The sequence below is a fragment of the Mustelus asterias genome, unplaced genomic scaffold (assembly GCF_964213995.1).
Source record: "Mustelus asterias unplaced genomic scaffold, sMusAst1.hap1.1 HAP1_SCAFFOLD_560, whole genome shotgun sequence".
Lineage (NCBI taxonomy): Eukaryota > Metazoa > Chordata > Chondrichthyes > Carcharhiniformes > Triakidae > Mustelus > Mustelus asterias.
The window spans coordinates 64,921-184,219 of record NW_027590510.1 but is presented as its reverse complement, the minus strand read 5'-3'; the positions used below and the strand labels follow the sequence as shown (position 1 = coordinate 184,219).

General features: G+C 46.4%; 5 protein-coding genes and 2 pseudogenes across 5 annotated transcripts; 3 read left to right on the top strand and 4 right to left on the bottom strand.

Moving 5' to 3' along the window:
- Positions 1 to 10,130: 10,130 nt before the first annotated feature.
- LOC144487048 (uncharacterized) lies at positions 10,131 to 12,449 on the bottom strand. The gene is made up of 2 exons (XM_078205096.1): positions 12,312 to 12,449; positions 10,131 to 10,776 (listed from the first exon to the last, which is right to left on the bottom strand). The coding sequence occupies exons 1-2, from the start codon at positions 12,447 to 12,449 to the stop codon at positions 10,165 to 10,167; spliced, it is 750 nt and encodes a 249-aa protein (XP_078061222.1). The 3' UTR covers positions 10,131 to 10,164.
- A 10,163-nt stretch (positions 12,450 to 22,612) lies between these two features.
- Positions 22,613 to 29,381, top strand: LOC144487040 (uncharacterized). The gene is made up of 2 exons (XM_078205086.1): positions 22,613 to 22,712; positions 28,401 to 29,381. Exon 2 carries the CDS (start codon positions 28,750 to 28,752, stop codon positions 29,254 to 29,256), a length of 507 nt encoding a protein of 168 aa, XP_078061212.1. The 5' UTR covers positions 22,613 to 22,712; positions 28,401 to 28,749; the 3' UTR covers positions 29,257 to 29,381.
- Positions 29,382 to 37,892: 8,511 nt separating this feature from the next.
- On the bottom strand, positions 37,893 to 38,878 carry LOC144487045 (uncharacterized). Its single transcript, XM_078205094.1, has one exon. The coding sequence runs from the start codon at positions 38,863 to 38,865 to the stop codon at positions 38,008 to 38,010; it is 858 nt and encodes a 285-aa protein (XP_078061220.1). The 5' UTR covers positions 38,866 to 38,878; the 3' UTR covers positions 37,893 to 38,007.
- Positions 38,879 to 39,915: 1,037 nt separating this feature from the next.
- Positions 39,916 to 91,729, bottom strand: LOC144487046 (uncharacterized). Its single transcript, XM_078205095.1, has 4 exons — positions 91,404 to 91,729; positions 79,420 to 80,198; positions 47,178 to 48,144; positions 39,916 to 40,419 (listed from the first exon to the last, which is right to left on the bottom strand). The coding sequence occupies exons 1-4, from the start codon at positions 91,680 to 91,682 to the stop codon at positions 39,937 to 39,939; spliced, it is 2,508 nt and encodes an 835-aa protein (XP_078061221.1). The 5' UTR covers positions 91,683 to 91,729; the 3' UTR covers positions 39,916 to 39,936.
- Positions 59,027 to 59,783, top strand: LOC144487047 (uncharacterized; annotated as a pseudogene).
- On the top strand, positions 70,744 to 71,974 carry LOC144487041 (uncharacterized; annotated as a pseudogene).
- Positions 91,730 to 100,258: 8,529 nt separating the features above from the next.
- LOC144487044 (uncharacterized) lies at positions 100,259 to 103,222 on the bottom strand. Its single transcript, XM_078205093.1, has 3 exons — positions 103,131 to 103,222; positions 102,315 to 102,412; positions 100,259 to 101,393 (listed from the first exon to the last, which is right to left on the bottom strand). Exon 3 carries the CDS (start codon positions 101,284 to 101,286, stop codon positions 100,417 to 100,419), a length of 870 nt encoding a protein of 289 aa, XP_078061219.1. The 5' UTR covers positions 101,287 to 101,393; positions 102,315 to 102,412; positions 103,131 to 103,222; the 3' UTR covers positions 100,259 to 100,416.
- Positions 103,223 to 119,299: the final 16,077 nt, after the last annotated feature.

Here is a 119,299-nt window from a genome sequence, read left to right as displayed (position 1 = left end):
TGAAGTTTGAGTCTGTGGTGAAGTTTGAGTCTGTGGTGAAGCTACAAACAGAAGCTGTTCTGTTTCAAATCAAACTGCGGGACTTGGAAGAAAATGATGGGAAGAGATTTTGCAAAGTCCCCTCCCCCACTCCCTCAGCTGGCAGCCCAGCACGCAGGCGCAGAGAGCGCTGCTGAGCCGAGCTGTCCGGAGCAGGCGCAGAGAGCGCTGCTGAGCTGAGCTGTCCGGAGCAGGCGCAGAGAGTGCTGCTGAGCCGAGCTGTCCGGAGCAGGCGCAGTGCGGCTGCCGCCAGCGGTCGCTCTCGATCTCTTTTTGGAGCAGCAGCCGCTGGAGAGAGAGGGGGGAGGGGGAGATCACCGAGCGGCTTCTCGCTCTGGCCGGAGCCGCCAGCCGGTTGTCTGGAAACCTTGGCTCGATGTGGTGCAGGGGGAGGGGAACAATGGGTGGGGGCGGGGCTCCCGGGTTTCCGCGCCCGGGCCTGCGCACTGGAACCCAGAGACGTCACCGCGGAGCAGACTGATTCCTATTGGCTGATTCAGGCAGGGCTCCATTGTGATGTCACAATGCGGAAGTTGGCCAATGAGCTTCAGAGTGAAACCTCCTCCTCTGTGTTCCCCTTTCCATTTCTTTTCTCATTCTGGGGGAAATTGCTGACTTGCAGCAACTGAAGGGTAAGGAAGTGAATCCAGTCTGTATATTCTATACATTTTTAGTTCAGTCGTTTCGACATATATCTGTCTGGCAGCCTGCATGGAGATTTTCAGCTCTCTGTGTCCAGGACAGGAAGCAGTGAGCATGGATCTGTCAATCAGCCTCAATCAGCACCTTCAGGAGAATTGGGAGGGTGAATATTAGATACAGCAGAGTGAGAATGGAGGGAGAGTGTGTGGGATGGAGATTTACAGCTTTTGGGGAATAAGCGAGGAAAGAATGCGTTATAGAAACTAAAATGATGTGTTCTGAATTTCTATCTTATACTAACTGTGATGTCTGTTGTAAATTTATATTACAGGCTATCAAGAGGTGAGGATTTACAGTCAAAAATCTCAAGCCAAACGTCATGTCAAGAACTGACAAAGTCACTCAATTTGATAGAACCTGAATATCATCTACCTTTGAATCTCTGTTCTGTCATCTTCAAAAGATTTTAAGCATGAGTGAGAGTGGAAAAGCACTGAAACATGCCCACACCCAAGTGAGCGCATTCCAGTGTAATGACTGTGGAAAGAGCTTTAACCAGTTACACAGCCTGAAAATACATTGCAGCATTCACAGCGGGGAGAGACTGAACATGTGTTCTGTGTGAGATTCAACTGATTGTTGAACCTGGAGAGTTACAAGGACATCAGCACCATGGAGAAACCGTGGAAATGTGGAGACTGTGGGAAGGGATTCATATCCCCATCTCAGCTGGAAATTCATCAACGCAGTCACACTGGGGAGAGGCCATTCACCTGCTTTGTGTGTGGGAAGCGATTCACTCACTTACCTAATCTGCAGAGACACCAACGAGTTCACACAGGGGAGAGGCCATTCAGGTGCTCTGACTGTGGGAAGGGATTCGCTCATTTATCCAGCCTATGTGCACACAAAGTCACTCACACCCAGGAGAGACCCTTTAAATGCTCTGACTGTGGGAGCAGATTCAAAAGCTCTGGTGAACTGGTATCCCACCAGCGCATTCACACTGAGGAGAGACCGTTCAGCTGCTCTCACTGCACAAAGAGGTTTAAAATATCATCCAAACTGCGGATACACCAACGAATTCACACTGGGGAGAGACCATTTACCTGCTCTGTGTGTGAGAAGGAATTCACTCATTTATCCAGTCTGCGCGCACACAAAGTCACTCACAGCAATGAGAGACCCTTTAAATGCTCCAACTGTGGGAACAGCTTCAAACTCGCTGGAGATCTGAAGTCCCACCAGCGCAGTCACACTGAGGAGAGACCGTTCAGCTGCTCTCACTGCACAAAGAGGTTTAGAAATTCATCCGACCTGCTAACGCACCAGCGAGTTCACACCGGGGAGAAACCGTTCACCTGCTCTGTGTGTGGGAAGGGATTCATTCATTCATCCCACCTGCTGAGACACAAGTTCACTCACACCAATGTGAGACCCTTTAAATGTTCTGACTGTGGGAGTGGCTTCAAAAGCTCTCGGGAACTGATAATCCACCAGCGCATTCACACTGAGGAGAGACCGTTCAGCTGCTCTGTCTGCACAAAGAGATTTAGAATGTCATACAACCTGCGGAAACACCAGGCAGTTCACACCGGGGAGAGGCCATTCACCTGCTCCGGGTGTGGGAAGGGATACATTCAGTTATCCAGCCTGCTGAGACACAATGTCACTCACACGCAGGATAGATCCTTTAAATGTTCTGACTGTGGAAGTGGCTTCGAAAGCTCTGGAGAACTGGTGTCCCACCAGCGCATTCACACTGAGGAGAGACCGTTCAGCTGCTCTCACTGCTCAAAGAGATTTAAAACATCGTTCACACTGCGGGTACACCAGCGAGTTCACACAGGGGAGAGGCCATTCACCTGCTGTGTGTGTGGGAATGCATTCACTCAGTTATCCCACCTACAGAGACACCAGCGAGTTCACAAGTGATGACAGGGGTTGGATTCTGCTGTTATTGCTGCTGTTAGTCACATCCAGGACTGAACCATGTTCATTCGGACAGTTGGTGAAGTGGGAGGGTTGGAGGGTTTCTTTCTGCTGGACTGGCCAGTCTCACAACTTTGCCTCCAGTGGGCTGATGCTCTTTGAACCTGGGAGAGCACATTTCCACTGAAATGATCCACAAAACTAATGAAGGACATTTATTTTATCCTTGATCATAAATAGTGTTTTTTCCTACGACTACTGGTCGATCTAAAATAAATACAGAAAAAACTAGAAAATCACAGCCAGTCTGGTAGCATCTCTGGAGAGAGAAACAGAGATAACCTTTTATGTCCAATGTAACTCTACTTGAGAACGAAAGCGAGGGAGAAATGTGATGGGTTTGATGCTGGTGAGAAAGAGGGGAGGGGCAGGTAGAACAAAAGGGAAAGTCAGGGATTGGTTAGAGGGTGGGTGAGATTAAATGACAAAAATATGCTGGAACAAAAGGCAAAGGGAGAGGTAATGGTTGTGGTAAAGAAACAAATCATTGGTCCAGAGTAAGTGTTAATGGCAGAATAAATGACAGCTCTGTCTGGAAGCAAAAAAACATGAAAACAAGATACAGACTGGCACTCAGCAAAAAAACCCATCAAAATGGAGGAGAGAGTTCAGGGTGTGAAGTTGTTGAATTCGATGTTGAGTCCAGAAGGCTGTAAAGTGCCTCATCGGAAGATGAGGGGCTGTTCGTCCAGCTTGTGTTGGGCTTCTCCGGAACATTGCAGCAGGCCGAGGACAGAAATGTGAGCGTGAGAGCAAGGTGGTGAATTCTAATGGCAAGCAAGCGGAAGGTCAGGGTCATGCTTGTGGACTGAGCGGAGGTGTTCCACAAAGAGGGCAGGGAACAGGCTACAGATGAATTAAAGAGAAACCATTTGTGTCCAGAACATTGTGAACATCCTTTTACTCTGGTTGTCTTTGATCCTCAAGTCATTTTCTGTTTGTTTTAACCATGTTCTGTTTCATTAATAAACTTTTATCAGTAAAAATATTTGATTTTTCTGGATTTTTTTCTGATTATATTGATGCACTTTAGGGAAAGTGGGTGAGAGGGGTTGGCAGGCTCTTTAACAGAAAGTGATCCCTCTAAGGTAATTGGCAAAGGAGCCAGAGGGGGAGATGAGATTATATTTTATATTTTTGACACAGCGAGGTGTTCTGATCTGCCTGAAAGCAGATTCAATAGAATCTTTCCAAACGTTAAAGACTTGAAAGGGAAGAATTTGCAGGCTGTGGGGAAAGAACAGAGCAGTTGGATGAATCAGAGTCCTTTCAAAGAGATAGCAGAGGCACAATGGGCTGAATGGACTCCTCCTGCAGCCTGTCAATCTCAGCCTCCTGCTTCTGTGCAGGTTAGAAGGGCAGATTTCATTGCAGCCTCTTCCCTGTTTATGTATTTAAAGAGACGGGTTTCTCTTTAGCTCTGAGTGACCGATATAACAATTGGTTGGAGGCCCATTTCCCACTCAGTCCTCCAGCACCTTCCTGTCTCTCTATTAGTGCGACACCCATGGCAGTTTCCCAACTGGGGCGTAGGCCCCATTATTCTCAGCTAAATTCAGCCCTCAGCTCCGTCGCCTGGCTGTCATTAACACGAGCAATAGAGAGACAGGAAGGTACCCCAGGCTCAAATGGGAATCGAAACTTGTGGCTTTAAATGAACTGTTAGAATTTCTGTGACATTCAATAATTTAAAAAGTGAATTTAAACCCAGTGAATAAATTAAAGAATCACATGACAAAACTTCAAGTTTTTTGACATTTATTCCAACAAACTGGAAGCAACAATGACTAAATACTGTTCTTTGTAGGGAACATTGCCCTTAAACTGTAAAATTGAACTTTGCCCTTTTACTCTTAACACAATCAAATATCCCACTCAACAATTATATTTTACTCTGTCTCCAAAATTTTCCAAAAACCAGTCCAAAGCGATTCTTCACTCCCCGAGTGTTTATTTCCTTTTCCAGTCTGGCAACCTTTAATCCCAGAACTGTCCTTCACAGTGATGGTTCTCCTGGACATTTTCCCACTAACACAAGCAAGGCGAATCTTCCAGCCTTGTTACACAATCCTCAGGAATTTGTGACCAACATTCAACATCAGAGCAGAAGTAGCCATTTGGCCCTTTGAGTCTGCTCCACCATTTATTTAGATCATGGCTGATCTTTTTGTGTTGAGTTCCACATTCTCGTTCTACACCCAATACTTTTGATGTCCTTATCCAAAAGAATTGGTATGAAGGCAAAATTCTGCTGTTGCTGGAATCTGAAACAGACACAGGAAATGCTGGACAATCTCAGCAAGTCTGACAGCATCTGTAAAGAGAGAATGGAGGCAACATTTGGAGTCAGGATGACCCTTTATCAGAGCTGAAAACAAAGAAAATCAGACAAAATTCATCCCGTGAGGGTCAAGAATTGGGAAGCAATCTATTAAACCTCCTCTGAACCACTTTCAATGCATTTGTATCATTTCTTAAATAGGAGACAAAGCTACACCCAGTGTTCAAGATGCAGTCTCAGCAATGCCCTGTATAACTGAAGCAGAACATCTTTACTTCTATGTTCAATTTCTTTCGTAATAAAGGATAACATTCCATTTGTAAGAACTTTGATTTATGTGAATGAAGATTTATGAGGGTTCTCTTGTTTACAATAACCTCCCCAATCGTAAATCACACCAGGTTCCAGTGACTTAACCATGTGGCAAGAAAGAAAGCAAGCTTTAAATGGTGAAATCAGAAAGTTTGTTAACCATTAAAAATGTAACAAGTCAGAAAGATAAAAAGCAAAGTGTCGATTAACAGCTAATAGAGAAAGTTTAACTTTAACAATTGAACAGACTTCTCTCCATCCCTCAGACCAGGACATGACGTGACGGCTCCGAAAACGTGGATAACTTGTAAAACCAACAGCTCTCCACACCTCTCTGTAAACATATCTCCCTCCACCTCTCTCTACCAAGTTGGCTTCTCAAGACCACTTTTTTATACTTTAAAAATGCTGAAAGCCCATCTTAGCCAATTCCCATAAATCTTCAATTATGAACTAAAATAGACACGAGTTTTCGGGTGATTTAAAAACAAATGAACTGTCTGCTGAAAGGGTTAACTTTTCTACAGAACCTAAAGGGGTGGAGAGTGAGCAGCAAAAACTTGGCACACAATTACATCACTTTACACAACCATAGAACCATAGAAAATTACAGCTCAGAAACAGGCCTTTTGGCCCTTCTTGTCTGTGCCGAACCATTTTTTGCCTAGTCCCACTGACCTGCACTTGGACCATATCCCTCCACACCCCTCTCATCCATGAGCCCGTCCAAGTTTTTCTTGAATGTTAAAAGTTAAATGTTAAATTTACCACTTTATCCGGCAGCTCATTCCACACTGCCACCACTCTCTGCGGGAAGAAGCCCCCCCCTAATATTCCCTTTAAACTTTTCTTTCACCCTTAACCCATGCCCTCTGGTTTTTTTCTCCCCGAGCCTCAGCGGAAAAAGCCTGCTTGCATTCACTCTATCTATACCCGTCAAAATCTTATACACCTCTATCAAATCTCCCCTCAATCTTCTACGCTCCAGGGAATAAAGTCCCAACCCATTCAATCTCTTTCTGTAACTCAGCTTCTCAAGTCCCGGCAACATCCTTGTGAACCTTCTCTGCACTCTTTCAACCTTATTTACATCCTTCCTGTAACTAGGTGACCAAAACTGTACACAATACTTCAAATTCGGCCACACCAATGCCTTGTATAACCTTACCATAACACTCCAACTTTTATACTCGATACTCCGATTTATAAAGGCCAATGTACCAAAGGCACTCTTTACGACCCTATCCACCCTTGACGTCACTTTTAGGGAATTCTGTACCTGTATTCCCAGATCCCTCTGTTCAACTGCACTCTTCAGAGTCCTACCACTTACCCTGTACGTTCTACTTTGGTTTGTCCTTCCAATGTGCAATATCTCACACTTGTCTGCGTTAAATTCCATTTGCCATTTTTCAGCCCATTTTTCTAGTTGGTCCAAATCCCTCTGCAAGCTTTGAAAACCTTCCTCACTGTCCACTACACCTCCAATCTTTGTATCATCAGCAAACTTGCTGATCCAATTTACCACATTATCATCCAGATCATTGATATAGATGACAAACAACAATGGACCCAACACCGATCCCTGCGGCACACCACTAGTCACAGGCCTCCACTCAGAGAAGCAATTCTCCACAACCACTCTCTGGCTTCTTCCATTGAGCCGGCATCTCCACATCACGTTCTTCCATTGAGCCAGTGTCTAATCCAATTTACTACCTCCCCATGTATACCACGCGACTGAACCTTCCTAACTAACCTCCCATGAGGGACCTTGTCAAAGGCCTTGCTGAAATCCAGGTCGACAACATCCACCGCCTTCCCTTCATCCACTTTCCTGGTAACCTCCTCGAAAAACTCTAATAGATTGGTCAAACATGACCTTCCACGCACAAAGCCATGTTGACTCTCCCTAATAAGTCCCTGTCTATCCAAATATTTGTAGATCCTATCCCTTATCACACCTTTCAATAATTTGCCCACCGACATCAAACTTACTGGCCTATAATTTCCCGGATTTCTTTTGGAACCTTTTTTAAACAACGGAACAACATGAGCCACCCTCCAATCATCCGGCACCTCCCCCGTGAATACTGACATTTTAAATATGTCAGCCAGGGCCCCTGCAAGTTCAACACTAGCTTCCCTCAAGGTCCGTGGGAATACCCTGACCGGTCCTGGGGATTTATCCACTCTGATTTGCCTCAAGACAGCAAGCACTTCCTCCCCTTTAATCTGTAAAGGTTCCATGACCTCCCTACCAGTTTGCCCTATTTCCGTAGACTCCATGTCCGTTTCCTCAGTAAATACGGATGCAAAAAAACCATTTAGTATCTCCCCCATCTCTTTTGGTTCCATACACAGTCTACCACTCTGGTCTTCAAGAGGACCAATTTTATCCCTATCCTTTTGCTCCTAACATACCTATAGAAGCTCTTTGGATTTCCTTCACTCTGTCTGCCAAAGCAACCTCATGTCTTCTTTTAGCCCTCCTGATTTCCCTCTTAAGTAGCTTCTTGCACTTTTTATACTCCTCGAGCATCTGATGTGTTCCTTGCTGCCTGTACATTTCATACAACTCTCTCTTCCTCTTAATCAGTGTTACAATCTCCCTCGAGAACCAAGGTTCCTTATTCCTATTTACTTTGCCTTTAATCCTGACAGGAACATACAAACTCTGCACTCTCAAAATTTCTCCTTTGAAGGCCTCCCACTTTCCATTTACATCCTTACCAGAGAACAGCCTGTGCCAATCCACACTTCCCAGATCCCTTCTCATTTATCAAATTTGGCCTTTTTCCAGTTCAGAGCTTCAACCCGAGGACCAGATCTATCCTTATCCACGATCAGGTTGAAACTAATGGCATTATGATCACTGGATCCAAAGTGTTCCCTCACACTCACATCCATCACCTGCCCTAACTCATTTCCCAATAGGAGATCCAATATCGCATCCTCTCTAGTTGGCACCTCTATATACTGATGCAGAAAATTCTCCTGAACACATTTTACAAACTCTACCCCGTCTAAACCTTTAACAGTATGCGAGTCCCTTCTTACAAGTTTAAAAAACTTCCCTAAGAACAAAACAAACTTGATGTTAAACTGCATCCATTAATTTTTTTGTTCTATTCATCAACCTAATTATTTTAATTTGATCAGTTATTGTGAGGGATGATTAACTTCTGTTCTTTATAAACTGGTTCACTCATTTTGTTAATTCTACATGGGCTCGAGAATCAGAACCCAGACTTTATCATCCTTATTTTTTCTCCCTTTGCCACCACTCCCTCTGTTTTGCGGGAGGGTCGTGGGGATTCCAATCAGAACTAATCAAATTATCATAAAAGTAAAATACTGCGGATGCTGGAATCTGAAACGAAAACAGAAAATGCTGGAAGATCTCAGCAGGTCTGACAGCATCTTTGGAGGGAGAATAGAGCCAATGTTTTGAGTCTGGATGAGCTTCTTACAAAGTGTCATCCAGAATCGAAACGTTGTTTCTATTCTCTAATCATTTTATCGATAAGCTTCTTGTTCTTAGTTTCCAAATGGCAGGTAAGAGACCTGTCCGGTCCCCACTCGAGCTCTGGTTTTTCACTGGCCATGCGTGGATAGGATTATAACTGTTAGAATCTACTCTCAGAGATCTGCTTTTCAGACCAGTGCTATTTGGAGAATACCATCACTTCACCAAATATCGGGTCACAAGTCCCTCACAGTTCTTATCACAAATTGACGATAGGTTAAGCAATGCCTCAGAACGCTTTTTAACTTCTTAACCAACTACCTACCACTGTTTGTTGATTGGTCGGACCCCTTTTTTACAGATTCAGGTCTCTCAGCCGCTGAACACCAGCCGGTCCTGGAATAAGTTTAATTTGAACTCATTCTGAGTCAATATTCTCACCAGGTCCTCTGTTGGGACCCTGCTAAGCAGCTTTAATGGTCCATGATTGCAGAAACTGAGAAGTTACAGGAATGTGGTCAAGATAGTCCAGTCCCATTATGCCTCACATTCAATCTGCTGTCCTTCAATTATAACAGAATATGTGGCTGTATGTAGCTGCCTCGGCCACGATCAACCCCAACACTGCCTTCCTGAACTGCTTCAATGCCTGAGGTGTAAGTACACCCACAGTGCTGTTAGAGAGGGAGAATGTAGATGGATACCAGATTGATATATTCCATTCAACCACACCCAAGATGAGTTATTCCAATTTCTTTATTGTCCAGGACAATATATTCACAATATCTTTAAAACAGAAATTAAACATTCCCATTTGATTTCAGGTAGTAACATATTCTGTTAGTTTGTTCTTTATTGTCAATGTCAGGCTGGGGTTGTTCCCCTTGGAGCAAAGGAGGTTGAGGGGAGATTTGATAGAGGTGACAAGATTCTGACAGGTTTAGATAAGGTGGACAAAGAAAAGCTGTTCCCATTAGCTGATGGGACAAGGATGAGGGGGAGACAGATTTAAGGTTTTGGATCAGAGATGCAGTTGAGGGGGGGGGGTGATGTGAGGAAGAATATTTTGATGCAGCGAATGGTAATGACCTGGAACTCGCTGCCTACGAGGGTGGAGGAAGTGGAGACAATAAACAATTACAAAGGAAATTGGATGGGCGTTTGGGGGGTTTCAAACAGAAATGCTGCCTAAATATCTCTGAACTTCCTCACACCCTGTCACTCTGTGATCTGTGTGAAATTTGAAACCAGGTATTCGCAACAAGACTCAAGGAGCATCAGCCCACTGGAGGCAAAGTTGTGAGACCGACCAGTCCAACAGAAAGAAACCCTCCGACCCTCCCCATTGACCAACTGTGAGAATGAACAAAATGCAGTCCTGGGTGTAATTGAGAGCAGAAACAGTAACAGCAGAATCCAACCTCTGGAATCACTCGTGAACTTGTTGGTGTCTCAGCAGGTGGGATGAAACTCTGAATCTCTTCCCACACACAGAGCAGGTGAATGGCCTCTCCCCAGTGTGAACTCGCTGGTGTGTGCAGAGGTTTGAGAGGTCAGTGAATCCCTTCCCACACTGAGAGCACATAAATGGTTTCTCCCCAGTGTGAACTCGCTCGTGTGTCCGCAGACTGGATAACTGAGTGAATCCATTCCCACACTGAGAGCAGGTAAATGGTCTCTCCCCAGTGTGAACTCGCTGGTGTCTTCGCAGGCCTGATGAATTACTGAATCCCTTCCCACACTGAGAACAAGTGAATGGTCTGTCCCCAGTGTGAACTCGCTGGTGAGTCCGCAGGTTGGATGACTGAGTGAATCCCTGCCCACACTGAGAGCAGGTGAACGGTCTCTCCCCAGTGTGAACTCGCTGGTGTCTTTGCTGGCCGGATGAATCACTGAATCCCTCCCCACACTGAGAGCAGGTGAACGGCCTCTCCCCCGTATGGCTGCGCCAATGCGCTTCGAGCTCAGATGGGTATCCGTATCTTTTCCCACAGTCCGCACACTTCCATGGTTTCTCTATGGTGCAGGTGTCCTTGCCGCTCTCTTGGGTGGACAATTAGTTGAAACTTTGTCCACACACAGAACACGAGTACAGTCTCTCCCCGCTGTGAATGTTGTGATGTTTATTCAGACTGTGTAACTGGTTAAAGCTCTTTAGTCAGTGCACTGGAACACTCTCACTCGAGTGTGGCAGTGTGTTGCTGCTTTTCCAGTCACACTGATGTTTGAAATCTTTTCAAATCAACAGACCGGACAATCATTTCTCCTTCTAGATTCAAAGTCCGATGATATTCAGCTCCCAAGGAATATGACTGTCAGATCTAGACGTGACGTTTGAGATTTCAGCCTGTGATTCCTCTTTCAATATCCTGTAAAATGAGTTTACAAAAGTCATCAGTGTCAGTACAGGATAGAAATTCAGAACAGACAATTTCTATGGAACATTCTTTCCTCTCTCATTCCCCAAAAGCTGTCAATCTCCATCCCACACACTCTCTCCCCATTCTCAGCAGGTCTGGCAGCATCTGTATGGAGAGAAAAGAACTGATGTTTCAGAGCTTTGACAAAGGGTCATCGAGACAAGAAACATCAGCTCTTTTCTCTCCTTACAGATGCTGCCAGACCTGCTGAGATTTTCCAGCATTTTCTCTCTTGGTTTCAGATTCCAGCATCCGCAGTAATTTGCTTTTATAAGGCTGCAGATACCTCCTCCCAAGTAACATGCGTGTGCCCAAGACATCACCACTTGTTTCCCTTATTTCTTTCGCACCCATGGTGCTCTCCGCAGTAAACACAGAGGAGAAGTATTCATTAAAAATCTCACCCATCTCCTGTGTCTCCACACACAGATGGCCATACTGATTTTTAAGGGGATCTATTCTCTCTCTAGCCACCCTTTTACTCTTAATATAGCTATAGAACCTCTTGGAATTTTCTTTAATCTTTAAACCCAATGTATGCTTCCTTCTTTTACCTGACCAGAGCCTCAATGTCCCTTGTCTGCCAGAGATCCCTAAATTTACCATTCTTTCCCTGCATCTTAACAGGAATATACTGCCCTGGATTCTTGATATCACACTTTTAAAACCTTCCATTTGCCAGTCATTCCTTTCCCTTCAAACAAACTCACCTAATCAACATCTGCTCGATCCTGCCTAATGCCCACAAAAGTGGCCCTGCTCATCCATCCTCTGGATTACCTCTTCGGAAAACAATAAAAGATTTGTCAGACATGACTTCCCGTGCACAAAGCGGTGCTGACTATCCCTAATCACACCGTCAGAATCCAAATGTTGGTAGATTCTGTCCTTCACAATCCCCTCCAGTAACTTACCCACCACTGATGTCAGACTACCGGCCTATAATCCTCAGGCTTCTCTTTGCTACGCTTCTTAAACAACAGAACAACATTAACATGTTCTATTCTTCCAGAACTTCACCAGGAGAAAGAGATGAAACAAATATCTCTGCAAGGGGCTCTGTAATTCCTTCCTGAGCCTCCCACAAGATCTGAAGATATAATTGATCAGACCCAGGGGATTTATCCACCTTAATGCACTTTAAGGCTGCAGATACCTCCTCCCGAGTAATATGCATGTGGTCCAAGACATCACAGCTTCTTTCTCTTATTTCTTCAGCATCCATCATGTTCTCCTCAGGAAACACCAAGGAGAAATATTCATTAAAAATCGCACCCATCTCCTGTGACTCCATCCTCAGATAGCCATGCTGATTTTTAAGGGGACCTATTCTCTCTCTCTCTAGCCACCCTTTTACTCTTAATATCGCGATAGAACCTCTTGGGATTTTCATAGAATCCAGACAGTGCAGAAAGAGGCCATTTGGCCCATCGAATCTGCACCGACCACAATCCCACCCAGGCCCTACCCCCATATCCCGACATATTTACCCGCTAATTCCTCTAACCTACGCATCTCAGGACACTAAGGGGCAATTTTAGCATGGCCAATCAACCTAACCCACACATCTTTGGACTGTGTTAAAGTTAAATTTTCTTTAACTTTACCTGCCAGATCCATATCATACCCTCTTAAGTGTTCTCTTACACTTTTAAGAGACATCGAGTGATTCACTTGTCCCCGATTGTCTAAACCCAATGTCTGCTTCCTTCTTTTACCTGACCAGAGCCTCAATGTCCCTTGTCAGCCAGGGATCCCTAAATTTACCATTCTTTCCCTTCATCCTGACAGGAATATACTGCCCCTGGACTCTTTATCACACTTTTAAAACCTCCCATTTGCCAGTCATTCCTTTCCCTTCAAACAAACTCACCTAATCGACATCTGCTAGATCCTGCCTAATGCCCACAAAAGTGGCCCTGCTCCATAAACTGGGCCTTGATCTGTGGACCTGTCTTATCTTTTTCCAGAACTATTTTGAAACTATTGGTGCTCCCAATAGTGCTCCCTGACTGACACTTCAGTCACTTGCTCTACCTCATTTCTTAACTGTTTAATAGAAAGTGAGTCCAGGAATTGATAATGAAAAATAAGGAGCTGGGAGATGAATTGAACAAGTATTTTGCCTCGGTGTTCACAATAGAGGATACAGTTAAAACTCAGAAACAACTGGAAATCAGAAAACAGAAGTGTGGGATGAACTCTGAAAAAGCACAATTCCCAGGGAAGTGGTCCTCAGCAAACTGTTGGAGCTGTGGGCTGATGAGTCCTCGGGTCCTGCTGGGCTTCATTCTCGGGTCTTAACAGAGTGAGATAGTTGATGTGTCGGTCAATTTTCTAAAATTCCCCATCGGGAATTGGATAAAGGGAAACCAGTGGATGCGCTGTACTTAGATTTCCAGAAGACATTTGATGAGGTGCCACATCAAAGGTTATTGCAGCAAATAAAAATTCATGCTGCGGGGATGACATATTGGCGTGGATAGAAGATTGGCAAACAGCAAACAGTGGGCAGAAATGGATCATTTTCTGGTTTAAGAGAGAGAGAGAGAGACCTGGGCCAACCTTTCCAGAGTCTGCACCCTCCCTGGATTCACTTCCTTTCCCTTCAGATGCTGCAAGTCCCCAATTTCCCCCAGAATGAGAAAAGAAATGGAAAGGGGGAGAAAAGAAAGTGTTTTATTCACAGATATTAGCGACAGGAGGAAGTTTCAGTCAGTCTGAAGATCAATCTTCATTCACACAAAGCCTGCGCTCAGATTGGCCGGAAGACCAGAATCCTTCCGGTCCTCCAACTCTTCCCATTGGTCAACACCTCAGCATGACGATCAGAGGGTGGGTTCTCCCCCGCACATGCGCAGCTTTCCCTCTCCCCCGCACATGCGCAGTCCCGGGCCTGGGGGAGGGGGAGATCACCGAGCAGCTTCTCGTTCTGGCCGGAGCCATCAGCCGGTTGCCTGGAAACCTTGACTCAAGGAGGTGTAAGGGGAGGGGGAACAATGGGTGGGGGCGGGGCTCCCGGGTCCGCGCGCCCGGGCCTGCGCACTGGAACCCGGAGACATCACCGCGGAGCAGAGTGACTCCTATTGGCTGATTCAGGCAGGGCTCTATTGTGACGTCACAATGTGGATGTGGTCCAATGAGCTTCAGAGTGAAACTTCCTCCTCTGGACAACATCTGGGAGGAAATCAATGTTTCCCCCTTTCCATTTCTTTTCTCATTCTGGGGGAAATTGGGGACTTGCAGCAACTGAAGGGAATGAAGTGAATTCGGTCTGTATATTCCACACATTTTTACTCCAGTAATGTAGACATTTATCTGTCTGGCCGCCTGCATGGAAAGTTTCAGCACTCTGCGTCCAGGGCAGGAAGCAGTGAGCATGGATCTGTCAATCACACATGAGGACGGCCTCAACTGGGATCTTGGGTTCATGTCACACGATCTGTAACCCCCACGACTTGCCTGGGCTTGCAAAATCTCACTAACTGTCCAGGCTGGAGACAATACACATCTATTTAACCTGTGCTTCACCCTCTCTCCACTCACATTGTCTGTACCTTTAAGATTTGATTTCCTGTAAAGACTCGCATTCCAACCATTATCTTGTAAATTGAGTTTGTGTCTTTGTGCCCTGTTTGTGAACAGAACTCCCACTCACCTGATGAAGGAGCAGCGCTCCGAAAGGCTTGTGCTACCAAATAAACCTGTTGGACTTTAACCTGGTGTTGTGAGACTTCTTTCTGTGCTTACCCCAGTTCAACGCCGGCATCTCCACACTCTGAGTGGAAACAGAGGGAAGTAGGAGGCCGGAAGTGAGGAGAGAGATTTTATACATCTACAACTCAACAGGAACTTTGACAGAATTTCCAAACCCTGTGAACAGCATCAGCTCCAAGTTCCTCTCCAACCCACACACCATCCGGACTTGTCTGACATCCAGTACTGAAAGAACAGAAATTTATTTAATATAAATACTGGGAAGACTGAACCCATTGTGTTCAGTCCCCACTACAAACTCCACTCCCTCGCCAACAACTTTATCTCTCCTCCTGGCAACTGTCTGAGGCTGAACCAGGCTGTTCACAACCAGGGTGAAATAGTTCATCCCAAGATGAGCTTCCAGCCACGTCCACATCATCATCAAGACCACCTTCATTCAAAGAAGTAATTAATTTATAAGAATGAATAATAAAATACAGTGTAGAAGGAGGCCATTCAGCCCATCGAGCCTGCACCGACAACAATCCCATCCAGGCCTTATCCACATATTTACCTGTTAATCCCCCTGATACCAAGTGGCAATTTATGATGGCCAATCCGTCTAACCAGCACATCTTTGGACTGTGGAAGGAAACCGGAACACCCGGAGGAAACCCACACAGACACGGGGAGAATGTAGAAACTCTGCACAGACAGCGACCCGAGGCTGGAATTGAACCCGGGTCCCTGGTGCTGTTAAGCAGCTGCACTAACCACTGTGCCACCGGGCCACATGTCAGTGCCATCGCCCGACTCCAGCCCAGTCTCAGCTCATCTGGAACCCTCACCCATTCCATTCTGACGTCACACCCACACCCATTCCATTGTGACGTCACACCCTCACCCATTCCATTGTGACGTCACACCCTCACCCATTCCATTGTGACATCACACCCTCACCCATTCCATTGTGACGTCACACCCTCACCCATTCCATTGTGACGTCACACCCTCACCCATTCCATGATAATTGTGGGGTGATTCATTTTGGTAGGACTAATTTAAATGTGGATTACAGGGTCAAAGGTAGGGTTCTGAAGACTGTGGAGGAACAGAGAGATCTTGGGGTCCATATCCACAGATCTCTAAAGGTTGCCACTCAAGTGGATAGAGCTGTGAAGAAGGCCGATAGTGTGTTAGCTTTTATTAACAGGGGGTTGGAGTTTAAGAGCCGTAGGGTTATGCTGCAACTGTACAGAACCTTGGTGAGACCACATTTGGAATATTGTGTGCAGTTCTGGTCAGCTCACTATAAGAAGGATGTGGAAGCGCTGGAAAGAGTGCAGAGGAGATTTACCAGGATGCTGCCTGGTTTGGAGGGTAGGTCTTATGAGGAAAGGTTGAGGGAGGTGGGGCTGTTCTCTCTGGAGCGGAGGAGGCTGAGGGGGGACTTAATAGAGGTTTATAAAATGATGAAGGGGATAGATAGAGTGAACGTTCAAAGACTATTTCCTCGGGTGGATGGAGCTATTACAAGGGGGCATAACTATAGGGTTCGTGGTGGGAGATATAGGAAGGATATCAGAGGTAGGTTCTTTACGCAGAGAGTGGTTGTGGTGTGGAATGGACTGCCTGCAGTGATAGTGGAGTCAGACACTTTAGGAACATTTAAGCGGTTATTGGATAGGAACATGGAGCACACCAGGATGATAGGGAGTGGGATAGCTTGATCTTGGTTTCAGATAAAGCTCGGCACAACATCGTGGGCCGAAGGGCCTGTTCTGTGCTGTACTGTTCTATGTCTATGTATTCCATTGTTTTTCTATGTTCTCTATGTTCTAAAATCAAGTTACAGAATACAATCCTGCTGATGCCAAGGGTTAATTTAATTTATCATGGCCAATCCGTCTAACCTGCAGATCTTTGGACTGTGGGAGGAAACCGGAGCACCTGGAGAAAACCCACACAGACACAGGGAGAATGTGCAAATTCCTCACAGCGACCCGAGGCTGGAATTGAACCCGGGTCCCTGGCGCTGTTAGGCAGCTGCACTAACCACTGTGCCACCGGGCCACATGTCAGTGCCATCGCCCGACTCCAGCCCTGTCTCAGCTCATCTGGAACCCTCACCCATTCCATTGTGACGTCACACCCTCACCCATTGAGATGGGTTTGGATTTCAGCCCAGGGAGGAGGGAGAGTGTGTGGGACAGGGATTTACAGATTTTGGGGAACAAGAGAGGAAAAAATGTCCCAGAGAAACTAGAATTGTCTGTTCAGAATTTCTATCCCGGACTGACGCTGATGACTTTTCCAAATTTTTTTTACAGGATATTGGAAGTGGAGGATTGGCAGACAGAAAACTCAAACCGAACATCATGACTCGCAAAGTCATTTTGTTCATTCGGAGCTGAATATCATTGGTCTTTGAATATGGGAGGAGAAATGTTTGACTCTTCTGTCTGTTTAAAGATTTTAAACATCAGTGTGACCGGAAAAGCAGTGAAACAAACACACACCCGATTGAGAGTGTTCCAGTGAACTGACTGAGGAAAGATCTTTAACAGTCTGAAAGAACATCACACAATTCACAGCAGGGTGAAACTACGTGTATGTTGTGTGTGTGGACGAGGTTTCAACTGATCATCCAACCTGGAGAAACACAAGGGCACCAGCACCATGGAGAAACCGTGGAAATGTGTGGAGTGCGGGAAAGGATTCGGTTTCCCATCACAACTGGAAGTTCATCGGCGCAGTCACACTGGGGAGAGACCGTTCACCTCCTCCGTTTGTGGGAAGGGATTCACCCATTCATACAACCTTCTGACTCACCAACGGGTTCACACTGGGGAGAGGCTGTTCACCTGCCCTGTGTGTGGGAAGGGATTCACTCGCTCATCCCACATTGTGACACACCAACTTGTTCACACTGATGAGAGACTGTTTCCATGTTCTGACTGAGAAGAGTTTTAAATGCAAAAAAGATCTGCTGACACACCAATGCATTCACACTGGGGAGAGACCGTTCACCTGCTCTGTGTGTGGGAAATGATTCATTCAGTCATCCCACCTGCAGACACATCAACTTGTTCACTCTGATAACAAACTTTTTAATTGTTCTGACTGTGAGAAGGGCTTTAAAAACAAAAAGGATCTGTTAATGCACCAATATACTCACACTGGGGAGAGGCCATTCACCTGCTGTGTGTGGGGGAAGGGATTCAGCCGCCCATCTGCCCAACTGAACCACCAGAGAATTCACACTGGGGAGAGGCACTTCACCTGCTCAGAATCCCTGGGAAGGGATTCATTAATTCATCCAACCTTCTGATACACCAGCAGCTCCATACAGGGGATCGACCGTTCACCTGCTCTGAATGTGGGAAGGGATTCACCCGTTCATACAACCTTCTGACACACCAGCAGGTTCACAGTGAGGAAGGGCCATTCACTTGCTCCGTATGTGGGAAGGGATTCACTCTTTCACCCAACCTATTGAACCACCAGTGAGTTCACACTGGGGAGAGGCCGTTCACATGTAACGTCTGTGGAAAGGGATTTATTCAGTCATCTAACGGTAGCACGGTAGCACAGTGGTTAGCACTGCTGCTTCACAGCTCCAGGGTCCCGGGTTCGATTCCCGGCTTGGGTCACTGTCTGTGTGGAGTTTGCACGTTCTCCCTGTGTCTGCGTGGGTTTCCTCCGGGTGCTCCGATTTCCTCTCACAGTCCAAAGATGTGCGGGTTAGGTTGATTGGCCAGGTTAAAAAAATTGCCCCTGAGATGCGTAGGTTAGTGGGATTAGCGGGTAAATATGTGGGGGTAGGGCCTGGTTGGGATTGTGGTCGGTGCAGACTCGATGGGCTGAATGGCCTCCTTCTGCACTGTAGGGTTTCTATGATTTCTATGATTTCTAACCTGCTAACACACCAGCAAGTTCACAAACGACTGCAAGGTTTGGATTCTACACTTATCGATGCTGTTAATCATATCCAGGTCTGAATCATGTTCTCTCTGACTTTTTTCCTCTGTTGAGGTTTGATATTCTGAATAAATGTGAAATAGACATTTGATTGAATCATTGTTGTAGATTTTTGTCTTTTCCATTTGAGTGTTTAACGTCACGAGGCTGGAGCTCAGAAAGGGCAATCTGAGGGAGGATCATACAGTAGGAACAGAACTTCATTCTTGACCCAGTCCTTCAGGGGCTCACTGAGAGGGACAAACAGCACTTTGGTCTTTTTCGTCACTTTTCACTGACAGCAAAGTCCCCGTGTGGGTGAATCCTGAGGTGTGTAAGAAATGTGTCCCAGTCGTTCTTTTCCATGGTTCAGAGCTCCTAGACCCGGAACAGAAGCTCCTTTACAACTGTGTTTAGAGTCAGGAAGAACAACGGTGAATGCTGGAAACGTGCTGTCAAAGATTGGTGTAAAACTGGGATCTATTCCTGACTGAGAGTGAAACGGCAGGTTTAGGTTTCCAGACTAAAAATGAAAAAAAGTGTAAAACATTTTAATGTGTGTGTGTCAGTCCTGGTTTATTGAACAGAAACTGGCTTCAAATAAATTGGTTGAAGTCTGCATTAAAGGAGGAGCTGGAGACGTTCAAAGGAGCCTGTTAACTGCTGGGACAATGAGACAACAATTTGATTCCCAGATAGAGAAGGAGCTGCAGTGTGTGTCCAAGAATTCTCAGTTTTGTTGATGTGTGCTTCCCATACACTATCCTTTTAAATAAACCTCACTCCTATCAGCCTTTAACCATTATAAACAGAACAGAGAGAAGCTGAGCAGCATCAGAGCCCTGACTGATCATTTAAGAATGAGTGATGTGTTCAGCTGAAGTTTCCTGTTGGTAGTTTTCTGGGTGATCTCCTTATTTTGATCATTCTCAGTGACCCCTGGGTGTGAACCTCCTCTCCTCTCTTTTAGACAATCATTCACTTAACATCTCCTCTCTCTCAGAAACTCAATCGCTCAACATCTCTCTCACACTCACTGAACGTCTCTCTCTCTCTCTCTCTCTCTCCAGGCATTCACTCACACCTCACCTTCCATCTCTCTTACATTCTAACCTCGTTCCTCTCTCACATTTACTTAACCTCTCTCCTCTCAGATACTGTGTTCATCACTTAATGTCTCTCTATCTTTCTTTCAAACACTCACTCATTTAACCTTCCTATTTCAGATCTGCTCAAACTTATTCATTCTTTTCTCTCTCTCATTACCTCTCTCTGAAAAAGCACAAACAAACTTCATCTCTCTTCGCTGTCTGAGAAAACATTTAATTGATGGAGATTCAATCCTCTCTGTTTCTCTCTCCCACTTCCTCTGACAGGCCCTGACTCACTTTAAATCTCCTCTTTTCTAATAACCCTCTTTGGGAAAACTCATTTGTTCTCCAATTCCTCCTCACTTCTCCCAGTGATGACCCTCAGTCCATCTCCCAATTCAGTGAATGTGTTAAAAGTCCAAATAATCTCCTTTCTTTATTGTTTAAAATGGGAATGGAGGTGAATGTAATGCTGAGACTGGCAGCAATCTGTGTGGTTGTTCTTGATGCTGTCAGAGTGAGTTCAGCCTCACAGGAAGGAAGACTGTTCACGGTGATAACATCAAACTGACGCCGGCTGTTTCATTCTCAGGTAACACAACTTCCTGTTTCTCTGCTGCCGGCTCCAAACCTCACATCTCACTTTTGAGCAGAAAATAAATCCAGGGACCACAATCTGGTGAGAACATCTGTCAATGCGACCTATATCTGTCCACAGAGTCAGGGCAGAGTCACACAGATCACATTGTGGTGACATTTACAAATGAGCCTGTTATTTCTGTTCAGAGTTTCCATTCGCAGATAAAACCAGCTGTGTCTGTGGATCAGTTACTGAGTTCCCTCTGTTCCCTGTAGCTGGGAACTGATAGCCTGCTCCCTTATATTTTATATCATTCTCTCTGTATTGCTTGTTTCCTCTATTTCTCAGCTTTTATCTTTGACTTTCCTCATCTTTCTGCTTTCTAAAATCTTCCTCAATTTTTCTCTCAGTCTTTCCGTCTCTCTCTTCCTCTGTAACTTTCTCAGGCTCTGTGTGTTCCTATTTAATCGACATGTTCAAAATCATGAAGAGTTTCTGATTGATTATAGAAGGAAAAACAGGGAGAGAAGCAGAAAAACCCAGCAGATCCGGCGGCATCTGTTCAGAGAGAAACAGTTAACATTTTGAGTCCATATAATTCTTCAGGGCAGGAAAAACATGGGTTATCCATCTTAGATTAGGGAATGTGATGGGACGATTTAATAGAGATGTTTCAAATGACAAATGATTTATGATAGTTTCTCTCCATTGACACTATTTCCCAGGAGCAGGAAGTCTGTTGATGGAGAGAATCTATTTCCCAGGTGCAGGAGGGTCTGTAAGCAGAGGATACAGAGATTTAATATAATTGACAACAGAACTGGAGGGGGTGATAAGGAGAATTTTTAACACAATAACTGGATATGATCTGGAATGCACAAACTGACAGGTGCTCGAAGCAGGTTTAATAGTAACTTTCAAAGGGAATTGGATAAATACTTGCAGAAGGTAAATTGGCAGAGTTATGGTCAATAGGATTAATTGGACAGTTCACTCATCTTTGTGACATTCTGAATGTTTCTCTCCTGAGGTTTTAATATTTGATCTTTTCAGTCACAATGTGTCTCAAACAGAAGATTAAACCATTGGGTTTGATGAGCTGTCAGATCTGTTTCCTGTGTGTAACTTGAGAATTGCAGATAACCATGAGAAGGAACTGATTATTTTCAGTTCCTCGAACAGATACACCTCAGATATCAGAAATCCCTGGAGTTCCCCATGTCCTCATTATTCTCCCCTTGAGTATAACAGCTCTCAGTCAGGCCGAGTCAGTCGCATGTGTCTCTGTCATGATGTTTCCACTTGTATTTTATCACTCACCTCCCAGTGACACTCACCATAACACAGACACCTTAAAATATCATTGTTCCCTTACACTTTGTCCTCCTATTATAATCAAATGTTTGTTGGGCCTCTTGTCTCCCTTAATGTCAGATTATCTGCAGTTAAAATGACCTCAGAGACACTGAAACCGACCTCAGTGATTATTATACCAGACTCCAATCAGCCCCAGGAGCTGCAGTTGTAGAATACAGCAGAATTGGAATAACAGACAGGTTATAGTCTGATACTGACAGTGGCAGAGTAACACACACCGGAATCTAAATACATTATATCAATGGACCATGACTCACTCACACTATCAAATGAAACCTAAACTTTGGTTATGGTGCACTAGATACTGACTGTATTACCATTACATTGGATCCAATGCTGTGTTCACTAACATACTGCAACGTGACGCTTATTATTTGAACAAACATTGTATTTGTTACACTCAGAGTAAGTCAGTGCTTTGCTGTGTTGTCTCTGTGCTCCATCCCCACTCTGATTGTATTGGAGCCTGTATGTGTCATTGTTACACTCAGAGTAAGTCAGTGCTTTGCTGTGTTGTCTCTGTGCTCCATCCCCACTCTGATTGTATTGGAGTCTGTGTGTGTCATTGTGACACTGAGACTCTGTCACTGTGATTATTGGACAAACAGCAAGTTACCGTCACAATGCCCGGCTGATTGACGGCAGCGCGGACCAATGGGAAGAGGGGGCAGTGCTGGCAGACCGATCTGGTGTGGTCGGTCCTCTAACCAATAGAAACGAACATGGGGCGGAGCCAGCTTTGACTTGAGCATGCGCAGTGTGAGTAATGGCGATGGAGGCGGCTTTTGTTTTGGGCTCGGAAATCTGTTCGAGGTGATTGGCGGTACGGAGAGAGCAATGGATCGTCCAGGTGGGTGGAAACGCTGCGTAAGCATGTTGTGTAGGCCGCAAACCGCGGAACAGAACTTCCCAGACCCAGTTTGTACCGAGCAGGACTGCAGCTCCTCATGTTCGTCCGGGGTTAACGTTCGCCATCTTTATTGGGGGCAATATGCAGCAGTGCGCACGTGCGGCCGCCATGTTTGTAGAGGGCAATGTTGTCAATCAGTGGGAGGCGCTTGTTCCCCAGTGTTCAGAATGGGGACAACTTGTCCATCAAACTGCATCAACCCTCTGAGTCCCAATGTCTTATTGATGAGGCAGAGCGGTGACAGAGAAGGAAAAAGAAAGGGAAAGTAAAACAGAAAATGCTGGAAAATCTCAGCAGATTTGATAGCATAGAACATAGAAGCGCAGTACAGGCCCTTCAGCCCTCGATGTTGCACCGACCTGTGAAACCAATCTAAAGCCCCTCTAACCTACACTATTCCAATACCATCCATATGTTTATCCAATGACCATTTAAATGCCCTTAATGTTGACGAGTCCACTACTGCTGCAGGCAGGGAATTCCACACCCTTACTACTCTCTGAGTGAAGAATCTACCTCTGACATCTGTCCTATATCTATCACCCCTCAATTTAAAGCTATGTCCCCTCGTGCTAGCTATCACCATCCGAGGAAAAAGGCTCTCACTGTCCACCCTATCTAATCCTCTGATCATCTTGTACGCCTCTATTAAGTCACCTCTTAACCTTCTTCTCTCTAACGAAAAATTACACTGTAGATAAGTAAGCCCCACCAACTTTCCCAGAAGACTAAGGAAATTTGGCATGTCCGCTACGACTCTCACCAACCTTTACGGCTCCCGGGTCAAGGTCAGGGTCGGAGGATAAACATTCTCTCCACCCCCGCGCCCCCCCCTCCGCCCGTCCCCGCACGCCCCCAAAGATCTGCACTCACTGGGGAGTGAGAATAGAACCAACGTTTTGAGACTGGACGACCCATAGTCAGAGCTTGTACACGCGTAAACAGAGCATGTAAACTTCAACACCCTCCACGTACCCTTGTACACCTCTATCAATCTACTTTGCTCCAAGGAGAACAACCCCAAGTTATCCAGCCTAACATTGTAATATAATTCCTCATCCCTGGAACCATTTTGATAAATCTCCTCTGCACCCTGTCAAGGAGCCTCGCATCCTCCATAATGTGTGGTGATCACTGGTTTGCACAGACCCAGGTATTCTGTGTTCCTGTCTGTGATCTCATCACATACTTACAATTGCACAGTGACATCACCCCCGCTCCCCGGGGATTTCCTCAACTGGGAGATTTTTCTCTGATGCCAATGCTTCTGATATCTTTCCAGCTGCAGGCTCCAGCAGGAGATTTTAATATTAAAATCAGTGAAATACTTTCAGAGGTGAGTGTTTGTGACCATTCACGGGCGCGGGTTCTCGTCATAAACCAGCTGGTCGCCTCCATGCTGTGGTACCGGCTGGTCCCTTTGACCCCTCCCCCTGGCATTGTCGCCAATATCCAGAGAACCCTCGTGAGATTCTTCTGGGACAATCGACTGCACTGGGTCCCTGCTGCGGTTCTGCATCTCCCGCTTGAGGAGGGCGGACAAGGTCTGGTGTGCCTCCGCACTCAGATAGCGACCTTCCGCCTCCAGGCCCTGCCGAGGTACCTTTACGTTGAGCCCCCTCCACGATGGTGTGCAATGGCGACGTATTTCTTCCGCCAGTGGCACGGCCTCAATTATGACGTACAGCTCCTGCATATCAATCTGGGGCGCATTTCGACCTCCTTGCAGGAGCTCCCCGTCTTTTACAAGGACCTCCTCACTGTCTGGAACACGGTCGCCTCGCGACGCAGCTCTCCCCCGTCAGGAGTAGCGGCTCTCGTGCGAGAGCCGCTGCTTAGGAATCTGCTCCTCCAGCCATATGACTTCAGGTGGCTGGCGGAGAGGGGGGCTGTGGACGCCGGGGTGACCAGAATCGGGGACGTGCTCGATGGCGGAGGGGCGGGCTGGATGAGCCCCCACGTGCTGGCTGAGCGCGTGGGGACGACCGTCCGGCGCGCGGCCAAAGCCATCCTAGACCTTAGGACGGTCGTGCTCGGCCCCGAAAGTGCACGCAAACTGGAGACGGCGCAGGCGTGCGGTGGGATCCCGCCCGAGCGTTCCCCTGTTCGGACAGAATTCCACATTGGCCCAAAACTTCAACCCTCCTCCTCGGGTCAGGTGCCCCACAGCCTGAGCCGCCTCGTCGAAATGTCCTCCGTGCCTTTTTCTACCGCGCAGAGGCATTTCCTGTTGCGGGCTGCTGCTGCACACCTTCCACTACCGCCTCCTCGCCTGTCGCCCGGATACACCTTGGCGGGCCTTGTTTCCGTAGAGGTCCCTCTACGTTGGGATTGCCCCAATTACATCGGGGACCTGGGGTGAAGGGTGATGCATGCAGCAGTTCCGCACAACCGTAGGATTCACTGGTTCACGGGCTATGAAGCTTGCCCCTTCTGTGGCCTTGTGAAGTCCATGGACCATGTCTATGTTTTGTGTCTTAGGTTGCACTTTCTTTTTGTTGGGGTCGGGATGGCGACCTCCTCGTGAACCTGCTCCTGGGCCTGGCGAAACGCGCCATTTACCGGTCCAGGCTGCGGGCGATCGAGGGGGCCGTCCATCCTGACTGTCTTCCCCTCTACCGCGGCTACGTTCACGGCCGGGTGTCCCTGGAGAGGGAGCATGCGGTGTCCACGGGCGCGGTTGACGCCTTCCGCGCCCGCTGGGCACCGCAGGGGTTGGGGTGCGTTATTGACCCTAATAATCACATTTTAATTTGATGTTTTTAAGTTTCCTTTGTACTTTGATTTCTGTTCGGGCTGTTCTCCCTCCTTTTGGGGAGCTGCCCCTTTTACTTTGTCCTGACTTAATCTGAGTTTGTTTATTTGTTTTGACCTAAAAGAGGCCAACATCTGTGAGTAAAACACTTTCTTTTCTCCCCCTTTCCATTTCTTTTCTCATTTTGGGGGGAAATTGGGGACTTGCAGCAACTGAAGGGAAAGAAAGTGAATCCAGGGAGGCTGCAGACTCTGGAAAGGTTGGCCCAGGTCTCCCTCTCTCTCTCTCTTAAAGACATTGATATAGAAACAGAGATGATAGGAGCAGGAGGAGGCCATTTGGCCCTTCGAGCCTGCTCCGCCATTCATTGCTCCGGGCCCAGATGGGCTACATCCTAGAGTTCTAAAGGAGATAGCTGAAGAAATAGTGGAGGCGTTAGTTATGATCTTTCAAAAGTCACTGGAGTCAGGGAAAGTCCCAGAGGATTGGAAAATCGCTGTTGTAACCCCATTGTTCAAGAAGGGAACAAGAAAAAAGATGGAAAATTATAGGCCAATTAGCCTAACCTCAGTTGTTGGCAAAATTCTAGAATCCATCATTAAGGATGAGATTTCTAAATTCTTGGAAGTGCAGGGTCGGATTAGGACAAGTCAGCACGGATTTAGTAAGGGGAGGTCGTGCCTGACAAACCTGTTAGAGTTCTTTGAAGAGATAACAAATAGGTTAGACCAAGGAGAGCCAATGGATGTTATCTATCTTGACTTCCAAAAGGCCTTTGACAAGGTGCCTCACGGGAGACTGCTGAGTAAAATAAGGGCCCATGGTATTCGAGGCAAGGTACTAATATGGATTGATGATTGGCTGTCAGACAGAAGGCAGAGAGTTGGGATAAAAGGTTCTTTCTCAGAATGGCAACCGGTGACAAGTGGTGTCCCGCAGGGTTCAGTGTTGGGGCCACAGCTGTTCTCTTTATATATTAACGATCTAGATGATGGGACTGGGAGCATTCTGGCCAAGTTTGCCGATGATACAAAGATAGGTGGAGGGGCAGGTAGTATTGAGGAGGTGGGGAGGCTGCAGAAAGATTTAGACAGTTTAGGAGAGTGGTCCAAGAAGTGGCTGATGAAATTCAACGTGGGCAAGTGCGAGGTCGTACACTTTGGAAAAAAGAATAGAGGCATGGACTATTTTCTAAACGGTGACAAAATTCATAATGCTAAAGTGCAAAGGGACTTGGGAGTCCTAGTCCAGGATTCTCTAAAGGTAAACTTGCAGGTTGAGTCCGTAATTAAGAAAGCAAATGTAATGTTGTCATTTATCTCAAGAGGCTTGGAATACAAAAGCAGGGATGTACTTCTGAGGCTTTATAAAGCACTGGTTAGGCCCCATTTGGAGTACTGTGAGCAATTTTGGGCCCCACACCTCAGGAAGGACATACTGGCACTGGAGCGGGTCCAGCGGAGATTCACACGGATGATCCCAGGAATGGTAGGCCTGACATACGATGAACGTCTGAGGATCGTGGGATTATATTCATTGGAGTTTAGGAGGTTGAGGGGAGATCTGATAGAAACTTACAAGATAATGAACGGCTTAGATAGGATGGACGTAGGGAAGTTGTTTCCATTAACAGGGGAGACTAGGACGCGGGGGCACAGCCTTAGAATAAAAGGGAGTCACTTTAGAACAGAGATGAGGAGAAATTTCTTCAGCCAGAGAGTGGTGGGTCTGTGGAATTCATTGCCACAGAGGGCTGTGGAGGCCGAATCGTTGAGCGTCTTCAAGACAGAAATTGATAAATTCTTGATTTCTCGAGGAATTAAGGGCTATGGGGAGAGAGCGGGTAAATGGAGTTGAAATCAACCATGATTGAATGGTGGAGTGGACTCGATGGGCCGAATGGCCTTACTTCCGCTCCTATGTCTTATGGTCTTATTATGATCATGGCTGATCATCCAACTGAGTAGCCTAATCCTGCTTTTTCCCATAACCTGTGATCCCATTCACCCCAAGTGCTTTATCCAGCCGCCTCTTGAATACATTCAATGTTTTGTGCACCAACTACTTCCTGTGGTAATGAATTCCACAGGGTGACCTCTCTTTGGGTGAAGAAATGTCTCCTCACCTCCGTCCTAAATGGTCTGCCCTGAATCCTCAGACTGTGACCCCCGGTTCTGGACTCCATCGGGAACATCCTCCCTGCATCTATCCTGTCTCGACTTCTTAGAATTTTATAAGTCTCTTTGAGACTCCCCCCTCATTCATCTGAACTCCAACGAAAACAATCCTAACCTCGTCAGTCTCTCCTCCTACATCAGTCCCGCGATTCCCTGAATCAGCCTGGTGAACACCCTTTGCCCCCTCAGTTTGACACATTTATTTGTCTGTCTAAAAGGATGGTCTCTTTCCTAATGTTCACATTAAAGGGCAGCTTTCCCCAGGAGATGGCTGACATTTAAGCGGACAGTATGTTAATATAGGACAGAGATATGTCGAGTGTTATTATATGGTACCCAGATTAGATATATTATTTATGTTTCTGTAATAAAATACATTTATTATTTCTTGCATTGTAATATAAGATGTTATACATTTCCAATCATAAAGTCATTACAGCACAGAAGGAATCCATTTGGTCACTCTCTGTATAACATTCCAGTCCCATTCCCACTCTATATCCCCATTCTCCTGAAAGTTTATTTCCTTCAAGTGCCCATCCACTTTCATTTGTAAATAGAATCCATAGATATGGATGGAGATTTACAACATTTTGGGACTGAAATAGGAAAGAATGTTCCATAGAAACTAGAATTGTCTGCACTGAATTTCTATCCTATACTGACACTGATGACTTTTGTAAACTCATTTTCCAGGATATTGAAAGAGGAATCACAGGCCGAAATCTCAAATGTCACGTCTAGACGTGACAGAGTCATATTCCTTGGGACCTCAATATCATCGGACTTTGAATCCAGAAGGAGAAATGATTGTCCAGTCTGTTGATTTGAAAAGATTTGAAATGTCAGTGTGAGTTAAAAAGCATCGACACACTGCCACAATCGAGTGAGTGTGTTCCAATGCACTGACTAAAGAGCTTTAACCAGTTACACAATCTGAATAAATATCACACAATTCACAGCGGGGAGAGACTGTACCCGTGTTCTGTGTGTGGACGAAGTTTCAACTAATTGTCCACTCGAGAGTGGTAAGGACACCTGCACCATGGAGAAACCATGGAAATGTGCGGACTGTGGCAAGAGATACAGAGCCCCATCTCAGCTGGAAGCTCATCGGCGCAGCCACACTGGGCAGAGGCCGTTCATCTGCTCTCAGTGTGGGAAGGGATTCACTGAGTCATCCAGCCTGCAGAGACACCAGCAAGTTCACACTGGGGAGAGGCCATTCACGTGTTCTCAATGTGGGGAGGGATTCACTCGATCTTCCGACCTGCCGGTCCATGAGCGCGTTCACACTGGGGAGAGGCCGTTCACCTGCTCTCAGTGTGGGAAGAGATTCACTCAGTCTTCCAACCTGCGGAAACACCAACGAGTTCACACCGGGGAGAGACCGTTCACCTGCTCTCAGTGTGGGAAGGGATTCTGTGATTCATCCAACCTGCAGATACACCAGCGAGTTCACACTGGGGAGAGGCCGTTCACCTGCTCTCAGTGTGAGAAGAGATTCAGTCTTTCATCCCAGCTGCTGAGACACCAACAAGTTCATGAGTGATTCCAGTGGTTGGATTCTGCTGTTATTGTTTCTGCTCTCAATTACATCCAGGACTGCATTTTGTTCATTCTCACAGTTGGTCAATGGGGAGGGTCGGGGGGTTTCTTTCTGCTGGACTGACCGGTCTCATGACTTTGCCTCCAGTGGGCTGATGCTCTTTGAGTTTTGTTGCGAATACCTGGTTTCAAATTTCACACGGATCACAGAGTGACCGGGTGTGAGGAAGTTCAGAGATATTTAGTCAGCATTTCTGTTTGAAACCCCCCCAAACGCCCATCCAATTTCCTTTGTAATTGTTTATTGTCTCCACTTCCTCCACCCTCGTAGGCAGCGAGTTCCAGGTCATTACCATTCGCTGCATCAAAATATTCTTCCTCACATCACCCCCCCCCCCCGCATCCCTGACCCAAAACCATAAATCTGTGACCCCCTCATCCTTGTCCGATCAGCTAATGGGAACAGCTTTCCTTTGTCCACCTTTAGACCTTTCAGTTTCCCCAGAACCTTCTCCTTAGTGATGGCCACTGCAGTCACCTGTTCCCCCTGATTCTCCTGGAGCTCTGGCATCCCCCTGGTGTCTTCCACCGTGAGGACTGATGCAAAGTAACGATTCAGTTCATCTGCCATTTCTTTGTTTCCTATTGTTACTTCTCCCGCCTCATTTTATCGTGATCCAATGTCTATTCTTGCCTCTCTCTTATCTTTTATGGATTGAAAAAAAAACTCTTCCTATCTTATTTTATATTACTGGCTACCTTGCACTCTTATTTCATCTCCCCCACCACCCCCCCGCCCCCCCCCCCCCCCCCACACCCTCCACCCGCCCCGCCCTATTGCTTTCAGAGTTGTCCTCTGCTCGCATTTTTAAAAAATCCCAATCCTCCAGCTTCCCACTAATCCTCGCCACTTTATATTCTTTTTCTTTTGCTTTTATCTTGTCCTTGACTTCCCTCGTCAGCCGTGGATGCCTCGTCCTCCCCTTGGCATGTTTCCTCCTCCTTGGGATAGACTCGGTCGCGGGGACATTGAACAATGAAGGTCGGTGAATTGCCAAAGTGGGTTAGCGATCAACGCTGAAATTAAAATTACAATGAACATTTTGCTGTCTCTCTTTCTCTCTCTCCCTTTCTTTCTCTCCCACTCTCTCATTTACAGCATGAGATTAAGTCATAAGCGTCTAGGCGTTCGACGTTGACAGTGGAGAAATTGTCAGGAGGGAATGAATAAAGGAGAAGGAGATATGAGAGCCGAGAGGCAGCTTGAATGCTTGTTGGATGTGCTGGGAAGTATGTGCGCGATATGAGATGTGGGGAAGAGGTGAAGAGGTTCGCGCTCTCTTGTGGCCGTGGCTGACATGATTGTGCAAGTTGAAGATTTTAAAAGTGCAGTTTCTGCCGTGAGCAGCAGGGAGCAGTAAAAGTGAGGTGGATATTGAGGAGGAGAAGAATGGGGAGAGTGAGGAAAGTGGGGATTGCAGAATGGTGCGGGTGAACGTGCAGGGCAGGTGGAGAGTTGGTTGGTCAAAGGTGTGTGTCCATGTTTTGGTTTACTTGCGTAGATTGATGTGGTGATGGCATTGGATGTGAGAGTGAATGAAAGGGGCAGCAGAGGGAGTGAGTGTGGAGGCAGGCAGAGAGGCATCGGGTTTGTCTGCATTGAGGGGAACGGCAAAATATTTTGTTTGCTGCGATTGAAGGTGTGGAGAAAAGGAAGCGTTTCGCTGTATTGGTCAGGCGGCACTGCTGTATCTATTCACAGGTGCCATCCCACTACTGAAGAGCACAGGGGATTTGACCTGCTCCGTTTCCGACCGGGGCCGGTTCACCCCTCCTTAGCACACCTGGTGCTCCCGGAGTCCTCTCGGAACACCATGCGGATACTGACCTTAGTGCGGACACCCGATCGGCACAGAGAACAACAGCCCAGAACTCCCGACCTCAGGCAATCCAGCAGCCTCAGCCTCCCAGCAGCGGGATTACAGGTGCGCGCCACAACACCCGGCAAACGCAATCCTTGATTCAGCCGCCTTCAGTTCAAACAGCAGCAAGAGCTCGAATGCAGACATCACTGCAAATATAATCGGCTGCTTCACTGACTCAACTGACCATAATTTGAGGAAGCTTCAACTTTGTGTGCTCAAGTTAGTCTAATTGACACCTTAAAATTCATTTGTGCGAATTTTTGTTTGTATTCATGGAACCTGTGTGAATATGTTCACTCAGTCCAGTCCTCAGCCCAGGGATCAGTGCCGTTGAAAATAAGGAGCCGTTTTCTTTGTTGGAATGACACGCAGCAGCTCGGCTGTTTGCCCCTGAAATACACGCGTTTACTGCGCGCATCACAGCAGAGCGGAACAGAGACCTTTCCTTTTCCAGATCTCTGAATGTGACGCAGTGTTTTGCCAAGTGGAAGCTATGATACCAGAAGACCATGAGACATAGGAGCAGAATTTTGCCACTCGGCCCATCGAGTCTGCTCCGCCATTTAATCATGGCTGAAATTTTTCTCATCCTCATTCTCCTGCCTTTTCCCCAAACCCCTGATCCCCTCATTAATCAAGAACATATCTATCCCTGCCTTAATGACACTCAATGATCTGGCCTCCACACTTTCTGCGGCCCAGAGTTCCACAGATTCACCACACTCTGGCTGAAGAAATTCCTCCTCATATCTGTTTCAAATGATTGTCCCTTTAGCCTGAGGTTGTGCCCTCTGGTCCTAGTCTTTCCTACTAGTGGAAACATCAACGCTGCACTCAGCGCTGGAACACGTAAATAACAAGGACACCTCTGTCAGATTCCTATTTATTGACTACAGCTCAGCCTTCAACACCATTTTTCCCACGAAGTACATCCCCAAACTCCGTGGCCTGGGCCTCAGCACCTCGCTCTGTGTTTGGATCCTGCACTTCCTAACTCACAGACCATAATCTGTAAAGATAGGCAACAACACCTCCTCCACGATCATCCTCAACACCGGTGCCCCACAAGGCTGTGTTGTCAGCCCCTTACTATACTCCTTATGATACCTATGACTGTGTGGCCAAATTCCCCTCCAATTTGATTTTCAAGTTTGCTGACGACACCACTGTAGTGGGTTGGATCTCAAACAATGATGAGACAGAGGACAGGAATGAGATAGAGAAACTGGTGAAATGGTACGGCAACAATAATCTCTCCCTCCATGACAACAAAATGAAGGAGATTGTCATCGACTTCAGGAAGCGGAAAGGAGAACATGCCCCTGCCTACATCATGATGTGGAGATGCCGGCATTGGACTGGGGTGAACACAGTAAGAAGTCTCACAACACCAGGTTAAAGTCCAACAGGTTCAGTTGGTATTTGCTTATGGTATTTGCTACCAAATAAACCTGTTGGACTTTAAGTGTTGTGAGACTTCTTACTGCCTACATCAACAGGGATGAAATAGAAAAGGTCGTGAGCTTCAAGTTGTTAGGTGTCCAGATCACCAGCAACCTGTCCTGGTCCCCACATGCCGACACTATTGTTCAGAAAGTCCACCAATGCCTCTACTTTCTCAAAAGACTCAGGAAATTTGGAATGTCAGCTATGCCTCTCACCAGTTTTTACAGATGCACCATAGCAAGCATTCTTTCTGGTTGTATCACAGCTTGGTATGGCTTCTGCTCTGCCCAAGACCGCAAGAAACTACAATAAGTCGTGAATGTAGCCAAATCCATCACGCAAACCAGCCTCCCATCATTGACTCTGTCTGCACTTCCCACTGCCTCGGCAAAGCTGCCAGCATAATTAAGGACCCCATGCACCCCGGACATTCTCTCTTCCACCTTCTATCTTCAGGAAAAAGTGTAAAACGTCGAACGTCATGTACCAACCGACTCAAGAACAGCTTCTTCCCTGCTGCTGTCAGACTTTTGAATGGACTTACCTTGCATTAAGTTGAACTTTCTCTGCACCCGAGCTATGACTGTAACACTACATTCTGCATTCTCTTGTTTTCCTTCTCCATGAACGGTATGTTTTGTCTGTATCGCGCGCAAAAAACAATACTTTTCACTGTGCGTTAATAGATGTGAGAATAATCGATCAGATCAAATCAAAATCAAAACGTCCTCTTTACGTCCACTCTACCCAGGCCTCGCAGTATCCTGCAGGTTTCAACCTTTTCCTTCTAAACTCCAACGAGTACAGAGCCAGAGTCCTCAACCGTTCCTCATACGACAAGCCCTTCATTCTGGGGATCATTCCTGTGAACCTCATGTGGACCCTTTCCAAGGCCAGCACATCCTTCCTTAGATACGGGGCCCAAAACAGCTCACAATAGTCCAAATGGGGTTTAACCAGGGCCTTATTCAGCCTCGGAAATACATCCCTGCTATTGTATTCTAGCCCTCTCGACATGAATGCTAGCATTGCATTTGCCTTCCGAACTGCCGACTGAATCTGCATGTTAACCTTGAGAACAAGCACTCCCAAGCCCCTTTGCGTTTCTGATTTCCGAAGGATTTCCCCAGTTAGAAAATAGTCTGTGCCGCCATTTCTCCTTCCAAAGTGCATAACCTCACACTTTTCCACATTGTACTCCATCTGCCACTTCTTTGGTCACTCTCCTAACCAGTTCAGGTCCTTCTGCAGCCCCCTGCTTCCTCAATACTACCTGTCCCTCTACATATCTTTGTATCATCTGCAAACTTAGCAACAGTGCCTTCAGTTCCTTCTTCCAAAACATTAATGTATATTGTGAAAAGTTGCAGTCCCAGCACCGACCCCTGAAGCACACCGCTAGTCACAGGCTGCCATCCTGAAAAGGACCCCTTTATCCCCACACTCTGCCTACTGCCAATCAGCCAATCCTCTATCCATGCCAGGATCTTAAGCTTAGCACCATGTGCTCTTAACAGATTGAACAGTCTCCTATGCGACACATTGCCAAAGGCCTTCTTGGGATCAAAATAAATCACGTCCACTGGTTCTCCTTTATCTTACTTCCTTGTTATCTCCTCAAAGAATTGTAAGAGATTTGTCCGACATGACCACCCCTTGACCAAGCCATGCTGACTCAGTCCTATTTCATCATGCACTTCCAAGTATTCTGCAATCTCATCTTTCATAATTGACTCTATAATCTTGCCAATGACCGAAGTCAGGCCCACTGGCCTCTAATTTCACATTTCCTGCCGCCCTCCCTTCTTAAACAGCGGTGTTACATTAGCTACTTTCCAGTCCTCTGTCATTCCTGAAAGATCACTGCCAATGCCTCCACAATTTCCTCAGTTATCATTTTTAGAATCCTGGCGTGTAGTCCATCCAGTCCAGGTGATTTATCCACCTTTAGACCTTTCAGTTTCCCCAGAACCTTCTCCTTAGTGATGGCCACTGCAGTCACCTGTTCCCCTTGATTCTCCTGGAGCTCTGACATCCCCCTGGTGTCTTCCACCGTGAGGACTGATGCAAAGTTACGATTCTGTCCATCTGCCATTTCTTTGTTTCCTATTGTTACTTCTCCCGCCTCATTTTATCGTGATCCAATGTCTATTTTTGCCTCTCTCTTGTCTTTTATATATTGAAATAAACTTTTCCTATCTTCGTTTATATTAGTGGCTACATTGCAATCATATTTCATCTTTCCCTCCCTCATTGCTTTTATAGTTGTCCTCTGCTCGCATTTTAAAAAATCCCAATCCTCCAGCTTCCCACTAATCCTCGCCACTTTGTATTCTTAATCTTTTGCTTTTATCTTGTCCTTGACTTCCCTCGTCAGCCGTGGATGCCTCGTCCTCCCCTTGGCATGTTTCCTCCTCCTTCGGGTAGACTCGGTAGAGGGGACATTGAACAATGAAGGTCGGTGAATTGCCAAAGTGGGTTAGCGATCAACGCTGAAATTGAAATTACAATGAACATTTTGCTGTCTCTCTTTCTCTCTCCCTTTCTTTCTCTCCCACTCTCTCACTTACAGCATTAGATTAAGTCATAAGCGTCTAGGCTTTCGACGTTGACAGGGGAGAAATTGTCAGGAGGGAATGAATAAAGGGGAAGGAGATATGAGAGCCGAGAGGCAGCTTGAATGCTTGGTGGATGTGCTGGGAAGTGTGTGCGCGATATGAGATGTGAGGAAGGGGTGAAGAGGTTCGCGCTCTCTTGTGGCCGTGGCTGACATGATTGTGCAAGTTCAAGATTTTAGAAGTGCAGTTCCTGCCGTGAGCAGCAGGGAGCGGTAAATGTGAGGTGGATATTGAGGAGGCAAAGAATGGGCAGTGAGTGAGGAAAGTGGGAATTGCAGAATGGTACTTGTGAGCGTGCAGAGCTGGTGGAGAATTGGTTGGTCAAAAGTGTGTGTACATGTTTTGGTTTACTTGCGTAGGTTGATGTGGTGATAGCATTGGATGTGAGAGTGAATGAAAGGGGCAGCAGAGGGAGTGAGTGTGGAGGCAGGCAGAGAGGCATCGTGTTTGTCTGTATTGATGGAAACGGCAAAATACTTTGTTTGCTGCGATTGAAGGTGTGGAGAAAAGGATGCGTCTCGTTGTATTGGACAGGCTGTACTGCTGTTTCGATTCACAGGTGCGATCCCACTACTGAAGAGCACAGGGGATTTGACCTGCTCCGTTCCCGACCTGGGCCGGTTCACCCCTCCTTAGCACACCTGGTGCTTCCAGAGTCCTCTTGGAACACCATGCGGATACTGATCTTAGTGCGGACACCCGATCGGCACAGAGAACAACAGCCCAGAACTCCCGACCTCAAGCAATCCAGCAGCCTCAGCCTCCCAGCAGCGGGATTACTGGTGCGCGCCACAGCACCCGGCAAACACAATCCTTGATTCAGCCGCCTTCAGTTCAAACAGCAGCAAGAGCTCGAATGCAGACATCACTGCAAATATAATCGGCTGCTTCACTGACTCAACTGGTAATAATTTGAGGAAGCTTCAACTTTGAATGCTCAAGTTAGTCGAATTGACAACTTAAATTCATTTGTGCGAATGATTCTTTGTATCATGGAACCTGTGTGAATATGTTGACTCAGTCCAGTCCTCAGCCCAGGTATCAGTGCCGTTGAAAATAAGGAGCTGTTTTCTCTGTTGGAATGGCACGCAGCAGCTCGGCTGTCTGCCCCTGAAATACGCGCGTTTCCTGCACGCATCACAGTAGAGTGGAACAGAGACCTTTCCTTTTCCAGGTCTCTGAATGTGACAGTTTTTTGCCAAGTGGAAGCTATGATACCAGAAGACCATGAGACATAGAACATAGAAAAACTACAGCACAAAAATGCCCTTCGGCCCACAAGTTGCGCCGGTCATATCCCTACCTACCGAGGCCTATATATAGACTTACCTATAATCCTCAATCCTATTAACTCCCATGTACTCATCCAGAAGTCTCTTAAAAGACCCTATCGAGTTTGCCTCCACCACCACTGACGGCAGCTGATTCCACTCACCCACCACCCTCCGAGTGAAAAACTTACCCCTGACATTTCCTCTGAACCTCCTCCCCAGCACCTTCAACCTGTGTCCTCTCGTAGCAGCCATTTCAGCCCTGGGAAAAAGCCTCTGAGAATCCACCCGATCTATAGCTCTCAACATCTTCTACACCTCTATCAGGTCACCTCTCATCCTTCGTCTCTCCAAGGAGAAAAGACCGAGCTCCCTCAACCTATCCTCATAAGGCATGCCAACCAATCCAGGCAACATCCTTGTAAATCTTCTCTGCACTCTTTCAATAATTTCTACATCCTTCCTGTAATGAGGCGACCAGAACTGAGCATAGTACTCCAAGTGGGGTCTGACGAGGGTCTTATAAAGCTGCATCATTATCTCCCGACTCCTAAACTCAATCTCTCAGCTGATGAAGGCCAGAACACCATACGCCTTCTTAACCACCTCCTCTACTCGCGAGGCTGATTCAAGAGTCCTATGGACCCGGACCCCAAGGTCCTTCTGATCCTCTGCACTGCTAAGAGTCTTACCCTTGATATTATACAACTTCATCCCATTTGACCTGCCGAAATGTACCACTACACATTTATCCAGGTTCCAAAATGTACCACTACACATTTATCTGGGTTATCTGTGTTGTTTAAGTTTTTATGTAAACTTTTATCGTGCCTGTATAATATTTCACTCCTTTGTTTAGGTTCCTTCACAATTGAATTTCATAATGGACACATCACTGTGAAGAGGTCAGTCAGAATTATCAGCAAGGATTAATCAGCACTTTCTCATTGGAGATGTTAATCAGTGGAACCCCTCACACACAGATTTGCAGAAAAGATTAATTAATTTAGGACTGAAGTAAAGTTCGTAATTTTATTGTTAACTTTATGAACAGGTTCTTGTTGAGGATTCTTGAATTAAGGAGAAAGATCACAGAAGGTGCTTTTGAAAAGGAACATTGCAGCTCCGAAAATCAGTGACATCTCCAGAATATTAAACTCCAACCAGGGGTGGCACGGTGGTACAGTGGTTAGCACTGCTGCCTCACAGCACCAGCGACCCAGGTTCGATTCCCGGCTTGGGTCATTGTGTGGAGTTTGCATGTTCTCCCCGTGCTTTGTGGATTTCCTCCAGGTGCTCCTGTTTTCTCCCACAGTCTGAAAGATGTGCTGGTTAGGTGCACTGACCCGAACAGGCACCGGAGTTTGGTGATTAGGGGCATTTCTCAGTAACTTCATTGCAGTGTTAATCTAAGCCTTACTTGTGACTAATAATTTTTTTTTAAAGTTGTAGGGATGTTAACATCAGCAGAAACAAACCAGATATTGTCAGACTATCAATCCAGGCTGTGATTAAAAGCAGAATCCAATCCGTGCAGTCTATTATGAATTTGCTGGTGTCTCAGCAGGCTGGAGGACCTTGTGAATGCCTTTCCACACAAGGAGCAGGTGAAAGGCCTCTCCCCAGAGTGAGTGCGTTGGTGAGTCAGAAGGTTGGATGACTGCTTGAAACTCTTTCCACAGGTACTGCAGCTGAATGGATTCTCCTGAGTGTGAGTGCGGTGGTGGGACTGGAGGGTGAATAACCGAGCGAATCCCTTCCCACACACCGAACAGGTGAATGGTCTCTCCCCGGTGTGAAGTCGCTGGTGTCTCACCAGATCGAATGACTGGGAGAATTTATTCCCACACATGGAGCAGGTGAATGGTCTCTCCCCGGTGTGAGTGCATTGGTGAGCAGTCAGGGTGGATGACTGCCCGAAACTCTTTCCACAGGAAGTGCAGCTGAACGGTTTCTCCTCGGTGTGAATTCGCTGATGTGTCCAAAGGCCGGATGACCGAGTGAATCTCTCACTGCACACGGAGCAGGTGAACGGCTTCTCCCCAGTGTGAATCCGCTGGTGTGTAGCGAGGCTGGATGTGCTGTTGAACCTCTTCCCACAGTGAGTGCAGCTGAAGGGCCTCTCCTCAGTGTGAATTCTCTGGTGTAACATCAGGTAGGTTGTCTTGGTAAATCCCTTCCCACACACAGAACAGACGAATGGCTTCTCCCCAGTGTGACTGCGTTGATGGATTTCCAGCCGGAAAGAAGACTTGAATCCCTTACCACAGTCCCCACATTTCCAAGGTTTCTCCATGGTCTGGGTCTCTTCCTGTCTCTCCAGCCTAGAGATCAGTTGAAGCCTCGTCCACATACAGAACACGTGTTTGCTCCCCACTGTGAATGGTGTGATGTTTTTTCAGGATGTGTAACTGGTTAAAGCTCTTTCCACAATCAGTTCACTGGAACACTCTCACTCGGGTGTGTGTGTGTGTCTCGGTGTTTCTCCAGTTGCACTGATGTTTAAGATCTTTTCCACAGATAAACATTTCTTCTTCCACATTGAAAGGTTGATGAATAGTTGAGTGACTCAAACCAAAATGTTTGTATTGAGTTTTGCATCTACAAATCTTTCCCTTGTAAGATCTGTAAAAAGAGTTTACAAAATTAATCACGGTCAGTCCAGGATAGAAATTCATATCAGACAATTCTAATTTCTCTAGAACATTCTTTCCTCTCTTGTTGCCCCAAATCTGTAAATCCCCATCTCACACACACTCCCTCCTCCCTGGGCCGAAATCCAAACCCATCTCACCATCTCCACCATTTCTGTCCTCCATTCCCTCCCTCCAGTCTGTCTGGCTTCAGTTCTCTTGCACCTCTGTGCAAAATCAAGAAGATTGTTTTCACCCCTGGTCACTGGGACCCTCAAGGCCCACCCACTCTCTGCTTCACTGATACTGTTGGCTGCAGAGACCAATCTGTGAGAGGCGTTTCTGCTTCAAGTGCCACATATGAAATGGTTCTCAGGTCTGGTTGTGGGTTGTTGTTTTCGGTGTTGGCTCTTTTTGCTGAGTCACTGGAATGATCATCCTCTATCCTGTGAATGTACCCAAGCTGGCAAAGTCACCTCCACTTGATGAGAACCCATATTCTTGGGAGACAATGAATAGTAGATTTTGCATCAAAGATCAATTTAGGATTGAAGTAAAAAGTGTTATTGCAACCAAATTTCTGTTGCGAGTTCTTGAATTCAGCTGAAAGATCACAGATGGTGCCTTTAAAAAGGGACACTGTAGCCTCAAAGGTCAGTGACATCTACAGAATATTAAACTTCAGCCAGTCATAGAGTTGTTAATATCAACAGAAACAAACTTAAAATTGTCCAACTATCAATCCCGGATGTAATGAACATTAGCAGAAACAGCAGAATCCAACCTCTCAGTCATATGTGGATTCGCTCGTGTGTCACTAGGCTGCAGGACCGAGTGAATCCCTTCCCACACACCGAGCAGGTGAATGGTCTCTCCCCAGTGTGAACTCGCTGGTGTACAAAGAGAGCAGATGAAGACCTGAAACTCTTCGCACAGTCAGAGCAGCTGAATGGCTTCTCCTCAGAGTGAATTCGCTGGTGTGTCACCAGGTTGGAGGACTTTGTGAATCCCTTCCCACACATGGAGCAGGTGAATGGCCTCTCCCCAGTGTGAACGCGATGATGTTGACTGAGGTCTGATGAAGACCTGAACCTTTTTCCACAGTGAGTGCAGCTGAACAGCCTCTCCTCAGTGTGAATGCGCTGGTGTAACATGAGGCCAGTTGGCTGAGAAAATCCCTTTCCACACACAGAACAGGTGAATGGCCGCTCCCCAGTGTGAGTGCGCCGGTGGTTGTCCAACAGGGATGGGTAATTGAATCCTTTCCCACAATCCTCACATTTCCACGGTTTCTCCAAGGCATCGGCCCCACTGTGACTGTGTCTATGGTATTCCAGCTGGGATCTATAACTGAATTCTTTCCCACAGTCCTCACAGTTCCATGGTGCCGGTGTCCTTGTGTCTCTCCAGGTTGAATGATTAGCTGAAGGCTCGTCCACACTGTGAATGGTGTGATGTTTTATCAGGCTGTGGAACTGGTTAAAGCTCTTTCTGCAATCAGTTCACTGGAACATTCTCACTCAGCTGTGCGTGTGTCTCTTGGTGCTTTTCCAGTAACACTGATGTTTAAAATATTTTCCCTCAGACAGAACAAACGAACAATTATCCTTTCAGCCTCAAAGGTGATGATATTCAGGTCATGATGAACCAACTGACTGTCAAACTTAAGTTTGGTTTGAGTTTCCCATCTGCAATCATCGTTTCTAAGATCCTGTAAAAAGAGTTTACAAAAGTCATCACCGTCAGTCCAGGATAGAAATTCTGAACAGACAATTCTAGTTTCTCTGGAACATTTTTTCCTCTCTTGTTCCCCCAAATCTGTAAATCCCCATCCCACACACTCTCCCTCCTCCTTGGGCTGAAATCCAAACCCATCTCCACCATTTCTTTCCTCCACCCTCAGTTTTCTCCCTCCCTCTCCTCTGCCTGTGTTCAGTTCTGATGTGGAGATGCCGGCGTTGGACTGGGGTGAACACTGCTCCTTCGTCAGACTCCATCTGACGAAGGAGCAGCGCTCTGAAAGCTTATGGCATTTGCTACCAAATAAACCTGTTGGTCTTTAACCTGGTGTTGAGACTTCTTATTGTGAACAGTTCTCCAGCTCCTGTCTGCAGACTGACAATAAAACCAATGGGTCTTATTGGGGGTGTTGGGGCCTCCAGCGGGTGTTTGTGAATCCTCCCCGCCCACATCACAATGCCCCGGGGTGATTGACAGCAGGTCCGGACCAATAGGAAGAGGCGGCGAGGCTGGAGGACCGAGCGGGAGCGGCTGGTCCTCCAACCAATCGGAGTGAATGAGGGGAGGAGCCTCGCTCGAGGCTTCCTCAGTGCGCATGCGTCGAGCCGGAGAGGCTCCCGATAAAGACGGCGGCGGGGATTCTGGGCCTGTTCCGGGGAAAAGCGGGAGCTGATTTCCCCGCTTCACAACCCGCACCCGAGCTTTGTATTCGGTGCTTGGGGCCGACACGGGGTGTTTATGAAGCCTCGAACCCACCCCCCGGCTCCATCCCCCCCCTCATTCCCCACCCGCCGGCTCCATCCCCCCCTCATTCCCCACCCGGCGGCTCCATCCCCCCCTCATTCCCCACCCGCCGGCTCCATCCCCCCCTCATTCCCCACCCGGCGGTGTCGGATCAGCTGAAAATTCCCACCGCCGCAATCCTGAGCTCCCAGCGGCACTGCGCATGCTCCACATCACAATGACCGGACAGTGATTGACAGCGGTTCCGGACCAAGGAAAAGGGGGCGGGGCTGGAGGACCGAGCGGGAGCGGCTGGTCCTCCAACCAGAGTAAATGAGGGGCGGGGCTGAGCTCTGTATCATTGTGAAAGCTGCTTTGTGTCAAACTCCAGGAGAAAACTGGACCTTTCTGTTTGTGGCTTCAAACAGATGGAGCCCTGTGGGTGCGGAGCAAACAGATGGAGCCCTGTGGGTGCGGAGCAAACAGATGGAGCCCTGTGGGTGCGGAGCAAACAGATGGAGCCCTGTGGGTGCGGAGCAAACAGATGGAGCCCTGTGGGTGCAGAGCAAACAGATGGAGCCCTGTGGGTGCAGAGCAAACACATCAACATTTATCACTGAGATAAAGACAGTAAATGTTGGAAAATCTCAGCAGGGCTGACAGCATCTGTGGAGAGAGAATAGAGTAAGAAATCTCACACCACCAGATTAAAGTCCAACAGGTTTATTTGGTAGCAAAAGCCACTAGCTTTCGGAGCGCTGCTCCTTCATCAGGTGACTATAAAGGAATATCAGTTAAATATCAGTGACTACAAAGGAACAACTTGGTGGGAAGTTAAAAAGCAGGACCCCGAGGGTAGTCATCTCAGGATTGCTACCTGTGCCACGTGCCAGTGAGGGTAAGAGTAGGATGCTCAGGCGGATGAACACGTGGCTGAGGAACTGGTGTAGGGGGCAGGGTTTCAGATTTCTAGATCATTGGAAACTCTTCTGGGGCAGGTGGGACCTGTACAAGAGAGATGGGTTACACCTGAACTACAAGGGGACCAATATACTTGCAGGAAGATTTGCTAGTGTTATTGGGAAGGGTTTAAACTAGATTTGCAGGGGGATGGGAACCAGAGTGCCAGAGCAGATAGTGGAGCGGGGGTGAAAATAAATGATGTTAATAGTTCATGCAAAATCACAAATAGAAGGACTGTGTGTGGAGTTGGAATGTTATGGTGAGGTTGTATAAGACATTGGTGAGGCCGAATTTAGAGTATTTTGTGCAGTTTTGGCCACCTAATTACAGGAGGGATATTAATAAGGTTGAAAGAGTGCAGAGAAGGTTTACAAGGATGTTGCCGGGACTTGAGAAGCTGAGTTACAGAGAAAGGTTAGGACTTTATTCCCTGGAGCGTAGAAGAATGAGGGGAGATTTGATAGAGGTGTATAAAATTATGATGGGTATAAATAGAATGAATGCAAGCAGGCTTTTTCCACTGAGGCTAGGGGAGAAAATAACTAGAGGACATGGGTTAAGGGTGAGGGGGGAAAAGTTTAAAGGGAATATTAGCGGGGGGCTTCTTCACACAGAGAGTGATGGGAGTTTGGAATGAGCTGCCAGATGAGGTGATGAATGCAGGCTCACTTTTAACATTTAAGAAAAACTTGGACAGGTACATGGATGAGAGGGGTGTGGAGGGATATGGTCCAGGTGCAGGTCAGTGGGACTAGACAGAAAAATGGCTCAGCACAGCCAAGAAGGGCCAAATGGCCTGTTTCTGTGCTGTAATGTCCTATGGTTCTGTGGTTCTAACTGATCTTAAAGCCAATCTTTTTCATTCTGTGGGGAGGGGGTGCGCTGAATCAGTTTTAATGGGGTTTTATATTTGTTTATACAATGTGGGCATTGCTGGCTCGACCAGCATCAATTGCCCAGCCCAAATTATTCTTGAGAAGGTGATTGGGGCTGCCTTCTTGAACTGCAGATTTGAAGTTACTGTCAGATCAGCCGTGATCTAATTAAATGGGTCAAGGGGCAGAATGATCTACTCTTCTCCTATATTTATAAGTTTGCCGCAGTCGAAGATGCTGTTACGAAGGGATTTCCAGGATTTTTGATCAGCAACAGTGAAAGGACAGCAACATGATTCCAAGTCAGGATTGTTTATGTCTTGGGTGCCATTGTTTTTCGGTAAAGGGTCTGTTCCTCTGCTGTACTGTTCTTCGTTCTTTGATAACGTCAGTTGTCCATGTTGCCAATTATCTGCTGCCCTTGTCTCTCGGTGGTAGAGTCTGTAGGATTGGAAGGTAAAGGTCGCAGTGTTGGAAGGTGCTGTTGAAAGTTAAATTATATTAATTTCTTCAGACTAAAAAGTGGAACTCAGGTGAAGATTTGGTGGGGAGATCTAGATCAGAGAGGCAGTATTTCAGAGTTTATCACTGTGATAGCAGCAATCCCATTGCTATCTGTTGGCAAGACTGATGGAAATATTTAAAATGGAGACCATTGGAGGATGAGGTACAATGGAATTTGTGAACTATCTGAGGATAATGGTGAGGGGAAAGGAAGGGATCAGGAAAGCAGCTGACACTTCATATTGTTCCAGGAGAAGTGGGGTCAGGTTGTGTAGATGTCAGGTTTTACGCAGCACACAGTCAGTCTGGATGGAAAATCTCTGAATCACTCAAATCACTCAGTTGGAAACTCAGAGACCTATCATTGCTCAGAGGAAGGCTGTGTTGCAACTGATGAGAAGCAGCTTCACTCAGATACCCACATCCTCATGCACAAAAACTAACACACGCAGCCATCCTCCCACCCACCCACCCACGTGATGTACCAACTGACTCAAGAGCAGCTTCTTCCCTGCTATCCGACTTTTGAATGGACCAACGTATATTAAATTGATCTTATTCTATACCCTCGCTATGACTGTAACACTATATTCTACACCCTCTTTTTTCCTTTCCCCCGATGTACTTTATGAATGTATGTCTTGTCTGTATAGCGCGCAAGAAACAATACCTTTCACTGTATCCCAATACATGTGATAATAGTAAATCAAATCAAATCAAAAACTCTCACATGAAACAGAGCCTGTCCCATTGGGTGGACAACACCAGCTAACATGACTAAAACTGAGGATAAAGTATTGGTGTCTGTAAGGGCTGAAACAATACCCTTATCTCTTGTTGATCTGTGGCACCAAGTTCAAGACTCCTTCATGAATCATTCTCTTGGCATCTAGCCTGTCAACCCCCCATGAGAATCTTATATGTTTCAGTACGTTCACTGCTCATTCTTCTAAACCTAATGATTAGAGGTGCAACCTTTCCCCAAAAGACAATGAGTTGGATTCTCCGGCCCCGCTCACCCCAAAACTGGAGAATCCTGCCCGAGGTCAATGGGCCTTTGTGGTCCCGCCCCCCCCGGCCCGCGACGATTCCTGTGGTGGGCGGGATGGGAGAATTCTCACCTACACCTTACAATCTTTCCTCAAAAGACAACACCTTCATCTGAGGAATGGACCTTCTCTGAACTCATTCCAATGAAAGCATGTCATTCCATCAGTAGGGAGACCAGAACCATACACAGTATTCCAGCTGCTCTCTCAGCAATGTCCTGTGTAGGTGCAGCAAGTTCCCTTTTTCAAACTCCACCCCCTTGCAGTAAAGTCCAACACTCCATTTGCCGCCTTCTTTACTTGCTGTACCTTCATCCTATTTTTTCACGATTCATGTACAAGGACTCCCAGATTCCTCTCTACGGCAGTATTCTTCAGTTTCTATATATTTAAACAATTTTTTGCTTCTCTATTCTTCCTGCCAAAGTGGAAAAGCTCCCACTTTCCCGCACTATACTCCATCTGCCATTTTTCTGTCCATTCAGGTAACTTATCTGTGTCCCTTACAGATTTTTTGTAATAACCTCACAGCTTGCTTTTCTACCTATCTTTGTATCATCAATTCTGGCTTCATCCAAGTCATTGATCAAGGTGGCTGTTTTTCTCTCTCTCAGTTGTGGGTGATATTTGTCCCTATTCTCCTGGAAACTGAATGAATCTTGTTCCAAACTGGGTTCAATATCAGACATTTCAGGGAGTCAGGAATCATTCGCCCCTGAACCTACACTGGTAAAACCCCAGGCAGTTCCTCAGTAAGGATTTTTCTGGTTCCTCACCATATATTAGTCAGGATACTGAAACCCAGCTTTTTTACAGTCCACTCCTAGAGGCCCCACTCCCTGAGCCTACAACATTCAGCAGTGTCAGTGCTGAAGTTTCACAGTGGGAGTGATTCCCAAAGTAACTGTCAATCAGATCACCATTGATGTCCAGGTTTGTGTATTTTTAGTTATCCTGATGTCTAACACACACACATCAATAAAACAGGGAATTCCTGCAAACAAACTGCAGCTTCTTCTCTATCTGGAAATCCAATGTTTTTTGAATAATTGTCCCAGCGGTTAACAGGCTCCTGTGAACTCATCCAACTCGTATTTTAATACTGACTTTAACAAATATATTTTAAATAGGTTTATTTTAAATGAGTTAAAACCAGCCTTAAAATGATAGATATAGTATAATAACCAAAGTACTTTTCAGACTGGAAACTTTAACCTGCTGTTTCACTTTGATTTAGGAGCAGATCCCAGTTTTACACCAATCTCTGATTCATGTATCCAGCATTCACCGTCATTCTAAAAACAGAAGTTGCTGCAAAATCTCAGTAAGTCTGACAGTATCTGTAAATGGTAGTCATGATGTGGAGATGCCGGCGTTGGACTGGGGTAAACACAGTAAGAAGTCTCACAACACCAGGTTAAAGTCCAACAGGTTTATTTGGTAGCAAATACCTTGGAGATACCACAGATACTTATCTGTTTCAGTATCCTGACTAATATATGGTGAGGAACCAGAAAAATCCTGACTGAGGAACTGTCTGGGGTTTTACCAGTGTAGGTTCAGGGGCGAATGATTCCTGACTCCCTGAAATGTCTGATATTGAACCCAGTTTGGAACAAGATTCATTCAGTTTCCAGGAGAATAGGGACAAATATCACCCACAACTGAGAGAGAGAAAAACAGCCACCTTGATCAATGACTTGGATGAAGCCAGAATTGATGATACAAAGATAGGTAGAAAAGCAATCTGTGTACCAAGTAACAAATACCACAAATACACGTATTTGCTACCAAATAAACCTGTTGGACTTTAACCTGGTGTTGTGAGACTTCTTACAGAATCTGTAAAGACAGGAACAGTTAATGTTTCCAGTTGAATGTGACTCTTCTTCAGTGTCAAAACATTAGCTCTGTTTCTCTCTCCAGAGATGCTGTCAGACCTGCTGAGTTTTTACAGCACTTCTTGTTTTTATTTACGAGTTCAGGACTCAGACAAGACAATCCACAATACAAATCTTACAACTGGGCCAGGGTTTATTAACATCAGCAGAAACAGACACCAATGAAAATGGTTGGGACCTCGATGAGATTAACAGCAAAATTCAGTCCTTGCAGTCACTCGTGAACATGATGATGTTTCAGCAGGTGAGGTGACTGAGTGAATCCCTTCCCACACACGGAGCAGGTGAATGGCCTGTCCCCAGTGTGAATTCGCTGGTGCTTTACCAGGTTGGATGATTGACTGAATCCCTTGCCACAATCAGAGCAAGTGAATGGCCTCTCCCCAGTGTGAACTCGCTGGTGCCTCCGCAGGCTGGATGAACAAGTGAATCCCTCTGCACACTGAGGGCAGCTGAATGGTCTCTCCCCAGTGTGAACTTGCTGGTGCCTCTGCAGGCTGGATGAACAAGTGAATCCCTCCCCACACTGAGGGCAGCTGAACGGCCTCTCCCCAGTGTGAACTCGCTGGTGTTTCTGCAGGTTGGATAACTGAGTGAATCCCTTCCCACACTGAGAGCAGCTGAATGGCCTCTCCCCAGTGTGAACTCGTTGGTGTGCCCGCAGGCTGGATGAACAAGTGAATCCCTTCCCACACTGAAAGCAGCTGAATGGTCTCTCCCCAGTGTGAACTCGCTGGTGTGTCCGCAGGCTGGATGACTGAGTGAATCCCTCCCCACACTGAGAACACGTAAATGGTCTCTCCCCCGTGTGAACTCGCTGGTGCCTCCGCAGGTGGGATGAACAAGTGAATCCCTTCCCACACTGAGGACAGCTGAATGGTCTCTCCCCAGTGTGAACTCGCTGGTGTGCCCGCAGGCTGGATGACTGAGTGAATCCCTCCCCACACTGAGAACACGTAAATGGTTTCTCCCCAGTGTGAACTCGCTGATGTTTCTGCAGGTGGGATGACTGAGTGAATCCCTCCCCACACTGAGAGCAGGTGAACGGTCTCTCCCCAGTGTGAATTCGGTGGTGTGTCCACAGGTCAGATGACCGAGTGAATCCCTTCCCACACTGAGAGCAGGTGAACGGCCTCTCCCCAGTGTGGCTGCGCCGATGAGCTTCCAGCAGAGATGGGGCTCTGTATCCCTTCCCACAGTCTGCACATTTCCATGGTTTCTCCATGGTGCAGGTGTCCTTGCCTCTGTCTTGGGTGGACAATCAGTTGAAGCCTCGTCCACACTCACAACACGAGTACAGTCTCTCCCTGCTGTGAATGGTGTGATATTTATTCAGGCTGTGTAACTGGTTTAGTCAGTGCACTGGAAGACTCTCACTCGAGTGTGGCAATGTGTTGGTGCTTTTCCAGTCACACTGATGTTTGAAACCTTTTCAAATCGACAGACCACACAACCATTTCCCCTTCTTGATTCAAAGTCCGATGATATTCAGCTCCCAAGGAATATGACTCTGTCAGATCTAGACGTGACGTTTGAGATTTCGGTCTGTGATTCCTCTTTCAATATCCTGTAAAACGAGTTTACAAAAGTCATCAGTGTCAGTACACGATAGAAATTCAGAACAGACAATTCTAGTTTCTATGGAACATTCTTTCCTATTTCAGTCCCAAAGAGCTGTAAATCTCCATCCCACACACTCTCCCTCCATTCTCACTCTGCTGTATCTAATATTCACCCTCCCAATTCTCCTGAAGGTACTGATTGAGGCTGATTGACAGATCCGTGCTCACTGCTTCCTGTCCTGGACACAGAGACCATAACAAATAGGAGCTGCAGTCGGCCATTTGGCCCATCGAGCCTTTTAAACTATTCAATGAGATAATTTGTTCATCTACCTCAGCATCATTCTCCCCACATTAAACCCATATCCCTTGATATCTTCAATATCTAGAAACCAATCAATATCTCTCTTGAAAATAGTTGATGACTGAGGCTTCACTGTCCTCAGGGGTTGAGAATTCCAAAGCTTTACCACATCCTTGAGTGAAGAAATCGCCCCACATATTACTTTTGCTCCATCTTCTTGTCTGTTCCCCATAACTCTTGACACCCTTGTCAGTCAAAGATCTGTCTAACTGGAATATATTCAATGACCCTCAGCCTCCACTGGTCCCTGTAGAAGAGAAATCCAAAAGACTAACAACCCTCTGAGGGAAGAGATGTCTGGAAATATATAACGTAGCTACAGTTCCATATTACAAGATATTCAGGTCCCAAGGAATATGACTCTGTCTAGACGTGGCGGTTGAGATTTTTGCCTGTGATTCCTCGTTCAAAATCCTGTGAAATGAGTTTGCAAAAGTCATCACAGTCAGTATAGGATAGAAATTCAGAGCAGACAATTCTAGTTTCTATGGAACATTCTTTCCTATTTCATTCCCAAGAAGTTGTAAATCTCCATCCATATCAATGGATTCTCACCTGGTGTTGTGAGATTACTTACTGTGCTTATCCCAGTTCAACGCCGGCATCCCCACACTCTGAGCGGAGACAGAGAGAAGTAGGAGAGGCCGGAGGTGAGGAGAGAGATTTTATACATCTACAACTCAACAGGAACTTTGACAGAATTTCCAAACCCTGTGAACACCATCAGCTCCAAGTTCCTCTCCAACTCACACACCATCCTGACTTGTCTGACATCCAGTACTGAAAGAACAGAAATTTATTTCATATAAATACTGGGAAGACTGAACCCATTGTGTTCAGTCCCCACTACAAACTCCACTCCCTCACCAACAACTTTATCTCTCCTCCTGGCAACTGTCTGAGGCTGAACCAGGCTGTTCACAACCAGGGTGAAATAGTTCATCCCAAGATGAGCTTCCAGCCACATGTCCACATCATCATCAAGACCACCTTCATTCATAGAAGCATTAATAGTAATTAATTAATAATAATGAATCAGAAAATAGTGTAGGAGGCCATTCAGCCCATCGAGCCTGCACCGGCAACAATCCCATCCAGGCCCTATCCACATATTTACCTGTTAATCCCCCTGATACCAAGTGGCAATTATCATGGCCAATCCGTCTAACTGGCACATCTCTCGACTGCGGAAGGAAACCGGAACACACGGAGGAAACCCACACAGACACGGGGAGAATGTAGAAACTCTGCACAGACAGTGACCCGAGGCTGGAATTGAACCCGGGTCCCTGGCGCTGTTAGGCAGCTGCACTAACCACTGTGCCACCGGGCCACATTTCAGTGCCATCGCCCGACTCCAGCCCAGTCTCAGCTCATCTGGAACCCTCACCCATTCCGTTGTGACGTCACACCCTCACCCATTCCATTGTGACGTCACACTCTCACCCATTCCATTGTGACGTCACACTCTCACCCATTCCATTGTGACGTCACACTCTCACCCATTCCATTGTGACGTCAGGGCTTCACTCTCCGATCACAATCCCTGCCGGCCTCCCACATGCAGCCTCAATGGCGGCAGTCAGCCCGGGTCTAACACTACAAGCTGCCGCTCCATTTGGTACAAAGGGGGGGACCGGGAAGTTCATTTCCGGGGATTGGGTTTGAACAACATGTTTAAGGAGCCTCTCCACCCACCCGGTGGATTCATCGCTCCCCGCGCACCGTCCTCTACCTGGTATTGATCTCGCTTCCGAGTTAAAACCGTCCGTCTGTCCGTCGCCATTACCCGCACTTCCCGCCCCTCATTCACTCCGATTGGTTGGAGGACCAGCCGCTCCTGCTCGGTCCTCCAGCCCCGCCCCCTCTTCCTATTGGTCCGGAGCTGCCGTCAATCAGCCCCCGGGCATTGTGATGTGGAGCATGCGCAGTCTCATTGCTGTCCTTGGCGCTTGTTTGTCCCGGAGAAGCGGAGTCAGCGTTAGGCGGTGGCTGGGAGGATTTGGAAACACTTTGTGGATCCGCAAACCCTTCAGAATCATTGTCAGCTCCCTGGTTTGCAGCTGCGGGGCTTCTCCCTCCCTCCCTCCCGGGAACAGGCCCAGGTGAACGGCCCCATCCTGGCTCAGCCACTGGAGGATGGTTCACATCAGAGGATGGGGGAGGGGGACAATAAATAAGAGGTTACACTTTGGCCTCAAATCAATGAGGACTCTGATCTCTGGGAAGGAAGGAAACCCTGGGAGGTGGGCGGGGAGGATTCACAAACACCCGCTGGAGGCCCCAACACCCCCAGTAAAAAGCTGCAGCTCCCGGGTTTGCAGCTTTTTCCCGGGAGGGAGTTGGGGAAGTTTTGTGGAGACCATTCCCGGCTGGTTCAGTTAGTGGTTCCTGGAGCTCAGAAACCCTGGGTTAGAATCCTGAGCCCCACACTGGGTGGTTGTTTTATTAAATACTTTTTATTTATTAATCATCTGTTGAAGAAAATATTAATTTGTTTTGAAAAATTATTTTATAGCATTTGTGAAAATACCCATTAAAATAGCAATTCTCCCAATGTATTTCATAGGATCCCTACAGGGCTGGAGGAGGTTAGTCGGACCATCGAGTCTGCACCGACAACAATCACACCTATGCTCTATTCCCACATATGTAACCTGCTAATCCCTCTCACCTACTCATCCCAGGACACTAAGGGGCAATTTAGTGTGGCCAATGCACCTAACTGGCATATCTTTGGACGATAGGAGGAAACTGGAGCATCTGGAGAAAACCCACACAGACATGGGGAGAATGGGCAGACTCCACACGGACAGTGACCCAAGTTGGGAATTGAACCCAGGTCCCTGGAGCTCTGAGGCACCAGTGCTAGCCACTGTGCCGCCTACATTGCTGATGAGAATTTTAATTTACTGACTTGGGAATTAATTCTCGGGAATAGTCATTCTGAAAATGACCATTAAAATGTGTTTTAATTTCCCCCATAATTGCAGATTTCAGTTTGCATTTCAAAATTCAATTGGGAATGTCTGAGAGCAAATGGTAAAATGAGGTTTGAGACCAGCTGCAATTATTTTCTGTGACTGATGATACCTTTGTGCCTGTGCAGGAGGTAATTCCCCTTGGTGCTGTGGCACAAATAAAATGGAGCCTTTCCCAGGAACCGGCCCATGTTAATGGTCACCGTGGTGTTCCATTGGTGAGCAGAGCACATGTGCCTATTGTGGTAACAATAGAGTCAGTGGGGCTGCACATCCCCTGACTTGGAAGGAAAATAATTGACTCCTTGATTGTACTCTCAATCTATACATGGTCTGGAGGACTGAATCCAGCTGGAGGGAGAGGGAGCTGGGCTCAGAGTGGAGATGGGGCAATGAGTTTGATTTCAGCTCAGGGACAAGAGAGAGTGTGTGGGATGGGGATTACAGCTCAAGATAAATGTGATAGAGAAATGTTTCGTGGAAACTGAAATTGTCAGTTCTGAAGCAGTTTTTTAAAACTCTTTTTGCAGGGAACTAGAAGAGGAGGATTCACAGACAGGAAACTCAAACTAAACTTCACATCAAAGTCTGACAGAGCCATTCGATTCATCATGACCTAAATATAATTGCTTTTGACAGTGGAGGGATAAATCGTTCCCTGTTTTGTCAGTGGAAGAAAATTTCAAAATTCAATGTGACAGAAAAAGAACTGAGACACACACATACACCCAAGTGAGAGTGCTCCAGTGAACTGACTGTGGATAGAGTTTTAACCAGTTACACAGCCTGAAAAACATCACACCATTCACAGTGGGAGAAACTATACACATGGTGTGTATGTGGATGAGGCTTCAACTAATCATCCAACCTGGAGAGACAGAAGGACACCAGCACCATGGACAAACCGTGGAAATGTGAGGATTGTGGTAAAGGATTCAATTATCCACCCGGTTGGAAACCCATTGACACGGTCTCATTGGGGTTGGGAAAATGGAGAAACCATGGAAATGTGATGATTGTGGGAAAGGATGCAATTATCCGTACTTGCTGGAAAACCATAGACCAGTCACATTGGAGAGAGGCCATTCATCTGTTCTGTGTGTGGGAAAGGATTCACTATCTCATCCCACCTGCTGTTAACACCAGCAAATTCACACTGAGGAGAGGCCGTTCAGCTGCTCCACCTGTGGAAAGGGGTTCTCATGTTCATCCAACCTCAGTGCACATCAGCGAGTTCACACTGGGGAGAGATCGTTCACCTGCTCCTTGTGTGGGAAGGAGTTTGCTAGGCCATCCAGTCTTTGGACACAACAGCGAATTCACACAGGATATATATAATATATATAAATGATTTGGAGGAAAATGTAACTGGATTGATTAGAAAATTTGCGGACGACACAGAGGTTGGTGGATTTGCGGATAGCGATGAGGACTATCAGAGGATACAGCAGGATATAGATCGGTTGGAGACTTGGGTGGAGAGATGGCAGATGGAGTTTAATCCAGACACGTGACGTAATGCATTTTGGAAGGTCTAATACAGATAGGAAATATACAGTAAATGGCAGAACCCTTAACAATATTGATAGGCAAAGGGATTGGGGTGTACAGGTGGACAGATCACTGAAAGTGGCAATGCAGGTGTAGAAGGTCATCAAGAAGACATACGGCATGCCTGCCTTCATCGGCTGGGGCATTGAGTTTAAAAATTGGCAAGTCATGTTGCAGCTTTATAGAACCTTTAGTTAGGCCGCACTTGGAACATTGTGTTCAATTCTGGTTGCCACACTACCAGAAGGATGTGGAGGCTTTCGAGAGGGTCCAGAAAAGATTTACCAGGATGTTGCCTGGTATGGAGGGCATTAGCTATGAGGAGAGGTTGGAGAAACTTGGTTTGTTCTCACTTGAGCGACGGAGGTTGAGGGGAGACCTGATAGAAGTCTACAAGATTATGAGAGGCATGGACAGAGTGGATAGTCAGAAGCTTTTTCCCAGGGTGGAAGAGTCAATTACTCGGGGGAATAGGTTTAAGGTGCGAGGGGTAAAGTTTAAAAGAGATGTACGAGGCAGATGTTTTACACAGAGAGTGGTGGGTGCCTGGAATTCATTGCCGGGGGAGGTAGTGGAAGCAGATACGGTATTGACTTTTAAGGGGCGTCTTGACAAGTACATGAATCAGATGGGAATAGAGGGATATGGTCCCTGGAAGGGTAGTGGGTTTTAGTTAAGTCAGGCAGTATGGTCGGTGCAGGCTTGGAGTGCCGAAGGGCCTGTTCCTGTGCTGCAATTTTCTTTGTTCTTAGTACACAGGCCAATTTATCTTTCTAGGGATGAGTGTGTCTGAGAGGTATGCAACTGGAAAACATTTTCCATTCACCTCCTGCATTGCTGTAGTACATATAGATATCGTTCTCACTCTGCCAGCAGGGCTGTGGGATTAATTGGACAGATCTTAAAGACTGCCCGACTGGGCAGGATGTGCCAAATGGTTTCCATCTGTGATGTATCGTTCCATAAAACAGAATATTCAGCATCAGGAGAAAGAAAGTGAAAGAAACCTGTCTCTGTGGGATTTACCCAACCAGTATGAGCACCTTCGGGAGAGCAGAGAGAGGGGAGGAAACCAGTGGGAAAAGTTTTAAAAACTCGAGGTATTCCCACAGGCGAGCACTGGTTTAAATCAATTTTAGAAATAGAGAATGGCAGCGCACAAATTCCGAGGAATGCATTTTTAAAAATTAATTGATCTTAATTGCACAAGATAATTTTCTATTGTTGTCTTTGACAATGACGCCGTTAAGTCCCAGGTGGCCCTGCGGGTGTGAAAGTGGCCTATTCATTCCACAGGAGCCTATTGCGCAGGCGCAATGCTATATCTGGAGCGTGCGCAGTATCACTTTGCCCAGAGACCTGTGAGTGCGGGAGCGGCTTTTTTTAACGGGTGAGTCGGTGGCGCTGCGGGAGAAATGGAGCCGGGAGTCGGGGTAGGGAGGGAGCTATGGCTTCACAAACATCCTCTGTAGGCCGCACGGCCCGAATAAGACCCTGCAGGTCCTGGGTTTACAGCTCCAAGGCTTTTATCTCGGGATGTGGAGATGCCGGCGTTGGACTGGGGTAAACACAGTAAGAAGTTTAACAACACCAGGTTAAAGTCCAACAGGTTTATTTGGTAGCAAAAGCCACACAAGCTTTCGAGGCTCGAAGCCCCTTCTTCAGGTGAGTGGGAATTCTGTTCACAAACAGAACTTATAAAGACACAGACTCAATTTACATGAATAATGGTTGGAATGCGAATACTTACAACTAATCCAGTCTTTAAGAAACAAAACAATGTGAGTGGAGAGAGCATCAAGACAGGCTAAAAAGATGTGTATTGTCTCCAGACAAGACAGCCAGTGAAACTCTGCAGGTCCACGCAACTGTGGGGGTTACAAATAGTGTGACATGAACCCAATATCCCGGTTGAGGCCGTCCTTGTGTGTGCGGAACTTGGCTATCAGTTTCTGCTCAGCGACTCTGCGCTGTCGTGTGTCGCGAAGGCCGCCTTGGAGAACGCTTACCCGAATATCAGAGGCCGAATGCCCGTGACCGCTGAAGTGTTCCCCAACAGGAAGAGAACAGTCTTGCCTGGTGATTGTCGAGCGGTGTTCATTCATCCGTTGTCGCAGCGTCTGCATAGTTTCCCCAATGTACCATGCCTCGGGACATCCTTTCTTGCAGCGTATCAGGTAGACAACGTTGGCCGAGTTGCAAGAGTATGTACCGTGTACCTGGTGGATGGTGTTCTCACGTGAGATGATGGCATCTGTGTCGATGATCCGGCACGTCTTGCAGAGGTTGCTGTGGCAGGGTTGTGTGGTGTCTTGGTCACTGTTCTCCTGAAGGCTGGGTAGTTTGCTGCGGACAATGGTCTGTTTGAGGTTGTGCGGTTGTTTGAAGGCAAGAAGTGGGGGTGTGGGGATGGCCTTGGCGAACACGGAACAGCCATGGGGACCAAATTCGCACCTCAATATGCCAACATCTTCATGCACAGGTTCGAAGAAGACTTCTTCACCGCACGGGACCTTCAACCGATGCTATACACTAGATACATCGATGACATTTTCTTCCTTTGGACTCATGGTGAACAATCACTGAAACAACTCTATGATGACATCAACAAGTTCCATCCCACCATCAGGCTCACCATAGACTACTCTCTGGAATCGGTTGCATTCTTGGACACGCGCATCTCCATTAAGGACGGTCACCTCAGCACCTCACTGTACCGCAAGCCCACGGATAACCTCACGATGCTCCACTTCTCCAGCTTCCACCCTAAACACGTTTAAGAAGCCATCCCCTACGGACAAGCCCTCCGTATACACAGGATCTGCTCGGATGAGGAGGATCGCAACAGACACCTCCAGATGCTGAAAGATGCCCTCATAAGAACAGGATATGGCGCTAGACTCATTGATCAACAGTTCCAACGCGCCACAGCGAAAAACCGCACCGACCTCCTCAGAAGACAAACACGGGACACAGTGGACAGAGTACCCTTCGTTGTCCAGTACTTCCCCGGAGCGGAGAAGCTACGGCATCTCCTCCGGAGCCTTCAACATGTCATTGATGAAGACGAACATCTCGCCAAGGCCATCCCCACACCCCCACTTCTTGCCTTCAAACAACCGCACAACCTCAAACAGACCATTGTCCGCAGCAAACTACCCAGCCTTCAGGAGAACAGTGACCATGACACCACACAACCCTGCCACAGCAACCTCTGCAAGACGTGCCGGATCATCGACACAGATGCCATCATCTCACGTGAGAACACCATCCACCAGGTACACGGTACATACTCTTGCAACTCGGCCAACGTTGTCTACCTGATACGCTGCAAGAAAGGATGTCCCGAGGCATGGTACATTGGGGAAACTATGCAGACGCTGCGACAACGGATGAATGAACACCGCTCGACAATCACCAGGCAAGACTGTTCTCTTCCTGTTGGGGAACACTTCAGCGGTCACGGGCATTTGGCCTCTGATATTCGGGTAAGCGTTCTCCAAGGCGGCCTTCGCGACACACGACAGCGCAGAGTCGCTGAGCAGAAACTGATAGCCAAGTTCCGCACACACAAGGACGGCCTCAACCGGGATATTGGGTTCATGTCACACTATCTGTAACCCCCACAGTTGCGTGGACCTGCAGAGTTTCACTGGCTGTCTTGTCTGGAGACAATACACATCTTTTTAGCCTGTCTTGATGCTCTCTCCACTCACATTGTTTTGTTTCTTAAAGACTGGATTAGTTGTAAGTATTCGCATTCCAACCATTATTCATGTAAATTGAGTTTGTGTCTTTATAAGTTCTGTTTGTGAACAGAATTCCCACTCACCTGAAGAAGGGGCTTCGAGCCTCGAAAGCTTGTGTGGCTTTTGCTACCAAATAAACCTGTTGGACTTTAACCTGGTGTTTTATCTCGGGAACAGGCCCCGGTTATTGGCCGCCATCTTGTTTCAGCGGGGAAGGAGAGCGCATGCGCTGCTGTCGGTGACGGGTCACAATGGGCGTGGTTTCAGGGGCTGGTTCAGAACCTCTGTCTTCAGAGGGACAATAGAATCATAGAAACCCTACAGCACAGAGAGAGGCCATTCGGCCCATCGAGTCTGCACCGACCACAATCCCACCCAGGCCCTACCCCCATATCCCTACATATTTTACCCGCTAATCCCTCTAATCTACGCATCCCAGGACACTAAGGGGCAATTTTTTTAGCATAGCAATCAACCTAACCCACATATCTTTGGACTGTGGGAGGAAACCGGAGCACCCGGAGGAAAACCCACGCAGAGAGGGGCGGGTCGGGATGGTGACCTCCTCGTGAACCTGCTCCTGGGCCTGGCGAAGCGCGCCATTTACCGGTCCAGGCTGCGGGCGATCGAGGGGGCCGTCCATCCTGACTGTCTGCCCCTCTACTGCGGCTACGTTCACGGCCAGGTGTCCCTGGAGAGGGAACATGCGGTGTCTACAGGCACGGTTGACGCCTTCTGCCCCCGTTGGGCACCGCAGGGGTTGGGGTGCGTTATCGACCCGAATAATCACACTATGATTTGATGTTTTTAAGTTTCCTTTGTACTTTGATTTTTGTTTGGGCTGTTCCCCCTCCTTTTGGGGAGCTGCCCCTTTTACTTTGTCCTGATTTAACTTGAGTTTGTTTATTTGGTTTGACCTTAAAAGAGGCCAACATCTGTGGGTAAAACACTTTCTTTTCTCCCCCTTTCCATTTCTTTTCTCATTCTGGGGGAAATTGGGGACTTGCAGCAACTGAAGGGAAATGAAGTGAATCCAGTCGGTATTTTCCACACATTGTTAGTCCAGTCAGATAGACATATATCTGTCTGGCAGCCTGCATGGAGATTTCCAGCTCTCTCTGTCCAGGACAGGAAGCAGTGAGCATGGATCTATCAATCAGCACCTACAGGAGAATTGGGAGGGTGAATATTAGATACAGCAGAGTGAGAATCGAGGGAGAGTGTGTGGGATGGAGATTTACAGCTCTTGCATTGTAATATGATGCTGTAGCGATGTTATACATTTCCAGTCATAAAGTCATTACAGCACAGAAGGAATCCATTCGGTAACTCGAGTCCATGCTGACTCTCTGTATAACATTCCAGTCCCATTACCACTCTATATCCCATTCTCCTGCAACTTTATTTCCTTCAAGTGCCCATCCACTTTCATTTTTAAATAGAATCCATAGATATGGATGGAGATTTACAGCTTTTTGGGACTGGTATATGAAAGAATCTTCCATAGAAACTAGAATTGTCTGTTCTGAATTTCTATCCTGTACTGACACTGATGACTTTTGTAAACTCATTTTACAGGATATTAAAAGAGGAATCACAGGCCGAAATCTCAAACGTCACGTCTCGACGTGGCAGAGTCATATTTCTTGGGAGCTGAATATCATCGGACTTTGAATCCAGAAGGAGAAATGATTGTCCGGTCTGTCGATTTGAAATGTCAGTGTGACTGGAAAAGCATCAACACACTGCCACACTCGAGTGAGAGTGTTCCAATGCACTGACTAAAGAGCTTTAACCAGTTACACAGTCTGAATAAATATCACACCATTCACAGCGGGGAGAGACTGTACCTGTGTTCTGTGTGTGGACGAGGCTTCAACTGATTGTCCACCCAAGAGAGAGGCAAGGACACCTGCACCATGGAGAAACCATGGAAATGTGCAGACTGTGGCAAGAGATACAGAGCCCCCTCTCAGCTGGAAGCTCATCGGCTCATCCACACTGGGCAGCGGCCGTTCATCTGCTCTCAGTGTGGGAAGAGATTCACTCAGTCATCCCACCCGCGGAGACACCAGCGAGTTCACACTGGGGAGAGGCCATTCACGTGTTCTCAGTGTGGGGAGGGATTCACTCGATCTTCTGACCTGCTGGTCCATGAGCGCATTCACACTGGGGAGAGGCCGTTCACCTGCTCTCAGTGTGGGAAGGGATTCATTCGGTCTTCCGACCTGCGGAAACACCAACGAGTTCACACCGGGGAGAGGCCCTTTACCTGCTCTCGATGTGGGGAGGGATTCACTCAGTCATCCCACCTGCAGAGACACAAGCGAGTTCACACTGGGGAGAGGCCATTCACCTGCTCTCAATGTGGGAAGGGATTCACTGGGTCCTCCCGCCTGCAGATGCACCAGCGAGTTCACACTGGGGAGAGGCCATTCACCTGCTCTCAGTGTGGGAAGGGTTTCTGTAATTCATCCAGCCTGCTGACACACCAGCGAGTTCACATTGGGGAGAAACCGTTCACCTGCTCTCAGTGTGGGAAGGGATTCACTCGGTTATCGAACCTGCGGATACACCAGCGAGTTCACACTGGGGAGAGACCGTTCAGCTGCTCTGTGTGAGAAGATATTCAGTCTTTCATCCCATCTGTTGAGACACCAACAAGTTCACGAGTGATTCCAGGGGTTGGATTCTGCTGTCATTGTTTCTGCTCTCAATTCCATCCAGAACTGCATTTTGTTCATTCTCACAGTTGGTCAATGGGGAGGGTCGGAGGGTTTCTTTCTGCTGGACTGGCCGGTCTCATGGCTTTGCCTCCAGTGGGCTGATGCTCTTTGAGTCTTGTTGCGAATACCTGGTTTCAAATTTCACAAGGATCACAGAGTGACCGGGTGTTAGGAAGTTAAGAGATAGTCACTATTTCTGTTTGAAACCCCCCAATGCCCATCCAATTTCCTTTGTAATTGTTTATTGTCTCCACTTCCTCCACCCTCGTAGGCAGCGAGTTCCAGGTCATTATCATTCACTGCATCAAAATATTCTTCCTCACATCCCCCCACTGCATCTCTGATCCAAAACCTTAAATCTGTGTCCCCCTCGTCCTTGTTCCATCAGCGAATGGGAACAGCTTTTCTTTGTCCACCTTATCTAAACCTGTCAGAATCTTGTCCACCTCTATCAAATCTCCCCTCAACCTCCTTTGCTCCAAGAGGAACAACCCCAGCCTGACATTGACAATAAAGAACAAACTAACAGAATATGTTAATACCTGAAATCAAATGGGAATGTTTAATTTCTGTTTTAAAGATATTGTGAATATATTGTCCTGGAGAACAAAGAAATTGGAATAGCTCACTGTGGGTGAGGTTGAATGGAATATATCAATGTGGAATCCTGGTTCATTCCAGTGAAAGTCTGGAATGTGTCGATGGGATGAATAAGTTGATCACTTTCTCTGGGAGATATTTACATCCTTGTCCATTGTTCGAGGGGGTTCAGGACAACCTGGGACGAAAAGACTAATAGATCAGAATAGGTTAATTTAGAGTGAATATATTCAAGAAGAATCACAAAGTACCTGGAGTTACACAGGTACTGTTTGCATAGAAATACATATAACCATTGTTAGTGAATTTAAACATGTATTTTTGATAACATATATTCTGTATTAAAATCATACACCTTGGCTAATGACACTCTAAGGCATGATGGTATATAGCTATGTAAGAAGAACCACATTCTTTGAAAACAATACAGCTACTGAGTTAAGCAAAAAAAAACTCTTATCAGTGTTGGCTCCAGACAGTACAAGCTTCCCAGACAATTGAATGAATAAGAGCATACCGTTTCCCGATAAAGAATTGCTCGGACACAGTGGAAAAGCACTTTTGAATTTATGGACCTATGTATTCTCACGCTGCCAGAGAGTGACATGTTACTGGCCAAGGTAAATAATCTAGACGAATAATGATTGGCTGATGTCTGGCTGGGTGAGCAAAGTGGGTGGGGAAATGATTTTTGAAAGTTGTATAATTGTAATATTGGAAGCAATGGAATTTAGAATAGTTTGGCTGCCCCAAATTATTCTCTGACGCCCCTGGACCAGGCCTGGGCAATAAAGCACGTATTCAACAGAATTACTGTCTCTGTGAGGGCTTTGGCTCACAGGGCTTCGGCGAAGGCGAGGAAGGTTGTTTGTTTTTCTTCTGTTGCACCCCCTTTTTTGTTTTATCTCCCAAAAACTAAAAAGGACATGGCTGGTATGAGTGGGAGGCCAGTATACTGCATTCGGTGTGGGATGTGGGAGTTCCTGGAGACAACTTGCCTCCCGGAAGTCCATATCTGTGCCAGATGCGTGGAACTGCAACTCCTGAAGGATCGTGTAAGGGAGCTGGAGCTGAGGCTCGATGAACTCAGTTTAGTTAGGGCAAATGAGAGATTAATAGATAAAAGTTATAGTCAGGTAGTGACACGGGGTCTCAGAAGGAAGACACGTGGGTCACAGTTAGGAGGGGTAATAGTCAGAAGGGTGATGTGCCAGAAAGTACCCCAGTGGCAGTCTCCCATAAAAGAAAGGGATGGGCAACAGATGGGAGAAGGGAAGGGAGTGAGCAGTCTGTGGAGGGATCCCCTGTGGTTGTCCCCCTCCAAAATAGGTATCTTGTTTTGGATTCTGTGGAGGGGGATGACCCTCCAGGGGTAAGCCACGAGGACCAGATCGCCTCCACGGAGACAGGCTCAAGGGTCCGGAAGGGAAAGAAGCGGTTTAGGAGAGCGATAGTTGTGGGGGACGCAATGGTTAGAGGCACGGACAGGCGGTTCTGTGGGAGTGAACGAGAATCCAGGATGGTAGTCTGCCTCCCTGGTGCCGGGGTACTGGATGTCTCCGAGAGGGTAGGAAGCATATTTAAAAAGGAAGGTAGTCAAACGGATGTGATTATACACATTGGTGAAAATGATGTAGGTAGGAAGAGCAGGGGGGTCATACGAGAGAAATTCAGGGAGTTGGGTGCTAGGCTAAAAAGTAAGGCCTCCAGGGTAGCAATCTCTGGACTGCTCCCGTTGTCTAGTGCAAGTGAGGCTCAGAACAGGGAGATTCTACAGTTGAACGCGTGGCTAAAGGACTGGTGCAAGAGGGAGGGTTTTAAATTCACAGATAACTGGGAAATCTTCAAGTCAGGATGGCAACTGTATAGAAAGGATGGGTTACACCTTAACTGGAAGGGAGCAAATATCCTGGCTGGGAGTTTTGCGAGAGTGTTTCGGCAGGATTTAAACTAGTGTGGCAGGGGGGTGGGGAACAAAACAGTAGGTCAGTAAATACTGAGGCTGGGGTTGAGCTGGGGGCCAGGGCAAGGCTAGCTAAGAAGAGGAGCACTCTGGAGGAGGATGACCTGAGTGGGCCTGGAGGTCTGGAGTGCATCTGCTTCAATGCAAGGAGCGTAACGGGTAAAACAGACGAACTTAGGGCCTTAATGCTTATGCGGAATTTGGATGTGGTTGCGGTGACGGAAACTTGGTTAAAAGAAGGACAGGACTGGCAGCTGAATATTCCGGGGTATAAGTGTTTTAGGCGAGACAGAGGAGGGGCTAAAAAAGGTGGGGGAGTAGCGATATTAGTTAAGGAGCATATTACCGTGGTGCAGAGGGTAGACAACTTAGAGGGGTCATGTACTGAGTCGCTGTGGGTGGAACTCAGAAACAGGAAGGGTGCAGTCACTATGCTGGGGGTGTACTACAGACCACCTCTCGGCCCACGGGAAGTGGAGGAAAGGATATGTCAGGAGATTCTGGATAGGTGCAGAAAAAATAGGGTTGTTGTAGTGGGGGACTTTAATTTCCCTGGCTGGACTGTGCTTAGAGCTGGGGGTCCGGACGGGGAGGAATTTGTAAAATGCGTACTGGAAGGTTCTTTGGAACAGTATGTAGATAGCCCGACTAGAGAGGGGGCTATACTGGACCTCGTTCTGGGAAATGAGCCCGGTCAGGTCGTCAAAGTTTCGGTAGGGGAACATGTGGGCAAATAGTGACCACAACTCTGTTAACTTTAGGATAGTAATTGACAAGGATGAGTGCTGTCCTACGGGCAGGGTGCTAAATTGGGGGAAGGCTAACTATAGCCGGATTAGGCAGGAATTGGTGGATGTTGATTGGGAGAGGATGTTCGAGGGTAAGTCCGCATCTGGCATGTGGGAGTCTTTTAAGGAACCATTGATAAGGCTGCAGGATAGGCATGTGCCTGTAAAAAGGAAAGATAGGAAAGCTAGGATTCGAGAGCCGTGGATAACCAGGGAAATTGAGGATCTGATTAACATGAAAAGGGAGGCGTATGTTAAGTCCAGGCAACAGAAAACAGATGGAGCTCTGGAGGAATACAGAGAGAGTAGGAAAGAACTCAAACGGGGAGTTAGAAGGGCAAAAAGAGGTCACGAGATGTTCTTGGCAGGCAGGATTAAAGAGAATCCTAAGGCATTCTATTCATACGTTAGGAACAAAAGAGTTGTCAGGGAGAAAATCGGACCTCTCAGGGACAAAGGAGGGGAATTATGCTTAGAACCCAAGGGAATAGGGGCGATCCTAAATGAATACTTTGCATCGGTATTCACGAAGGAGAGGGGCGTGTTAACCGAGAGTGTCTCGGAGGGAGGTGTTGACCCGTTAGAGAAAATCTCCATTACAAGAGAGGAAGTGTTAGGTTTTTGAGGGAACATTAAAACTGACAAAGCCCCAGGGCCTGATGGCATCTATCCTCGACTGCTCAGGGAGACGAGAGGTGAAATTGCTGGGCCTCTGACGGAAATCTTTGTCGCTTCTTTGGACACGGGTGAGGTCCCTGAGGATTGGAGGATAGCGAATGTGGTCCCATTGTTTAAGAAGGGTAGCAGGGATAACCCAGGAAATTATAGGCCGGTGAGCTTGACGTCCGTGGTAGGGAAGTTGTTGGAGAGGATTCTTAGAGACAGGATGTATGTGCATTTAGAACGGAACAATCTCATTAGTGACAGACAGCATGGTTTTGTAAGAGGGAGGTCGTGCCTTACAAATTTGGTGGAGTTTTTTGAGGAAGTGACAAAAACGGTTGATGAAGGAAGGGCCGTGGATGTCGTCTATATGGATTTCAGTAAGGCATTTGACAAAGTCCCACATGGCAGGTTGGTTAAGAAGGTTAAGGCTCATGGGATACAAGGAGAAGTGGCTAGATGGGTGGAGAACTGGCTTGGCCATAGGAGACAGAGGGTAGTGGTCGAAGGGTCTTTTTCCGGCTGGAGGTCTGTGACCAGTGGTGTTCCGCAGGGCTCTGTACTGGGACCTCTGCTATTTCTGATATATATAAATGATTTGGAAGAAGGTGTAACTGGTGTAATCAGCAAGTTTGCGGATGACACGAAGATGGCTGGACTTGCGGATAGCGAAGAGCATTGTCGGGCAATACAGCAGGATATAGATAGGCTGGAAAATTGGGCGGAGAGGTGGCAGATGGAGTTTAATCGGATAAATGCGAAGTGATGCATTTTGGAAGAAATAATGTAGGGAGGAGTTATACAATAAATGGCAGAGTCATCAGGAGTATAGAAACACAGAGGGACCTAGGTGTGCAAGTCCACAAATCCTTGAACGTGGCAACACAGGTGGAGAAGGTGGTGAAGAAGGCATATGGTATGCTTGCCTTTATAGGACGAGGTATAGAGTATAAAAGCTGGAGTCTGATGATGCAGCTGTATAGAACGCTGGTTAGGCCACATTTGGAGTACTGCGTCCAGTTCTGGTCGCCGCACTACCAGAAGGACGTGGAGGCGTTAGAGAGAGTGCAGAGAAGGTTTCCCAGGATGTTGCCTGGTATGGAGGGTCTTAGCTATGAGGAGAGATTGGGTAAACTGGGGTTGTTCTCCCTGGAAAGACGGAGAATGAGGGGAGATCTAACAGAGGTGTACAAGATTATGAAGGGGATAGATAGGGTGAACGGTGGGAAGCTTTTTCCCAGATCAGAAGTGACGTTCACGAGGGGTCACGGGCTCAAGGTGAGAGGGGCGAAGTATAACTCAGATATTAGAGGGATGTTTTTTACACAGAGGGTGGTGGGGGCCTGGAATGCGCTGCCAAGTAGGGTGGTGGAGGCAGGCACGCTGACATCGTTTAAGACTTACCTGGATAGTTACAGGAGCAGCCTGGGAATGGAGGGATACAAACGATTGGTCTTGTTGGACCAAGGAGCGGCACAGGCTTGGAGGGCCGAAGGGCCTGTTTCCTGTGCTGTACTGTTCTTTGTTCTTTGTGAGCTCTTTGTATGAGCTGAGTTGTAAATCAGTGGAAAACCAGCATAATACTTGGTCTCTGAAACGTTTCTACATCCATGAACTTTGTTTTAAAGAAATCCACATTTGAAAGCCCGGCCACGACATGAAATATCAGCACCATAACAGGGGGAGATAAGAAAGACAGACACTCACTTTGATCTTTTCATCAGCACTTCTGAGAGTGTGACATGAATTTACGATACTGGAGTGAGTGTACAGATGTGATTTGTTACATGTGAAAAATAGCAAGCCTAAAGTCATGGTGAGATGGAGTGAAGAGCGGGTCCCAAACACACACAGCTACTTGAGACACAGCAGGAGATGAAATGGCTAATGTGGCCAGGGGGTTGAGACAACATTGTGACATCATCAAGGCATTGAAACACACTCCAGAGAAACTGAGTTCAAAACAATCAGGATCCAATTAAACACAATGCACATGCTCACAAAGTGAGGAAAATTACAGTAAAATGGATCATATAATGGATTGGGACAATTAAGGGCTTGGGAGAAATAATACTGAGTAAGAACTGTCCACAAGTTGGATAGGGGTAAAGAGAGCTGGAGAATCTTTTACATCTTTTATGGACTAGTAACCCAGAACTGACAGCGCTCCTTCAGGAGTAGGAAAGATGGAGTCGATGTGACCCCAGGCGGGACAGGAACAGAACTGGAAAATAACGGAGTGGAATTGAAATTGTCTGAATGACTGGACTAACAATGTGTGGAATGGACAGACTGGGGAACAATGGGTGGGGGCGGGGCTCCCGGGTCCGCGCGCCTGAACCCGGAGACGTCACCGCGGAGCAGAGTGATTGCCATTGGGTGATTGAGGCAAGGCTCCATTGTGCCGTCACAATGACTCAGAGGGGCGTTCCCAGCACACAGTGTCCCATTGGCAGCAATATCACTGGTTACAGAAGCCGCACACTGCGGATTGGACACCAGCTCAGCGCGGCTGGCGGTCAAAGCCCCGCCCACTCCCACGTAGGCCTGGGCTCCGCCCCCTCATTGTCCACATGCGGCATATTGACCAATGGTTGCCAGGAGGACCGGATGGGCGATGGTCCTCCAGCCAATCAGAGTCCGGGCCTTGTGTCAATGGCCGCATGGAGCTTCGTCCATTGTTGCTGCTGCTCCTCTCCCTCTGAATGAAGATTAAGCTTCAGACAGACTCAACCTTCCTCCTGTCTCCTACATCTGTGAGTAAAACACTTTCTTTTCTCCCCCTTTCCATTTCTTTTCTCATTTTGCACTTCAATTTTTAACTTCTGGGTCACCACTCGCTGCCTAAGTAAAGATTCTCCTCACATTCTTTATGTATCTATAACCAGGTAATACAGTGTATTACACACACCATCAGTCTGCTCATTTATATCCAAATGTAAAACTGTAACGTGACTGTCAGCTTGAAGATTTTCAGCTCTCTGTGCCCACAACAGGAAGAAGTCTCACAACACCAGATTAAAGTCCAACAGGTTTATTTGGTAGCACAAAGCCATCGTCACAATGCCACATTTGGTAGAACAGGAAACTTGAGAAACTCGGCATCACCACCAGCAGCAATCAAGCCTCCCCCGGTACCACAGTAGAAAACAGTACCACTGCAGGGAAGTCCATTGTCAACTTGTCAGACACACTTCAACCAGATGAAATCGAAGTTCTCAATTTCTGCCCCACCACCAAAATAGACCCCATCAGTCTCGCAGCAGACACAGAGGAATTCATCAGGCGAATGAGGCTGCGGGAGTTCTTCCACAAACCCCAAGAGGCCAACAGCGAACATAATGAGATAGTCAATGAACTGGAACAGCCGATAGAGAGATCCACGGTACAGCAACCGAAGAGGAAAGAGTCGAATTGGACTCCTCTGGAAGGCCGCTGCCCTCGACTTGACATGTATGCCCAAGCCGTCAGGAGGTGTGTCAATACCAGATTCATCAGTCACACTCACAAGACAGCCCCGAACATCACCCAAGCACAGCGCAACGCCATCTGCGCTCTCAAGATCAAGCGCACCATTGTCATCAAACCAGCAGACAAAGGAGGGGCAATCATCATGCTGAACAGAACGAATTACTGCAAAGTGTCCTGACAACTGAACAATGAGGAAAACTACAGACAGTTACCTGCAGATCCGACCAAAGAATACACCCGTCAACTCAACAGACAGATCAAGACATTTGATCTGGACCTTCAGAGCACCCTCCGTGCTCTCATCCCACGTACTCCCCGCGTTGGAGATCTCTACTACCTCCCGAAGATACACAAGGCAAACACACCTGGCCGTCCCATCGTATCGGGCAATGGGACCCTGTGCGAGAAACTCTCCGGCTATGTCGAGGGCATCCTGAAACCCATTGTACAAAGAACCCCAGCTTCTGTCGTGACACTACGGACTTCCTTCAGAAACAGCACACATGGAGCAGTTGAACCAGCAGCACTCCTCATCACAATGGATGTCTCGGCACTCTACACCAGCATCCCCCATGACGATGGCATTGGTGCAACTGCCTCAGTACTCAACGCCAACAACTGCCAATCTCCAGATGCAATTTTACAATCATCCACTTCATCCTGACCACAATGACTTCACCTTCAACAACCAGTTCTTTATCCAGACACACGGAATAGCCTTGGGGACCAAATTCACACCTCAATATGCCAACATCTTCATGCACAGGTTCGAACAAGACCTCTTCACTGCACAGGACCTTCAATCGATGCTATACACTAGATACATCGATGACATTTTCTTCCTTTGGACTTATGGTGAACAATCACTGAAACAACTATATGATGACATCAACAAGTTCCTTCCCACCATCAGACTCACCATGGACTACTCTCCGGAATCGGTTGCATTCTTGGGCACACACATTTTCATCAAGGACGGTCACCTCAGCACTTCACTGTACCGCAAGCCCACGGATAATCTCACAGTGCTCCACTTCTCCCACTTCCACCCTAAACACGTTAAAGAAGCCATCCCCTACGGACAAGCCCTCCGTATACACAGGATCTGCTCAGATGAGGAGGATCGCAACAGACACCTCCAGACGCTGAAAGATGCCCTCATAAGAACAGGATATGGCGCTCGACTCATCGATCGACAGTTCCGATGCGCCACGGCGAAAAACTGACCTTCTCAGAAGACAAACACTGGACAGGAGGACAGAGTACCCTTTGTTGTCCAGTACTTCCCCGGAGCGAAGAAGCTACGACATCTTCTCCGGAGCCTTCAACATGTCATTGATGAAGACCAACATCTCGCCAAGGCCATCCCCACACCCCCACTACTTGGCTTCAAACAACCGCACAACCTCAAAAAGACTATTGTCTGCAACAAACTACCCAGCCTTCAGGAGAACAGTGACCATGACACCACACAACCCTGCCACAGCAACCTCTGCAAGACGTGCCGGATCATCGACACAGATGCTATCATCTCACGTGAGAACACCATCCACCAGGTACACGGTACATACACTTGCAACTCGGCCAACGTTGTCTACCTGAGACGCTGCAGGAAAGGATGTCCCGAGGCATGGTACATTGGGGAGACCATGCAGACGCTATGACAGCGGATGAATGAACACCGCTCAACAATCACCAGACAAGAGTGTTCTTTTCCTGTTGGGAACACTTCAGTGGTCACGGGCATTCGGCTTCTGATCTTCGGGTAAGCGTTCTCCAAGGCAGCCTTCACGACACACGACAGCGCAGAGTTGCTGAGCAGAGACTGACAGCCAAGTTCCGCACACATGAGGACGGCCTCAACTTGGATCTTGGGTTCGTGTCATGCTATTTGTAACCCCCACGACTTGCCTGGGCTTGCAAAATCTCACTAACTGTCCTGGCTGGAGACAATACACATCTCTTTAACCTGTGCTTAAACGTCTCTCCACTCACATTGTCTGTACCTTTCAGACTTGATTACCTGTAAAAACTTGCATTCCAACCATTATTTTGTAAATTGAGTTTGTGTCTTTATATGCCCTGTTTGTGAACTGAAATCCCACTCACCTGATGTAGGGGCAGCGCTCCGAAAGCTAGTGGCTTGTGCTGCCAAATAAACCTGTTGGACTTTAACCTGGTGTTGTGAGACTTCTTCCTGTGTTTACCCGAGTCCAACGCCGGCATCTCCACATCCAGGACAGGAAGCAGTGAGCATGGATCTGTCAATCAGCCTGAATAGTATATATATTACATATTTCCAGTTATTCATCTCTTGCTTATTAGAATCATTAGTCTTTGGATTTTTCTTCCACAGGGATCAGTGGAAGCTGAGGGTTATTGAAGATATTCGAGGATGAGTTAGGTGGATATTACATTGATAAAGGAGTCAAGCGTTGTGGAGAACAAGTGGGAAAATGGAGTGAAAGTTAAGATGAGGAGGGATTTCCTCACTCAAGGATGTGGTGAAGTTTTTGAATTCTGCACTCCAGAGGACTGTGGACCCTCATTCATCATATATTTTCAAGAGAGAGATTGGTAACTTTTGAGGCATTGAGCAACATGGGGGACAGAACATAGAACATAGAAAAGCTACAGCACAAACAGGCCCTTCGGCTCACAAGTTACGCCGAAATGTCCCTAGCTACGAGGCTTACCGATAACCCTCTATCTTACTAACTTCCATGATAGTTTGGGAAATAGTGGCGCTGTGCAAATAGTGTGAGGTCGATCAGCCAATTCTCAATGAATGGTTGAGGCAGTTCGATGGGCTGAATGGCCAACTGCAGCTCCTGTTTCTTATGATTTGTGTGTGGTGGACAGGAAGCAGTGAGCATGGATCTGTCAATCAGCCTCAATCAGCACCTTCAGGAGAATTGGGAGGGTGAATATTAGATACAGAAGAGTGAGAATGGAGGGAGAGTGTGTGGGATGGAGATTCACAGCTTTTGGGGAATGAGAGAGGAAAGAATGTTCCATAGAAACTAGAATTGTCTGTTCTGAATTTCTACTTCTATTTCTAACTCATTTTACAGGATATTGAAAGAGGAACCACAGGCTGAAATCTCAAATGTCACATCTAGATCTGACAGAGTCACATTCCTTGGGAGCTGAATATCATCAGCCTTTGAATCTAGAAGGAGAAATGATTGTCCAGTCTGTTGATTTGAAAAAAAATTCAAACATCAGTGTGACTGGAAAAGCACCAACACACTGCCACACTCGAGTGAGTGTGTCCAATGCACTGACTAAAGAGCTTTAACTAGTTACACAGCCTGAATAAATATCACACCATTCACAGTGAGGAAAGACTGTACCAGTGTCCTGTGTGTGGACAAGGCTTCAACTCATTGTCCACCCAAGAGAGAGGTAAGGACACCTGTACCATGGAGAAACCATGGAAATGTGGGGACTGTGGGAAGAGATACAGAGCCCCATCAGAGCTGGAAGCTCATCGGCGCAGTCACACTGGGGAGAGGCCGTTCACCTGCTCTCAGTGTGGGAAGGGATTCGCTCTGTTAGCCACCTTGCAGAAACACCAGCGCGTTCACACTGGGGAGAGACCGTTCACCTGCTCTCAGTGTGGGAAGGGATTCAGTCAGTTTTCCAACCTGCGGACACACCAGCGAGTTCACACTGGGGAGAGGCCGTTCACCTGCTCTCAGTGTGGGGATGGATTCAGAGCTTCATCCAGCCTGTGGACACACCAGCGAGTTCACACTGCGGAGAGGCCGTTCACCTGCTCTCAGTGTGGGAAGGGATTCACTCTGTCATCCAGCCTGCTGATACACCAGCGAGTTCACACGGGGGAGAGGCCATTCACCTGCTCTCAGTGTGGGAAGGAATTCACTCGGTCATCCAGCCTGCGGAGACACCAGCGAGTTCACACCAGGGAGAGGGCCTTCACCTGCTCTCAGTGTGGGGATGGATTCAGAGCTTCATCCAGCCTGCGGACACACCAGCGAGTTCACACTGGGGAGAGACCGTTCACCTGCACTCAGTGTGGGAAGGAATTCACTCGGTCATCCAGCCTGCGGACACACCAGCACGTTCACACTGGGGAGAGACCGTTCACCTGCTCTCAGTGTGGGAAGGGATTCAGAGCTTCATCGAGCCTGCTGACACACCAGCGAGTTCACACTGGGGAGAGACCGTTCACCTGCTCTCAGTGTGGAAAGGGATTCACTCGGTCATCCAGCTTGTGGAAGCACCGGCAAGTTCACACTGGGGAGAGACCGTTCACCTGCTCTCAGTGTGGGAAGGGATTCAGAGCTTCATCCAGCCTGCTGACACACCAGCGAGTTCACACTGGGGAGAGGCCGTTCACCTGCTCTCAGTGTGGGAAGGGATTCACTCAGTCATCCCACCTGCGGAGGCACCAGCGAGTTCACACCGGGGAGAGGCCATTCACCTGCCCTCAGTGTGGGACGGGATTCAGAGCTTCATCTAGCCTGTGGACACACCAGCAAGTTCACATTGGGGAGAAGCCATTCACCTGCTCTCTGTGGGAAGCGGTTCAGTGATTCATCCAGCCAGCAGAAACACCAACAAGTTCACACTGGGGAGAGACCGTTCAGCTGCTCTGTGTGTGAAAAGAGATTCAGTCTTTCATCCTAGCTGTTGAGACACCAGCGAGTTCACGAGTGATTCCAGTGGTCGATTCTGCTGTTATTGTTTCTGCTTTCAATTATATTGGTCAATGGGGAGGGACGGAGGGTTTCTTTCTGCTGGACTGGCCGGTCTCACAACTTTACTTCCAATGGCTGATGCTCTTTGAGTCTTGTTGTGAATACCTGGTTTCAAATTTCACACGGATCACAGAGTGACCGGGTGTTAGGCAGTTCAGAGATATTTAGTCAGGATTTCTGTTTGAAACCCCCCCAATGCCCATCCAATTTTCTTTGTAATTGTTTATTGTCTCCACTTCCTCCACCCTCGTAGGCAGCGAGTTCCACGTCATTAGCATTCACTGCATCAAAATATTATTCCTCACATGGGCAGCACGGTAGCACAGTGGTTAGCACTGCTCCTTCACAGCTCCAGGGACCTGGGTTCTATTCCTGGCTTGGGTCACTGTCTGTGTGGAGTTTGCACATTCTCCTTGTGTCTGCGTGGGTTTCCTCCAGGTGCTCGGGTTTCCTCCCACAGTCCAAAAATGTGCGGGTTAGGTTGATTGGGCATGCTGAAAATTGCCCCTGAGAGTCCTGATATGCGTAGGTTAGAGGGATTAGCGGGTAAATGTGTAGGGATATGGGGGTAGGGCCTGGGTGGGATTGTTGTCGGTGCAGACTCGATGGGCCGAATGGCTTCTTTCTGCACTGTAGGGTTTCTCTGATTCTATGATCCCACCCAAAACTTTAAATTTGCTTGTCATCCTTGTCCCATCAGCTAATGGGAACAGCTTTTCTTTGTCCACCTTATCTAAACCTGTCAGAATCTTGTCCACCTCTATCAAATCTCCCCTCAACCTCCTTTGCTCCAAGGGGAACAACCCCAGCCTGACATTGACAAAGATCAATCCAACAGAATATGTTACTGTCTGAAATCAAATGGGAATGTTTAATTTCTGTTTTAAAGAGATTGTAAATATATGGTCCTGGACAATAACGGAATTGGAATAACTTACCTTGGGTGTGGTTGAATGGAATATATCAATCTGGAACCCACTTACATTCTAATGAAAGTCTGGAAGGTGTAGCTGGAAGTCCCTCCCTAACAGCACTTTGGGTCACCTATACCTCAGGCATTGTCGCAGTTCAAGAAGGCAGTGTTGGGGTTGACTATGGCCGAGGCAGCTACATACAGCCACATATTCTGTTATAATTGATGGACTGTAGTTTGAATGTGAGGCATTATGGGACTGGACTATGGAGTCATAGAGGTTTACAGCATGGAAATAGGCCCATCAGCCCAACTTGTCCATGCTGCCTTTTTTTTTAAACCCCTTAGCTAATCCCAATTGCCTGCATTTGGCCCATATCCCTCTATACCCATCTTATTCATGTAACTATCTAAAACCTTTTTAAGAGACAAAATTGTACCCGCCTCTCCTGCTATCTCTGGCAGCTTGTTCCAGACACTCACCACCCTCTGTGTGAAAAAATTGCCCCTTTCGACACTTTTGTATCTCTCCCCTCTCACCTTAAACCTATGCCTTCTAGTTTTAGACTCCCCTACTTTTGGGAAAAGATATTGACTATCTACCTCATCTATGCCCCTCATTATTTTATAGACCTCTATAAGGTCACCCCTCAGCCTCCTGCGCTCCAGAGAAAAAAGTCCCAGTCTATCCAGCCTCTCCTTATAACTCAAACCATCCAGTCCCAGTTGCATCCTACTAAATCTTTTCTGCACTATTTCTAGTTTAATAATACCCTTTCTATAATAGGATGACCAGAACGGCACACACTATTCCGAGTGTGGCTTTACCAATGTCTTGTACAACTTCAACAAGACGTCCCAACTCCTGTATTCAATGTTCTGACCGATGAAACCAAGCATGCCGAATGCCTTCTTCAGCATTCTGTCCACCTGTGACTCCACTTTCAAGGAGCTATGAACCTGTACCCCTCGATCTGTTTGTTCTGTTACTCCCCAACGCCCTGCCATTAACTGAGTAAGTCCTGCCCTAGCTCAATCTACCAAAATGCATCACCTCGCGTTTGTCTCAATTAAACTCCATCTGCCATTCGTCAGCCCACTGGCCCAATTAATCAAGATCCCGTTGCAATCGGAGATAACTTTCTTCACTGTCCACTATGCCACCAATCTTGGTGTCATCTGCAAACTTACTAACCGTGCCTCCTATATTCTCATCCAAATCATTAATATAAATGACAAGTAACAGTGGGCCCAGTACTGATCCCTGAGGCACACTGCTGGTCACAGGCCTCCAGTTTGAAAAACAACCCTCTATAACCACCCTCTGGCTTCTGTCAAGAAGCCAATTTTGTATCCATTTAGATACCTCACCCTGGATTCCGTGAGATTTTAACCTTATGCAACAACCTACCATGCGGTACTTTGTCAGAGATCTTGCTAAAGTTCATGTTGACAACATCAACTGCACTGCCCTCATCTATCTTCTTAGTTACCCCTTCAAAAAACTCAATCAAATTTGACTACAGCTCAGTTTCTGCAATCATGGACCATTAAAGCTGCTTAGCAGTGCCCTGACAGAGGACCTGGTGAGAATATTTCCTCATTGAGTTAGAATTAAACTTATTCCAGGACTGGCTGGTGTTCAGTGGCTGAGATACCCGAATCTGTGAAAAGGGGGTCCGACCAATCAACAAACAGTGGTAGGTAGTTGATTAAGAAGTTAAGCGTTCTCAGGCATTGTTTAAATTATTTTATCATAAATTTGTGATGAGAACTGTGAGGGACTATGACCCGATAGTCACTGAAGTGACGGTATACTCCAAGTAGCACTGGACTGAAAAGCGAGAGTAGATTCTAATGAATGGTTATAATCCTACCCTAGCATGGCCAGTGAAAAATCAGAGCTCGAGTGATCAAGAATAATAATGTGATAAGGTGCGAAGGAATAAGATCTCACCGTGTAAAAATCAAGTTGGGATGACATTTGTATCACATAGGAGTCAATGAATGGAATACATTGGGTATTGCACATCCCCTAGCCTGGCCTGATTGAACACATGAATGGGCTATTGAAACAACAAATCAAGCTTGACCACACACTCAAAGAGTGGCAAAGGCCTTACATAATTTGAATAATAGGCCACAAAAAGGAGGGGTGGCACGGCAGCACAGTGGTTAGCACTGCAGCCTCACAGCACCAGGGACCTGGATTTGACTCCTGGCTTGTGTCACCGTCTGTGTGGAGTTTGCACATTCTCCCCGTGTCTGCGTGGGTTTCATCCAAGTGCACCGGTTTCCTTCCACACTCCAAAGATGCGGGTTAGGTTGATTGGCCATGATAAATTGCCCTTTAGTGTCAGGGTGTTATAGGGTAAATAAGTATGGTTATGGGGGTAGGGCCTGGGTGGGATTGTGGTCGGTGCAGATTGGATGGGCCGAATGGCCTCCTTCTGCACTGTAGGGATTCTATGAACCCTCTTGAGTAAGATGATAAAACAACCTGTCCCTTCAATTCTTCCTCCAGACAGGGAATATGACACACCTGTATGTAAGGGTGGCAAGGTGTGGGTACATATCTCAAACCAAACCCCACAGAAAAGGGGAAATAATTGCTGCTCGACATGCTTGGCTTGTATCTCCTAAGCTGCGTTCACTCCCGATGCATGGGGGATGGAAGGCATCCAGTAAAATATGCACTCAAAACAAATGTACTTGTGGAGAAGGACAGAAATATGATTTGTATAACGTCACTGTCCAGGCATCCGTGCTCAGTGCGGCGGATTGTAGCCAATGGCCTTTTGTGGTGGTATGTCCTCTACATAACTCCTCATACATGAAGCTTGTACCTTACAGCTGAGTCATGGCCAATGTCAATAGGAATTATCGCCAGTTAATGATACTATTATGCATGAAATTGGACAAGTTTGGTGGGGAGGCGATGGCCTCGTGATATTATCGCTAGATTACTAATTCAGAACTCAGCTAATGTTCTGGGGACCTGGGTTCAAATCCCACCACAGCAGATGGTGAAATTTAATGAAAAAGATCTGGAAATAAGAATCTACTGATGACCATGAAACCATTGTCGATTGTCAGAAAAAAACCCATCTGATTCACAATGTCCTTTCGGGAAGCAAATCTGCCGTCCTTAACTGGTCTGGCCCACATGTGACTCCATGAATAATTTAAAAAAACTATTACCAGCACTCACAATGTACATCTGAATGCCAGATAGCTTGAACCCCCTGTAAACCAATGTTGGAAAGCTGCATGGGACATATTTGATGTACTTACTAATAGAACATATTATTTGATATAGACACACCCACGGTATTGTGCATCTGCCTTCAATTGAACTTAATAAATTATGCAGGTTTATTGAACAAGATACACACGTTTCTGCACACCTAAGTTAAGACAGGCAACATCTTCTTAGGCAGAGTGTGGAAATGACCTGTGCTTAAGGCAAACTTCACCAAACATCGAATGAACTTAATTGCCTCAGTTTTCACCTTTGGTGGGATGTTTGTAATGTATGGTCACCCAAAACATCCGCTGTTTTTACTTTAATGTTACACCCTGTTGTCATACTGCGACTTTGTACCCTTTTGTTGTTCATTTTACTTGTCTTGTGGCACAGAGTGCGTGCATTGTTCACACAGGTCATTGCTGTGAAGGAACTTATACAGGTACAGATGGGATTGCTGCGTTGGCTGCTGAATCTCAGGGTGGAATGTATAGAAAGTAAAGAGTTAAGATATTCACCAGTCAACTCAGCATTTATTCATGCTGTGAGAACCTAAAGAAGCAGCTGCGCTACAGAAACAAGCTGACCTTCCAGTGCTGTATTTGTATATTGTTTCCCAAGCCTGGGAATTGACCAAATCTCCTGTCAGGTTGTTTGTGCCGCACTGTAAAACACGGGGGGCGGGGCTTCGACCCGGGTACGTTGGTCTTCACCTTGGACCGGGATCACGAACGTTGCCGGGACCTCTCGAGCTCCAGACCAGCTGTCGTTAGAAGGGTCCCCGACAGGCAGAAGGCAGTGAGACTCATTGTTTTAATTTCTCTTGTATTATTTACTCTTTTTGAATAAACCATTATAATAGTTTAGGGATTATAATTCTTGTCTGTCTCTTATTTAACATTCACCTGGATCATTGGTGGCACGGTGGCACAGCAGTTAGCTGCCTCACAGCGCCAGGGACCTGAGTTTGATTCCCAGCTTGGGTCACAGTCTAGGTTCTCCCCGTGTCTGTGTGGGTTTCCTCCGGGTGCTCCGGTTACCTCCCACAGTCTAAAAGACGTGCTGGTTAGGTGCATTGGCACCTAACCTAACTGGGTCCAGTGCTAAATTCTCCCTCAGTGTACCCGAACAGGCACCAGAGTGTGGCGACTAGGAGAGTTTCACAGTGTCTTCATTACAGTGCTCATGTAAACCTACTGTGACACTACCCAGAGGAAACCCATGCAGACATGGGGAGAATGTGCAAACTCCACACAATCACCCAAGGCTGCAATTGAACCCGGGTCCCTGGAGCTGTGAGACAGCAGTGCTAACCACTGTGCCAGCCCATGTTTGTGACCGGGTGGCCCTCGAGAGGGAGCATGTGGTGACGACCAACACAAGATCTTCCGTGGGCACTGCGGGGGCTGGAGTTCTTCATTTCTCACCAGAACCACATCATAGTTTTCAGTTTTTAACTTTTCATTCACGGTTTAGTTTTTGTCCCTTTAAAGGACTCCCCCCCGAACCCCCCCCGCCATTCATTTAATTTGATTGTTTAATTTGATAATTTGATCCAAATTCTGATGTTAATAAGAAGGGCAATTCATTATTGACCCCAAATAACAGAGAATATGGAACTTGGTCCATGGTGAGTGGTTGAGGTGAACAGCATGAATACATTGAAAGGAAAGTTAGATCCACACATGAGGGACACAGTAACAGAAGGATATACTGATCGGGAGGAGATGCAGTGGGGTAGGTGGAGGCTGATGTGGACCAAATTATTGACAGACCAAAAGAGCTGACTGGCCCGGCCCTGTGCTGGAGACTCAATGGAACAGAGACTAATGTATTTATCTGAGAACTACCTGTAGTGATAGATACAGAATCTATCAATAAATTCAGGCCAGGCTTAAGGTTCATGGTGTTGTAATCTCAGTGAAAACAGTATGGAGCAGCCCCAGCATCTCGGTTACAATGAATACTCATCTCCTGAAAGTCCTTGTGTGGCCAGTGACAATGTGCGTCTGTGAAAGCTGGACCATCGAGACGAGCGGCACAGTGGTTATCACTGCTGCTTCACAGCTCCAGGGACTTGGGTTCGAATCCCGGCTTGGGTCACTGTCTGTGTGGAGTTTGCACATTCTCCTCGTGTCTGCGTGGGTTTCCTCCGGGTGCTCCGGTTTCCTCCCACAGTCCAAAGATGTGCGGGTTAGGTTGATTGGCCATGCTAAAAATTGCCCTTAGTGTCCTGGGATGCGTAGGTTAGAGGGATTAGCGGGGGGATATGGGGGTAGGGCCTGGGTGGGATTGTGGTCGGTACAGACTCGATGGGCCGAATGGCCTCTTTCTGTGCTGTAGGACTTCTAAGATTCTAAGAGTGACGAGGTTCCAATAAAAGTGTTTGAAATGAAAGGACTCAGACGGATATTCCGTGTGTCACGGACGGCAAAGTGGGTGAATGAGTGGGTGCTGGAGAAAGCTGGTGTTCACCGGAACCTGTCTGAGGCTCTCACATCCCGGAAGCTCACCTATTTTGGACACGTGTTGTGAAAAGGGAGGGAGTGTTTGGAAAGAGGTAATGTGAGACAGAACACCTGGAAAATGTGTGCAAGGAAGGCCTGAGACGGGTGGATAATATCAGAATGTGGACCGGCCGCTCGATGGGACAGGCAGTGGAGAAAGATTGTCCAGAGCGCGGCCAACCCTCAGAACGAGGACGGATAAACGACAAGATACCTGTAGTGGGAGGAAAAAGACTATTTACTATCCAGGGTAAAATTAATGTACTCTATGGAAACTAGGAGCAGGCCATTCGTGTCTGCTCCACCATTCAATATGATCATGGCTGATCCTCGATCTCAATGCCATATTCTCCCCATACCACTTGAAGCCATTAAAATCTAAAAAAAATCTATCTCTTCCTTGAACATATTCAGTGACTGGGATTCCACAGCCTTCTGTGGTAGACAATTCCACAAGTTCACTGTCCTTTGAAGAATTTTTTCCTCATCTCAGTCTCATCTGACACCTGCTTTTGTGGATCATTTCAGTGGAAATGTGCCTTCGCTCAAAGGGAATCAGCCACTGGAATGAAAATTGAGAGACCGGCCAGTCCAGCAGCAAGAAACCCTCCGAACCTCCCACTTCACCAACTGTTAGAATGAACATGTTTCAGTCCTGGATGTGATTTACAGCAGCAATAACAGCAGAATCCAATCCCTGTAATCACTCGTGAACTTGCTGGTGTCTCAGCAGGTGGGATGGCCGAGTGAACCCCTCCCCACACTGAGAGCAGGTGAATGGCTTCTCCCCAGTGTGAACTCGCTGGTGTCTCAGCAGGTTGGATGATTGAGTGAATCCCTCCCCACAGTCAGAGCAGGTAAATCGTCTCTCCCCATTGTGAACTCGTTGGTGTGTCTGTCGGGTTGATAAATCACTGAATCCCTTCTCACATTCTGAGCAGGTAAATGGCCTCTCCCCAGTGTGAACTCGCTGGTGTCTCCGCAGGGTAGATAAATCACTGAATCCCTTCTCACATTCTGAGCAGGTGAATGGTCTTTCCCCAGTGTGAACTTGCTGGTGTCTCAGCAGATGGGATGACTGAGTGAATCCCTTCCCACAATTGGAGCAGGTGAATGGTTTCTCCCCAGTGTGAACTCTCTGGTGTCTCAGCAGACTGGAGGAATCTCCGAATCCTTTCCCACACACGGAGCAGGTGAACGGCTTCTCTCCCGTGTGAACTCGCTGGTGTGTCAGCAGATGGGATGACTGAGTGAAGCCCTTCCCACAATTGGAACAGGTGAACAGTCTCTCCCCAGTGTGAACTCGCTGGTGTTTCAGCAGGGTAGATAAATCACTGAATCCTTTCCCACACACGGAGCAGGTGAACGGTCTCTCCCCAGTGTGACTGCGTTGATGTGTTTCCAGCACAGACGGGAATCTGAATCCCTTTCCACAATCCCCACATTTCCACGGTTTTCCCATGGTGTGGGTGTCTGCGTCTCGGTGCTTTTCCTGACACTCTGATGGTTAAACAGGCAATGGTTTCCCCGTCCAAATGAGTGACTCTGTCAGAGCTTGGTGTGAAGTTTTGAGATTTCTGTTGGCAAATCCTCCCCTTTTAATATCCTGTAAAAGGAGTTTAAAATCTCATCACAGTCAGTACAGCTCAGAAACTGAGAATAGACAATTCAAGTTGCAATTCAACATTCTTTCCTCACTGGCTTAAAGTGAATAATGAATTTAAAACATTATTGCAAGTCAGCAAATCAATCAAAATGCTCACAAAGGAGTGGAATTTCTCTCCAGATGTACAGAAATCAGAAATCGTAAAATTATGTTTAATTCATACAGAATTTTAAGAACTCATAATCTCTACAGTGCAGAAAGAGGCTCTTCAGCCCATCAAGTCTGCACTGATGACTCAGATGAATGAACATGGTTCAATCCTGGATGTAATTAACAGCAGCAATAACAGCAGAATCCAACCCCTGTAACCACTTGTGAACTCGCTGGTGTCTGAGCAGGTGGGATGACTGAGTTAATCCCTTCCTACAGACATAACAGGTAAATGGCCTCTCCCCAGTGTGAATTCACTGATGTGTCAGCAGATGACACTAAAATAGGTGGTATTGCAGACAGTGAGGAAGGTTATCAAAAATTGCAGCAGGATCTTGATCAGCTGGGGAAGTGGGCCGAGAAATGGCAAATGGAGTTCAATACAGATAAATGTGAGGTGTTGCATTTTGGAAAGTCAAATCAGGGTTGGACTTTCACGGTGAATGGCTGGACCTGAGGGAGTATCGAGGAACAGAGGGAACTTGGAGTTCAAGTGCACGGTTCTCTAAAAGTAGAGTCACAGGTAGGTAGGGTAGTGAAAAAGGTTTTTGGCATGCTGGCCTTCATCAGTCAGGGCATTGGGTATAGAAGTTAGGAAGTTATGTTGCAGTTGTACAGGAAGTTGGTGAGGCCGCAGCTGGAATATTGTGTTCAGTTTTGGTTGCCTTGCTATAGGAAAGATGTTATTAAAGTGGAAGGAGTGCAGAAGAGATTTACAAGGATGTTGCCAGGACTCAAGGGACTGAGTTATAGAGAAAGATTGGATACACTAGACTTTTTTCTTTGGAGCGTAGGACACTGAGGGGTGATCTTATCGAGGTGTATAAGATCATGAGAGGCATGGATAGGGTGAACATACTCAGTCTTTTTCCCAGGGTTGGGGAATCAAGAATGAGAGGGCATAGGTTTAAGTTAAGAGGGGAAGAATTAATGGGAACCTGAGGAGCATCTTTTTTACACAGAGGGTGATACATATGTGGAATGGACTGCCACAGGAAGTGGTTGAGGCAGGGACATTGACAACTTTTAAAAGGTATTTGGACAGATACATGGATAGGAAACGTTTCGAGGGATATGGGCCAAATGCAGCCAAATGGGGTCAGCTTGGATGGGCATTTTGATCGGCATGGACCAGTTTGGGCCGAAGGGCCTGTCTCCGTTCCATCGATTCTATGATTGGATGACTGAATCCCTTTGCACACACAATGCAGGTGAACAGCCTCTCCCCAGTGTGAACTTGCTGCTGAATCACAGCAGCCCCAGAGCCAAGGAACCTCTCACAGATAACAGAGCACAGCACTAAAAACTCTGAATTGTAGGTGAATGTTCAATAATACTCACCTCTGGAACAATTTCACTCTTTTCAAATTTAAAACCTCCTCCTGGAGCCTGCAGCTGGAAAGATATCAGAAGTACTGGAGTCAGGGAAAAATTGCAGTCATCAAATCTTCTAACTCCCTGTAAAAGGAGGTTACAAGAGTCATGTGTCAACTGTGGTTAGAAATTATGAGATAAACATTTTCCTTGTTTGAGATTGCTGTGTAAATCCTCCCCTTGCAACTCCCTGCTAAAGGAGTTTCCAAAATCCATCAGTCAGTCCAAGATAGAAATTTGTAACATTCTCTCCTATTTCCTTGTGTACGATTATTTAAGATCAATATGCTTACATTGGGAGCAGTTCAGACAGGATTCACTAAGCTGATTCCAGGCATAAATGTGTTTGTTTTATGAAGAAAGTTTGGGCAGGGTGCATCTGTACTCATTAACTTTTAGATAAATGAGAGATGAGCTTACTGAAGCATGTAAGATTATGTTGGTGCTTGACAAGATAAGTCCTGAAAGAATGTTTCTCCAAAACGGGAAATCTAGAACTGCAGGCAATTTAAAAATAAGGCTCTAAGACAGAGATGAGGAGAAATTTCTTCTCTGAGGACCAATAGCCTGTGGAATTCTCTCCCCCAGTGAGCAGTCAAGGCTGGTTCATTGAGTATATTCAAGACTGCTTTCTACACCATTTTCACTCCCACTCATGGGTTAGGGAGGTTGGGGCTGGAGGAAAATACAATGATCAGATGAGACATGAGTTTACTGAATGGTCGAGCTGAATGTGTCAATGTGTACTGAATGTGTACTGAATGTGTCAATGGCCTGCTCCTGCTCCTAATTCTGATGATCCTTTTCTTCTGTTATTCGGATGGCCACACATTCACCCTGCATAACCACCCCCTCTGAAGAGGGTGTACAGTAACCCAGCCCTGTTGGTCAACGAATCAAACATCTTCTCTCCTGGTCACCAGGACCCTGGAGCTCCACCCATTGCAGATGCCAGAATCTGAAATAAAAAGAGAAAATGCTGGAAAATCTCAGCAGGTCTGACAGCATCTGTGGAGAGAATAGAGCCAACGTTTTGAGTCTGGATGTCCTTTCGTCAGAGCTAAGGACAAAGAAAATCAAAAAGAAATTGAGGGTGGGGGAGGGGGAGCTGTAAAACGACAAAAAGAATGTAAATTAGGGTAAAGATGACAGAGAGAAATGCTAAAAGTGTCCATTAAGGGATCATAATGTGTGATTGGCAGAATAGAGGTACAGATGGTTCAGGCAGTTGGCTTGAACGGTGGGGTGGGGGTGGGGGAGGCAAGGAGAGTGGGATTGGAAAAGTGGAAAAATGAAAGAGAGAAAGAAGGATGATAAAAATGGATGAATGAGATGAAAAGAAGAAACAGGATTAAATAAAATAAATGGAAATGGGGTGATGGTGGAGGGGAGTGTTCATGCTCTGAAGTTGTTGAACTCAATGTTCAATCCAGAAGGCTTTAAAGTGCCCAATCGTTCCTCCAGTTTGCATTGGGGTTCACCAGAACATTGCAAGGATGGACATGTGGACTAGAGCGTAGTCTGGTCTGTTGAAGTGGCAAATGACAGGAAGGTCTGGGTCCTGCTAGAAGGTGCAACACCTGCCCCTTTACCTCCTCTCTGCTCACCATCCAAGATCCTAAACACCCCTTTCAGGTGAAGCCGTGCCATCTTTATCCTAATTACATTCCCTTTGTCCCATTCCACCCCATAGTATAAATCTTTTCTGATTCTCTTTACCCTTAGCTCTGACAAAGGGTCATCCAGACTGGAAACATTGACTCCATTCTGATTCTGTCCCCACAGAAGCTGTCAGACCTGTTGAGCTTTTCCAACATTGTCTGGTTTAGCTCCGCCCACTGACTGCGCATGCGCCCTGCTCCCCGCGGAACAAAGATGGCGACCGCGGCACAGGGCCTGATCCCGGATAAAATCCCCGCAGCTGCAAACCCGAGACCCGTAGGGTCTGATTCCGACCTTGCGGCCTACAGCGGGTGTTTGTGAAGCCTCCGCTCCCTCCCCCACCCCGGCTCTGCACCGCCCTCCGCCCCATCGACTCTCACCGCTGGAAAAACCGTCTCCCGCACTCGCAGGGCTCCGAGTAAAGTGACACTGCGCATGCGCATTGGGCGCCTGTGGCGTGAATAGGGCACCTTCACACCCGCAGCGAATGCTGGGTGATAACTGCACCATTGAATTCTCAAACAGTTAATACAAAATAAAATTGTTAACATTTGAGATAACAAAATATTGTGAATTGGTGATTTGCTGTGCTCTATTTCTGGAAGATCCGCTGTGGATCACACAGAGGTATCAAAGTTTTTACACCGGTTCCCCTCTCACTCATAGAGTCATAGAGGTTTACAGCATGGAAACAGGCCCTTCAGCCCAACTTATCCATGCCGCCCTTTTTTTAAACCCCTAAACCAATCCCAATTGCCCGCATTTGGCCCAGATCCCTCTATACCCATCGTACCCATGTAACTAAATGCTTTTTAAAAGACAAAATTGTACCCACCTCTACGACTACCTCTGGCAGCTTGTTCCAGACACTCACCACCCTGTGTGTGAAAAAATTGCCCCTCTGGACACTTTTGTATCTCTCCCCTCTCACCTTAAACCTATGCTCTCTAGTTTTAGACTCCCCTACCTTTGGGAAAAGATATTGATTATCGAGCTGATCTGTGCCCTTGATTATTTTATAGACCTCTATAAGATCACCCCTCAGCCTCCTACACTCCAGAGAAAAAAGTCCCAGTCTATCCAGCCTCTCCTTATAACTCAATCCATCAAGTCCCGGTAGCATCCTAGTAAATCTTTTCTGCACTCTTTCTAGTTTAATAATATCCTTTCTATAATAGGGTGACTAGAATTGCACACAGTATTCCAAGTGTGGCCTTACCAATGTCTTGTACAACTTCAACAAGACGTCCCAACTCCTGTATCCAAACTCCTCTGTTGATGGTGCTGATTCTGGCTGGGTTCAATCGCACAGTCACTGGTTCCTCTCTCTGTCCCTGATACTGAATATTCACTCTTCTATATAATGATACAACACAAATAGAAACCATTTGGCCCATTATGTCTCTGCTGGCTCTCTGGAAGATCTATCCAATTAATTCCACAGCCCTGCTGGCAGAGTCAGAACAATGTATATCTGCTGCAGTAATCTGAGACCTTAATGGAAAAAGTTTTCCAGTCGGATAGTTCTCAGACACAATTGCCCCTGTGGAAAGATTGATTATCCAATTCATTGAGCAGATATAAAGTGCCCATTAAGCACACAAAGTGCCTGCCAGAGATTAATTATATATTTCTGCAGACCCCCATATACTGTAGTGATATTATCCTAAAGGGACAAGGGAGTATTCCAGTGTGTTAAGAGTAATTGATTGATGGAATTACAAAGAAAAAGAATTAATGTCCTAAATCTTCAGAATTATTACTTGGCTGGGATGTTTCAGTATGAAAGAATCCCACATATTAGTCAGGCAAAGAGGTCATGTCCAATGGACCTGTTAAATACAAATCACTGTTAGATTGCACTGGGGTTTATGTGATCTGGTTTTATGAACAAGGTCCGTATCAGACTGGAGCTGTGTCTTTGATTCTCCACAACAGTTGTCATATCCTCACTAAATATCCACCACAACCACAACAGTTGGCCCAGAAATCTGAATTTATTGTGATCACAGCCTTCAAACTGTTACTGATACAATCACCAAATATTCTGAAAGCTCCTTTGGTTGTAATTCCCTCACAGAAAACCTACCCCTTTGGGGGAGAAAACACGGCTTCTCCACAGCAGAAAGGAAACCACTCCTCACCACTCCAAACTGAAAGATTGGGGATGTTGCTGGTAAGTGTCCAGGACAATTGCTATTTGTGAGGTGAAGGTAGATCAGCAGCAGGAGTTAGTGAAGGGAGTGATGGTAATAACCAGGCAAACTGAATCACCAGGAAAGCTGCTCAAGAGGAGATTCCATGGGATCCACTCAAAACACAATTGTTGGGACTTGTACGACAGACTCCAGGTAAATGTCTTTTAAAAACTTATCAGGACGCTGACCCAAATGTGACTGTGGGCAAAGAGGGTGGGCACCATAGAAAAAACTTTTCCTCATCACTCACAGCAAGTAAGGACTCACTCATCTGACATAGAGTTTTTTTAAAATCACAAGCATGGTTTGAATTTGACTTTAGTCACACCTTAGAAAGGTAGTATAAGATCAAAGCAAGGCATATTTCTTGTTTTTTGACTCCTCAATATTATACAAGATGATCATACTATCAGCAGCTGAGGATGCGTCAGAATGTCCATCAGCACCTGAAGCTGTGCCTCATCTGTATCTAAACTAATCAGATCCTGCAAAATGCATTGTCCTAATGAACACATCCCATATTATTGATCTTCCCTGGGAAACAATGCAGCTTGATTATACCGGCTCACTCTCCACACTAAAAGGAGGAGACTGGTATATCCTGCTAATTACAGGTATATTTAGCTGGTGGTTGAAGCTTTCCCTGTTTGTAAAAATGATGCAGACACTACAGCTAAAATCCTGTGGGAACAGATCTTTACCAGATGAGGTTTCCTGAAATGGATGGAGAGTGATAATGGTTCCTCAGCAGAAATAATGTAAAAGCTCTGTAGTCTTTGGAAAAGAAAAAATCCAGAAAAATATATATTTTTTAAAAAGTTGATGAATTTCATATTTATCCAGAAGTAAAGCCCAGTCAAGATAGGATGGTTATTATTGTCAGAAGCAAAACCTGACTCGCAGAATGAACATTGTTCAGTCCAATTGGGTGGCCCTGTGGCACAGTGGTTAACACTGCTGGCTCATAGTGTCAGGGACTCGGGTTCGATCCACAGCTTTTGTCACTGTCTTTGTGGAGTCTGCATGTTCTCCCCATGTCTGTGTGGGTTTCCTCTGGATGCTCTGGTTTCCTCCCACAGTCCAAAAGACATGCTGGTCAGGTACATTGGCCATACTAAATTCTCCCTCAGTGTACCCGAACAAGCGCCAGAGTGTGGTGACTAGGGGATTTTCACAGTATCTTTATTGCAGTGTTAATGTAAGGCTACTTGTGACACTAATAAATAAACTTTAAACTTTTTTAAAAAACAGCAGTAATGACAGCAGAAGCCAACCTCTACAGTCACCTGTGAAGTCACTGGTGTCTAACCAGGTTCATAGAAATCATAGAAATCCTACAGTACAGAAAGAGGCCATTCGGCCCATCGAGTCTACACCGACCACAATCCCACCCAGGCCCTACCCCCATATCCCTACATATTTACCCGCTAATCCCTCTAACCTACCTATCTCAAGACACTAAGGGGCAATTTTAGCACGGCCCATCAACCTAACCCGCACATCTTTGGACTGTGGGAGGAAACCGGAGCACCCGGAGGAAACCCACGCAGACACAAGGAGAATGTGCAAACTCCACACAGACAGCGACCCAAGCCGGGAATCGAACCCAGGTCCCTGGAGCTATGAAGCAGCAGTGCTAACCACTGTGCTACCGTGCCACCCAGGTTGGATGACTGAATGAAGCCTTTCCCACACCCAAAGCTGATAAAAACTACTCTCCTCTGTGGACTAATTGGTGTCTCAACAGGTTGGAAGAAAGGGAAAGTCCTTTTGCATCCATGGATCAGGTGAATGATATCTCCCTCATGTGAATGAGTTGGTGATGCACATTTCATGTCTGCTTTTAAAGGTTTTCACACATTGGGAACATGTAAACACTCCTTTCAGTGTGAGCAGGGTAATGTTCAATGAGACACGGTGACTGAGCAAATCCCTTCCAGCACAAATGTTCGGATTTGGGAAGCACTGCCTAGATTGGGTGGAAGCAAGTTCAACTGAGGCATTCAGGAGGGACTTAGACTGTTATCAGAAAAGGAAGAATGTGCAGGGTTTGATTTGATTTGATTTATTGTCACATGTATTCATAGACAGTGAAAAGTATTGTTTCTTGCGTGCTGTGAAGGAAGGGATTCAGTCAGTTGTGCAGCCTGCGGACGCACCAGCGAGTTCACACTGGGGAGAGACCGTTCACCTGCTGTCAGTGTGGGAAGGGATTCAGAGCTTCATCCAGCCTGCGGACACACCAGCGAGTTCACACTGGGGAGAGGCCGTTCACCTGCTCTCTGTGTGGGAAGGGATTCACTCGGTCCTCCCACCTGTGGAGACACCAGCGAGTTCACACCGGGGAGAGGCCCTTCAGTTGCTCTCAGTGTGGGGAGGGATTCAGAGCTTCATCCAGCCTGCGGACACACCAGCGAGTTCACACTGGGGAGAGACCATTCACCTGCTCTCAGTGTGGAAAGGGATTCACTCTGTCATCTAGCCTGCGGATACACCAGCAAGTTCACACTGGGGAGAGGCCGTTCACCTGCTCTCAGTGTGGGGAGGGATTCACTCAGTCATCCCACCTGCGGAGGCACCAGCAAGTTCACACTGGGGAGAGGCCATTCACCTACTCTGTGAATGGATGCTGCAGGTCCCGGGGTTCAAATGTTTTAGTCGAAGTAGGGAAGGAGGTAGAAGAGGGGGAGGGGTAGCATTATTGGTCAGAGATTGTATCACAGTGTCAGAGAGGAGGTTTGATGAGGACTTATCTGTTGAGGTAGTATGGGCGGAGATTAGAAATAGGAGAGGAGAGGTCACCCTGTTGGGAGTCTTTTATAGACCTCCTAAAAGTTCTAGAGAGGTTGAGGAAAGGATTGCGGAGTCAATCCTGCTTAGGAGTGAAAGTAATAGGGCAATTGTTATGGGGGATTTTAACTTGACTAATATTGACTGGAATTGTTATAGCTCTAGCTCGTTAGAGGGGTCAGTTTTTGTTCAAAGCGTGCAGGAAGGTTTTTTGACTCAGTATGTAGATAGGCCAACTAGAGGTGAGGCTATATTGGATCTGGTGCTGGGAAATGAGCCAGACCAGGTGCTAGACTTGGAAGTTGGTGTGCATTTTGGTGATAGTGACCACAATTCGGTTACGTTCACCTTAGTGATGGAAAGGGATAGGCATGAACCTCGGGCCAGTGGTTTTAGCTGGGGGAAGGGTAATTATGAGGCTATTAGGAGAGAATTAGGAAACATAGGTTGGACTAGGAGATTACAGGGACTGGGAACGTCCGACATGTGGAGTTTTTTCAAGGAGCAGCTACTGCGAGTCTGTGATAGGTATGTCCCTGTCAGGCAAGGAGGAATTGGTAGGGCTAGGGAACCGTGGTGTACCAAAAAAGTTTCTTTGTTGGTTAAAAAGAAAAAGGAGGCTTATGTTCGGATGAGACGTGAGCACTCGGGTAGTGCACTAGAAAGCTTTAGATTGGCTAAGAGGGAGTTGAAGAGCGAGCTTAGAAGGGCTAAAAGGGGACATGAGAAGACTTTGGCGGATAGGGTTAAAGAGAATCCTAAGGCGTTCTATAGGTATGTCAAGAACAGAAGGTTGGTTAGGGCAAGTTTAGGGCCAGTTATAGATGGCAGAGGGAAGTTATGTGTGGAACCGGAGGAGATTGGTGAAGCATTGAACCAATATTTCTCTTCGGTGTTCACGCAAGGGGACATGAATATAGCTGAGGAGGACACTGGGTTGCAGGGGAGTAGAATAGACAGTATTACAGTTGATAAGGAGGATGTGCAGGATATTCTGGAGGGTCTGAAAATAGATAAATCCCCTGGTCCGGATGGGATTTATCCAAGGATTCTCTGGGAGGCAAGAGAAGTGATTGCAGAGCCTCTGGCTCTGATCTTCAGGTCGTCGTTGGCCTCTGGTATAGTACCAGAAGATTGGAGGTTAGCGAATGTTGTCCCATTGTTTAAGAAGGGGAACAGAGACTTCCCCGGGAATTATAGACCGGTGAGTCTCACTTCTGTTGTCGGCAAGATGTTGGAAAAAATTATAAGGGATAGGATTTATAGTTATTTGGAGAGTAATGAATTGATAGGTGATAGTCAGCATGGTTTTGTGGCAGGTAGGTCGTGCCTTACTAACCTTATTGAGTTTTTTGAGAAAGTGACCAAGGAGGTGGATGGGGGCAAGGCAGTGGACGTGGTATATATGGATTTTAGTAAGGCGTTTGATAAGGTTCACCATGGTAGGCTTCTGCAGAAAATGCAGATGTATGGGATTGGGGGTGATCTAGGAAATTGGATCAGGAATTGGCTAGCGGATAGGAAACCGAGGGTGGTGGTTGATAGTAAATATTCATCATGGAGTGCGGTTACAAGTGGTGTACCTCAGGGATCTGTTTTGGGGCCACTGCTGTTTGTAATATTTATTAATGATCTGGATGAGGGTATAGTTGGGTGGATTAGCAAATTTGCTGATGACACCAAAGTCGGTGGTGTGGTAGACAGTGAGGAAGGGTGTCGTAGTTTGCAGGAAGACTTAGACAGGTTGCAAAGTTGGGCCGAGAGGTGGCGGATGGAGTTTAATGCGGAGAAGTGTGAGGTAATTCACTTTGGTAGGAATAACAGATGTGTTGAGTATAGGGCTAACGGGAGGACTTTGAATAGTGTGGAGGAGCAGAGGGATCTAGGTGTATGTGTGCATAGATCCCTGAAAGTTGGGAATCAAGTAGATAAGGTTGTTAAGAAGGCATATGGTGTCTTGGCGTTTATTGGTAGGGGGATTGAATTTAGGAGTCGTAGCGTTATGTTGCAACTGTACACAACTCTGGTGCGGCCGCACTTGGAGTACTGTGTGCAGTTCTGGTCCCCACATTACAGGAAGGATGTGGAGGCTTTGGAGAGGGTGCAGAGGAGGTTTACCAGGATGTTGCCTGGTATGGAGGGGAGATCCTATGAGGAGAGGCTGAGGGATTTGGGATTGTTTTCGCTGGAAAGGCGGCGGCTAAGAGGGGATCTTATTGAAACATATAAGATGATTAGAGGTTTAGATAGGGTGGATAGTGATAGCCTTTTTCCTCTGATGGAGAAATCCAGCACGAGGGGGCATGGCTTTAAATTGTGGGGGGGTAGTTATAGAACCGATGTCAGGGGTAGGTTCTTTACCCAGAGGGTGGTGAGGGATTGGAATGCCCTGCCAGCATCAGTTGTAAATGCGCCTAGTTTGGGGGCGTTTAAGAGATCCGTAGATAGGTTCATGGACGAAAAGAAATTGGTTTAGGTTGGAGGGTCACAGTTTTTTTTTTTTTTTAACTGGTCGGTGCAACATCGTGGGCCGAAGGGCCTGTTCTGCGCTGTAATGTTCTATGTTCTATGTTCTATGTGTGGGAAGCGGTTCTGTCCTGTGGACAGACTACTCAGGAAATGGAATAGGTTGTTCAGCCCTTCAAGTCTGCTCTGTTATTCAATTAGACCCTGGTTGATACATTAGTCCATCTGAACTTGAACAAATACCTGAATTGTTAACTCAAGCTGGTTACAGCAGTTATTAACAGCAGCAGAAACACACCATAGCTATCAGAATGCACATGGGTCAGTGCAGGATGTGATTACCTGTTCAATAACTGGGGAATCTGCCTCCAGAAGACTTGTGAACTTGCTGGTGTCTCATTAGGTTTTGTGACTGAGTGAATCTGTTCCCACATATGGAGCAGGTGAACGGCCTCTCCCCGGTGTGAAGTCGCTGGTGTATCAGGAGATCAGATGAGTTAGTGAATCCCTTCCCACACACGGAGCAGGTGAAAGGCCTTTCCCCAGTGTGAGCACGCTTGTGTTTCAGCAGGTGAGATGAACTGCTGAATCCCTTCATACACACAGAGCAGGTGAATGGCCGCTCCCCAGTGTGAAGTCGCTGATGAGTGCGAAGGTTGAACATTCGACTAAAACTCTTCCCACACACGGTGCAGATGAACAGACTCTTCCCAGTGTGGCTGCGCTGATGAGCTTCCAGCTGGGATGGAGAACTGAATTCCTTCCCACAGTCCCCACATTTCCATGGGTTCTCTATGGTGTAGATGTCCTCGTGTCTCTCCAGGTTGGACGATTTAATGTGTGTATATTTCAAATATCCTGTCAAAGGAGTTTAGAAACATCACTGTCAGTACGGGATCGAAATTCAGAACAGACATTTCTACTTTCTGTGGAACATAGTTTCCTCACTTGTTCCTGTGCAGCAGTAAATCCTCATCCTGAACACTTTCCCTCCTCCCTGTCCTGCAACCAACTCGCACATTGAACAACCATCTCATATTTCACTGGATTGTCCCGTGTTTGAGTTCAGTGTGCCAGGCTGCATGGTGTATGGGCGCTGTTTCACCCATAAGATGGATCTGTGCAGCACCCTCTTCCAACTGTTCTGGCTGCCAACCAGCCCCTGTCCACCCACGCAGTTCCAGCAGCACCACACACAATACTGCTCACCTGCTCTGACAGACTCATGAAGGATGTCCTTTCATTTTCTCTGAGAGAGTTGGTCAGCCTGGCAAACCCAGTGTGAAATATCTTCACAAATCTTTTCTCCCACTCTCTATTCTGGCTGGGTTCAATTCTCTTTTGTACAGAGTGAAAATAAAATCAATTATTTTCTTTCCCGGTCACTGCAGGGAGCTGCAGCTTCTTACTGGGGGTGTTGGGGCCTCCAGCGGGTGTTTGTGGATCCTCCCCGCCCACCTCCCAGGGTTTCCTTCCTTCCCAGAGATCAGAGTCCTCATTGATTTGAGGCCAAAGTGTAACCTCTTATTTATTGTCCCCCTCCCCCATCCTCTGATGTGAACCATCCTCCAGTGGCTGAGCCAGGATGGGGCCGTTAACCTGGGCCTGTTCCCGGGAGGGAGGGAGGGAGGGAGAAGCCCCGCAGCTGCAAACCAGGGAGCTGACAATGATTCTGAAGGGTTTGCGGATCCTCGCAGCCACCGCCTAACGCTGACTCCGCTTCTCCGGGACAAAGGACTCTCGCTCCCGAGGCGAACAAAGGAATTGCGCATGCTCCACAATCAGATCGAGTGTTCAACCTCCATCAGCCGGACCGGACTGCGCATGTGCTCGTTCGCAATGCCCCGGGGAGGGTGATTGACGGCAGCTGCGGACCAATAGGGGGAAGGGGGCGGGCCTGGAGGACCGTGGGGGAGCAGCTGGTCCTCCAACCAATCAGCGTGAAAGAGGGGCTCCGACTGAAGCCTGCGCATTCCGGGTAATGGCGACGGCGAATGCTTATGACCTCAGATCCGTAATTTGTCAGCGGAAAATCGCCGATCGGTGGCTACGATGGAACCGGCGAGTGGACGGGAAGGCTTCATAAACAGGTTATGCGGATCTGTGAACTCCCCCCAAAATTCTCCGGTTACTCCATTTGCATCGAGCGGGTCAAAGATCCCTGAGACCGGCTCGCGCGTTAACGGCCTCCATCTTTATTGGGGGCAATATGCGGCAGTGCGCATGGGTGATCGCCATCTTTGTAGGGGGCAATATTGTCAATGACTGGGAGGGGCTTGTTCCCCATTGTTCAGAATGGAGACAACTTGTCCATCAAACTGCATCAACCCTCTGAGTCCCAATGTCTTATTGATGAGGCAGAGCGGTGGCAGAGAAGGAAAGAAATCACAAGATGCTTTATAAATATTTGAAGGGCAAGAAGGTAATCAGGGAAAGAGTAGGTTGGTAGGTTAGGAATTAATTGCCCATTCAGCAACCTGGGTGTGGAGCCGGAAGATGTATTTGAAGCATTAAAGGAGTATTTTGCATCTGTGTTCACTGTGTGGAAGGACAATGTAGGTACAGAAAGCAGGGACGGGTGTGTGATAGAATTGAACAGATTGTCATTGGTGGTGTGGTAAATAGCGAGGAGGACAACCTTGGATTGCAGGGTGATACAGACAGGCTGGTCAGACGGGCAGAACAGTGGCAAATGGAACTTAACCCTGAAAAGTATGAAGTGATTAATTTTGCGAGGATAAGGCCAGGGAATATAAAGGACCAGAGGGACATTGGGGAGCATTCCCAATTATCCCTGAAGGCAGCAGGACAGGTAGATAAGGTGGTTATGTTGGAGCTGTATAAACACTTGTTACTCATAACTCGAGTCCTGTGTGCTGTTCTGTTTGGAACACTATAGGAAGGATGTGATTGCATCAGAGAGAGTGCAGAGGAGATTCACCAGGATGTTGCCTGGGCTGGACCATTTCAACTATGAAGAGTGGCTGGTTAGGCTGAGGTTGTTTTCCTTCGAGCAGAGAAGGCTGAGGGGTGACCTGACTGAGGTGTACAAGATTATGAGGAATATAAATCAGGTAAATTGGAAGGAACTTTTCCCCTTAGTAGAGGGGTCAATAACCAGGGAGATAGATTTAAGTTAAGGGGCAGGAGGTTTAGAGTGGAGTGGAGGAATAACCTTTCACTCAGAGGGTGGTGGGAATCTGGAACTCACTGTCTGAAAGGGTGGTAGAGGCAAGAACCCTCACAATATTTAAGAAGCATTTAGATGAGCAGGTGAAACACCATAGTATTCAAGGCTATGAACCAATGAATGGAAATGGGATTAGAATAGATAGGTGCTTGCTGGCTGGCACAGACATGATGGGCCAAAGGGCCTCTTTCTGCACTGTAGAACTCTATGATGCTAAATGGAGGGAATTTCTGTTCATCCAGAATAAGATGCCAGATAAGTCAGGGTGATGTGTGACTTGAAGGGGATTTTGGAGGGATGATGTTCACATACACCGACTACCCTGGTCCTCCTCGGTGGTGGAGGTTGGTTGATTTGTAAGTAAATAAAATTCCCTCCCGTCACCCCATGCCGCTCCACTTCTCACCCTCTCCCTCCCCTCCCATAGAGAAGAGCCTGGTGTCAGTCCAGAAAAGGTGGTAGGTTCCCCTACCAGTGAACCAGTTGAGTTTTTCACAACAATGTCAGTTTTCATGGTCACATTTTTCTAGTGTCTGCCCCACAAATTACCAAATTTGTTCAGCTCAATTTCACAGCCTGCTTTTGCATTCTCTCATTCCCTTTTCTCTGTTTTGAAATAATTTCACATGGCAATTGGAAGGAAGGATTTGCAGTTGGAAAACTCAAACTAAACATCGCATCAGAATCTGATGGAGTCACTCAATTTATTCAAACCTGAAATCATTGGGTTGTAAACATGGAAGGAGAAAGTACCATTCACAGTGGGGAGAAACCGTACGTGTGTTGTGTGTGTGGACGAAGCTTCATCTGACTGTGGAACCTGGAGAGAGACAGGACACCCACAGCATGGAGAAACTGTGGAAATGTGAGGACTGTGGGAAGGGATTCAGTTACTCAGTTATACTGGAAACTCATCAGTGCGTTCACACTGGGGAGAGGCCATTTACCTGCACCGAGTGTGGGAAGAGCTTCGTGAATTCAACCAACCTGCTGAGACACCAGCTCGTTCACACTGGGGAGAGGCCGTTCACTTGCACTGAATGTGGGAAGGGATTCACTCATTCATCATATCTGTTGAGACACCAACCAGTTCACACTGCGGAGAGACCTTTTAAATGCATGGACTGTGTGAAGTGCTGCAAAACTTCTGGGAACTGAAGCGCCATCAGCATGTTTCACACTGACATGAGACCATTCAGGTGCTCTCATTGTGGGACTAGGTTCACACAATCATCCGACCTCACTGTCCACCAGTGGATTCACACTGGGGAGAGGCCGTTCACCTGCAAAGAGTGTGGGAAGGGATTTGCTCAGATGTCCACTCCGCTGAACACACCAGTGGATTCACACTGGAAAGAGACCATTCACCTGCTCTGAGTCTGGAAAGGGATTCATTAATTCATCCCACCTGCTAACGCACCAGCAGATCCACACTGATGAGACTGAACTGCGGAAAGTGCAACAAAAGTTCCAGGGAACTGCTGTCCCATCAACAAATCCACACTGACTAGAGACAATTCAAGTGTTGTCATTTTGGTCTGAGTTTAGGTAACCTCTTCCCACTGTACACCAGCGCATTGACACTGAGGAGTGAATATTCACTCCCCCTGAATGTGGGAAGAGAGTCACTCATTCGTCCCATCCGCTGAGATCCAGTGATTTCAGAAATAACTACATTGATTGTATTTTACTTTTAATCACAACCAGTACTGAATCGCATTCTTTGGGGTCTGTTTCTACTGCTGATGATAAACTCCAGGCCAGTTGTATGTTTTTAATCTTCTGGTTAAAAGTTAAATAAATCAGCTGTATGTTAAGCTGAGTGTCAATCTTTTTGATATCTCCAATATGTTAGGAGCTTTTGAGATGCTCTGCCCATTCCCTCTTTCCTCCATCCTCACTTCTAATAACAAGTGTAAGCAGCTCATAGAACTTCTTTAAGATTGAGAACATCCAATGAATTACCTCTACTACTTCCAACAGCCCACCAGAAAAATACTGCTTCTAAAGTTCCTCATTGTCTGAGCTCTGAACCTGTATCTTCCTCTGGGTTCCATGGGGGGCAGCACGGTAGCACAGTGGTTAGCACTGCTGCTTCACAGCTCCAGGGTCCCGGGTTCGATTCCCGGCTCGGGTCACTGTCTGTGTGGAGTTTGCACATTCTCCTCGTGTTTGCGTGGGTTTCCTCCGGGTGCTCCGGTTTCCTCCCACAGTCCAAAGATGTGCGGGTTAGGTTGATTGGCCAGGTTAAAATTGCCCCTGAGATGCGTAGGTTAGAGGGATTAGCGGGTAAATATGTGGGGGTAGGGCCTGGGTGGGATTGTGGTCGGTGCAGACTCGATGGGCCGAATGGCCTCCTTCTGCACTGTAGGGTTTCTATGATTCTATGATTTCTATGATCAGTGGTGGTGTTTTTAACCCAGCATTCCCCATGGTTGAGAGTATCCCCTTTCCACAGCACAGGAGTGGGCAGGCCTGGTTCTGCCCTGTGTTTGGAGCATCCGCAGTGTCAGCCATGACAATGAACAGACATTTCTCTCTCGGATCTACGATGGGTAAAAGGTGGGATGGCGGGAGCAATGGATTTGGTAGGTGGATAGAGATTCTCCAGAAACCTGTTGTGTAAACTGCAAATCCCAAATGAGAAGCGACTGAGTGGACACAAGGGGAATTATCCTGGTGACAAAGCTGGAGCAGGAGGAGAGAATGTTGTGAATTTCTATCCTGGATGGATTTCGGAAACTCCTTTTACAGGGGGTTAGAAGAGGAGGATTTACACACGGCAATCTCAAACTAAAGAAAGGTTCATCTCTACAGGGTGGCACAGTGGTTAGCACTGCTGCCTCACTGTCAGTGTAGAGTTTGCACATTCCACCTGTGACTTTAGGGGTTTTCTCCAGATGCTCTGCTTTCGTCCCACAGTCAAAAGATGTGCAGGTTAGAGGATTAGTGGGGTAAACGTGTGGAGTTGCTGGCGGTGGGCCTGGGTAAGATGTTCTTTTGCAGAGTCAGTGCAGACTTGATGGGCTGAATGGTCTCCTTCTACACTGTAGGGGATTCTATGATTCTTCGGATACAGGTCTTCAAATGGGATGGACAGGTAAGTATGGACAGAATGTTTCCACTGAGACATGAATACACAGTAAATAGTAGTAAATCCAACCACTTACACCCAGGCACCAAATCCAGGGACCACTGGCACCATGACATCAAACTCAAGGACCACTTACAACGAGACACCAAATTTAAGCAGCAATAAAAGGACATCTAAGCAAGCAGCCAATGCCACAATAAAATAAAGCTGCTTACAAACTGCGGAGAACATGTTCTAAAAAAATACATTTCTTAAAGGCACACTGGCGTCACTTTCCTGGAAACATAAAAGGTGCAATCTTCCCCAACAAAAATTCTATTTGTCAAAAGAGTCTGATGAGTTTGACACTGCAATCTTCCCAAACTCTGTCAATTTCTTTAGCAATTGGGAGATTTGTGTCCATGGGGGAGGGGTGTGGAGCTTTTGCATGCCAGAGAAGCCATCAAAATCAACGATGACAATTGCAAAGATCAGAACATTTCAAAGGCTCTCACATGCAGTACGTGTGGTGGAGTTTTAATAAACAAGATTCCAAAAGGGTTAATTGAGCCAGAAAATAACAGATTTCTTCTGCAATATCGTTCTACAATGGGTGGTTCACAGGAACTCCAGATGTGTGTAAAGTGAAACACATTGACGAAGGGAAAGCGGTAGATGTGGTTTATATGGATTTCAGCAAGGCGTTTGATAAGGTCCCCCATGCAAGGCTTCTAGAAAAAGTGAGAGGGCACAGGATCCAAGGGGCTGCTGCCCGATGGATCCAGAACTGGCTTGCCCAAAGGAGGCAGAGAGTGGGTATAGATGGGTCTTTTTCTAAATGGAGGTCGGTCACCAGTGGTGTTCCCCAGGGATCTGTTCTGGGACCCTTGCTGTTTGTCATTTTCATAAATGACCTGGATGAGGAAGCGGAGGGATGGGTTGGTAAGTTTGCCGATGACACGAAGGTTGGTGGGGTTGTGGATAGTCTGGAGGGATGTCAGAAGTTACAGAGGGACATAGATAGGATGCAAGACTGGGCAGAGAAGTGGCAGATGGACTTCAACCCAGATAAATGCGAAGTGGTCCATTTTGGCAGGTCAAATGGGATGAAGGAGTACAATATAAAGGGAAAGACTCTTAGTACTGTAGAGGATCAGAAGGACCTTGGGGTCCGGGTCCATAGGACTCTAAAATCGGCCCCACAGGTGGAGGAGGTGGTTAAGAAGGCGTATGGTGTGCTGGCCTTTATCAATCGAGGGATTGAGTTTAGGAGTCCGGGGATAATGATGCAGCTATATAAGACCCTCGTCAGACCCCACTTGGAGTACGGTGCTCAGTTCTCGTCGCCTCATTACAGGAAGGATGTGGAAAAGATTGAAAGGGTGCAGAGGTGATTTACAAGGATGTTGCCTGGATTGAGTGGCATGCCTTATGAGGATAGGCTGAGAGAGCTCGGTCTTTTCTCCTTGGAGAGACGAAGGATGAGAGGAGATCTAATAGAGGTGTATAAGATGTTGAGAGGCATAGATCGGGTGGACTCTCAGAGGCTTTTTCCCAGGGTGGAAATGGCTGCTACGAGAGGACACAAGTTTAAGGTGCTGGGGTGTAGGTACAGGTGAAATGTTAGGGGGAAGTTTTTCACACAGAGGGTGGTGGGTGAGTGGAATCGGCTGCCGTCAGTGGTGGTGGAGGCAAACTCAATAGGGTCTTTTAAGAGATTCCTGGATGAGTACATGGGACTTAATAGGATGGAGGGTTATAGGTAGGCCTAAAAGGTAGGGATATGTTCGGCACAACTTGTAGGGCCGAAGGGCCTGTTTTGTGCTGTAGTTTTCTATGTTTTCTATTACAGTTCAATTTGTCACACCCACAAGTAGAACACTCAAACAGAACAAGTTTGTGGTTTCTTTTCTTCTGCTGTCTGAGAGAAGAAGCAAAAACCGTGCTAAATATTAATCTCTCAGCTCGATATCCAGGTCAAAGCTTCTGGTGTAAGATTTCTTATGCGTTTTGGGGCAGCCAATGGTGAAGTAATATTGAACAAGTAATCCAGAAACCCAAAGTCATGTTCTGGGGACCTGGGTTTGAATCCCACCATGGCAGCTGGTGGAATTTGAATTCAATAACAAAAAAATCCGGAAATAAACTTTTAATGAAACCATTGCCGATTGTCATAAAAAACTCATGTCCTTTAGGGAAGGAAATCTGCCACCCTTTCCTGGTATGTTCCACATGTGACTCCAGATCCATAGCAATGTGGGTCTTTAAATGGTCCAGCAAGCCATTCAGTTCAAGGGCAATTAGGGTTGAGCAATGAGTATGGACAGAGTAAATAGTCAGAAACTGTTCCCCCTCAAGAGAGCACCAAGAACTAGGGCACAGATTCAAAGTATTTAGCAAAGGAGTAAGAGTGATGTGAGTAAAAATGTTTCACTCAGAGGTTGGTTGGAGTCTGGAACAAATTCACTGAGAAGGTCGTGGAGGCAGGTTCTATCAAGGTATTGAAAAGAAAATTAGATTGCTATCCGAAAAGAAAGAATGCAATGTTACGGGAATAAGGCAGGGAAGTAGCACTGGGTACAATGCCCTTTCAGAGACCCAGGACAGACTCAATGGGCTGAATGATGTCCTTCTGCACTGTGAGGATTCTGTGTTTCTGTCAGCACAGACCCTACATCATCAGCATTGGAACTGAAACTCCCATCATTACATCAACACCAGAACCACGATGGAATTTCAGAAAACTGGGAAATCTTCCAAAAGGCAACTGATACCAACATCAGGTGGGTTTAACCAAGCACCCAATGTCTTCAATAGATTAATAGGATTGATGAAAGTTCAGAGTTTAATCTGGGAGAAGATCAATCAGAGAACAGAAATAATCTTGAGCAAGAAAAGGCCCAAATAATGGCACTGTCAAAAACAGGAGATCAATCATTCTCCTCTTATTCTTGGAGAAATCCAAAACACTGTGTTTGAATCAAAGCTGATTTAATCAACATTTACAAACAACATCACTGCACACACCAGCTTTCATGCTTATTAATATCAGCAGCAACAAACTCCAACTGTCAGAATGAACATGGTTCAGTCCTGGATGTGATTAACAGCAGATTCTAAATCCAATCCCTTCAGTTACTTGTGAACTCGCTGGTGCCTCAGCTGTGTGGATGAACGACTGAATCTCTTTCCACACACTGAGCAAGGAAATGGCCTCTCCCCGGTGTGAACTTGCTGGTGTGTCAGCAGGGTGGACGACTGAGTGAATCCCTTCCCACACACTGAGCAGATGAACGGCCTCTCCCCAGTGTGACTCCGCTGGTGATTAAGTAGGTTGGACATCCAAGTGAAGCCTTTCCCACAGAAAAAGCAGGTGAAGGGTCTCTCCCTGGTGTGAGTGAGTTGGTGCATCAGCAGATCTGTCTGGCTTTTAAAGTACTTCTCACAGTCAGGACATTTAAACAGTCTCTTATCAGTATGAACAAGTTGGTGTGTCAGTAGGTCGAATGAACAGGTAAATCCCTTCCCACACACGGAGCAGGGGAACAGTCTCTCCCCAGTGTGAGTGCGTTTATGGTTCAACAGATCATTTTTCCTTTGATAGTTTTTCTCACAGTCAGAACATTGGAAAGGTCTCTCCTCACTGTGGATTCGAAGGTGTGACAGGAGGTGGGATGAGTTTGTGAAGTCTTTCCCACAGACGGAGCAGGTGAATGGTCTCTCCCCAGTGTGAACACGCTGGTGTCTTAGAAGGTGGGATGATTTAGTGAATCCTTTCTGACACACAGAGCAAGTGAATGGCCTCTCCCCAGTGTGACTGCGAAGATGAATATGTAACTCAGATGGGTAATCAAATCCCTTCCCACAGTCTCCACATTTCCACGGTTTCTCCCCAGTGGGACAACACTTGTGTTTTGACAGGTTTGATGAGCGACTGAAACCTCGTCCACACACAGAACATGTAAACACCTTCTCCCCATTGTGAACGGTGCTTTTTGATTCCATGTTCAAAAGTTGATGATGTTCAGGCCCTGATGAATTGGGTGTCTGTCAGATCCTGATGTGATGTTTGATCTGAGTTTCCCACCTACACATCATCCTCTTCCAATATGCTGTAAAATTAATTCAAAAAGGAGAAAAAAACAGTGATAAACACAAAGGTAGGTTGTGAAATTGAGCTGAATGAATCCGGTAATTTGTGGAGCCGGCACAAGGAAAAAGTGACCACGAAAGCTGCTGGATTGTGATTAAAAACTCAAATGGTTTGCTAATGTCCTTCAATTCAGGAAACCTGCCACCCAGTCCAGATCTACACAAGAATTCAACCTTAATGGGAGGAGAAAGATAGAGATGAAACAGGGAGGGAATGAATGGTAAGGACTTTATACATCTACAACTAGACAAGAACTGACAGAACCTGCCAAACCACAACCTTCACCAACTCAAAGGATGCAGGAAAACTATCACCTCCAAATGTCGCTTTCAATCTCAAAACAACTTGTAATCCTGAGGTAACCTGTAACCTCCTGCATTTAAGGGGCAATTTAGCCTGGCCAATCCACTTAACCTGCACACCTTTGGGGTGTGGGAGGAAACCGGAGCACCTAAAGGAAACTCATGCAGTCACAAGGAGAACATGCAAACTCCACACAGTCACCCAAAGCTGGAATCGAACCCGGGTCCCTGGTGCTGTGAAACAGCAGTGTTGACCACTGTGCCACCCTGTGCCACTGTACTATGTTGCTCAGAAATAAGTTTTAGAATTTTGGCCGAGTGATTGTGAAAGCAGAGCAGTATACTACCAAGTCAGAATAGTGTGTGATTCTGAAGAGTAAATGCAGGTAGTGGGGTTACTGTGCACAAACTGCCCTAATCCATATTGGAGAAGAGGTTTGTAGTTTTGGAAGCTGCTGTCAAAGGAGGTTTAGCCAATTGCTGGTAATTCCAGTAATGTCCATGTTCCAGTTATTAATTTGAAAATTTTCTAAATGAAAATTTAATGAAAATCCCCGACAGAACTACTTTTTCCTTACTTGAAACACAGCTTTAAATGGTCCGTTTGTTTCTAGATTCAGTTCCATGAGCAACGCCTTCAACTAAACAAAATCAAAACACTGCAGCTGCTGGAAATCTGAAATGAAAAGAGAAAACGTTGGAAATACTCATCAGGTTAGACAGCACCTATAGAGACAGAAATAGAGTTAATGTTTGCAGTCACTGATGCTCTTCTAATGAAACACATACCAATAGCTGCTGTTTAATGGGGCCGTGGATCCCACAATCCCCTGTGCCCCAGAAACAGCTCTATCCACCACACACATTTCCCATTATGACACTTCTATGTCAAGAGGGCGAGCTGTTTAAAAGTCGTCAAGTTCCATTTTTGCGTGTTGATGTTCATTAAAGCTACGGATCGACTTCCCCCTCATTATGTATCAATTTCAGATACTTTGGTCGAGAATTTCCATTCCCCTACTTCCTGGTGGATAATGGATGCCTTGAGCACTTCGATTACAGTACAATTTGATTCCTAATTTTATTAACTGCACCCCTATCCCTAATTTTCACATCGCAGCAGAAAAAGCTACTGTTCACAAATGAGGAGTTTCGATGGCGTGCGTTTTACCCACCATTCCTCGCGGTGGGGAATGTCCCCTATCCACAGCACGGGAGAGTTGTGCATGCGCAGTGAAGCAGTGTTTGACGCATGCGTAGCGTGGACGATGGCAATGGAGAGGGACGTTCCTCTGTCTCATCAACAACCGGTAAGGATGCGGATACATGGAGGGAGGATTGGAACCGGCAGATGGACGGAGAGGGTTTCGAAATATCTGGTGAAGGTCTCAAACCTCTAATAGTAATCCGCAGGTCCCGTGTTTGCAGCTTCAGGTCTTTTTCCCGAGACGAGGCGAGGTTAACAGCCGCCATCTTGATTCAGCAGGGAGCGGAGCGCATGCGCTGGTGTCTTGGTGACGCAACAGAGAGTGGGTGGGGCTTAGGCATTTTCTGCTCCAAACCGGGTCCTAGTGACCGGAAAGCACAGCAATCTGAGCAACAGGTTTTAAACAGCTTCACCCACTCGCAGGCTGCAGCTAATGTTTGCAGCCTCGAGGAATCCATGGACCATGTACATACTCCAGAAGTTGTTTATTCCTGTTTGGCGCAAGAGTGGTAAGGGAATTGTGGCCAAGCCATGGCTTACAAGGGAAATTAGAGATAGTATCAGATTCAAGGAAGAAGCATTCAAATCGGCAAGAAAAAGCAATAGGCCCGAGGATTGGGAGCAGTTTAAAATTCAGCAAAGGAGGACCAAGGGATTGATTAAGAAGGGAAAAATGGAGTATGAAAGGAAGCAAGCAGGGAACATAAAAACTGACTGTAAAAGTTTCTATAGATATGTAAAGCGAAGAAGATTGACAAAGACAAATGTTAGAAATGGGAGAATTCATAATGGGGAATAAAGAAATGGCTGAGGGATTAAATTGGTACTTTGCTTCAGTCTTCACAAAGGAAGACGTGAATAATGTACCAGAAGTGCTGAAAGAAACATGTGTTAGTCAGGGGCTGAAGGAAATCAGCATCAGTTGAGAAGTTTTTGGGGAAATTGATGGGATTGAAGGTGGATAAATCTCCAGGTCCAGATAAGCTTCATCCCAGAGTACTTAAGGAAGTGGTCCTGGAAATAGTAGATACATTGGTGGTTATTTTCCCAAATTCTTTGGAATCGGTAATAGTTCCGACAGATTGGAGGGTAGCTAATGTAAACCCACTATTCAAAAAGGGAGGGAGAGAGAAAACACAGAACTATAGACCAGTGAGCCTAACATTGGTACTGGGGAAGTTGCTGGTGTCTATTATCAAGGATTTCACAACTCGGCATTTGGAAGGCAGTGGTATAATCAGACAAAGACAGCGTGGATTTATAAAAGGGAAATCATGTTTGACGAATCTATTGGAATTTTGTAAGGATGTAAGTAGTAGAGTTGACCGAGGAGAACCAGTGGATGTGGTTTATTTAGACTTTCAGAAGGCTTTCGACAAGGTCTCACATAACAGACTGCTATGTAAAGTTAAAGGACATGGGATTGCAGGTAATGTCTTGAGATGGATAGAAAGCTGGTTCGCAGATAAGAAGCGAAGAGTTGGCATAAATGAGTATTTTTCTGAATGGCAGTCAGTGACTCGTGGGGTTTGTCAGGGATCTGTGCTTGGACCCCAACTCTTCACATTATATATTAATGATTTGGAAGAGGGAACGGAATGTATTATCTCCAAGTTTGCAGATAATACAAAGTTGGGTGAGCTGTGAGGAGGCTGCAGAGATGCTTTAGCGTGATTGGGACTGGCTGAGTGTGTGGGCATCAGCATTGCAGATGCAGTATAATGTGGATAAATGTGAGATTATCCACTTTGGTAGCAATAATAGGAAGACAGATTATTACTTGAATAGGTGTAAATTGAGGGAGGTGTATACTCAACAAGATGTTGGATTCCTCGTGCATCAGTCACTGAAAGTAAGCGTGCAGGTACAGTAGGCAGTAAAGAACGCAAATGATATGTAGGCCTTCATAGCAAGAGGATTTGAGTATAGGGATAGGGATGTTTTGCTGCAGTTCTATAGGGCGTTGGTGAGGCCACACCTGGAGTATTGTGTACAATTTTGGTGTCCTTATCTGAGGAAGGATGTCCTTGTTAAAGAGGGAGTACAGCGAAGGTTTACCAGGCTGATTCCTGGGGTGGCAAGTCTGTCATATGGGGAGAAACTAAATTGGTTAAGATTATATTCACTAGAGTTTGGAAGAGTGGGATCTCATAGAAACTTATAAAATTGGAACAGGGTTAGACAGGGTAGATTCAGAAAGAATGTTCCCAATGGTGGGGGGAGTCCAGAACCCGGGGCACAGCTGGAGGATAAGGGGTAAACCTTTTAGAACTGAGGTGAGGAGAAATTTCTTCACCCAGAGGGTGATGAATGTGTGGAATTCACTGCCACAGAATATAGATCAAGGGATATGGGGGAACGGGAGTGGGGGTGTGTGATTAGGATATTGAATTTGATGATCAACCATGACCATAATGAATGGCGGAGCAAGCTCGAAGGGCTGAATGACCTACCCCCACTTCTAGATTCTATGTTTCAGTGAGAGAAGTTGCCTGAAGCGGTGGCAAAATATTTGGTTACACTTCAGCTCCTCATGTTTACATAGAAACATACTAGAAAATACAAGTGGGGAGGAGGCCACTCGGCCCTTCGAGCCTGCTCCGCCGTTCATTATGGTCACGGCTGATCATCAAATTCAATATCGTAATCCTGCCTCCCCCCCACCCCCACCCCCCGTATCCCTTGATCCCCAAGAAATGTATCTAATTCCTTATTGAAATCAGACTCTACTTCTACTTTTGAGGAAGGGACTTCCAAAGATTCAAGACTCTCTGAGTGAAAAAAATCTTCTCATCTCTGTCTTCAATGGGCAGCACTGTTTTTTAAACAGTGACCCCCAGATTCTCCCATAAGAGTAAACATCCTCTCCACATCCAAGATCTTTCAGAACCTTGAAGGTTTAAATTAAGTTGCCTCTTACTCTTTTAAAGTCGAGCAGAAGCTAAACTTGAGCAGAGACAGTCTCTGGTGTTGTTATATGGGACAGATTTACTTCTGGTCCTGTAATAAATGCATTTATTATTTCCAGTCTTGTAATATAGTCCTGTAGCTACGTTATATATTTCCAGTCATAGAGTCATTCCAGCACAGAAGGAGTCCATTGGACAACTCGAGTCCATACCGACTCTCACAGTAATTTCATAGTTTTTCATGATTTTCACAGTGAATTCATTGCAGTGTTAATGTCAGCATCCTTGTGACACTAATTAATAAATTATCAAAAATAAACTATAAACTGTCTGTCGAGCAATTCTGTCCGTCTGGAGTGGGTCCCATTCTGTAACCCTGCAGCACACATCCAATCACATTTAGAAATTATTGATCATCTCTGCTTGACTACCCCCACAGGCAGCAAGTTCAAGATCATCATCAATCGCAACCCCCTGTATCTTCACCAACTGGAGCCATCCGATCCATTAAATATATTTTTAGTTCAGTCATCGCAGAGATATTTGTATCATCGATAGTCACAGGTGAGGTGCCTGAAGATTGGAGGGTGGCAAATGTTGTGCCTTTGTTTAAAAAGGGCTGCAGGGAAAAGCCTGGGAACTGCAGGCCAGTGAGCCTCACAGCTGTGGTGGGCAAGTTGTTGGAAGGTATTTTGAGAGACAGGATCTACAGGCATTTAGGGATGCAAGGACTGATTAGGGATAGTCAGCATGGCTTTGTGAGTGGTGAAGAAGGCATTCGGCATGCTTGGTTTCATTGGTCAGAACATTGAATACAGGAGTTGGGACGACTTGTTGAAGTTGTACAAGACATTGGTAAAGCAACACTTGGAATACTGTGTACAGTTCTGGTCACCCTATTATAGAAAGGATATTATTAAACTAGAAAGAGTGCAGAAAAGACTTATTAGGATGCTACCGGGACTTGATGGATTGAGTTATAAGGAGAGGCTGGATAGACTGGGACTTTTTTTTCTGGAGCGTAGGAGGCTGAGGGGTGATTTTATAGAGGTCTATAAAATAATGAGGGGCACAGATCAGCGAGATAGTCAATATCTTTTCCCAAAGTAGGGGAGTCTAAAACTAGAGTCCATAGGTTTAAGGTGAGATGGGCAATTTTTTCACACAGAGGGTGGTGAGTTACTGGAACAAGCTGCCAGAGGTAGTAGTAGAGGAAGGTACAATTTTGACTTTTAAAAAGCATTTAGACAGTTATATGGGTAAGATGGGTTTAGAGGGATATGGGCCAAATGCGGGCAATTGGGACTGGCTTAAGGGTTTAAAGAAAAAAGGCGGCATGGACAAATTGGGCCGAAGGGCCTGTTTCCATGCTGTAAACCTCTATGACTTTCAATAGACTGGCAGTCTGCATGGAGATTTTCAGCTCTCTGTGTCCAGTGAGCATGGATCTGTCAATCAGCACTTTCAAGAGAATATGGAGGGTGAATATTAGATACAGCAGAGTGAGAATGGAGGGAGAGTGTGTGGGATGGAGATTTACAGCTTTTGGGGAATGGAAGAGGAAAGAATGTTCCATTGAAACTAGAATTGTCTGTTCTGAATTTCTATCCTGTATTGACTGTGATGACTTTTGTAAACTCCTTTTACAGGCTATCAGAAGGTGAGGATTTACAGACAGAAATCTCGAACCAAACATCACGTCAACATCTGACAGAGTCACTCAATTCAATGGGACCTGAATATCATCGGCCTTTGAATCTAGAATGGAAATGTTTCTCTGTTCTGTCTGCTTCAGGAGATTTTAAACATCAGTGAGACTGGAAAGCACCGAATCTCACACACCAGAGTGAGAGTGTTCCAGTGCACTGTGTGGAAAATGCTTCAGTTGCACAGCCTGAAAAAACATCGCAGCATTCACAGCGGGGAGAGACTGTACCCGTGTTCTGTGTATGGATGAGGCTTCAACTGATTGTCCGACCTGGAGAGTCACAAGGACACCTGCACCATGGAGAAACGGTGGAAATGTGGGGACTGTGGGAAGGGATTTAGATACCCTTCTCACCTGGAAACTCATCGACGCAGCCACACTGGGGAGAGACCGTTCACCTGTTCTCAGTGTGGGAATGGATTCAGTCGATTATCCGCCCTGCAGACACACCAGAGAGTTCACAATGAGGAAAGGCCATTCATCTGCTTTCATTGTGGGAAGAGATTCACTCAGTCATCCGCCCTGCAGACACACCAGCGAGTTCACAATGAGGAGAGACCATTCATCTGCTCTCAGTGTGGGAAGGGATTCAGTCAGTCATCCAGCCTGCAGAGACACCAGCGAGTTCACACTAGGGAGAGGCCGTTTACCTGCTCTCAGTGTGGGAATGGGTTCACTCAGTTATCCACCCTGCAGACACACCAGCGAGTTCACACTCAGGAGAGGCCGTTTATCTGCTCTCAGTGTGGGAATGGGTTCACTCAGTTATCCCATATGAAGACACACCAACGGTTTCACACTGGGGAGAGGCCGTTCACCTGCCCTCAGTGCGAGAAGGGATTTGCTCAGTTATCCACTCTGCAAACACACCAGCGAGTTCACACCAAGGAGAGACCGTTCACCTGCTCTCAGTGTGGGAAAGGATTCACTCAGTTATCCAATCTGCGGAGACACCAGCGAGTTCACATGTGATTCCAGGGATTGGATTCTGCTGTTATTGTTTCTGCTCTCAATCACATCCAGGACTGCATTTTGTTCATTCTCACAGTTGGTCAATGGGGAGGGTCGGAGGGTTTCTTTCTGCTGGACTGGCCGGTCTCACCACTTTGCCTCCAGTGGGCTGATAATCTTTTAACCTTGTTGCGAATATCTGGCTTTGGATTTCTCAAGGATCACAGAGTGAAAGAGCGTTAGGAAGTTAAAAGATATTTTGTTCACAATTATGTTTGGAAGGCTCGCAAAGCATGCAGAGGGAGTAGTGAGCATGAGGAACTGAAAGAGATTAGTATTCGTGAAAAAGTAGCACTGGAGAAATTAATGGGGTTGGAAGTGAATAAATCCCCAAAAAGCTGCTGATCTACATCCCAGAGTGTTGGAAGAGGTGGCTGTGGAGATAGTGGATACATTGGTGGTCATCTTTCCAAATTCTATAGATTGTGGAATGGTTGCTGCAGATTGGAAGGTGGTAAATGTAACCCCACTGTTTAAGGAGGGAGAGAGAAAACGGGGAACCACAGACCCATCAGCCTGACATCAGCCGGAGGGAAAATGCTACAATCTATTGTACAGGATGTGATAACAGATGAATATGCACATTCAGAATAGGGGTACGTCCCTCGAGCCTGCTCCACCATTCAATACATACACAGCTGATCTGATTGTAACCTCAACTTCACATTCCCACCGACCCCCCCAATGAGCTTCAGACTAAAACTCCCTCCTCTGGGCAACATCTGGAAGAAATCAATGTTTCCCCCTTTCCATTTCTTTTCTCATTCTGGGGGGAATTGGGGACTTGCAGCAACTGAAGGGAAAGGAAGTGAATCCAGGGAGGCTGCAGACTCTGGAAAGGTTGGCCCAGGTCTCTCTCTCTTAAAGATATTGACATCCTTTGCTCCCTCAGCTTGACACATTTATTTGTCTGGCTAAAAGGATGGTCTCTTTCCGAATGTTAACAATTAAAGGGTTGTTTCCCCAGGAAATGGCTGACATTTCAGGGGACAATGTAGTCAGGTAGGTGATGTCTCTGTTATGACTCGTGTTACATTTACATACTCTATATTTATGATTTTCTGGTACAGTAGGTTTATTATATTTCTAATCTTGCAGTATACTACTCGTCCTGCACCTGAATGCAGGGCTGCCAGATGAGGGAGTGGTGGATGGAACTTTGCAAAATGTATTCTGTTTATTTTCTTACAAGTCAATACATTTTAATTTTTAACATCACAGGTTTTGTTTTTATCTTCACACAGGCCAAAACCTCCTCCTGTCTCCAACACCTGTGAGTAAAACACCTTATTTTTCTCCCCCTTTCCATTTCTTTTCTCATTCTGGAGGAAATTGGGGACTTGCAGCAACTGAAGGGAAAGGAAGTGAATCCAGGGAGGCTGCAGACTCTGGAAAGGTTGGCCCAGGTCTCTCTCTCTCTCTCTTAAAGACATTGACATAATTTCCTCTCTCAGCTTGACACATGTATTTGTCAGGCTAAAAGGATGGTCTCTTTTCTAATGTTCACGGGCTGGTTTCCCCAGGAGATAGAAACCTGCTCGACCTTCCATTATGATCATGGCCGATCATCCCTCCCAATATCCCTTCAGCGCCGAGAACTCTATCTAATTTCTTCTTGAAATCACACAATGTCTTGGCTTCAGCTACTTTCTGTGGGAGTGAATTCCACACATTCACCATTCTCTGGGTGAAGAAATTTCTCACTTCAGTCCTGAAAGGTTGACCCCTTATCCTCAACTCCCCCACCGTCAGGAACATCGAGAGATGGCTGACATTTAAGGGGACAGTAAATATAGGACAGACATCTGTCTAATGTTGTTACATGGTGCATAATTGGTTCTGTAACAAAATACATTTATTATTTCTAGTTTTGTAATATAGTACTTCAGCGACATTATATATTTCCATTATACATTCACAGCACAGGTGTCCATTCAGTAACTCGAGTCCATGCCGACTTTCTGTCGGACAATACAGTCAGTCCCACTACCCCTCTATAGCCCTGTTCCCCTGCAAGTTTATTTCCTTCAGATGCCCAACCCAATTTATTTTAAATTATTCTTCTCCACTTCCACACTGGTGTGATTTTCTGATTATACCCACTCGCTGTCTAAATAATGTTCTTCCTCACACATCCCCTACTCTACCTCAAATTAAAAGATACAGCACTCTCGATCAAACATTTTCTGGACAGCTAATTGTGCATCTGGCGAGATATATGTACATTTACTGAATTAAAATGTTTGGGTGTCTGACTCCAGGACCTTGTATCGATAGATCAACATGACTCACTGATTCAGGAGAATTGGGAGGGTGAATGTTAGACACATCAGAGTGAGAATGGAGGGACAGTGTGTGGGACGGAGATTTACAGCTTTTGGGATTTAAAAAATGTATTAGTGTCACAAGTAGGCTAACATTAACACTGCAATGAAGTTACTGCGAAAATCCCCAAGTCGCCACACTGGTTGGGTACACCAAGGGAGAATTTAGCATGGCCAATCCACCTAACCTGTGGATTGTGGGAGGAAACTGGAGCACCTGAAGGAAACCCATGCAGTCACGGGGAGAATGTGCAGACTCCACACATCACATCAACATCTGACAGAGTCACTCAATTCACCGGGACCTGAATATCATCAGCCTTTGAATGTAGGAGAAATGTTTGTCTTTTTGTCTGCAACAGAAAATTTTAAACTGGAAAAGCACCTGGACGCACAGAGATCCGAGTGAGAATGTTTCAGCTTTAACTAGTTACACAGTTTTTCAAAACATTACCCTTTGGAGTCGGGAAAGACACTCTCCGTGGTCTGTGTTTGTGGACACCTCAGTTGGTTCTTGAACGTGGAGAGTCACAAGGACACCTGCCCCATGGAGAAACCTTGGGAATGTGGGAAGGGATTCGTTACCCCATCAAGACTGGAAAGTCACCGACGCGTTCACACTGGGGAAAGGCCATTTACTTGCCCTGATTGTGGGAAGGGAGTCACTCAGTTATCCCACCTGTGGACACACCAGTGAATTCACACTGGGGAGAGGCCTTTTATCTGCACTGAATGTGGGAAGGGATTCACTCAGTCATCTAACCTGCTCGGACACCAGCGAGTTCACACTGGAGAGAGGCCATTCACCTGCACTGAGTGTGAAAAGGGATTCAGAGATTCATCCACTCTGCAGAAACACCAGAGAGTTCACACTGGGGAAAGACCATTCACTTGCTTTGATTATGGGAAGCAATTCCAAGATTCCTCCACCCAGGTGAGACACCATCAATTTTATACGGGGAGAGGCCGCTCACCTGCTCTGACTGTGGGAAGGGATTCACTCAGTTATCCACCCTGCAGACACACCAGCGAGTTCACAATTGCTTACATGAGGTGGATTCTTCTGTTAATCACATCCAGGACTGAACCATGTTCATTCTGACAGTTGGTGACGTGGGAGGGTCGGAGGGTTTCTTTGAGCCTGGGAGAGCACATTTCCACTGAATGATCCACAAAAACTGATGAAGGACATTTATTTACTCCAGGAGAGTAAATAGTGTTTTCCCCCGACTACATGCAGTTCTACAATAAACGCAGAAAGAACTGGAAAAATGCAGCCGGTCTGGCAGCATCTGTGGAGAAGAATTTTGTAGAACAGAAGCAAAAGGCGAGGTAATGGTTGTTGCAAAGAAGTGAGTGTTCAGGACAGAATAATGAACATCTCTGTCTGAAACAAAAAACCATGAAAACAAGTTCAGGGGGTGAAGTTGTTGAACTCAATGTTGAGTCCAGAAGGCTGTAAAGTGCCTCATCGGAAGATGAGGGGCTGTTTGTCCAGCTTGTGTTGGGCCTCTCCGGAACATTGCAGCAGGTCGAGGACAGAAATGTGAGTGTGAGAACAAGGTGGTGAATTCTAATGACAAGCGGAAGGTCAGGGTCATGCTTGTGGACTGAGCGGAGGTGTTCCACAAAGAGGGCAGGGAACAGGCTGCAGATGAATTAAAGAGAAACCATTTGTGTCCAGAACATTGTGAACATCCTTTTACTCTGGTTGTCTTTGATCCTCAAGTCATTTTCTGTTTGTTTTAACCATGTTCTGTTTCATTGATAAACTTTTATCAGTAAAAATATTTGATTGTTCTGGACTTTTCCTGGTGAGATTGATGCACTTTAGGGAAAGTGGGTGAGAGGGGTTGGCAGGCTCTTTAACAGAAAGTGAGTCCCTCTAAGGTAATTGGCAAAGGAGCCAGAGGGGGAGATGAGATTTTATTCTTTTGACAAAGCGAGTTGTTCTGATCTGCCTGAAAGCAGATTCAATAGAATCTTTCCAAAGGGCAAAGACTTGAAAGGGAAGAATTTGCAGGACTGTGGGGACAGATCAGTGTGGTAGGATGAATCAGACAGTCCTTTCAAAGAGATAGCAGGGGCTCCTCCTGCAGCCTGTCAATCTCAGCCTCCTGCTTCTGTGCAGTTTAAAAGGGACAGATTTCAGTGCAGCCTTTTCCCTGTATCTGTATTTAAAGAGACAGGTTTCTCTTTAGCGCTGAGTGACTGATATAACAATTGTTTGGAGGCCCATTTCCCACTCAGTCCTCCAGCACCTTCCTGTCTCTCTATTAGTGCGACGCTCATGGCAGTTTCCCAACTGGAGCGCAGGCCCCATTATTCTCAGCTAAATTCAGCCCTCAGCTCCGTCACCTGGCTGTCATTGACACCAGCAATAGAGAGACAGAAAGGTGCCCCAGGCTCAAATGGGAAATTGAAACGTGGGGCTTTAAATGAAATGTTAGGATCTCTGTAACGATCAACAATTTAATAAAAATGAATTCTAAACCCAGTAAACAAATTAAAGAATCACATGATAAAACTTCAAGTTTTCTGATGTTTACTCCAACAAACTGGAAGCAACAATGATTAAACACTTTTTCATCGGGAACATAGCCCTTAAACTGTAAAATTAAACTTTGTCCTTTTACTCTTAACACCATTAAATATCCACTCAATGGATATATTTTACCCTGCCTTGGAATGTTGACACACTTTCTCCAAAAACCAGTCCAAAGTGATTCTTTACTCCCCAAGGGTTTATTTCCATTGTTTTCCTTTTCCAGTCTGGCAACCTTTAATCCCAGAGCTGTCCTTCACAGTGATGGTTCTCCTGGACATTTTCCCACTAACACAAGCAAGGCGAATCTTCCAGCCTTGTTTCACAATCCTCAGAAATCTGTGACCAACATTCGACATCGGAGCAGAAGTCGGTCATTTGGCCCTTTGAGTCTGCTCCACCGTTTATTTACATCATGGCTGATCTTTTTGTGTTGAGTTCCACATTCCCGTTCTACACCCGATACTTTTGACGCCCTTATCCAACAAGAATTGGTATAAAGGCAAAATTCTGCTGTTGTTGGAATCTGAAACAAAAACAGAAAATGCTGGACAATCTCAGCAAGTCTGACAGCATCTACAGAGAGAGAATAGAGACAACATTTTGAGTCAGGATTACTCTTTATCAGAGGTGAAGACAAGGAAAATCTGACAACATTTATCCTGTGAGGGTCAAGAATTGGGAAGCAATTATTAAACCTCCTCTGAACCACTTTCAATGCATTTGTATCATTTCTTAAATAGGAGATAAAGCTGCACCCAGTGTTCAAGATGCAGTCTCAGCAACGCCCTGTATAACTGAAGCAGAACATCTTTACTTCTATGTTCAATTTCTCTCGTAATAGAACAAAGAACAAAGAAAATTACAGCACAGGAACAGGCCCTTCGGCCCTCCAAGCCTGCACCGACCATGCTGCCCGACTTAACTAAAACCCCCTACTCTTCCGGGGACCATATCCCTCTATTCCCATCCTATTCATGTACTTGTCAAGGCGCTCCTTAAAAGTCACTCCCGTATCCGGTTCCATTACCTCCCCCGCCAACAAGTTCCAGGCACCCACTACTCTCTGTGTAAAAAATCTGCCTCGTACATCTCCTTGAAACCTTGCCCCTTGCACCTTAAACCTGTGCCCCCGGATAATTGACTCTTCCACCCTGGGAAACAGCTTCTGACGATCCACTCTGTCCATGCCTCTCATAATCTTGTAGACTTCTATCAGGTCTCCCCTCAACCTCCGTCGCTCCAGTGAGAACAAACCAAGTTTCTCCAACCTCTCCTCATAGTTAATGCCCTCCATACCAGGCAACATCCTGGTAAATCTTTTCTGAACCCTCTCCAAAGCCACCACATCCTTCTGGTAGTGTGGCAACAAACATTGAACACTATATTCCAAGTGCGGCCTAACTAAGCTTCTACAAAGCTGCAACATGACTTGCCAATTTTTAAACTCAATACCCCGGCCGATGAAGGCAAGCATGCCGTATGCCTTCTTGACTACCTTCTCCATCTGCATTGCCACTTTCAGTGACCTGTGTACCTGTACACCCAGATCCCTTTGCCTATCAATACTCTTAAGGGTTCTGCCATTTACTGTATATTTCCTATCTGTATTAGACCTTCCAAAATACATTACCTCACATTTGTCCAGAATAATAAAGGATAACATTCCATTTATCAGAACTTTGATTTATTTGAACTAAGATTTATGGGGGTTCTCTTGTTTACAAAAACCTCCCCAATCGTAAATCACACCAGGTTCCAGTGTCTTGACCATATGGCAAGAAAGAACACTTTAAATCGTGAATTCAGAAAGTTTATTAAGCATTAAAATATAACAAGTCAGAAAGATAAAAAACAGAGTGTCGATTAACAGTTAATAGAGAAAGTTTAACATTAACAATTGAACAGACTTCTCTCCATCCCTCTCAGACCAGGACATGAAGTGACCGCTCCAAAAACATGGATAACTTGTAAAACCAACAGCTCTCAACACCTCTCTGTAAACATATCTCCCTCCACCTCTCTCTACCAAATTGCCTTCTCAAGACCACTTTTTTATACTTTAAAAATGTCGAGAGTCCATCTTAGCCAATTCCCATAAATCTTCAATTATGAACTAAAATAGACACGAGTTTTTGGGCGATTTAAAAACAAATGAACTGTCTGCTGAAAGGGTTAACTTTTCTACAGAACCTAAAGGGGTGGGGAGTGAGCAGCAAAAACTTGGCACACAATTACATCACTTTACACAAGTTTAAAACAAAACAAATGATTTTAAACTTAATCTATTAATTTTTTTTGTTATATTCCTCAACCTATTTAATTTGATCAGTTTTTGTTAGGGATGGGTAACGTTTGTTCTTTATAAACTGATTCACTCATTTTGTTGATTCTACATGGGCTCAGAGAATCAGAACCCAGACTTTATCATCCTTATCCTTTTTCTCCTTCTGCCACCACTCCCTCTGTTTTGCGGGAGGGTCCTGGGGATTCCAATCAGAACTAATCATTTTATCATAAAAGTAAAATACTGCGGATACTGGAATCTGAAACAAAAACAGAAAAGGCTGGAAAATCTCAGCAGGTCTGACAGCATCTGTGGAGAGAGGATAGAGCCAATGTTTTGAGTCTGGATGACCCTTGATAAGAGCTCTTACGAAGTGTTATCCAGACTCGAAAGATTGGCTCTATTCTCGAATCATTTTAATCGATAAGTTTCTCATTCTTAGTTTCCAAATGGCAGGTAAGAGACCTGTCCAGTCCCCACTTGAGCTCTGATTTGTCACTGGCCATGCTTGGGTAGGATTATAACCATTAGAATCTACTCTCAGAGGTCTGCTTTTCAGTCCAGTGCTACTTGGAGTATACCGTCACTTCACCGACTATCAGGTCACAAGTCCCTCACAGTTCTTATCACAAATTCATGATAAAATAATTTAAACATGCCTGAGAACACTTCTTAACTTCTTAGTCAGCTACCTACCCCATTTGTTGATTAGTCAGACCCCTTTTTCACAGATTCCAGGTTTCTCAGCTGCTGAACACCAGCCGGTCCTGCAATAATCTCATAGAATCTCTACAGTGCAGAAGGAGGCCATTCGGCCCATCAAGTCTGCACCAACCACAATCCCACTGACCCTATCCCCATAACCTCATGCATTTACCCTAGCTAGTCCCCCTGACACGATGGGGCAATTTAGCATGGCCAATCTACCTAACCCGCACTTCTTTGGACTGTGGGAGGAAACCAGAGCACCCAGAGGAAACTTACACAGACACGGGGAGAATGTGCAAACTCCACATAGACAGTGATCCAAGCTGGAAATCGAACCCGGGTCCCTGGCGCTGTAAGGCAGCAGTGCTAACCACTGTGCTACCGTGCCGCCCCAGTTTAATTCTAACTCATTCTGAGTAAATATTCTCACCAGGTCCTCTGTTGGAGCCCTGCTAAGCAGCTTTAATGGTCCGTGATTGCAGAAACTGAGCAGTCACAGGAATGTGGTCAAGATTGTCCAGTCCCACAATGCCTCACATTCAATCTGCAGTCCTTCAATTATAACAGAATATGTGGCTGTATGTAGCTGCCTCGGCCATGGTCAACCCCAACACTGCCTTCCTGAACTGTTACAATGCCTGAGGTGTAAGTACACCCACAGTGCTGTTAGGGAGGGATTTCCAGCTACATATTCCAGACTTTCACTGGACTGTAGGTGGATATCAGAAACTGTTGGTGGGTTCCAGATTGATATATTCCAATTAACCACATCCAAGGTGAGTTATTCAAATCCCTTTATTGTCCAGGACAATATATTCACAATATCTTTAAAACAGAAATTAAACATTCCCATTTGATTTCAGGTACTAACATATTCTGTTAGTTTGTTCTTTATTGTTAATGTCAGGCTGGGGTTGTTCCTCTTGGAGCAAAGGAGGTTGAGGGGAGATTTGATAGATGTGGAAAAGATTCTGACAGGTTTAGATAAGGTGGACAAAGAAAAGCTGTTCCCATTAGCTGACGGGACAAGGATGAGGGGGACGCAGATTTAAGGTTTTGGTTCAGAGATGCAGGGGGGGATGTGAGGAAGAATATTTTGATGCAGTGAATGGTAATGACCTGGAACTCGCTGCCTTCGAGGGTGGAGGAAGTGGAGACAATAAACAATTACAAAGGAAATTGGATGGGCATCTGGGGGAGTTTCAAACAGAAATAGTGACGAAATATCTCTGAACTTCCTCACACCCTGTCACTCTGTGATCCTTGTGAAATTTAAAACCAGGTATTCGCAACAAGACTCAAAGAGCATCAGTCCACTGGAAGTAAAGTTGTGAGACCGGCCAGTCCAGCAGAAAGAAACCCTCCGACCCTCCCCATTGACCAACTGTGAGAATGAACAAAATGCAGTCCTGGATGTAATTGAGAGCAGAAACAACAACAGCAGAATCAAACCCCTGGAATCACTCGTGAACTTGTTGGTGTCTCAGCAGGTGGGATAAAAGACTGAATCTCTTCTCACACACAGAGCAGGTGAATGGCCTCTACCCAATGTGAATTCGCTGGTCTGTCAGCAGGTTGGATGAATCACAGAATCCCTTCCCACATTGAGAGCAGTTGAATGGTCTCTCCCCGGTGTGAACTCGTTGGTGTTTCCGCAGGTTGGAAGACTGAGTGAATCTCTTCCCACACTGAGAGCAGGTGAACGGCCTCTCCCCGGTGTGAACTCGCTGGTGTTTCCGCAGGTTGGAAGACTGAGTGAATCTCTTCCCACACTGAGAGCAGGTGAACGGCCTCTCCCCAGTATGAATGCGCTCATGGACCGGCAGGTCGGAAGATCGACTGAATCCCTCCCCACACTGAGAACACGTGAATGGCCTCTCCCCAGTGTGAACTCGCTGGTGTCTCTGCAGGCTGGATGACTGAGTGAATCCCTTCCCACACTGAGAGCAGATGAACGGCCTCTGCCCAGTGTGAACTCGCTGGTGTTTCTGCAGGCCGGATGAGTAGGTGAATCCCTTCCCACACTGAGAGCAGGTGAATGGTCTCTTCCCAGTGTGGCTGCGCCGATGAGCTTCCAGCAGAGATGGGGATCTGTATCTCTTCTCACAGTCCGCACATTTCCATGGTTTCTCCATGGTGCAAGTGTCCTTGCCTCTCCCTTGGGTGACCAATCAGTTGAAGCCTTGTCCACACACACAACACGGGTACCGTCTCTCCCTGCTGTGAATGGTGTGATATTTATTCAGGCTGTGTAACTGGTTAAAGCTCTTTAGTCAGTGCACTGGAACACTCTCACTCGAGTGTGGCAGTGTGTCGCTGCTTTTCCAGTCACACTGACATTTGAAATCTTTTCAAATCAACAGACCGGATAATCATTTCTTCTTCTAGATTCAAAGTCCGATGATATTCAGCTCCCAAGGAATATGACTCTGTCAGATCTAGATGTGACGTTTGAGATTTCAGCCTGTGATTCCTCTTTCAATATCCTGTAAAACGAGTTTACAAAAGTCATCAGTGTCAGTACAGGATAGAAATTCAGAACAGACAATTCTAGTTTCTATGGAACATTCTTTCCTATTTCAGTCCCAAAAAGCTGTAAATCTCCATCCCACACACTCTCCCTCCATTCTCACTCTGCTGTATCTAATATTCACCCTCCCAATTCTCCTGAAGGTGCTGATTGAGGCTGATTGACAGATCCATGCTCACTGCTTCCTGTCCTGGACACAGAGACCATAACAAATAGGAGCTGCAGTCGGCCATTTGGTCCATCGAGCCTTTTAAACTATTCAATGAGATAATTCGTTCATCTACCTCAGCATCATTCTCCCCACACTAAACCCATATCCCTTGATATCCTCAAT

Bases quoted from the DNA above. Each gene is read 5' to 3' on its own strand.
- LOC144487048 (XM_078205096.1), bottom strand. From the start codon at position 12,449: ATGGAGTCACAGGAGATGGGTGCGATTTTTAATGAATATTTCTCCTTG. The intron at 10,777-12,311 runs GTATCTGCAGCC...TCCACCCAAGAG, and splicing joins TGCATATTACTCGGGAGGAG to AGCGGCAAGGACACCTGCAC.
- LOC144487044 (XM_078205093.1), bottom strand. From the start codon at position 101,286: ATGGAATCAAAAAGCACCGTTCACAATGGGGAGAAGGTGTTTACATGT.
- LOC144487040 (XM_078205086.1), top strand. From the start codon at position 28,750: ATGGAGAAACCATGGAAATGTGCGGACTGTGGCAAGAGATACAGAGCC.
- LOC144487045 (XM_078205094.1), bottom strand. From the start codon at position 38,865: ATGTGGACGAGGCTTCAACTGATCTCTAGGCTGGAGAGACAGGAAGAG.
- LOC144487046 (XM_078205095.1), bottom strand. From the start codon at position 91,682: ATGTTCAACCTTCGCACTCATCAGCGACTTCACACTGGGGAGCGGCCA. The intron at 48,145-79,419 runs GTGATTACAGGG...CACCCAAGACAG, and splicing joins AGACACCAGCAAGTTCACGA to AGGCAAGGACACCTGCACCA. The intron at 40,420-47,177 runs GTGTGTGGGAAG...TGGAAATGTGAG, and splicing joins ACAGGCCATTCACCTGCTCC to GATTGTGGGAAAGGATTCAA.